This window comes from Colius striatus, chromosome 6 (genome assembly GCF_028858725.1).
Source record: "Colius striatus isolate bColStr4 chromosome 6, bColStr4.1.hap1, whole genome shotgun sequence".
Classification (NCBI taxonomy): Eukaryota; Metazoa; Chordata; class Aves; order Coliiformes; family Coliidae; genus Colius; species Colius striatus.
Genome location: NC_084764.1, coordinates 17645609 through 17770398, shown reverse-complemented (window position 1 = coordinate 17770398; position 124790 = coordinate 17645609). Strand labels below are relative to the sequence as shown.

At 38.4% G+C, this 124790-nt stretch overlaps 2 protein-coding genes across 4 annotated transcripts; one reads left to right on the top strand and one right to left on the bottom strand.

Annotated features, from left to right (window-relative positions):
- Nucleotides 1-8012: 8012 nt before the first annotated feature.
- NUBPL (NUBP iron-sulfur cluster assembly factor, mitochondrial) lies at nt 8013-94590 on the bottom strand. Of its 3 annotated transcripts, none has more exons than XM_061998726.1 (11): nt 94428-94590; nt 93370-93517; nt 89698-89732; nt 76345-76435; nt 62095-62134; nt 61914-62004; nt 41809-41902; nt 28316-28401; nt 21479-21599; nt 17564-17646; nt 8013-8922 (listed from the first exon to the last, which is right to left on the bottom strand). In XM_061998726.1, the coding sequence occupies exons 1-11, from the start codon at nt 94560-94562 to the stop codon at nt 8860-8862; spliced, it is 987 nt and encodes a 328-aa protein (XP_061854710.1). In that variant the 5' UTR covers nt 94563-94590; the 3' UTR covers nt 8013-8859. The 3 variants fall into 3 exon arrangements, with proteins under 3 accessions (XP_061854710.1, XP_061854711.1, XP_061854712.1); XM_061998727.1 differs by lacking the exon at nt 94428-94590 and adding an exon at nt 77101-77164 and having other exon boundaries at nt 93370-93420; XM_061998728.1 differs by lacking the exons at nt 62095-62134; nt 94428-94590 and adding an exon at nt 77101-77164 and having other exon boundaries at nt 93370-93420.
- An 11628-nt stretch (nt 94591-106218) lies between these two features.
- Nucleotides 106219-117554, top strand: DTD2 (D-aminoacyl-tRNA deacylase 2). Its single transcript, XM_061998919.1, has 3 exons — nt 106219-106385; nt 113867-113936; nt 117036-117554. The coding sequence occupies exons 1-3, from the start codon at nt 106278-106280 to the stop codon at nt 117359-117361; spliced, it is 504 nt and encodes a 167-aa protein (XP_061854903.1). The 5' UTR covers nt 106219-106277; the 3' UTR covers nt 117362-117554.
- The last annotated feature ends 7236 nt before the right edge of the window (nt 117555-124790 follow it).

Genomic DNA, 124790 nt, shown 5'->3' with positions numbered 1-124790 from the left:
GCTATTTCCTCATACCATTTTGTTGAACCTCCATTATCGTTGTGTCTCAACAAGCACAAGTAAGTCCTCCACGGCAAAAAAAAGAGAGTAGTGGAGTTAGAGGGGTAAGGTGTTATTGCTGGAGGGTCATTCTTGGTGCAGAACTTTATCTTGTGAACTGGAGCACTTTAGAATTAGAGGGCCAAGCATTGCCCGCAAATAACACAGCACTACTCAAACAGAAAGTAAATCAGTGCAGCCACCAGAGCCTGTAACAACTCCCAGGTGCAGCCAGGTGCAATTTAAGAACGTGGTTCCCAAGCACTGCACACAGCTACTGCCCTTCTACAATCAGCTACTAACAAACAGTGAGTAGTGCCAGCCCCGGCAAGGATTCTGTACAGTATGAGATCCCCGTTTTCCTGGGCAGAGTAGATCGCAGTGTGAAGAATAAACATTTCGGTGAGTCACTTCCTGTCTTAGGGACTTGCAAATGCAGAGTCTAAAGGTTCAACCCTGACACAGTTTAAAGAGTGACTTTCTCAGTAGCAAATCAGAGAATGAGTCTGGTGTTCACCTAGGAGGCAAACATGTTTGTGGCACTGTTTGGTTGCCAATGGCTCTTCCAGTGTCAGTGCAGCATGCACACGCTGCAACAAAAATCTGGGATCAACAGATATGTTTTCATGATCCTTAACTGTGACAACTCACCTGCTTCTTAAATGTCTTTGGCGTTTTATTTGCACAGTTTGTTATCATTCCCAGGCCAATGAAGATAAGGTTAAATAAAGACATTTTTATTAAAAAAAACCCAGAGCTTCAGGCTGGTTTTGAGTTTGTATTCTCAATATATGATTAGCACCTGGTTAGAATAGTTCCAATCTGACTATGCAAAATTATGTCAAACTTGTATCTTATCTTATGGTGACTGTAGTTCCTGAAAACTAAGCATGAAATAAAGAACAACCCCACCATTCAGCATTTTGTTTTGAAAAAACACCAAACCTATAACCTCAATTCAAAGCATGGAATTCCCTCTAGGAGCCCTTGTACGTAAATCTTTGACAAATCAACAGTAGTAAAGTGCTGTAAAACAGAAATGTGAAACATTCTGTAAAGCTTCAAGTTACTGTATGTTAACTTCTGCTATGGTAATTCAGTAAGGTAGTCAAAAGGACTCCTTGGTGGTTGATATCACCCAAGTGTCAGGAAAAGTACTTTGCAATGATTATATATCTTGTTATTGGATTCAACTTCAGCTCCTGTGGTAAAGACAGTTAAAATGCTAACCTTAATACACAAGTACCCTGGGATGGCCCATCATCCAATGTAAAACTGACTAATCAAGAACTGAGATATCCCATTTCTCCAGTAATGTTTTTAACTTTTCACTTGTAAATATGTTTTTCAATAGCTTCCCTAAAATGCAGAAATTGTGTCATGAGGACTCCTGATGACCTGCAGAGATATGGTATCCTAGGTCACACATTCCCCAACTGTATATTTCAGGCAGAAGTGGGAGAGATTCCCAATTTTATTTCTGACAGCATAAATGTTTTATTTCCTTTCATACGGTAGTCACATTTACAAACTCCTAGTACATGCCCTGTATTGCTCTGACCCATTTGCCCTCACTACAAATGTAATCCTGCTTGTATTTTTGCTGTGCCAAACAAATTCCTATTGCTTCCTGAGATGAGGTCATCCCAGGCAAATCCTGGTATGTCATCTCTCTTCCCTCCTGTCACTCGCCACTGCAGATTCATACACAGGATTCTGTACACGGGCACTGATGGTGCATTCACTCCTCTGAATGGTATTCTGCGGAAATGACAGACCTTTTCATTCAGTGGAAAGCAATCCATTTCAACAGCAAAAAGATTGTCCCAAGGTCTTTATTACTATCTTCTTAAAATAACATACTTTAAATGTGTAAAAATGATATTATTTTAAATAAATTACTCTAGCATGTACTGTTTTCAATGTTCATGAGCTACAACCTCTTAATAATTAAAAAGGCATTTTATCAGCAGTTTCGTTTTGTATTAGTGAAGTCACATTTCCCATCAGGGTAACAAAAACAATAATATTCAGTGACAACAATTTCCTGCATTAACCCAAAGGGAAGAAGGCATTCAGCATCAAACTGCTGTCATATCTTTCTCTAGAGAAGTAACTTTCTAGATGTGTTAACAACAGTCAAGGAAAACTCCTTTACAAAGAGTTGTGTTTACACTGCAGAGAAATTAAGCTGAAAAGTAAAGCAGGAATGTCTGTGTTAATAAGAAATACATTTGTAAAACATGCATTTATAAAGACGTGCAAACAAGCAACAAATTCACAGGCTTTCTAAAAGCTTGTGTATTAAGGCATTACAAAGAGATGCCAGTACTTCTGGCACTCACTAAGTTTTCAAAGCCTAGGTGATTATGAGGCAAATTTCCCCAGCCTTTTAACACTTGTTTTAAAAAATAAGTCTCCAAAATAGCCATTGGGTCCCATTATCCTGCAGGAGGAACCGAGGAGTGTGAGTCCAAACCCTACCGACTCCGTTTGAAATGTAATTAATTAGAGGCCTCAAGGTATCACAGACAAAAGCCCGTTTATGTGGAAATTCCTCCTCTAAAAAGAGACATGTAGAAACTTCCTGATTCAGCAGATAGAACAACTGTAAACTCATCCTGGCCTGTCTCACCAGCCTACAGACAGATCCCACGCTACACTCAAAGCACTTACTGCAGAGGAAGAAAGTGTTCAGGCTCCTGAACTTTTGTTCATTTTAACAGTTTCCCTTAGTGAGATGTAAAAATATTTGCAACATTCACACACTAGATACACATTCAAAAATTTAATCTACAGAGTATGTGCTTGGCTTAATACGACAGTTTCTCATTTTGTTCATTTCTCCCAACTATGCAGCCAAACTGGGCTTTAAAAATGCATTATAGTATTTCTTCCATATTAATTGGGAAAAAAAAACCTCTGAAAGTAAAAAGGAAAAATACTCATACGGACCATTAGAAAGTCATTACAACTAAGCTAACACTTTTCAGAAAAAGTAACCATAAGTTTGTTTTCTTAAAATAGACCTTGTTGAGTAATAGGAAGCACACATGGGGAAGGCAATTGTGGGGAGTCTCCTGCCTTTCTCCTACAGAAAAGAGAAAAGCTCTGGACATAGGAAATAGTGCAAGTTTTAGGAAAAAAAAACAGTGGTGTGAATGAAAACACTTCAAATAAATCTGTAAGCGCTCAAAACAATGTTAAAGGACAAAAGATGTTCTTCTCCACTGTCTTGTTCGAAGTCTCACTGCTCTCAAAAAAAGTCATTTATTTGTGCTAATCAGTGCACCACTTTAATCAAAGCGGGTATTCAAATCCAGACTCATACGAACAGAGAAACAGAGGAATAGGTGTATAAAGAATGACAAGCTGTGCCTGTGCTCTTCTTGCCAGAAAAAAAAAAGCTTCCCTGAATAGGTGAAGATAATGGAAAAGTACAGACCTTTGAATACACCTTTTCTTCAGACTTAATATCTTTATAATGTAAAACAGAGTCCACCAAAAAAAAAAAAAAAAAAAGATAAGACTTAGAGTGAAAACTAATTTTGGAATGAATTTTTTCTTCTGCTGTGTTTTTGTGATATGTATCTGACATACCAGTGCCTTGGCTGATATGCTGCCAAAATAAAATATAATCATCATTATAACTCCTGCCTTTGTAAGTCAATTCTGAAATTAAATCAGCAATTCAGATTCATCGTATTGTCAAGTGTCCTTAAGGAGAAGCCTTTCCCACCAACCATCTCTACTAGGAAACAATCTTGTTAAATAAAAATGATGACACCAATATAGGCCCAGATGTGACCATGAGAAACCAAAATGCCAAGTCGGTATCAAAATCGAAAAGCAGTCCCCCAGAACCTTTTCCCAAGTCTGCAAGCAGCTATAATGCCAGACATTATCCTAAGAACTGATCATTTTATTCACAGACTCATCAGGTAAAAATCATGGATAAGGCTGGGAGCAAGGACCAAAGTCCTGCCCAAGTCATTAGTCCAAAAAAAAAATCAGTTTTGATTAGGCTATGTTCCTTGTTTCTTCTAGAAGCAATACAGCTTTATCAGATGCGGTGAGTGGTCCTTAGCAAAGACTAAGTCAGATGGCTGAGGACCTGTCCTAAGTTTAGGAACTACAGATTTGAACCTTCTCATCCAAAGCCAGGCATGGAATAAGTTTCTTGCAACTTGGGCAAGCACTGCAAACCTTGTGAAAAAGTAAGTGTGGAGCTCCTACCCCCACCACTGATAAGGAAGGATGCAAGCAATGCTTGTGACTCGAGTACTCACACATGGAGCTCACACACCAGTCTCAGGGCTGGGAATGCTCTGACAGGACCTTTGCACAGCTAGACTAAGTACCAAAATCCCCTTTATATTTTCACACAGCACTTTGGGTGCCTTAGCCTTTGCAAATCAGTTCTGTAGCCTGCAGTCTCTAATAGCTCTTTAATCTTTCACCTAAGCAACAGAAAGAGTCTCCTTCCCCATTGCTTTCCTGTTGTTATTCTCCTACATATGTTGCTGCACCTACAAGCCAAATATTATTATTGCAGCAGTGACTCTGAGAACCTGGAGATATTCCCACTAGCATGATTCATCCCTTCTTTACTTCCTTTTTCTCCCTCCTTAATTGTAGCCTTTGGTTTACATTAGGAGGGGAAAGTTTACCAACAAACCAGCACCTGCCTAGGATAAAAGTCTGCTCTAATTGGCACCAACTGCATCACAAGCAGGAAAAACCCATATCCTCACTAAGGGAAAAATATTAAGGGGGGGGGGGGGATTCACCTGCTTCATTGGATCCAAGTGAGCCCCATGAAGTTGTAGCAAGTTCAGAATTACAGGTTTTGTTAATATACCACAGATGGCCTGTTTCTGTCACCTTTTCACTACATAATCACATCACCAAGCAGAGCAACTAATATGTATTGCAGTTTAAACTGAATTAGTAGAGAAAAACTGATTTGCAAACTACTTTCCTCTTATAACTTCAAACGACAATTAAAAATGTTGGTGTGAGAAATTTAACATCTGAAGGATTGCACAAAGCAGTTTCGAAGGCTGAACAGTTCACAATGACTCAAACGGAGCAGTAAAAACTTTATAGTAACACACTTCACTGACACAAACAATCCTACAACCTCTTTCACCTTTAATTTTATCAAAATCAAAACTTCTGAAATGCACTATGTTAAGCCTATATGCTCCTCACTCAAGAAGCAACAGGAATTATTTGCAAAGAATTGTGGTTACTATGCAAATAGCTATGTCACTGACAGTGATGCAAGGCAATCTTGGGAATCTTGCTCTTAACCTACACAGGAGGTAAGCTGGAACTGACATTTTCCTCAGTCCCATTCCTGTATACTTGACCCCACTCCTCAGTCTTCCTCTTTCTTTCCTTCTCTTCCTCTATGGGATTTTTGCAGCATGTAATTGCAGCTTGCAGTGCTACAGACTATAATAATTCTGTGCTAGTAAGCACGATCACAGTATTTTTGCAGTACTTCTCCACTGCTCCTGAGCAAAGAGTATCTAACCATACAGATCAGGAAAGCCACATCCTAATGTCAGGATTAGCACTGTTAGAAAAAAAAAAGTACTTGTACACTACAAGATATAACAGAGATGAAAGTAAAACATTGGAGTTGAAAAGAGCAAACACCATGTGTCATGTCTACAATCTGTATTTATAAACTTTGGTTAAATGCCACTGTCTCCTGCTCAATCTCTGACTGATCCAACCACCACCATCGCCCCCCCAATCCAATAACTTATATCCAGGGATTTTGTGAACTACCATTCCAAATCTAGAATGTTGACTAGAATTTATTAATATATACTTAACAGGTACAGTATAATAAAAAAAATATTTTTCTATAACATTAGGTAGCAATATAACTGTGCCAATGCCCTTCGTTTCCTTTGCAGAAGGACTGGGAAACATATACTTTTTCACTCATGAGAATGAGGAAACTAAAGTAAATACATTACCATTTTAACTTTGGTTTGGCCACTGCTATCCTTAAATGTAGAAGTGTCCTACCTACTCTGCACAACTGTACTTTTTTTAACAGAATGAAAAATAAATATCAATGTTCAGCAAGTACCACAATATTCTGCTAAAACCCACTTCAGAAATTCCATTTTTTTCGCTGAAGTTTCTGACTGTACGATGCCAAAATAACCACAGGATTAATTACAGACATGCACATCAACAATTAGAATATGTAAAGCAGAAGTGAATAAATAATATATGTAGAGATAAAACTCAATTAAAAACCAACAAGCTATCAATAAAATACGAAAGGGTAGAACATTAAGCCAGCTTTAATTTCTGTAAAATACATTAGATGACTGAAAAGAAGTGAGGATTTGTGTAAATTCTACAGCACTGGGATAATACGTTATTGAAAAAGCTGAACAATGATAAGAGATCTCACTGGGGAGGGTGTGAGCAAGGAGGTTCAGAGATGGACATGAAGCAAAAAAACTCTACAGTTTTTTACTATATAATTCATGTGTTTATAAAATCATCTAAGCTTGACATTTGTTGTGGTTTAGCAAGGAGCAACTTTCGCTTGGTAACAGGGGGAGTGGGTTGCAGTGAAGACCTGGTAAAGAGTTTTTGGACTCCCCCGGCTCCTGGGTTCACACCCACCTCCAGCCTGGGTGGTCCAATCTGGCGCCTCTGTGATCACTATTTAGGGACAGGAATTCGAAGTGCTGGCAGGAGGTCTATGAGTGATACAAGATGGAGGTGACCACGTTGACCCTACAGTCAGAGAAGGAGGAAGGAAGGAGGAGCACCAGACCAAAGACTCCTCTGCAAGCCGTGGCAAGAATGCAGGCTGTACCCCTGCAACCTATGGAGATCCATGGCAGGACCGAGAGTTACCAGCAGCTCCATGTGAGTGAGACCAGACGGGCGAGGGACTGTGTGGGGAGGTGGCCATGGCACAGGACGTGCTGGAGAGCCTGCACGCCGCAGAGCAGCCCCACACGAGAGGCAGAGAACAGCTGCAGCCTTTGGGATAAATGCACGTCAGAGCAGCCCATGCGAGGCTGCCGTGTGTGTGAGGTACCCCATGGGCTTGCAGGGAGGACAGGTGCAGAGTCCACCTGCCCTGAGGAGAGACAAACAGCAGAAGCTATGGGGAATATACTGACTGAAACCCCCACTCCCTGCCCCCCTGGGCCATTCAAGGAGGGAGGAGGCAAAAACACAGGGATCAGGGCTCTGAGCCCGGGAAGTGGAGAGGAGTGGGCAGAAGGTGGTTTTATATGGCTGGTTGGACTCTTCATTGTTGTACTACTCTGTGTTGTTTTATTTTGGTTATGTTTTGGGGTTTTATGGTTATATTTTAGATGATGTTGCATTAAATTATTTTCTGTTTTCTTCCCCAAGCCGAGTAGCCTGGTCTGTTTTGTCCCAAACCTTAAGTGGCAATTAAGCTCTCCCTGCCCTTTGGCAATCCTCAGGTCTTCTGTACTTGAGGCTAATTGTGGTCTTTTGTTTCCTGATGGGCCTAAACCAGGACAATATTCAACCCATAAACTGTCTAGCTTCCCTATGTAAATTCTGTGTACATATTACTTAAATATTCTTAATGTAAATGTGTACCAACTTTTTATGCTGTATCACTTCAATAAGAAAAAGCAATTACATCCAAAATGATGAATAATTATTTTGAATACAGGGAAAACCTTGGCCTCACAGAGGTCAATAGCAGTCCTTACTATGATTAAATTCCCAGTATGGTATGGTTAAGATGTATGTTCAAGATAATCATATTTGATTGTGTAAATGGAAAAGACTAAATGTCAACTCAAACATCTAATTGCAAATGGAAAATCATTCCCTGAAGGTATATTCTTTCACTTCCACACACCAATACAAGAATAAATATCACAGAAATATAAGGCAATGGAAAAACAAACCAGAAGGCTCTGCAGTTTGAAGGCCAAATTTTTCTTTACTTCAAAAATACATCTTTATGTTAAAATTCAAAGTTGCTGCACTGTAATAGGAATATGCAATCATAAATTTATCTCAATCATTTGCATCTCTTGGCAAACTGAGCTCAGGCATAACACTTTGCTTTCAGCTGAAGACTTTGGTTACCTGGTCTTCTGTCTGGTTCTGTCTGTTATAATGCAAAGCAGTCAAGAAATAAGACTCAGGGTCATGTAATCCACTCTCCACTAAACTGTTAATTACCTCATGATCCAATAATGAATCAATTTGCTCATGATCCATCACAAGAACTCTTCAGATTATACATGAAATATTTTTTATTTTCTTTCAAGATGAACACACAAAAGGATTTCAGTTACATAACTGAATCTGCTGCTTAAAATTTTGCAGAACTTTAGGTCACCTTCGTAGTTAGCCAAGTAAAATGGTGAACCAAAACTGAAAGAAATTAGAGTATAGCAAGTGTCATTTTTTAAGCAGGACTTAGGACTTGGCATCTCTTTCATCATTATGCTTGGTTGGAGCAGCTGTTTTTCATTCTCACCCTTAAAACAGGAGACATTTAAAAAAATGTACTTCCTCCTTCTTGCTTGATGATGTTACAACCCAGCAGCTAGACATTGTCTATCATCCTTTGCATATTTCAATCCATTTGGATATGGCCAAAAAATTATTTGAAAAGAAGTAAATATCACAATCATAATTTAACCTCTGGTAAATTAAGTCCTGAAGAAGTTCTTAGAACTAAAACACAGCATCCACTTAATTAAGTAGCAGGACTCTTCTGCATTGGTCGCACCGAAAGATAGGTTTTTTTCCCAAGTTTCAGTATTAAACACTTCAAGGAGGAGGTATTGGCAGTCGTCTTACTATCTCCATAGCTATCTTTAGATAGGCTTTAGCCTGTAAAAACAGAAACATATATTTATCACCTTTCATTTTTCTATAAAAAGCAGTATTTTACATCTCATTATGTATATGTTCTCTCATACACCTTCGAAGAAAAAAGTTACAATAAACAGGTTTGATTTAACCAGCTTTGTCTTCAGGAAAAATAATGCATTAAGACAGAAAATAAGTACAATATTGGGGGGAGGGGTGTGTGTGTGTGAAAAATGTTACTTTGGTATCATTCTGAGAATAGAAATTGACTGAACAATCTACAGCAAACAGAATCGATATTCTTCTGTAGGAGAAGTGTTGAGAAGGAAAGAGTACGATGATAAAAAAAAACCCAGCTCTTCAAGATATCCTTCCCTCACCCCTCCTTTCTTCCTGGGCTCAGCTCCCTGCTCTCAATATCTCTACCTCCTCCCCACTCAGTGGCACTAGGTGGCAGGGAATGGGAGTTATCAGTCCCTCACAGATACACTCTGCCACTTCTTTCTTCTCAGAGAAGAAGGACTCCTCATATTCTTCCCCAGATCCAATGTGGAGTTCCTCCCATGGGATACAGTCCGTATTGACCCTCTCCAGTGTGAGTCCTTTCCAAGGACTGCAGCTCCTCACAAACTAGTCCCCGAGGGTCTCCTCCAAGACAGCACAAGTACAGGCACATTCTGCTCCAATGCCACCCTCCCATAGAGTCACGGCCTCCTCCCAGCACAGTCACCAACCCTGGCTTGGGGTCCTCCACGAGCTGCCAGCAGACCTGAGCTTCACCATTGCCCTCCATAGGTGCAGGGGGACAGCTGCCATTTCCCCATGGGATGCAGAGAAGTTTCTGCTCTGGCACACCTCCTTCCTTCCTCCCCTCAGTGATCTTGGGGTCTGTGTGATCACTTCTCTCTCAACCCACTCACCACCTCCAACCCCTTTGCTTCCGCCTTCTGTCACAAAGCTGCATAGTTGGCTCAGCCCTGACTTGGAGTCAGAGGAAATTCTGAGCAACTTCTTACAGGATAAATCTTTACAGCCCTCTCCCCCATTACCAGAAACGGCTCCACACAAACTCAGCATGGCTATAAACTTCCCTCATCCTGAAGACTGAGATGCACTGTGCACAAGATTGAAATAAAAAAAATCAGAGAATAAAACAACATTCCTTCAAAAATCTTTTTTGAGATAATTAATTATAGACTAGACTACACTACAGGGTTTCCTATACAGACATCATAAATTAAAATATTTTCCAACATGATGGCTTTCCCAAAGCCTGAAGTGGGCTTTGGAAAGAACCAATTTCACAACACTACAATCCGTGCAGTAAAATCTCCCTCTGACATCAACCTTATGGCATTTAGTCAGCTGGAAGGCAGAAGAGCATGGAACTGTAAGATCATTAGGAGCAATCCAAATAAGCATACATTTTTTAACATCTCCAAAAACATGACACAGTTTAGGACCATGATTGGTCTTACATCAAGTATTCATAAATTTTATGTCAAGGATTATGTAGAGAAACACTGCCTAAAGTCCAAAACAGAATGAATCACAAGAGGAAATAAAGTAATTCCAAGCTCAACAATTTGTAGTAGAAATGGAACATATATTTTTGAAAGGTTGATATCAAGATTTTTAACTAAGAGTATCTTTTTGTCTGTGTATATATATCTTGTGCATTGTTCCAGAGGTTGACTACTTACATTGTTAAAAATGTACACCTTTCTTTATAATTTGAAACTGGTCATCCTTCAGTTTCCATCTGGTACATCATGTTCTGTGTTTGTCTAGTATTACAGAAGATTCTTCAGCTTGCTTCTACTTTGTTAGATAGTAAAGCAAGCAAGCAAGCAAGTTCTTCACCTTTTCAAATAAGCCTGCACATGGAGGCCATACCGACAATCTTCCCTGTTTACTCAAAAAACCCCACAATATTCCCTACTGCACTGATCTCTCCTGCCTCCTGCAGCACTGATCTTTGATGGCTTTAATTTTGAATCAGAACCAGAATCCCCAATGAACCTTTACAACAGCAAAGAAACTGACAAATACCTAAGCCCAGAGCCTGAGCAGCAGGAAGGGAAGGTCTGTTTCACATTTGTGCCACTAGCACCAACTGTTGCTGGTCTGAACCAAGTGGCAGCCTTTGCAGGGCCAGTCAGCCCTAATATGTCTCCTCTCTTCTAGGATTCACTCCTGGTTTGTGGGGTTTTCTTTTCTGGTATACTCTCAAATTCAGTGCCTTATACTCTCAGTGCTCCAATTGCCTAAAAACTCAATTCACGTAATTTTCTGAGTTTGTAAGGCACCAAGTTAGAATTGCCTTCTCCCATATGTACGACTTTGTGTCAAGAACCATAGAAGTAAAGTCACAAGCATGAAATTCAGGCTTCTCCTCTGAGAATAACTGCAGTGCAGTTGGGTAGCACAGTTGTGCCCATGCACAACACCAACCACACTTGGCAGCTCCTCAGCTAGCCACTCACCTAGATGAGTTAATGGACCAACTTGACATAAGGTGACCAACTGAAGTCAAGCTGCCTTTGCAGTCAACTATTGGACTAACTGGTGTAGCAGTGCTCCAGGTGAGACTTGGGACTATCTTGAAGAGTCCTACAGACAGCCTTCACTTTGCACACATCAATCCATGTGTTTTAATGAGTCAAATAACAACCTGTAAGGAAAATCTGGCCCCTTCTAGAGATTGCCCAGGTTGTTTCTGCTCCAGAGTCGACCAAATTGTACATAGAATTATAAATACACTGCAGAATTTGTCTCTGCAGATGCAGGAACAGTAACACAGTACAGCGTTCTTGTACACAGTGAAGACAGGAGATGTTCTATATACAAATCAAGATAATTAGCAGCAATGGATCACGCATATGCTGTGGTAATCTTATAGGACTATGGACTGGCTGCATTGTAAAAACTGAGTGACACAACAGTTCAGGAAGTCTTGTGTGATACAGCCAAAGATATCATTGGCAAGAGTGCTTCAAACACAGACTTCCATAATCGTTCAGATGGCAAGCAGATACCCTGCTTGGGAGACTTTATTGCTTCATTGAGTGCTACCCTATGTCAAGATCCTAATAAACTAGGGGGTTTTTTTCTCTCTTCAAAAACATTGTTAATGAGTATCTGGGCAACAATTTCACAATTTACACCAACTCTCACTTGCCCAGTAGCTGATGTATTGCTTTGTAACAGGAGGTTCCTGGTGCAACTCTCTGTAGGCAGCATGCTACTATTACCTAGCCCTAGTGTTCTCAAAAATTGCTCTTACCTGCTAGGCCTCTTTCTTTGTTTTGCTAGACCACTACATTATGTGTTGAACAGACCAGTCTCTCACACATGTCCTTGGAGAACTCTACCAGTGACATGTCTTTGACAAAATCAACTGCTTTGAGCCTTTGTTTTCTATCTTTGAAGAAATCATTCAGCCATGAATGAGGACGAGTCCATCAGCACTAGGTAAAACACATGTAAAAGCTCCGAATGGAATCTGAGTCACTGACAATACACCTTTAATTACATAAAATCAACCCTACATGTATTGGTTTCCCTTGCTCTTTCCCATGATCTTTCCAATGTGGCACCGGTAGACAGAGAGCATAGATCATTTCAGCTGTTTACTCCACCATTATTAAGTAAAAGAAGATGGACTGCAACTGAAAATGGAGAGGGCTTTTTATTTCCTTTTTGGGTGGAAAGCCAGAGAAGAAAAACTACAGGATGAGTTCTTATTCATCACTCACAATCATTTTCATTTTAATAGTATAAAAGTGAACTTCACAGATTTTTTTTCTTTTATAGTTTAGAAGCTCTAAAGGAGTGGTTTATAGCTTGTCTTTCTGAAAGCACTTTTTTTTGCAGATAGGCAACTTCATGTTTAACAGTAATATGAGCCAGCTGGAAGCCAAATGTTTTTCCTGCTTAAAGAAGATGAAGAAGTGCGTGGGAAGACAGAATGCCCCAAAATCAGGCCAGACCAGGAAGGGCAGAGGCAGAGGTGGAAGGTGATGTTTAGAGAGTCGAAAGAGCTAAACAGCAGTCAGGTGAGAGACTGCTCACCTCTCAAATACTGGTACAAACACTGCCAGAAAAGACATTCTTTAAATTGCAAACCTCCTTAGGACTGAGAGGGCACAGTAGGTGACGAAGTGACTAATGACAGCATAGGTTTTGGAGTAGGGAACTCAGAATTTTTAATGAAGTTCTTCAGGAAAAGGACTGAAACATCCTATTTAACCTAAATAATCAGAACATCCTGATTCATTACTCAGTCACGGGATAATAGACATGGGGTAGATGTAAACTGCAAGTCTTTTTATTAGCTCATCTAATTAAGCCCTATGGTAATCCTAGAGAAATATAAGCCTTTCAGTTTTCGTGTTTGATTCTCCCTGTAAGTCTTACCCACGAGGGAAGCATGCATCACTGCAAAATGATCATACAGGTCACAGCCAACTCTGCCCTATTCTTATGGTTTGGTTTGCCTTGACCTGCTAGTTTGCCTGTCACTTCAAGTGCAGATCTTGGCAGGCAAGCAGCTCACTATAGGGGTTTCCAGTGTCTAGTGCAACAGGCACACAAATACAGAATACAACTTAACCATTAACAAAGTCAAACAGGTAGAAGCCACTATCACATTCACCTTCACCCAAACCACTGCATATGAACAACTTCAGAGTTGTTGACAATTTAGAAAAATCATACCTGATCCATCACTTGGTTGTGGATCAAGTACACCAGAGAGTCTAAATCCCAGTACTGACATGGTTTTTAACTTCTATTTGTGATTAAAAACTCGAGACTATTAAGATGTTTTATCCAGCCCAGCAATCCAAGGGAGAATCTATTCAAGTTTCAACTGTCTGGAATATTGAGTATCTGTGAAGAAGGATAAGGTATTTAAATATGGCCAACTGAGATGTTAGGAACTTATACTGTATTCATTGCTAAAGGAAATTAGCAACCATGAGTAACTAATGAAATAGTGACTACCACAAGAACAAATATTAGCCTTAGCTACTATCTGCATGAAAAAATATGACAGGTGATAGCTTTGGTTGTTACCAGCACTCTCTTTGCTCAACCACAGTCCATTTTCCTGTTCAATCAGATTTTTAAATAGCTTTAACTTCCATGGAAATTGCTTGTTACTTTGACACAACTCCAACCTTCAGTACATGCCTGGAGCTGCTCTCTGGTGTCTGTATTTTACTGCGGTCAACTCAGAAAGCACTAAAAGCATAATGATGCACACAGCTTTCAATGAATTTCCACTTCAGATAAAAGTTTCATGTCACCTTAAGAAATTCTTGACTGCTGCAAAAGGCCCAGAGCCTTTCCTACTCTGTCCTCCTCTGGGCAGTTCTACCATGAGATTCTTCTTTGCAGGTATTGTCAACTCCTGCCAAGCTACAGTGAAATGTCAGTCCAGAAAGGGGACTTAATAAGATGACAAAATTCAATCCATAAAGTACAACATGAAACAGAGGAGATGAGTAAGTGAACTGGATGCTTCACGAATCGAATACCTCAAAAAAACACCTTAGTGCTCACAGAAAATTTCGTGTTGACCCCATATATCATCAGCTGCAAAATCCAAGTCATCCTCTGAGGGAGCCTCAGCTGGGACACACTGCTAGTCTCAAGGTGCTTATGCCCATACATCACTCAGGTGTCATTACAGTTACATCAAAAAAAGACATCCTGCCCAGAAAATATGGTTAAGTAGAACAGTACAATTCAAATAAAACACAGTAACATCCTTCAAACATATTATCTTACCGCTCAGCATTTTCTTCATCAGAGTGAAGCATTAAATGAGGGTCTGATGATGCATTCTATTATCCACAACCTGAATGAAGGATTCGAACCTATACATATCGAATGTTACTGTCATCATTCAAAGGGAGCCTTGACAATGTAGTTGTCTTCAAGGATTGTTTTCTTTTAAAGATATTACACCCTGGACAGACCACTCTTTAAATTGAATTATTGATGACAGTTAAACAATAGCAAACACTATTTGCTACCACTACTTCAGTTTTTCTCCAACTATTTCTTGCAAACTGTCAAAGGTTGTACATTTTTATCCTACTCACACATCACCCTTTCATAGAATTGTAGAAAAATAAGTCTTTCTGACTACCAATTCCACCCCAGCTCTTTGGATAATAGCACAGTAAGGTCTGCAACATTTCTAATTTAATTGAAAAGGTATTTTTAACCAGAACTACTTTCCTCTGTTATGTCAGACTGCTGTTGTCTTGTGCCCCTGCTTTTTCACCTGACTGGGCTTTTTCTCTCCCCTTACAGATCTGTGTGCAATTTACTGGCCTCAAAATCCTTCACAAATACATTTGAGTACATAAAATCCACAAGAGGACTGAACACATTTCATGTTGTTAAATGTGAACTAAATAGTATAAGAACCTCTCCCAAGAAGTATATGGCAATTGTATCATATACTGGTCTTTACCACAAGCTAGGTAGGATGACATTAAGCACGTTTTCCAGCCACAGGACCCGGTTTCTTTCCTCCAGGACAAGTTTGGCCCTTTTCCTATCCAAGTCACAAATTCCTCACCATACTGTGAATAAGTTTGGGCACACCTGCAATCTGCAGACCCAACACTCCATACTATCTATGATTCATTGAGTTTGCTCCCTTCACCTTCCCCTGCTTTCCCAATATATTCAATTTGGTTTTTATGGAACACAAGGGTGAACTCGAAGTATTTTTCCTCAATAGATTCCAAATGTTTTCCGCAACAGTATGTGGCAAGAAAACATTAAGGAACTAACTGACCATTAATGTTTTCTGGAATTTGTTGATTTCTTTTTTCCAAAAAGCAGTCATCCCTTTATACTTGCTGCCATGAGGGCTCACTATTTCTTTACTAATGCAAAAGGAGAAAAAAGTGAAATCTAAACATTCTTTTGTGACTTCTCTGCTGTCTTCATAGAAGCACGGAATCATAGAATGGTAGGGGTTGGAAGGGACCTTTAGAGATCATCTAGTCCAATCCTCCTGCAGAAGCAGGTTCACCTAGATCAGGTTGCATAGGAACATGTCCAGGCAGGTCTGGAAGACCTCCAAGGAAGGAAACTCCACAACCCCTCTGGGCAGCCTGTGCCAGGGCTCTATCACCCTCACAGTAAACTAGTTTTTTCTTATATTTAAGTGGAACTTTTTGTGTTCCAGCTTCATCCCATTACCCCTTGTCCTGCTGCTACCTACTGCAGAAAAAAGGGATGTCTCAATCTCTTGACATCCACCAAATGGATATTTGTAAATGTCACTGCTGAACCTTAGGGGTTCATCTCTCCTCCACATTTTTTTTTAATTGACTCATTCTCAAGACAAGACAATGCATCTACTGATTGCCTGAGCCTCCAGCATGTCTCCTCCCTGAAATGTCTATGCCAACAAGACTCTCTAGCTTTTAGAAGGGGAATGGACACACTAGTACAGTAAATGTATTTTGTACTTTCCTGAGCTGCTTCTTTGATCTTGAGACAGATGGGAATCTGGTGCTCAACAGTCACAGTTAGCCTGTGTGTTCTAGAAAGGTATTAATAAATCCACTGTGTCATCAAGGCTGTGATATACCCAAAAGTTTCTAGCAGGAAGTCTTCATAAGACAACCAACTGTCTAATACCTCTCTGGGTTTTGTGCTTACAGATAGAAGAGCTCTTATGAACCTCTATTTATCCCCTCCTTCAGTGTTGATGGAGTGTCCACTGTGCATTTAAAAACTCATTTGGCAGAAGAAAGACTCCACTGCATTTAATCATGTTCTTTATCTCTTGCTGTGTTTCTAGCCCTCTTTTCTGCAAATTTCAGGATTCCTCTCTTTCAAACACCTCTTTTGCTGTTAGTTCCTTCTCATGATCCCCAGAAGGTTCCCCTACATCTGAGCATGATCCCACCTCATTTCAGTAACTCCTCATTTGTTTTCCCTATTCTAGCATGTCAGCAGTGCTCCTGACTTTCTTTTACTACCATGGTACACCCTACAGAGCCCATCAGACAAACTCCAACAGAAGAGAAAAAAAATAGCAGCCAGGAAAATCTAACTATCAGTGCTAACGAAGTATTATAGGTGGAACTGCTTTTCTTTACACACTCGCACATTTGACTCCTTCCACCTCAACTCCTCATATTTTCTTTTGGCAAGAAAATATTATGGTAAATGCATCAAAAAATCAATTTCCTCTGGTATGTAAATTGCCTCACTTCCTTCTAAAAACAAGCGAGGTACTGACAATATGCAGGTTTTGTTCCAAACATCTTTGGATGGGACCTTTTGACAGTTTCCAGGCTCAACTACCGAAGGCTCAACTGACAGTTTTAGAGGACCTACGTTAGCTGTAAGGTCTCATGAGGCTTGACACTGACCTTCCTCTTCTTGACATGCCAGAATCTGGATCAAATCTTAGTTATTCTGAATGATTCAGACTAATTAAGCAAAACCAAACCCACAGAAGCGGAACTGATGACCAGCATTCCATTGATGATACTACCCTCGTTATTTCCCTAAATTACATTTGGATACACATTTCTTTTCAAACAGCAATAATAAGAAGCACTTTCCATCCACTTCTGGAGGACTTTTTGTTGTTTTAGGTGCAGTGCACCAAACTTACGGCATCACTTTGAGGCTGTGAGATGACAATAGGCTGGCCTGAATCAGACGTTTCTCTTATATTAACATGCAGTGGGATGTCTCCTGTACCAAAAACACCAGGATACATATATGTGAAGACCCAATGTTCATTAAATGTTTCATTAAAATAGCCCTCAAGTAATTTGAAATTAATTTCCAGCTCAGTATATCCTTTGAATTAATTAATTTCAAAAGAGTACCATTTAAAATTAAAATTGTCTGCAGTGCAGTTTCCCTACAGCCATATTGATTAATGCCAAACGTATTCTGGATTTTTCATTTTCTGAATGGGAAGGACTATGTTTTGTAGTCACTTATTAGAGAAAGCAGATTGCTTTTTTGCCTCGAATACACAGAACACAGGCTGAGATACAAACTATTTTGTGTACATGAAAAAAATCGTGTTAAGTGCTAAGCAAATGTTCATCATGCAACTTACTGTTCAGCCTATCTCCTCATTGTATACTCTTTACAATGCTGTTTTAAGATATTCATCACTGTTCAAAGATTTCTTAGAATACTTAACTTCCAAACAATAGCATTTGTTATTGTCCTTATTAGACCTTGAATCCAATTAAAAGGTAGACAACTATTCAGTTCATTCTTCTAATAGAAATCTTCTTTATACACTGCTTTTATAACAGGCAGGGAACTGTTAGAGAGGAAAGGAACACTCTAAAGCAGAATCAAATAGCAGCCTTATTCCATTCTGAAACATACTTTCTGAAATAAAGTTTTCCAGCAGTAAAGAAAACTTGAGTTCCATGTTTCATTCATTGCTACACAGACAATTATGAAGTGAACAGAAGACCAACTTTCATTTAATGGAAGACACCGCTATATTTTATATCATGGGTGGATATAGACAAACCAGCTGACCTTAGTTCAATCTTGACTCATCTCAGAAATTGTATCAGTTTAATTCATACACTTTAGCAACATTTATTTAACCCAAACCAAGGCCAGCATTAATTACTGAAGTTCAATGTAGAAAACAGAACAGAAAAAGAAATGTCAAAAAAAACTGTATGAAAATTGGCACAGCTTAAGAGATAAAAAACCAGAACCAAAGCAAGCAGGAATACAAACAAAAGGTCCAAACAAATAGTGAACACAAAAGCTATGGCTCCATGATTAGTGAGCTTAATCTTTGAAGAACTTCAATTCATTATTTTTGATGATTATAGTCCATTTCCTTCAAATTTAATTGTTTCTTATTTGTTTCAGTAAAGAATAAATTTCTTTAGGCATAGAAGTCTGTTCATCTATTCATTAAAAAAGTATTTAGGGGTCCTTTGAAAGTTTTTTTTAAACCTTAAACGCTCTTAATAGAGTAACAATAACTTCATAAATCACCCAGAAGTTAGTTCCTACCATTATTTTATGTACCAAATAATCTTCACTTTTTCCCCAGGGATGTTTTCTTAATGAAAAAAAAAAAACTTCACTATCAGCTTAATATTACTCTCAGTGTATTACAAAAAGAAGTACCCTGCTACCAAATGGCAGAGTCTCTCCTTTCCTCCTCTTACTTGCAAAGATGTGCTGATACTACTGGAGCACAACACAACTTGTATGAGCAAATGTGGAAGTCAGAAGACAAAGCAAATTGCAATCTTATTTTTTTTTTTTTAAATCCACTTTATAAATTAAGGAGAAGCATAAAGACATCAAAAGTGTCTGCACAACTGTTTGGATGATAAAACTTGTGATAAAGATGAGTTTTTTGCATTATTCTTCACTACAGAATGTGATGGGAACTTGTCATACATTTTTCTGATACTAAGAATTTGAATTTACTGTAGGAAGTAAAAATAAAAAGAACTTTAAAAATCTAGTCAGTGTTGCTGGTTCTATTAATAGATACAGGTTAAAAAGTTAGGAATTGAAAAGATCATTAGGGGTGTACAATTATCTTAATATTATGTAAATAAGTGGCATAGCTTTCTGATCACAGTTATGGTCATCAAACTTTAAAAAAAAAGCAAAACAGGTGGATTTCAGAGACAGGGAGAGAAACAATCAGCAGCACAAAGTCTCTAACAAACTTTGACACACTTTTGTTTAGGCAATAAAAAACAAGAAGATATTCAAAAGTATAGGGAAAAATGAACTACACTCAAATGTGTAGTGGTAACTGCTATTTCTCTTCTGTCATGAAAAAGAATAAAGGATGTATTCAGTAATATTAAAGCAAATGAAAAGAAAATACTTTTCTATGCTGTGATTTGTTAGCTTGCAGAATCTGTCAGGTTCTATCCTAGAAACTAAAACCTTTTCATGTTTCACATGAGGACTAAGTGCTTAGCTGAACAAACAGAACAGCCACATGCATTTCAAAATATAAACAAAATAAATTTAGAAATACTGGTGCTAAATAAATTTTTTCTAAAAAAACTCCATATATAAAGGTTCTCAAGGCTTTAAGGTAGAACTCAGATAACATTGGGATAAAACTTCTGTTTGGGAAAGATTAACACAAAATCCGTAAGCAGTGATTCTTAAACAGCATATGGTATTATTACATAATGGTCATCCCTGAAAGGAGGAGCATACTAGTCAGATCAAGTACTATAACTCTAAATTTAACCCCTGGGGTATTATTCTTAGTCTTAGTCTGGTCTTCCTCTGACAGTTTGAAGGTAAACTTCTCTCTGTTTTTCTTCATGTATCTCATCCATTCCCCACTAAACCTGTAAATCTTTTGTATTATTCCTAATTAAAACCAATCATAATCAGTTCTGCCCTCTTAGTAAAAACAAAAGGAATCTGATGGGACCAATGGCATGGCACTTTACTTGTGCCTGTGTCTCTAAATATATGTTTTATTCAAATGCTTGCAGAGGATTTGAATCCATCCACATAACCCAGGGCTGTTGAAGTACCTCTGGGCTCTGATCACAACTCATTAGATATTCAGGAAACTAAGATAGCCCAGAAGCAAGTCTGTAATTATGTGCTGCCTTCCTATCTTAAGTTTATGTCAGACCTTGATGCTTCGGTGTTGATCTTTTTAAGTGAGCTTCTTGGTTCTTTTTAATGAATTAGCTATGGAAAAATCATTGAGATAATTATAGTAACGCATGGAAACACATCATTAGCACATGCAATTACCCCATTTACAACTTAATTACACTGTGTAATATTCTACAATATTTTTACTGACAACACAGGTTGAATTATGCCTTTTTTAAAGTGCAATGTATATTTTAAAGATCAATGCATATTTTATTTTATAGGCATGCCAGATTGTTTAATCATGGATAATTTTTACTTTCAGTACAGATAAATTTGCTTTTGAACCAACATTTTGTAATTCAATATATTCTTTTAATCTCAGCACTGAAACACAACCACAACAATCTGCTTATTTCTACACAGCCATCAAAGTATCTTCTTATGAGGGAAAAAAAAATTACTTTAAGGGGCTGCATTTCAAGATTTTTCTATTTCTTTCAATATATAAGAACCCATTTCATTTAAATGAAATAAATGAGAAAACTTCTATTGACTTTTGCAGACAAAGCTCAAGTCTCTTTTATAAGGCCAAACAGAATTCTTGGTTATTTGTAAAAATTCTTGTATGATCAACATAATGAATTTCAGGTAACAGAGCACATCAACATCAAAACAATTCCTGTTCTGTATTGTTTATAAATCAAAAGAGATTTAAGATGCAATTCAAGAATTTTCATATCCAGCCCACATCTCATTTATAAGAACGAACAGAGCAAATTGTGACATTCAGCTGCTTAAGTTATTAGTTCTATTATATCTGAACACTGTCTGAATATAGAGTAATCTAGGATTATGCAGCCCAATACTTCAGCTAATGCTTCCCTCATGCACACCATTAAAATTTTCTTCAGAAATAAAACCATGTCTATATTCTTACCTAAAACATCCAATCCAAGGGTTTTTGCTAGATCTCTTACACCATCAGCTCCAAAAATGTGTGTCTCATGATTACATTTGGGACACTGGAAAACACTCATATTTTGAACCAGTCCTAAAACCTGGTAAAGAAAGGAACGTTCAAACCTAGGATTCAAGCACCGATGTTTCTAACATTCATCTCTGATAATGAAGATTATTAACAAAGAATCAAAACAGTGCATTCATATTTATAATGGGAAGTAGCAGTATTATCAGACTCATTAATATCATTATCAACTCTTATTAGTTGTTTCAGTAGCATTATCATTTGTGCATTATTTCAATTTTTTCACATTTTCACCTCTCAAATATTAACAAACATATATAACACAAAGTATCTCTTATACACACTGATCTTTCCAAGAATATTCTGCCAGCATTTCAGTTTTGAACTCTGAATACTGGAAGAATTTTCATGTTGTGTTTTACATTTTGTAATTTGCAGTTTCAGGAAACACAAAACAAAAACATAACATTGCAGGAAATGACACAATCAGATATGCTTTTAAGGTATTTTTGTAACTTATCCTGTAGGGAAACGCTTTAAAAAAGAATCAGATTTGCTATTCTTCTGTAGAGCAGAAACACACTTTAAAGATCAAACAAAAGAAATAATTATGTGAAACTGTGTGACAAAAACCACAGCATAAAAATCTACTACACATAAATTGGGCACCCGTTTGTTGATACTAGGTGTTCAACATCATCCTTGTAAAATATGTCAAACGAAAATTTGCCAAATACTGCACTTAAATGTCTTCTTTCATAATGTACAGTAATGCTAATGACAGCACTGATCTCATCTACCTAGTATACAAGACTGTTCATTGAGATTTACATGTTGTCTAGATACATCACACACAATATAGCCAAGTTTTAAAAATAGGAAAACATATTTTTAAATACAAAAAAGTGTTATTTACTTTATAGTATTTCATACTTTCAAATTTCCCTGAGCCTTCTAGTTTTGTGCTTGAACAAGCTGACCTAGTTATTAAAGGAGTATCACATCCACTGTGCTAACGAAGCACGTCTAAAAATATACACCAATATACAACATAACCAACAAATATTAGGTTAATTAAGAGTGAACGTACAACTTTTGGCATCAAAAGTGTAAATAAAAAAGCATGTTATGTACAATATCTTAATTAAAATTTCTATCTAACATAAAAATTATCAAAAGATGATTACTTGTTTCTTCCATATCACCATCACGTGTTTCACACTATTTTCTAAGAAGTCTTCCTTTACTTATGCAATACTTTCAGAGTGGTTAAAGCAAAAAACCAACAACAAAAAAAACCCAAAACAAACAGAAAAAAATATTACCTACTTTCAATTTAACATCACAGTCTTTTCCTATGCTCTCCCAGAGACTGACAGAGAAGCAAGAGGAACAGGCTTCTATTTTCTGGCACTTTATTACAGATAAGTTTCTCACCCAGTTCTTAAACTTAGACATGAAATACTATATGGCCAATGGTAACAGGTACAGGGTTAGTGAAAAGGGATCTCTACAGCCACAGTCTTCTACTAATGACCTCTGAGCAGGCATTCATACTGCTCTCCTTAAAGTCATAGAATTTTCACTGTGTTGGTAAACTGGAGAACACTGGAAGAAGTATCGTTTGACAACTGAAAAATAGTATTTTAATTAGGATACAGTGAAACTATTTTCTGCAACGCAAGCAAAAAGGGAACTTGACACTTGTAATTTAAATGAATTAATTCATTTTCAGGTATTTTGGGCTTTGAACTTTCTGTTCTCCTCAAAGCAGTCATATAACATCTACGATTCAGCAAATTCTCAAAGAAAAAGTTATGTAGTTTACTATTGTTTTGTGACCAGCTAAGAACTATTACAGAGTTTTTGATCTACCACAGTTAATACAAATGCTGAGATACAGTTGTATGCCCAGTGCTGTATCAGTATTACAGATCTTATTCACTGTCCTTTTCTGTTTTCATTTCAACAGATGTTATTGCAAATGACATTTCAGCATTACACAATCATTTTTATTTTTGGAGTGTTCTTTCTACCTGCCAGCCACTGATTAGTATATATTGATTTATACATAAATTATTCTTCTGGAATATTAAGATATTTTTTCTGAATATTAATTACCATATATAAACATCCAGTTTAATTATAGAATCTGTGCAAACATATACAACTTTAGCCCTGAAGTGTATTTTTAACATGCATATTTCTGTAGATATATTTACAGACAGAAGATAGTACTATGATCTTCAGAGCTTTTAAATCTCCAAAGGAATGGGTCTTTTTAATGAAGTCAATAGTAACTACCATTTCCCTGCTCAAATAATAGATCTGTAATTGCTTCAAAGCTGCTGCACAATCTAACCCCTAAGTATGCATGAATCCTCTTCTAATCCTTCATGAGTTCCTTTCCCTGTATATTTCTTGGCAAACTTGGTTTAGTAATGACATGAAAATGAATATGATGAGCTACACTGCAATAGAGGAGGTAACCTATGGCAGTGGAGGATAGTTAGCACGGCACAGAACTGAATTTCATTTAGTCAAATCATTATTTTAAACAGTGAAGAGACATCTATCAAGAAACAACAGGAAATGAAGAAATCTTCATTTGGAGTTGTCTGCAGAGATACTGTTTCTGAATGTTCAAATATTTCTTACTTTCAGTTAACCTGAAATTATGATATTTTGGAAGAAATCATATTTTTTTCTGATTAGGAGGAGGAAGTGGACGAGGCCTTCTACGAACAGTTGAGAGCTGCCTCACAGTCTCAGCCCTTGGTCCTCATGGGGGACTTCAACCACCCTGATATTTGCTGGCAAAGCCACTCAGCCAAGTACACACAGTCCACGAGTTTCCTACAGATTGTTGATGACAACCTTCTGTCACAGGTGGTTGAGGAACCAACAAGGAGGGGTGTGCTGCTGGAACTGGTGCTGACAAATAAGGAGAGTCTGGTTGGAGATGTGAAGGTTGGAGGCAACCTTGGCTGCAGTGACAATGAGATGATAAGAGTTCAAGATCCTGTGTGGAAGAAGCAGGGCATCAACCAGGAGTGTGACCCTGGATTTCAGGTGAGCTGACTTTGGCCTCTTCTGCTTGGAGAGATCTCATGGGATAAGATCCTAGATGGTAGAAGTGCCCAAGAGAGCTGGTAGATCTTCAAGCACCACTTCCTCCAAGTCCAGGATCATGTGTAGACAAGTGGGAAAAGGAGGAAGAAGTCCTCCATAGATGAACAAAGATCTGCTGGGACAACTAAGGGAGAAAGTAGACATCTATGAGAGGTGGAAACAGGGCCTGATTTCTTGGGAAGAGTATAGGAACTTTGCCAGAGCATGCAGGGGTGCAACCAGGAAGGCTAAAACCCTTCTAGAATTAAATCTGGCCAGGAAAGTAAAGGAAAACCAGAAGGGGTTTTTCAGGTACATCAACAGCAAAAGGAAGATGAGGGGAAATGTAGGCCCGCTGCTGAACACAGAGGGTGCCCTGGTGACAAAGGATGCAGAGAAGGCTGAACTACTGAATGCCTTCTTTGCGTCAGTCTTTACGGCCAAGGCTGGCCCTTGGGAAGCCCAATACAGCAAGAATAGAAGGATGGTCTGGACAACAGAGGACTTTCCCTTGGTGGACAAGGAAGAACTTGAAGACTTGTTGGCCAAGCTTAACATTCAAGTCAATGGGTCCTGATGGGATGCATCCAAGAGTGCTGAGGGAGCTGGCTGAAGTGGTTGCTAAGCTGCTCTCCATCATTTTTGAAAAATCATGGAGGACAGGTGAGGTGCCTGAGGACTGGAGAAAGGCCAATGTCACTCCAGTCTTCAAAAAGGGCAAGAAGGACGACCTGAGAAACTACAGGCCAGTCAGTCTCACCTCGATCCAAGGAAAGGTGATGGAACAACTCACTCTGAATATTGTCACTACACCTATGAAGGCAAAGACAGTTATCAAGGGGAGTCAGCATGGATTCACCAAGGGGAAACCCTGTTTGACCAACCTGATAGTCTTCTATGAGGACATAACTGGCTGGCTAGATGAGGGGAGAGCAGCAGATGTCATCTACCTTGACTTCAGCAAGGCTTTTGACACTGCCTCCCATTACATCCTCATCAGAAAACTCAGGCAGTGTGGCTTGGATGAGTGGACAGTGAGGTGGATCGAGAGCTGGCTGAATGACAGAGCCCAGAGGGTGGTGATCAATGGCACAGAATTGAGTTGGAGGCCTGTGGCCAGTGGAGTTCCACAGGGGTTGGTTCTGGGGCCAGTCTTGTTCAACATCTTCATCAATGGCCTGGATGAGGGCACAGAGTGTACCCTCAGCAAGTTGGCTGATGACACCAAACTGGGAGGACTGGCTGATTCCCCAGAAGGCTGTGCTGCCATTCAGCAGGATCTCGACCGGCTTGAGAGTTGATCAGAGATGAACCTCATAAAGTTCAAAAAGGACTAATGCAGAGTCCTGCATCTGGGGAGGAGCAACCCCAAGCACCAGTAAATGCTGGGGATGGACCTGCTAAAGAGCAGCTCACCAGAAAGGGACCTGGGAGTCCTGGTTGATAATAAACTCAACAAGAGCCAGGAATGTGCCCTCGTGGCCAAGAAGGCCAATGGCATCCTGGGATGCATCAAGAAGAGTGTGGCCAGTAGGTCGAGGGAGGTTCTGCTCCCCCTCTGCTCTGCCCTGGTGAAGCCTCATCTGGAGTCCTGTGTCCAGTTTTAGGCTCCTCAGTGCAAGAGGGACAGAGAACTTCTGGAGAGAGTCCAGCAAAAGACCACCAAGATGATCAGGGGACTGGAGCATCTTCATTATGAGGAAAGGCTGTAAGAACTGGGGCTGTTCAGCCTGGTGAAGATGAGACAGAGGGAGGAGCTCCTTAATACTTACATAAAAGGTGTATGTCAGAAGAGTGGGGCAACAGTTTATTCTGTAGTGTCCAGTGATAGTAAAAGGGGTAATGGAAAAAGGCTGGAACACTTAAATTTAAGGAAAAGCTTCTTTCCTGTGAGGTTGAGGGAGCCCTGGCACAGACTGCCCAGGGAGGGTGTGGTGTCTCCTTATCTGGAGGTCTTCAAAATTTGCTTGGATGCATTCCTGTGTAACCTGATCTAGGTGGATCTGCTTGAGCGGGGGAGTTGGACTAGATGATATCTAAATCTTCCAAGTCCTACCATTCTTTTGACTCTGTGTGAAGTTGTCCATCAAAAATTACATAACTAGGCTTTCTTTATATCCTTTGACTTAGTTTACACTTAGAAATCTAATACATTGCCAGCAGCTGCTTTTACACAGAAGTAAATGACACATCTGTACTGATGTACATATAAGGTCAAAATAAAATGAAGCACTGCCAGGAAAAAAGTACAACCTTATGACTGACTCAAGAGTATTCTAAGTGAGCATCTGGCACAACAGCTTCGCTGTGACTTTTCATCTGATTTAGAAAGATCAGAAAATTTCAACAAATAAAAACAGATAATATTTAATATCTTATCTGCTACTAGTCAAAGTAACCGCAGTCAAGCCTATCCCTAGAATGCAAAATTTTCTTAAAGACTCTTCAAAATTCTCTTCAAAGAATATTGAACAAAATAGATGCAGATAGAAATCTCAGTATTTTCTCATCAAATCCAAAGGAAAATTCAGCAAAGTACTCAACACAAATTTATTTGAAGAATATAATTTTACATAGTTTTAGCAAACCCAAGCATGAAATAAAAAAAACCCATTCCATATGTTATTCTTCTGTTATAAATATTTGGGGTTTCTTCCAGAAGCAAATTATAAATGCTACAATAATTTTGGTGCAAATATGCTTTAGGAATAGTTAATAAGAAGAAATTTATCAATGTGTTTCTTTTGTTAAGCTATTCTGTAATTTAAAACAAAAAGTGATAGCAGCTACTTCAAAGCGGGTTGTTTGCATTTTTCAAATTAACAAAGTGCTGTCTATGAAAGAAATTTCCTTTCTTAATGAAGAGTAGAAACAATCTTCACACAGGTAATCAAGAAAATATCTTTTTTAAGTATAGTAAATGTCTTTTTTCCTTACCGTTTAAGATAGGGAAATCAACCACATATGTCAAATGAAAAATTAATCTCTTCATGAACATATTCTTGAGTATAATATTCAGTTACTTAGCAACTTGTAGCACACATAGAAAATATTGAGTTAAAGATGTAACCCTGTTTAATATTTTCTCCCAATCCATATGAATATTGGATATTTTTAAATTTTGCATTTCCCAAATAAGCAAGTTGCCATATAAGCTATAAACCTCATAAAAACCCAAAGTGTTGTAGACTTGCTTCTCCACATCATGACAGTCACAGAGCCTTTCAATTGCCAAAGTTAAAATTAGGTACACACATACCTCCCCAAAATCTTTAATTTCCTTCTTAAAATACACAAATACATGATTTTTCCACATTTTAAGAAACTTTGGATTATAAGCTCCAACATAGTGTTGAAGGGGACACACAATAAGGATACAGTAAGACAATATAATTGGAAAACACACAATAATTCATAAGATGACTCTGTTTAGAAGTCGGATCCATTCCCATTGATTAAACAAATTTAAAAGAAATTAAGTATTGTTCAGACTTTGACAAGAAAATTCTTTCCTTTCAGTTATAGCAAACTCCTGGTAAAGTTGTAAGATAGACTGTAACAATGAAATTCAATGAAATTCAACTGACTTCTGTATGGTTTGTTCATATTGCAGTATATGGATTTTTTTTTATGTTTTGGAAAAACAAATCTACTAGGAATTTTAACGTATAAGCTTACAGGTATGTGGACTTTTCTAAACATTTCCGCTCCTTTGCGTGCATCCAATAAAGCCACGTCTTGTGGAGTAGACACGATCACAGCTCCTGGGAAAAGAAAACATTAAATCCCATTAAAATGTGTATTATTAATTATACTGTCAAATACTTTATCTGTTTAGTACATGCTAAACATTCAAAGTAGTAACACATCTATACGCTTCTTTTTTTTAAGGAAGAAAATGACACTAGGTTTTTTATTATGCAATGACCAAAATTACTGAGATATGATATGGAACAGCAGAAATAATTCCTATATTTTCATCACATATTTTTCTATGTAGAAACCATTTATATTTTCTAAATGAAAAAACTGATCTGGTTGTCATACAATCAATGATAGACGACAACATGGTCTGCATGCAGACAGGTGGCAGAGGTGCTGATATAGGAATATCTACCCCATGTCATAATTGCATTTAAAAGCTTTTGACTTAACAGTAGCCTTTTCCTAAAACCAGAAGGCAGCTGCCTGTAATCAGACTGTTGCTTTCTGAACCTGCTACACTTTAGATGCAAGCACTTACAGGTACAGTCTTGAACCAGATGGCACTAGATGAAACATCAGTGCATTTGCATGAATGATACCACAAAATAAGAGGCTAACTCATGCACACTTGCAATAAGTTAAAAAAAAGTGTAGTACTGGTCACTGTTAAGACATGGCTCCAGGTTACCTAATAATTAATACTCCCAAGAGTTACTAAGCATATAAAAAAGCTAACACTCTTTTGTCAAAGATTAGATTCTAAAGTAAGCCTACAGGTTAGTATCTTATCCTGTATCATTTCTTGATTAATACAGCCTGCAAAACCAATAAAGACATTATAATACTGCACATCACAACGAGCACCTTTTTGCATACACTCACAAGGTCTCACACTATTTTTTTGAAACTCACATGAAGAATCTGTTCATACTTAACCCTATCTAAAAAAATGCAATGTAAAAAGTGTGTTACTGCTCAATTGATTAACTGGTTTCACAGTGTCCATCCAGTTTCCAAATTATCTGTTATAAAAACACCTCTGCAGAGTCACGTAAAACCAGCTTCGCACAAGAAATTTATGCCAAATTTCACACTACTGGTAACTAAAACAGGCAATTTTAGATGCATGGGACAGAATTTCCTACTTGTCTGCAATTCCCAGCTCTTAGTGTACAGAGCAAAGGAAGAGGTGGGTAGATCTGCAGAGGCACACGACACTGGTTGGCGTTGCTGGCACAGGCCAGAACACCAGGAGTTTGGCATCCTGACAGCTCTGGCGGCGCAGGGAGATGGAGCCTTGTCCTATGCATCGGCCCCACAGTGCCTGCCGGCTGCCAAGTGGCATCTCGCCTGCCTGACAGCCAGCCGCTTCCAAACGCTGCCCGACAGCATGTTTCAGTGTTTTCAACCAGTGTTCTTAACCTCTAATTTGTGACAGAAAAATATAATCTGGCACTCTGCTCCTGAAAAGCTGACAATATCTGCCTTACATAATATTAGACACAAGTCCAAAACACTGAACAGCATATCTAATGTACTAAGCAAACACAATTCCCCTATTGTTAGCTAGAACTCTGGCATTCAAATAATTTGTTGTTTTTCTCAAGCCAACCTGTTTCCAATGACATCACAAAGAATTATGTGGAAGCCTTTTAGTTACATTCAAGTCACCTTAGCTCCCCATTTCACTAAGTGTAGGGTTCACTTTACAACTGACAGTGAAACACACAGGGCTAACTCCACTGAAGGAATGCACACATCCCTAAAAGCACAGTTGACAAGTAATTTAGATTAAATGTCCTTGAGTTCTCTGAGTATGTGTAAAACAAAGATCTTTCAATACACAGACAAACGTTTATTACTGCTTTCTTTTCAAACAATCTGGAAATTTGTGTCTTATGTGTATACTAATGTTTGTTGTTTCACACTTTTGTTCACACTTGTCTCTGAATATGCTGGCTCCATATTGTTCACATAGAAGCTTATATACGGTCAACAAAACTGAAGCCTACGTTTTTCAGTCCATCATGATTTATTTAAGAATTCAATAATTAGTATGGTGTGGACAGAGACTATGCACAATGAAAACATCCACTAGAACTACAAGCAGCTTATCCAAGAGACATTTTAGACTAACAAATTGTCATCCAAATGGAAAAAGCTAAAATTCAAAAAAAGCCAATGGCACATTGCAGAGTTTAGGCTGCTGCAAACATCAACGTCCTGTACAAAAAACTCTAGCTTCTGAAATACATTAATTAAAATTATGCTTATGGACAACCTGCATGGCTTCTCCCACAGAATGAAAGCCAAAATGGTCAAGAAGCTGCTGCTGAGGATGTAATAGATGTGTCTCTCCTATTTTCCCTTTCATTCTGAGACGTGTTACAAACAAAATTTTTTCACAGACAGCTTGTACTGACTTACAACAATGTCCTTCAAAAGAAGTATCTTTTGTCTTTCTTTAGTACAACTCCTAGTCCAGCAAACTCAACCTGAAGTTCAAGGATTCAAATTATTAGCAGCATTATTTCATCCACAACAACCAAACATGGTAAATGAGACTTTTCACGGTGCTCCACTCCCTAAATAAGTTTGCATATGTTTAATTCAGAAAGTGATTCAAATGATGAGCAAGAAAGAGCACAGCCCATGCTTTCTTATCTATCTTGGCTCCACATGGTTAACAGGAATATCAAACAGTGAAGAGTTATTTTGATCAATAAAGTATTGAAATATGACTGAATTCATGCACACAGCATGTCTCTCAAAGCTATATGTGCAATGTTTACACAAACCTCTGTCTGAATGAGGCAAACTAAGGCTGACAAATTGAAAAGAAGTTGCAGAAACTATGCTAACACACTGCACATTTAAACATACTATAAATTCTATGTTTGTAGTTCTCTGAAGAATAATTTCTGTGCCTTGAGTACATTAAGGATATCTAAGTTGAGCATATTTAGGTTTAACTGACATATCTACTTACTCATGCTTTCCATTTATTTCTATAACTTCAGTGTATTTCTGTTGACAAAAAGCTGACGCACGTTTCATGAGTAAAAACTATGCTAACCACATTTTTAATCCTTAGCATGCATAAAATATATAGACAGAACTAACAGTAGCCTCTAACACTGAAGTTTGCCTTTCTTTTTTAATCCCAGATCTTTAATCCTTAGTAAAAGAAAGGTAGACCTACACACTCATACTTCTGATGGACTGGCATTCAGGAAATTACAAATGCCAAAGCAGTCTGTAATTTCTGTGTATAGAAAACACCACCTACATTCACTGCATCATTAAGGTTTGCATTAGAAGTTCTGGGTTTTAAGGCATAAAGTGGAATCTCCCCAGGCTTTAGCTGGAGTTTGTATTCAAGCCAAAAACGGAGTTCTAAAAAGCAGATGAGAAGCAGCAGTTTAGAAGGTCTACCTTAGGATGAAAGGGATTCCTCTAACATAACTCTTTTTTTTTTTTTCTGGTGTCTTCAAAGTCAGACTTCAGAATCGGGCTACGTGCATGTCATTCAGACAGGTGATTAAGCACTCCTCCACACACAAGTCTTACAGCCAAAAACCTGTGGCACGAAGTATAACTTACCAGAAAGACTAACAAATAGAGCTCTGGAGGATAAAGACACAGAAAGATATGCTGCATTCTTCCAGTAATTGCATCTGCTGACTGACAGGCACTGAACATTCTTGCAAGGACTACATTCAAGCCTCAGCATGGGTATAGATAGCCAGATCTGACCACATCACTCATGCTTTCGTAGTTTTTGCTACCGTTTCCACTGCAGCAATTTCAAGCTTCTAGGCAAAACTTCAAGTTATAAATAGTCTGGTGAATCTGAATCTTCTCTACCACTGCTCTTGAGTCCTTCTCACTTTCTGTTAAATTTCTTGTTACTTCATGGGTAATACGTGCTTTTGCACTTGAAGATGCAGAACAAGACCTTGCAAGAACAAAGACTTCTGTCTTTGCTAGAATTTCGGTTGGTGATGATTATAGAGACACTAACATAACTGTCCATCTCCTTGGATAAACCTTGTAAATAAGTTCCTTTAGCTTGTGTGTGTGATATCTCATTACAACAATTAACTTAAAATAATCACTAGTGTGATTTTGCCTTAAGTGATCCTTACTTGACACTCATAACATAGCTTAGCATTGTCCCAAAGGTTGGATCCTGGCTGTGTCACATTCCCAGCATGCTCACTACCTTCTTCTTGCCAGAGTCTGAACAATTGCTCTGACGGTATATATTTCCAACAGCCACACGGCCTCTTCTGTCCAAGAACTGACAAGTAATTAGAGATTGGGACACAGGAAAAGAGGACATAAATCTTAGAGTAAACTTCTTCCTGGCAAAAGGAACTGTCAGTGAAACCACTGAGCAGAGGAATATCACAAGTTGAATAAAGTTGTCACGCTGAAGTTAAACTGCCCTCATCTTGCTGATAAGTAAGTAGTATAAGATCCATTTCACACTAGATGACACAGAGAAAGATGTGGAAAGACAACTTGCATTGTGTTAAAAGGTTTGGTTTTGGTCATGGCAAACTGAATACATATGTCACACTAATACAATTTACAATACAATAGTTTTTTAGCAAAGTGAAAACACTAAAAACATTTGTAATAACATCTGTGAACAGGCATTATTTGCAGGGTATAGGCATAAAATAAAAAGCTACTCCATCACAGACACTCTGCCACTTTCCACTTTTCCTTAGTTATCGGAATTAGCAATTTTCTGCTCTACTCCATTCTGCCTCCTGCTTTCAAGGGCATTTGCCAATCATGTCCAGATTATAATAAGCATAGTACTAGGGAAGAGCAAAGTCCAAATAGGCTCTTTGACAAGTGAATATGATTTTTTTTTTTAATGAAAGGTCCTAATCCAAAGAGGAAAACTGAGTGAAAGAGTGATTCTACTACAGAAAAAAGACAACACTAAGACTACTTCAATCACCTCCAAAACCCATTCTGTTTTTTGCTTTTTCCCCCAGAGGTAGGAGTGGCAGGGGCAGATTTTAACATTTATTTTTTCAGAAGAAATTGCGAGAGAAGAGAATGCAGCACCATTATTCATATGGATTTCTCTCATCTTTTGCAATTGTCAGCTGAAAACTATGCTCCTTTATTCTTCCTATTCAGAATAATTGGTCTAAAAAAACCTGAGGCAATTGCAGCTAATCTAGCACTTTACATACACTTAGCCACTGTTGCCAGACCTCAGACAACTTCAGTTTTTAAAGCCTCTATACTTCACAGCTTTTTTCACCCAATACCTGGAAACTATTTTTCAGGAATTACAAAATTCAAAGAACTTGCACTGAATATACAATCACTTCAGCTTGGAGAGGCAATGTGTGTTAAATCAGTTTCTATGAGCCAAGAGTTAATTTTAAATTTATATTGAAAGAGTGTGAGCCATTAATGTGTAAACTCATTTGGTCTCTAAATTAAGTTTGCAGAGTCTACTGAGTATGACAATTCATAATGAAGTATCAGGAGTGTCCAAAGCTAAGATAACCCTGATGATAATTTGCATTTGTCAACTACATTTTTTTCTGACAACAGAAGCAAATTATTTCAGCATATAAACTATATTTGCATGGATACAAGGAACTATTTTAAAATTCCCACTGTGTGACTGTTTTCTTTGTTTTTCAATCTATCCTAAACCTACGTTCTTTACATCTCAAGCGGTTACTTAAAATATCAAAATACAACATGAAAGAAAGAGTAAGCCCTACAAAAAAATCTGATAGTAAAAACATTTGCTATTCAAAAATAAAGTAAAATTTACTATTACCAACGTGGCTTCAATAAAATAGCTTCAAAAACTTACTGTAGAAACTAATGATGTGCCTCCTCCATAAAAGAAGCAAGCAAGCTCAGAAATGGCAAAAAGCTCTGTATGTTATTGTTAAACTAAAAGGAAAGAAGATCAGATGCCTTGCAACTGTGATGTGCATCAAAGTAAGAGATATTCAACAAGGGGCAAAGAGACACTTAGACAAAGAGCAGTGACAGAATACAGATGCACCTCTAATCTTAATCATCTCCTACACATAACTTGTATTGCAGCATTCGGGGGTGGTTTTTTTTGATCATTTCTCTTCAGAAAAGCCAAAAGAGCACAGCACTGTATCTACTCATCTTACAATTTTAGTTAAATTAAAAGATACCCTTATTTCACAAATCACAATTGCTTTCCTCACTAATTCATGCATTGTTTTATAAAACATCAATAGTATTTTCTTTCTAAAAATCTGATTTGCAATTGTCTCTTTACTGTTTTTAACGCTCACTTCTGAACAGGCAGTCTGGAACTTCTTATACATTATTAAGGCAGCATTCAGTTCTCTTAAGTCCCATACCCTGTTATAAAAAAACTGTGAACAAGGCTACACCCTGGTCTGTGTGACACTGACATAAATATGAGTAGTTTAGTTTATCAGTTTCTTATGTCGCTTTTCATTCAGAATTTTGAAATGTCAAGTGTCTGTATCTCTCTACTCTTTCCTTTTCTATGTACATATTTGAATAGAAATAAGACTTTCAACACTTAATCACTAAAGACATAAATAAGGGGCTTTTTGTTTTTATCTAAACCTATCAAAATGCCTCTATCAAAAGAAACTTTATTGATTACAATTCTTTTTCATATTTGAAGCAACAAACACTCCTTTGGCAAATATTTCAACCCTATTTGCAGAAGTCATTCAGGAAATAATTAAGGTCTATATATTGCTAAAAGATGCAATTATTAGGAAAAATTACACCTTTTATAAGATAAGGTAATAAAAGGATAGTAGGAACTCTGTACTATGTTGATTTTAAACTGAAAAGGTGACAAAAGTCATTCTGTGTATGTCTAGCAATGGCAATGTTTCTGCTTTCATAGAACTGAAGAAAAATATAAAATAGTATTCACACGGCTTTCACTTTGCTTATCTTGCCTAATTGTCTTTTCCAATTCTTATTAACAGACTTTTTAGGGGTTATTATTATAAGATTATAATAATACATGGTTTGTGTGGCAAAAAAAAAAAAAACCAGTCGAAACAACAAATGCACCTTACTTCCAAAAGGTGGGAAAATCAAGATCACTGAAATAAAGAACAAAGCCTTGTATAAAAACAAAGTCTCCTGTATGAACACAGTTCAGCCCAATGCCCGTTACTGTAATTCTAAAGGATTGTTTGGTAAGACATGAAATTATTTGGTTGTCTCAGTCCACTTGCCACCGGACAGCTGTGTATTTCTAATGGTCTTCACTGTCATGGCATCTCAATATCCAAAGAAAACTGTGACATGACAAAGCCTAGCAGATGAAACAATTCCAGTATTAACCTGGAGTTGGTTCTGTCAATGAGATAAAGTGTCACAGTCTCTAGAGCTGTCAAGCTGTCACACTTTGATAACGCAGACTTCACTTTCACGTTAATGAAGGAAGGGCAGTAGACAGCCTAATGTACCTAATGGACAGTCTCCACAGTGCAGCTTCTCTCTGAGGAAGAAACACTTGTGCGGGGCTCTGAGACTGCCTCTGGAACAGAGACACCTCTGCTGCTGCCCACACAGCCTTTGCATTCTAAACTTCTCTCACAGTCTTTAGGGAGGCTATTCCTCCATCTCTGATGTTTTTTATTAATTTGATTTACGTCTCCTTTATCTAAATAATCAGATACACACGCTTAGATTTCTCAATTTAGTGGCTAGGTAATGCAAAGGACTCACAAGCCTTATTTCTCATAATATCATTATTTTATGCTGTATCTTTATAGCAAACATCATAATATCATCTAAAACTCCCTGTTTTAAAAGCTGGAAAATGTGTAAGGATGCCTCAAATTTTCCCAAACATGTATGTTTAATACATGACAAAGAACCCACTTCTGGACATGTCATGGAAAAAAATGAAAAAGAAGAGGAAAGTAGAAGTAAACAAGTAGAACAAAATAAAAAATATGTAATAAGAGACAATAAACAAAAGTCTTTTTTCTCCCGACTGACCCTGGATTTCTATTTGGAAAGCAGACTTGTATCTGAAGAAAGAAGAGGTGGTTGAGCAGAAATACATATATCACATTTTCAATCTATCGTATCAATTTTTATCCACTAGTTTGTTGAAGAATGATTGCAACATAAGGAAAGTTATGGATGACTAAAGAATAATATGCTAAATAAGATGCATCTGCTTGTAAGATGACTAAGAATAAAAAACAAAATCGTAAGTCACAACAGTTTCCTTTTCCATCTTCTTTTGAAGAAGTACCACCACAAAACTGTCACTCCTGTTGAAGTTGTGTGGGGCTGACATCCTCTTCAATGACAATTAGAATTGTAAGACATATTTTTTTGTTATTGCTTTTACCTATTAGGTATTGATCTAATCTCTTTTTGACTCCAGAAAGTTATGGTACCTGTGATGCAGAATAACAAAACAAGGTCTTAAAAATTAAAGCCCGATAACATTTGACACATCTTGTCAGTCCCTCTTGTATTGTCAGATGTTGAAATGATAGTTTTTAATATTTCATCTGGGCAAACGTCCCCAAAACAAAACACCTTTACCAGTGTGCTCTCACACAGACAAAAAAAAAAATTTACAAGGGGCTGGCAAAAACATGTGTGCAGGTTTTATAAATTGATTTAGAGATACAAAACTGTTCCACACTATGTATCCCTAGGAAGCCAGAGATAAATAATGAAGAAACCATAATGCAAATAACGTATCTCACATATGCATGCATCAAAGTACAAACTTTCATGCAAACCAGACAATGCACTTAACTAAGATATATATGCTCTCTCTGATGAAAAAGAGAAATTTTGCCACTAATACCATGACTATCCAAGACATCCTTAAAGATAAATGAAAAAACTGGAGAGGGAACAGAATGGCACAACATCAAATACTTTCTGTAAAAAAAAAAATAAAGCCAATATACAGCTTAAAATATGAATTGCAAGTGAAGATGAGGCCCATAAAACCAGTAGAATTCCATATACTGGTCCAAAGACATCATTATTAAGATTTGCAACACTGTCTTCTGTACTTTTGAAAGGAACAAGGCTGAAGAAAATAAAAGCATGCTGAATGAGGCTATGGACTGTCAGACACAGAAACAAAGAAAGAAGGGTTAAAAAAAAAAGCACAGTTCAAGCTGTAATACACAAAAAGAAACTCTTCCAATGAGAGTGAAAAATATGCACAATACATAACAAAGAAAATTCTTTATAAGTCACTAAGAACACAAGGCATTACAAATCTTATCACTCATTTGCTGTGCTTGACTTCATCAAAGGCATAATACACTTATTTTTGTAAACTGCAAGAATTAACCTCAACATGCTCAACAAAATCAACTAATGGGAAAGGCAAACGTGAAGTGAGGCCTTCACTCCTCATTTTATGAAGTTAGGGTTGATGAAGTAATAAATTGAACTGAGTAACTGCAGCAATAATGTGAAGCCATTTACGAATTCAAATCAAAATGCTGTCTTCAGCTAAGAATTTGTAAAAGCGCATACTTGTACAAATAAAAATTAAAAAAAAAATGGCAAAATGGCAGAAAGCCATAGTGAAGAATTTAAAGAGATAATTTATCATTTTTTATGGCACATCAAGAAAATCTTGATGTTGATGCATGTTGTTTTAAACTTGTTTTCCTTTTTTTAATGCAACATCTTGTCTACTTTGACTTGCCTCAAAATCTGATTCAACAGGTATGAAAACCACACGTTTCTGATCATCATATGCAAAATTAATGAAAATACTGAATTAAAATTATTCACATCTCATTACACCTACACAAGAACATTGCTGTGGACATTGCTGAGGACATTGTTGTGTTTAGCAAGAAAATCCAACTCTTTTTCTTAACGTGCTTTTTTTTTTTGCTAACGTCTGTTACCTTCTAAGACAACGTAAGTATTATGAAAAAAAATTATCTAAATTATGGTTTCCATCTACTGATGTAGTGTATCAGTTAGAAACACCTGTGACATTTCACAAACAGAACTCAGGAAAAGTTAGAAGAAATACAAGAATAAAGTACTTTCTTCCATCACCTCTCTGTCCCAGAAGACCCGATGCATCAACACCACAACTACTCACACTTCTGAAGACAGTGTGGAATTCTGCGTGAAAAGGACACAATAATCTCTTGGAGAGCAAGAGTCCAATGACTTTTCCTATGTTAAATTGGGATATTTAAGTGCATTGTAGTGACTAGCAATTATCAATACCCATTATACTTTATAAAAATTCACAACGCATGTAAAGCCACACCTCTTTAATTTAATAATTTTATTGTCATTACGTACTAGACTTAACATGAAATTCTATCTTACCAAAAGCTTCTGTACCACTTTCATGCCTCCGTTCACTCTTCAAAACCTTGGGAAGGCCCTCACACTTTGCTACTCACACATGCAAACTACTAAGCACTGCATTTAAGAAAATGAGTACAAATCATTGTTTGCTTTTCATCATATGCTCCAGAACACAGATAAGCTAAGGCACAAGAAGATTCCTCTTCCACTTTTTAGAGAAAAAAGCATTAAAGTCTTCATCACAACTCTGTTGATCTGCCGCCTTCCACCACTCAACACAATCACATACAGCAGAGAGAACCTCTCATGGTTATTAACAATTTTGGGGCAATAGTGTTGCAGCTGACTGAACACATGCATTAATATTTAAGTTTTACACATAAAAATATTAAAGTTTTTCTAAATTTGACATCATGGAAGATCATAAGATATCATCATACAGTCGTAAGACTAAATTTATTTGTCAAAAATTATGGCTCTGGTTAGCATGTATGACTGCAGCCAAGACGTGTTAAGGAAAAGATACAAAGTGCTGCCTGGCTGTTAAAGGGCTCCTTTCATTCCTGTAGACTTCACTAAGAGTGGTGATGGTGTTGCTGCAAAATCAGGATATATGTCCCAAAATCCATTAGCTCCAGTGCTTTTATATACGGGCAAGTCTACAATGCTCATGAGTCTTCCCACCTATATTTGTAGCTAGGTTCTTTTATCCTACCCTATGAACTTATAGAGATACACAATTCTTTCCTTACAAGCAGCCTGGTAAGAATTCTACATGCAAGTGGAACAGTTTCACAAATTTAATGTTTAGTGGCTTCATTTCAGTGTGTTACTGCCACCAGAGCACAGAGACAAAGTAGTTTCAGTGGGAACCAGGGTTTGCCTGTGCAGACCAATCTGCACTCAGAAAAGAAGGAGCTCAGTAAAAGATGTTTTCATTGGGGTTTCTATTAACATAGTCATCTAATAGCAGGAAAAAGTGGAGCAAGCATATCCATCGATTCCTTAGTAACTCAGAATCACAAAATTTCCAGTTGGAAGAGGTTTCTAGAGATCACCTACCGGAGACACTAGACAGGGCCAGGCACAGCTTTGACTAGTATAATATGGGCAACTGCCAAGGATGGAAAACCCATGAACTCTTTGGAAATTATGTTCCAGCACTGCACTATCCTCCTGATGAAGAGTCATAACAATTATTAAATTATTCCTGGAACTATAAGGATTGTTTTGTCTCTTTTACTACTTGAGTTCCTAACTTTACTGGGTATTGACAATTGCTTCTGTCGAAGTCTGTTTGACAGGTAATAAACCATTACAATCTATCAGATCTCTTGAGATGCTCAGCATTCTTACAGAAGTAGTATTTCTAACTCCTGCTGAAACCAATCAGATTAGAGGGCATCCCACATGTCTCAAGGTTGATTTGTTGAACTTTAAAGCCCCTACAAAATGTCAAATTCATAATATGAGAGGAAAAAAGAATGCATGGTATATTACAGTGCTGCACAGTTTACCTGAATAAATGTTATGCAGTAACAGCATTGTCTGCTTCTAAATAAAAACAATCATGAAGACAAACAAATTATTTTATTACATTAGCTTTACTATACAGCAGGTACAGAAAAAAAATATTTTCTACTACTATATTTTCTACTAAATCTTTTTTTATTTTCACTAATATTTTCACAGAGAATGACAGACTGGTAGGGGTTGGAAGGAATCTCTAAATACCTAGTCCAATCGCCCTGCTTAAGCAGGTCCACCTAGATCAGGTCACACAGGAATGTGTCCAGGCAGGTTTTGAAAACTCTCCCTGGGCAGCCTGTGCCAGGGCTCCCTCAAGGAAAGAAGCTTTTCCTTAAATTTAAGTGTTCCAGCCTTTTTCCATTACCCCTTTTACTATCACTGGACACTACAGAATAAACTGTTGCCCCACTCTTCTGACATACACCTTTTATGTAAGTATTAAGGAGCTCCTCCCTCTGTCTCATCTTCACCAGGTTGAACAGCCCCAGTTCTTAACAGCCTTTCCTCATAATGAAGATGCTCCAGTCCCCTGATCATCTTGGTGGCCTTTTGCTGGACTCTCTCCAGAAGTTCTCTGTCTCTCTTCAGCTGAGGAGCCCAGAACTGGACACAGGACTCCAGATGAGGCCTCACCAGGGCAGAGCAGAGGGGGAGCAGAACCTCCCTCGACCTGCTGGCCACACTCTTCTTGATGCATCCCAGGATGCCATTGGCCTTCTTGGCCACGAGGGCACATTCCTGGCTCTTGTTGAGTTTATTATCAACCAGGACTCCCAGGTCCCTTTCTGGTGAGCTGCTCTTTAGCAGGTCCATCCCCAGCATGTACTGGTGCATGGGGTTGCTCCTCCCCAGATGCAGGACTCTGCATTAGTCCTTTTTGAACTTTATGAGGTTCATCTCTGATCAACTCTCAAGCCGGTCAAGATCCTGCTGAATGGCAGCACAGCCTCTGGGGAATCAGCCAGTCCTCCCAGTTTGGTGTCATCAGCCAACTTGCTGAGGGTACACTCTGTGCCCTCATCCAGGCCATTGATGAAGATGTTGAACAAGACTGGCCCCAGAACCAACCCCTGTGGAACTCCACTGGCCACAGGCCTCCAACTCAACTCTGTGCCATTGATCACCATCCTCTGGGCTCTGTCATTCAGCCAGCTCTCGATCCACCTCACTGTCCACTCATCCAAGCCACACTGCCTGAGTTTTCTAATAAGGATGTAATGGGAGGCAGTGTCAAAAGCCTTGCTGAAGTCAAGGTACGTGACATCTGCTGCTCTCCCCTCATCTAGCAATCGAGTTTCTTTTAAGGAGAACAAGTTTTTGGCATGATTGACTCTTTTTCAAGAGTACTGCTATACTTGACTTCTCAATCTTTTCAAAATTTGGCTTAAAAGAAAGCAACACAATCATCATGTTAAAATCACTGATAGTGCTTTTTAAGACCTCACAACCACCAGGAAAATTTCTTAGTGTGTTAGAAAGACAATTACAAGAATTTTTGACCAGTATTTTAAAGTAAGATTTTTCCAAAGCTATCAGACTTAACTAACTTCAAATCTCCAACAGTCAAGCAATAGACGTACCTGCAATTGGAATATTCTGTGACACAGACAGCTGTACATCTCCAGTCCCAGGTGGCATGTCTATTACTAAATAGTCCAGTTGACCCCAATCAACCTAGAAGATAACAATAAAACTGTATCTTGGAGGCCTGAAGTGGTTTTATTTAAGGCATTTAGAGTTATATTGCAGTATTTGTTTCCTATTCCATAAAACATTCGAATAAAGGACATCGCAAAAGAATGACACCGAGATGCCCTTTTAGTCACACTTTCAACACAGGATCAAGACAGTATTTTCAAAGAGAGAAATTCTTTGCTGATCACTCAAAACTATGAGCACAAATTTATTATTAAATCATAGTCCCTATTGAATTATTTCCCCCCAATAAAATGTTGAAACAATCTAATTTCAGACTTTTTGTTTACTGCTACCTCATCATAAGTTAGAATCAAAGATTGGGTAAAATTCAGGCTAAAATTCCAGGTTTTTTACAACAAATATAGCTTAAGAATACTTTCCATGAATCTAGAATAAATTTTGTTTGCTTGTCATTTCTTTGAAGCTGCATATTAATCTTTAGCCATTTCGTTCTGATTTGTTGGTGCAAGGTTAGAGCTATTGGTACTGAAATTTTTCTAAGAAAAAGAGCTGTTGGGAAGAAGAAAAACCCACAACAAAATAGAATTGTTATGTGAAAAATCACCAGGTATAGTTACACAAACTTACAACAAACATAAGACTTCACACAGTAAAGAAAGTTTACTGGTTGCTAGGCATCAAACAAGAGTGACCATTAAAGACGTTATGCCCAAATATGAAAATGCTGTGATTATTTACATTCTTTACTGAAAAGAGATTTCTACGAGAGACAAGTAACTCTCTCTAGAGCACTGTATATTGCAATAAATTTTCTCTTCATGAGAACAAAAACATTTCTAGGCCTACTCTGAATCATGTAAAGCCAAACTATACTTCATTTTTCATTTTCGATACAAAGGCTGTAGGAGCACTAAGTGGTGCCTAAAATAGCCAAGCTAAACAGGAAATGCTACTTATGTTGACCACAGCAAGACTGCACTTTTCTCATATAATATTGATATATATTATTTATAATATCTGTATTAATTTTTAGTATCTAGATTTTGTGAACAAAAATTACATATACTTAGTATTTCTCCATAAGCAATTAGCATTCGTAATCACATTTAGAGTACATAACACCAAAGAAGTGACATATATATGCAAAAATATACGTATTGAAACATAAGCATGGAACCTCATGAGAGAGTCCAGCAGAGGGCCACCAAGATGATTAGGGGATTGAAGCATCTTCATTATGAGGAAATGCTGTGGGAACTGGGGCTGTTTCATCTGAAGAAAAGGAGATTGAGCGGGGATCTCATTAATATTTATAAGTATATAAATAGTGGATGTCAGGTTGGGACATCCCTTTTTTGTATTGTATCTAGCAATAGGACAAGAGGCAATGGGATGAAGCTGGAACAGAAAATGCTCTGTTTAAACATAAGAAAAAACTATTTCACTGTGAGAGTGATGGAGTCCTGGCACAGGCTGCCCAGAGAAGATGTGGAGTCTCCTTCCTTGGAGGTCTTCAAGACCTGTCTGGACACGTTCCTGTGTGACCTGATCTAGGTGGACCTGCTTCTGCAGTGGGGTTGGACAAGATGATCTCTAAGGGTCCCTTCCAATCCCTACCATTCTGTGAGTCTGTGGTTCTATGAATAGAGAATCCAGTTTATCAAACAAAAGAAAAAAGTGTTTTACCTTGTTTTTCTTAACTAATCTTGCTCAGTTACAAAGTAAGACAAATTACAGTGCTGACAAACATCTTCTTTTCACTCACTTGAAGTCATGAACTTTACATTTCTGTTTCTTAATTAAAAATTAACCATTATAAAGGTTAAAAATTTAAATTCTATAGATGCTAAAAGGCAGCAGTTGATTACAATGTGAGGAAAGTCAAGTTCCTTAAAAATTCACAACTAAACACACAGATCTTTTATAAAAAATTAAGCGCACAAATCTCAACACGCAAACCCAAATCTTTCATAATAATCACAACCATTTTGAAATGCTCAGATATACGCAGTCTTACTTTTTTAAAAGGATTAACTCAAATTACATTTTTTTCCCCCTCCGTCTTCATAAAGGCTGACCCTGGCATCTTTCATTCAGTCCAAACCTACAAGTCCAGTAATCATTCACCTTCCTTAAATAATTCTACAGAAACTATAAACTAGTTTTTTGCTTTTGGCCTTGCAGTAAGATGCAGTCCAGAAACACATCCAAGTGGCACAGCACTACTATGATTTCTGACACAGTTTCCAGTTAATTTGTCTGCCAAAAACACATGGTTCTCAAAAACATTTGGATCTCAAAAACACTTGGATACTGAGTCCGTTTCTCCATATGCTCCAATTCAAGTCTTTTTAGATAGAACACTGCCTCACACAGTATTACAAGAAAATCCAAAACCCACCCTTATAAGAGGTAACTCAAATAAATACACTGAGGGGTTTTTGTATAGCTAAAAGCTATCTAGTTTTGCATATACTTGCTAGCTCTAAGTTTAAGCTTGTGAAACAAGATGATTTTGGGGGAGACTTACAGCTTGTCTTTTCACTCTTATCAGAGTTACTACTCCTCCAGCCTCTTCAAGCACTAGTCTCCTTCATCAAGTTCTATGTGATCTCCTTCCAAGAAAGCACTACAGTTCCCCACAGAAAACATCCAGACCTATTCCATCACTATGTGAAACACTAACTGAGAAGACCTCAAAGGTCAGTGCTCAAACCCTTTCCTTGGCATTATGTTTTGTAAGGAAGCACAAAGCAGTTGCTGCTCTTCTAAGCAGAGGTAGCTGCACTGGTAAAAACATCTCCATGTAGAATATTTAAAAAACACTTTTAAAATAGCTTACTGCTTCAAAAACATACAAAACAACTGTTGCTGGAGAAGTTACTTTCAAAATTCACTGCCTATGGTAGAATGAGAGAATAGGTACAGAAATCAGAGGGCAACACACCTTTCTGCCTTACGCTTCACAAAATCACAGAATCTTCAGGGTTGGAAGGGACCTCAAAAGATCATGTAGTCCAATCCCCCTGCCAGAGTAGGACCACCTAGAGTAGGTCACACAGGAACTCATCCAGGTGGGCTTTGAATGTCCCCAGAGAAGGAGACTCCACAACCCCTCTGGGCCAGTAAGTGACTCCGTAACAAAAAAAAGAACTTCCAACACACATCTTCTGGATTTTCCTGTAAGTAATCATTTTTCTTAAAGTTATAAATCTCTGAAAACAAAAATTAATAACGGAATCTTAAGCATATTGTGAATTTCATGGTAAATCTCATTGCTAGGCAACAGGAAAAATATTCTGTTAACACATAATACAATTAAATCATAACACTTAAGATTATTTCAGTGCCATAAATGAAATAATTTCATGTATTTTCTTCAAAATCATACACCAAAAAAAGAAATGAGCTATCTTTATCCAATTAATTTTGCTCCATTACAACACTACAAATCTAAGGATGGAAAGATGGAGAAGCTACCCCATCCCAGCAGCAGCAGAGAGGATGTATTGCTGCTGTGCAGAGTAGACAAAAGAGAGGTTTTGTCAAGTCAGTTCGGAAAAGCCAACACTGAAGATGTTTACGTGCCCAAATGTTGAATAGATGTGAGAACTACCCTCCACACATCTCTGAGTTATGCTGCTGATGTGCTGCTGAACTGTGAGTCCGATGGCAAAGGTGCTTGGAAAACTGCTCATTAAAACCAACCTTAGAATCATAGAATGGTAGGGATGGAAGGGACCTTTATAGATCATCTAGTCCAATTCCCCTGTAGAAGCAGGTCAACCTAGATCAGGTCACATAGGAACATGTCCAGACGGGTCCTGAAGACATCCAAGTAAGAAGACTCCACAACCCCTCTGGGAAGTCTGTTCTTGTGCTCCCTCACCCTTACAGTAAAATAGCTTTTTCTTATATTTAAATGGAACTTTGTGTTCCAGCTTCATCCTTGACTTTATTTGGGATGTAGGCCAATAGTTATCCTCACAATTTTATTATTTGCTTTTTCATTTATAATTCAGGTTAAGAACAGAGAGCTGTACCACAATGACAAACCTATAAATGCTGAGCATTTTTGACCAGTAGTGAGTTGTGTCCTCTAGACATACATATTTGCTCAGACTTAAGATTGGGGAACTCTGCACCTCATTCCATTTCATTCTGTAGACTTCCTCTTGTTCTCTTTTATTCTGCAAGCAATGCAGTTCAGTTGTTTGACCACTACCCTCCCATAGCAATACAGAATCAGTATGACTGTCCTTTATTTAAAAAGTTATTGAATGTAATTTGAAAGGTATCATGATTTGTTATAGAAGTGTATCCGTTACTCAATAGAAGAAATCCCAGGTCTGTTACTAAATTTCAGCAAAGGATAAAAAGCAGGAGGAAAGACATTTTTAATTAAAATTTACAATTGGAACATATAATCAGAGGAGTGGCTTTCTGGAATCTACTATTGCCACTCATTGATCATTATTAAAATTGAGGGTATAATCAGGCTGTGATATAAACCACTAATTTGAATGCAGATCCTATTTATATGCAACAGTTTACTAAATCAAGACCACTAGTCCTTATGTTCTCAATCAGTTCCAAGAAGTGTGTCTGTATACAAATGCAGTTGCATATAAGTAAATGAGCTCAGATTAACAGCACGTTACAGTAAATTAGTTCCCTGTGCAAGCAATAAGCAGGAAGGTGGTTACAGAAGCCCGCCTTGTAGCATCTAAAATCTGTCAGCACCTTTGCATGTACAGAATGTGTTAAAATCTTGGCTCCTCTAACATACACGGTGTGTACAACATTCCAAACCATAGACATATAATTGCACTTTCCTTAAGTATAGCATTCATCTTTTTTTAAAAAGGTTTAACTTGACATTTATTGTTAAGCAATGTAATTAAGTGCCACGTGCTTCTGTGCATTTTCCCTTGCTCAGAAAAACAATGAATGCTTCTATGTAAATTACTTTAATCTATCACTCTGTTTATGTGACAATTCATAATCAAAATACCAGATATGCATTTTGAGCCAGGGTTACAAACAGCAAGTTAAAGCTGAGGTAAAGCATAGAGATATAGATGGCATTTCTGCTGGGGAATGAAACCTGAGCATCCTCTGAGCATGAGGCAGAAATGACAGAATACCAGCACAGAAGAGGGATTGCTGCTTCTGGCTTTTAAGTAATCCTGGTGTTTGGTAAATAACAGAAGATATTATTTATTTGTTGTTATTAAGAAGAATACATGCAGAGTTTCAATCAAACAGCACTGCAGGTGCAGACTTGGCAGCAGTCACCCAAGCCTTGAAGATGAGTACCGAGAGCTACATTGCAGGAAGCTTAACATCTACTCATGCCAGATCTCCCCTCCTCCTAACTGTTTTGTTGTGTATAGAAATGACTTAATATAGGCAAAGAGCTCAACTAAATAAAAATGCTGTTGTTAAATACATAACTGTTTACATATCTTTCCATCTGTTAGTGCACAATAAAACAAATATTTTAAAATATTTCCTTGAAAAAATACTTAAAGACTCTGCTTAAACAGACATTGGGAAGAAGTTAGTAGTTCCATGACATAACAAAACAGGGAATTTAGGAATAGTATAATGAAACATGGTATTTTAAACTATTTTTATTTATTTTCACAAATATTTGATAAAGAAAGGACACATTCTCCAAGCATAAACCAGAAGATTTGTAGTACTTACAGAAACTTTCTGGTAGTGAAATTACTACTTATACCATAGCAGGATATTCCACAGAGCTTAATACATCTCGACACTTTCTAAGCAAAGCTGGCTGCCCCTTCGACTTGTCCTCTGAAACTTAACCAATCTCAAAGCCTTGCAATCTAACACCATGAAAAACAGATGCGCTGCAACAGTTCAAATTCTCTATAAGGTATTTCTGAGCAGCCTGTTCTGCCAAGTTCAGAGAGAAATTGGGTTGAAGCATAAGAATGAACTGCATACAGAAAGGTGAATTTCCTTTTCTCAATATAGACTAAGAGTAACTTTAAAAAGTGCCTAGAAAGAAAAATTGTGTCCTGTTCAATTCAATGACTAAAACAGAAACTGTCTGCTTCCTCCTTCCTGACTGCTTTTAATAATGTTAAGAACTGAAGGGAAATGTAGTTACCTGAAGTTTCTGTCACCTTCATTTATATAATGTACAAAGCTAAACAAATCCCAGAAGACAACAATGAAGAAGTTGCTCTCTATAGCGCATTCCAGGAGAGAGAAGACACTCACCTTCTGAAAGTCCAACCAACATCATGTTAACCTGAGCAGAAGACAACATACACCTGTGGTGCAGCCTGGCACACCCACAAGAGTCTGGAGACAGTCTCTGAGGACAACTGAAAATGAATAGTTCTGTGCATTCCCAGCACAACTGATGGAGAGTATATCAGCACTACTGCACACAAAAGACTTCCACTAGGCTCAAGCTCTTATTACAAAGACCTTTCGAGAGCTGAGTCCCATTTCTCAGGGATTCAAAGCACTTATTCTCTATAAGATGACAGTCTGAGAAGCAAATTTTTATTATGCAGTCAGGCTTGAGATTGCTTGTTGATCTTCTGCTCTTTACCCTTGACCCATAAACAGTCTGCACTACGCAATTTGCAGTAACTTTTCTCTCATTATTTCTTGTTCTGTGATATAGAACTGTGTCCTGGTTTAGCAAGGAGCAGCTTTTGCTTGGTAACAGGGGGAGTGGGTTGCAGTGAAGACCTGGTAAAGAGTTTGTGGACTCTCCCCCGGCTCCTGCGTTCAGACCCACCTCCGGCCCGGCTGGGCCAATCTGGCGCCTCTGTGATCACTATTTAGGGATGGGAATTTGAAGCGCTGGTAGGAGGTGTAAGAGTGATACAAGATGGAGGTGACCACGCAGACCCTACAGTCAGCGGAGGAACAAAGGAGGAGCTGCAGACCAGAGACGCCTCTGCAAGCCGTGGTGAGAATGCAGGCTGTATCCCTGCAACCCATGTAGGGCCATGGCAGGACTGAGAGTTACCAGCAACTCCATGTGAGTGAACCTGGACGGGCGAGGGACTGTGTTGGGAGGTGGCCATGGTACAGGCCGTGCTGGAGAGCCTGAGCGCCACAGAGCAGCCCCACACGAGAGGCAGAAAACAGCTGCAGCCTTTGGGATAAATGCACGTCGGAGCAGTCTGTGCAGGGCTGCCGTGTGTGTGAGGTACCCCACGGACTTGCAGGGAAGATGGGTGCAGAGCCCACCTGTCCTGAGGAGGGATAAACAGCAGAAGCTATGGGGAATATACTGACTGAAACCCCCACTCCCTGCCCCCCTGAGCCATTCAAGGAGGGAGGAGGTAAAAATACAGGGATCAGGGTTCTGAGCCCAGGAAGAGGAGTGAGGAGAAGGTGGTCTTAAAGGGCTGGTCAGACTCTTCATTGTTGTACTACTCTGTGTTGTTTTATTTTGGTTATGTTTTGGGGTTTTAAGGTTATGTTTCAGTTGATGTTGCATTAAATTATTTTCTGTTTTCTTCCCCAAGCCGAGTGGCCTGGTCTGTTTTGTCCCGAACCTTAAGCGGCAATTAAGCTCTCCCTGCCCTTTGGCAATCCTCAAGCCTTCTGTACTTGAGGCTAATCGTGGTCTTTTATCCCCTGATGAGCCTAAACCAGGACAAACTGTCTGTATTTTAGCTGCTGAATAATGACATCTGAAAAAGGAACACAGAACAATGCAAGTTTCTATTTCTATATCTTTAACAATAACATTTAGCACAGAAGTAAAATAATATAAAGGTAAACAAATTAGAAGAAAGTGGGCTAGCATCACATCATCTAATTAATCTCATCACTAGGTTGATACAGACATATTAAGCACATCATCTAAACTATGAATTCCCTTTGAGCTCTCTCTACTAATACACAAAGGCAAAAGCATTGTTTAGCTGTCAAACCCAAAACCAACAATACATTTTTAAGACACTATTATCAGGACCAAGTTTAGGCTCACATAATTTAGATATGCTGTCTGATTCAGATTGTCCCAATAATAATGAGAAGGAAATCTTACAAGTGTTGGCAACAAATATGGAAAGAGACCAGCTTATTAAGCTCTCTTCCTGTATATTTTAGCCTGTATTTCTGTAATTATGTTAAAAGCTGATAAACAGTTTAAGACCAAATGCTTAAGCTGTGCAACAAAAAGGAATGTTCTCATTCTCTTCACAAGATATTTAAGCTTCAGTTCATATTCTGCTACAATATGAGAACTGATAAATTCTTTACTGGGATATGAACAAACTAATATAGGCACCTTTTCATACCCATCGTTGAGACACTGATTTTAAATTAGTGCTTAAACTAAAAAACACTAAAAAGAGCAGAAAATTTTCTTTCGCAAGTACAATGTATAATGCTTTTTTGTACAGAAAAGAGAGCTTCTACAGAGGCTAGTCTAAGGCCTTCAGAAAAAGGATTACAGAAGAAAATAACATGATAGATATTATTCAAGTCATTTAACATGCTGCTGAAGAAAACCCTCCAATATTACCATAAACTGTGCAATGTAAAAACTGGAATAAAATCAACTAAATGTAGAACACTGAATTGAGTCTAAAACACTGTAAATTTCAATATAAGACTTGGAATTTTATCTGGTGAGATGTTATCAGATCTCAGAGTAGGTATCCTTGAGGTGAAACATTAGTTTTCAATTATAAAGTTTTGGGGTTTCTTTTAAAACCAGTTTTTCTTTGTCACAAATATAGACAAAAAAACATCCTCCAAACCGTCTGTACTTAAAACTCACAAGCACATTCTCATACGTAGCTGAAGTCCACCCTTGCTAATGAACCCAGCACTGGAGAGTCTGGTTGAATTACCTCAGACCAAACAATCAATATTCCCAATTGGAAATCACAACGAGGCTGCACAGAATACAGAACACAGGAAGATTCAAGAGGATGAGAGAGTGTGAAAAAAGAAGAGAGAGCACATGCAAGAGGGAGCAGAGCAGATCACTGACTTGCTGGGATTCTTGACCATAGGATTTTGATTGTGAAGTTTGCATACATTCTCTGTTAAAAGTACTGCCTTTAACTCAAAAAGAAGCAAAAATAGCTGCATATAGGTGTCTCAGAAAGCGCATTAAAGAGATAAAATCCACCAGTAAAGGCTGGGGATGGACCTGCTGAATAGCAAGCTCACCAGAGAGGGACCTGGGAGTCCTGGTTGATAATAAACTCAACATGAGCCAGCATTGTGCCCTCATGGCCAATATGGTCAATGGCATTCTGGGATGCATCAAGAAGAGTGTGGCCAGCAGGTCGAGGGAGGTTCTGTTCCCCCTTTGCTCTGCCCTGGTGAAGCCTCATCTGGAGTCCTGTGTCCAGTTCTGGGCTCCCCAGCTCAAGGGGGACAGGGAATTTCTGGAGAGAGTCCAGCTCAAGACCACTAACATGATCAGGGGACTGGAGCATCTTTCTTATGAGGACAGGCTGTGAGAACTGGGGCTGTTCAGCCTGGAAAAGATGAGACAGAGGGAGGACCTCCTTAATACTTACAAGGACTTCAAAGGTGTATGTCAAGAGAATGGGGCAACAGTTTATTCTGTAGCATCCAGTAATAGGACAAGGGGTAATGGACAAAAGCTGGAACACAGAAAGTTCCACTTAAACTTAAGGAAAAACTTCTTTACTGTGAGGGTGATGGAGCCCTGGCACAGGCCGCCCAGGGAAGGTGTGGAGTCTCCTCTGAAGGTTTTCAAAATCTGCCTGGACACATTCCTGTGTAACCTGATCTAGGTGGACCTGCTTGACCAGGGGAGTCGGACTAGATGATCTTTAGAGATCCCTTCCAACCCCTACCATCTTATGGTCTACATAAGAATTAGAAGAAATACAATTTAAAAGAATACACATTTTTTAGTAGCACACATAACATTCCCACCATTTAAAGATGTGCTAAATGTCTTACTCCTAGAGTATTAAGAGCCTTTACTATGAATTAGACAACACAGAGACTGTGAAACAAACATATACAGATTGCCAAAATAACTGCTGTGCTGACAGAACCATGCTTTTGCATTCACCAGTGCCTTTAGTTATGAATCTGCCACAATGAATTCAAAGTCCTTGTACTCGAAACCTAATTAAAATAATTTGCTGTAGGTGCTAATACCATGAGTTTTAGGGATATTCAGTGATTACTGGCAACTGGGGGATATCTTCATATTTTCACTTGCTTCCTGGATTTTCATTTAGCTCTAAGTCTTACCTGATGTTTTTTACATGGAAAAAGTCTGTTTACATCTGGCAGAAAAAGTACTTAAAATGGGCACCCACTTTAGATATATAATAAAAGAGCTGTATTCTAAAGGCATTGTTCTGCTAGGAAAACATATTCCTTCTTCTAAGAGATACTGCTGATTAGAGTAAAACACTGTAAGAGGAGGAAACATCTACCACAGCTTCATAAATAGTATAGAAAAGTGGGGGGAGATTCTTTGTTGTAGGAGCAGGGGAGAACAGACACTACTCTGTGATACCTTAATCACAAATAATTCAAGTTTGTGTCAGTCACTTGTTATGTGAGAAATAACTCACTTTCTACACAGAATACCAGTACAAAGATTGCTGGTATTCTTGGGCATGTGGTTACTTTCTGTGAGCAAAAGAGATATAGGAGGATGGTGTGAGTGAAGGATCAGTCTGTCAGCTTCCAATGGTCAGAATATAAATTTGATTACTTAAAAAAAACCCAAACCAACACTGTGTGATCAGTTTAACATATATTAAGTTAATATTAAATGTAAGAGGCTGTTTACATAGTTATATTCATAGCTTATTTAGAGTGTAACGCTAAACAATGTATCAGTGTGTAGGTGTGGAAAGGTTTCACCTGTGTTTTTTCATCAAAAAGAAGAAGAATGGATGCTGAAAAGGAGAAAAAAATCCCATGCCTAAAAAGCAGCTTTGGTGAGCTCCACCTACAAATTCAGAACCAAGCATAAAAATTCTCCCAAACATCCTGTCTACTAAGGAAGGGAAATACCAAAATCTTCATGGAGTACAAAGTTTCAACTAGAAGTCTATTTGGGATCCATGAATTACACATATATTTGTGAAAAAGGAGTAAGACTCAGAGGCCCAATCTAGGAGCCATGCTCTGAATCCAACACAAAGCTGAGCACTTGTATCCATTAAAAAAACAACCAACCAACAAAAATGAAATCAAAGCCAAAGCCCATAGTTCTGCTGTTATACTTGCTTAGTATCTTGTTGATATATTTGTTTAATATAATTAGACATATGTGAGAACCTATCTATGAATTTGAAGATGTGAGTTTCAATTCCTCAGTCAGGTGCCATTTATGTGGGTCACTGTATACCCAAGAATGCAGTAGCCATGTAAGCAACCAGGACACCATATAAGGCCAGTAGCTGACTTAATTCACCTAGGAAGCTGAAACTTTGGATTAATTTAATTTCCTGCATAGCAGTGGTCATGCTTCCCCTTCATAGCTCTAGTCCTGACCCCAGGAATTTGCATCCCTAGCCATAGAGCAGAAGGTTTTGATTGCTCTATGCAATTTCAGGGCACTCTCCTGGGTAACAGGAAATACAGGCTTTAAATGCTGAACTTAAAAATTAATTCAACTTGCAGCTCCCACGGCCTGGCTGAACAGTTATGGAAACTTCCCAAGCTGTTATTATGAATAGAGAATAAGCCTGTCAAGTTAAATCAAAAGAAAGGTCTTGGCATCTAACAGAAGATACTCAATTTTGGCTCCAAATCTCTGCTCCCCAAAGCTGTCTGGTATAGGCTACGACGAAGCACTGACATGCAGGACAGAAGTAAAAGTGACACGGGCTTTTTGCTCAGCTACTTCAGTACTGCTCATTTCCAGCTGGCAAACCTGGCAACTTTGGCCTTCACCATTAACTCCCACTTATAACACACCAAACCCTAAACTTCATCACTTTTAAGGTACTGCACCAAAGAGTCTGAAGGTACCTCCAGTCTGAAGGTACCTCCAGGAGGGGAGAATAACCTCGCAGTACCACTGGGAATGACAAGTGATACATTCCCACCATTCCAGGTATGCAGTGGCTCCAGTCCAGGCTTTGGTTTAACTTTTCATCCCTGCAGGCAGGGCACCTGCCTCTTGGGCCCTGTAATGCTCAGCACAGTAATATTTATGGGTCCCTTTTTGCACCTAACCTACAGCACCTAGAAAGAAAGAACAGATACCCTTATTAGCGGAGAAGAATAGAGAAAGCAGAAGAGTGGCATTAGTGTCTACTATTTTTCCCTAAGTCTCACATAAATAATGGAAGCTTTATTTAGAAAATAAAACAAATAATGCCTTCTCTTATCCTAGCTCCTCTTACCACCAGTAGTTCTGTTGAGCAAACACTTAAGAACATGCCTTAACAGACATCTCTTTCCAAGAATTGAGCTGCCATTTACACACAAAATCCTGAACTCTGCTGCAGAGAAACTCAGGGAATAAAGAAAAAAAAAAAAGGAAAAGGGAAAAAAAAATTAAAAATCCCTAGTTCTAGCCTGAGTGCAGCCATTTTGAGACACTATAAGCTCTTTGCCATTTCTTCCTGTCTAGTCAATAAACACAGAAAAAACAGTTGCATGTTTGTTTTGTTTTACGCTAAGGCAGGTAGACACATGCATACCTGTGTAATCTGTGTGAGAGATGAGACTACTGGAAGCTGAGCAAAGAAAACACTCTCACAGTCTGTTCCCCACAGCAGCAGTAGCTGCACAGTCATAACCATGATCAGGCCAAGAAATGTTTGCTGTAAATACACTCTCACTATGTTGGTAGGCTTTTTTTTCCCCCTTTCTTTAAATCCTCTAAGACAGTTAAAATAAATTTACTGCAAATGCTTCCAGTTCAGCAGTAAGTTGTTGGGTAATGTTTTTGTTTTCTTCTGTCAATTTCTTTCAGAGAGTATAATCCCTTTTCATATCAGCTGCTAACGCAGGCCAATAAAGCAACAGGGATCCATATAGATTCTGCTTCCTTCATTAAGGAAGAAAGGCAACAAAACAGGTTTTGTAGCTGTAGACAGAAACAAAAAAAAATATCAAACCCCTATTCATTAAATTATACCCATCCTAAAACATTTAGGATGACAGGAGGAATACTCAAAGGGTGTCAAAGGGTGACAGGAGGAATACTCCAACTCCACAAGGAGCTAACCTGGAGGGCAGCCGATGAAAAGACGAGCTTGCTGTTATTTTGGCAACAGTACGTCTCTGAAACTATGTTTAGCTTCTAATTTCCTGGAAGTAAAATCGTTTCCTTTAAATATGTACATACTGATTGGTACTGCTTAAGGCAGTTCTCTCTGGACAGACAGGACCTTTCAAGGTGATTATTAGCATTTGAGCTAATTAGTGATGACTATACAAAACCCTGTAACAGGTTTTTCTAAATATCAACAGCACAACTGGAGCATAGTGTAGAAACTAATGCCAAGACTTTCATTGATTTCAGTGGACTCTGGATGTGAAGAAATTAAGTCTACTCCTCCTTTAGCCTTAGCAAAATTACTGTATAAGTAACCAGTATAAGTATTTTTTTAAATAAATTACATACATAAGGTATGAGCGCATAATCTGCTTATCTAGCACTTGAAACCATTTCAGTGATAAAATGAGGGACGCCAATTGATCTTCCCTGCTTTAAATGAAGGCTTATTAAAGATTCAAGAAAAAAGTCTCACAGGTACCCAGAGTTATTTTTTTACTGTCTTCCAGCTGTAGATGCACTCTTAGCATATCAAAGTGCAGTCTTAGTACTGCAAAGTTTGGCTACGATTTATTATTGAGTGTTGTTCATCTTTTCAAAATATCTCAGTAGCAGATCTTGACCTTTCTAAATGGAACAAATCAATGATCTGAACTGGATCTTTTAATTTTCATATTTTAGATCACAAATGCAAAAATTAAAAATGCTTCCCAACTCCCTGAAGATGCCAATACTCTTCTGAAGAACAGCAATGTCTCAACTTTCTTTTTTTTCTCCAAACTTCAAAGTAGCAGACATCAGCCTGAACTAACAATTGCTATGACCACCCCAAGCTAAGATAAGTCAAAACAGAAAAAATAAAGTAGACTAAATACTTTTGTAATTACTGAAATGCTGGCAGTCTTTTTACTGTACTGACACCTGGTGAGGCTACTGTATTATAGTATAAACACATTTTTGTAGTTTATAAGCACAGCTTTGTTTAGCTCTGTGAAATGTAAACTGTAAATATTCTGCAACAGACTATCTGCCTCAATTCCTCAATTACTTGCAGACTGGATAAATGCATTAATATTGTGAAACAGAAATCAATTTTCAAATTAGTAAAAATTCTCAAATTGAAGATGTTGCCAAAATACAAAATATAGAAAACAGAAAACAATATTAATCTGCATTTAGTATATACACTTTAGGTATATCTACTCTGTTGATAAACAGACAACTGTGCATAGACTCTTAGACGTGTATTAAAGGGCAAAACGATGGTAAAAGTTGGAAAAAAAATATTAATAACTAGTCACGTTTCTAACCATATTTGCTATAATTTTCCACTGCAGCATCTCACTCTCTTCACATCTCGAAAATTTATTGCCATAATGCAAGTTAAATGCCTGCAACAGTAGTCTTTTGATAGTGCCCTTCCTAAACTAAAAAGAGTTAAAAATAAAATCCATATTAAAAAAAAAAATCTTCTGGCTTCACTGCAGTGCTTTTTCTTCACTTGCTCTTTACATTTACAATAAGAATAATTTTCATCATTGACTCACTATTACTATTCTGGGGATCCTTTGAATTCATTCAAAATATAGCTGCAAAAATCTCAGAACCATCAACTTGTTATTGTCGTCTTCCTCCTGACCCAATATGCGTCATTCTCTGCTAAATCCCATTTTACTGCTCCCTCTCATCCACCAGTAGACTCTCTCACTAATTTTATACTGATGAGACAGTCTTTTGCCCACACTAATAACAATTTCATCTCTGAGCAAGCCCCCAATGACATTTACCATATAAGCAATGAAACAGAGCAAAATCGGAAGTGTAATTGACACCAATTTGCTCAAGCCATGGATCTGAAGGATAAGAAGTTTCTGCTACCCTTAAAATCCAAGGCTTGTACCTAGTCTCCTAAGACAGTGACAAAGAGTATGAAGGTAAATCCAGGAGGGGAAAGTAACTCCTCAGATAGTACCACTGGGAATGCCAAGTAATGTATTCCCACCATTCCAGGCATGCAGTGGCTCCAGTTTCTGGCTTTAGTTTGACTTTCCATTCCTGCAAGTAGGACACCTGCCTCTTAGGCAGCACAATGTTCAGTACAGCAAATAACCACGTCCCTTTTTGTACCTAACCCACAGCAGTTGGAAAGAAAGAATAGACTCCTTTTTTGTGGAAAAGAATACAAGAGTGTCTACCGGATCAGGTGTCTACTGTAGTCTGTATTTTGAAATGTTTCATGTAAATAAGTACCACCAGTATTCCTGTTTAGCAAACACTTAAAGACACGCTAGCCTTGAAATCCATGTCTCCAGAGTCCATTCCTGAACTCATTCCTGCTTGTCTGTCTTCAACCTTTCTTCTAAAAAACTTTAACCTAAAAAAACTATTCTACATATGTAACTTCTTATTTTAATAAGTCTTTTGCTGCCACCTTGGAATTTTTGTTTCTCCAATTTAGACTGTAAATTAATCAAGACCAAAACTGATAGCAAGACTCATTTAAAAAACATCTATAGTTCTCCATGCACTACAGAAGAGGGACAGATATCTTAGAGAGTGAGTTTCATAAAGGTCTGCATCTTCAGCAGTAAATTACTAAAGCTAAGGAAAAACAATCTCCTGCACTATCTTTTTTATGGCATTGCCACTCAATTCTAAGATGCCTGAGAGCAAACACATCAATGCACTCAAGCCTAGAATCTCCATTTTTAAACTTCTCCTAGATCAAGGTCCTTCTATCAAAACAAGAAGTATGACAGGAAAAAACTGTATATTTCTCTATATTTTTTATTTCACAATTCATATTAAGTTCAAGTTAAGTTAAGTTCATATACCCCTCTAATTTTCTCAAAACCAAAGAAAAAACCCAAATCCCAGAAATATTAAAAAAATAAGAGGAAGTTCAGATTTACTTGGAAGTTGATTACATTTCTGTGCAATTCTCAAGGAGTGGTAATTCACTACAGTGCTCAACATTGTATAAATACAGAATGAAATTTCCATGGTCCTAAAAATGTAAAGCAAATGACAGTATGTGGACATAAAGAGAAGCTGAAGGATAACCGTACTAATCAATCAGGCAGATGGCTCAGCATGTAGCAGTACCTAACTACCTTACTTACAATGTTCTTGGCATGTATTGCTTCCAAATCACACATCATTCCTTCTAATTTGTAATAGTTTCCCCTAGTTTCTCCTTTGTTCTGTTTGTAAGAAACCTATTTATATACACAGGCAAACAAGACAGCACAAAACTGTGAAAATGTATATGCTGAAGAGTTTATGAGATTTAACAGCATGTTATAAACACATAATAAATGAGACCAGATTGATGTGTACAGAGACAGAACACTCTGCTGCGTAGAACATGCATAGTAAAACAATCCATGGCAGCATGGTGGCTATTTTACCAGGTATAAATACATTTGTTCTCAATATTTTATCTATTGTTTACATCTACCCAAGTACAGCATTAACATATTCCAAAAATAGACAACATTTAAAGAAAAACTGTCCCTGAACCCACACACGCAACCTCTCTTACTTAAATGATCGAAGGAGAATACTAATAACTACCTACATACTTCTCAAACAGTAGCAATTTTACATAATAATTTACCAACTAATGTATGTCAAACAAAAATAGCACTGAACATCTATTTAATCTCCTCTATACTGATGGGCCCCTTCAGGCAATGCTCAAAAACCCACAGTGTAGCCTCCATAGTCTTTGCTAGTCAAGAATTAAATAATATTAACTGTTTACAAGTTTATATAATCTCAAATCTTTAAATATAAATTTTTACTCCTCCATTCACTCCACTGTTGCTTTTATGGCAGCTTTTGCACTGAGGATCTTGAAATATCCCAGACTTCACAACCCACAGTCTGCTCAATATTTCAAAGACAATTTATCAAACTGTCTGCATCTTTCCTGTTCCCAACAACATATGATTCTCTACAACTACCTATGTATGATAAGAGTCAGAGAATTATGATACAGAAAAGGCTTGAGTACATATATGTATATTCACACATACACACTCTTACTACATAAATACCACCATTATTATGTCTGGCAAGTCCTGGTTTTGAAGCAGTTGTTCTCTTAGTAGAGGACAGCTTCAGAAGGAAAGGAGTACACAAAATCTCCACCTCGAGGCAAATTTTCAAAATTATGTACCATCATAATAATCTTATAAACCGAGTTTGAGTACTTTTAAACAGATGAGAGTGGATCTTCAGGCTACAGCCCTATTCAGCTTTGGCTTGAGCTAATAAAATAATTTTGGTAATTCTTCTGCTGAATTTATGGCTTTCAAGATGCACATACAGGGAAAAATCTGTCCATGCTTCAAAGTGCAAGGCCCCATTTCCTTTTGCTCACATGCAACTGCTATCCATTGGAAGCTTTCTACCATTTGCTTTCTACTGACTTCCTTGTATTCTTTCCTTTCAAATTATAACCCTCCTCATTAAACTCTGTTTTAATTTTTTTTCAATACATATATTTTATAAAACAGAGGCACTAAAGTGGTGCTAAAAGAAGCAGCAAGAAAGAGATAGAGGAATTACAATTAGCTATTATGAACAGTACTTTAGGGATTCATTAGACTTAAGCCACTCCCTGAAAAGCTTCATCATCTTTTGGGGAAAATGTGTTCATCCTTATCATGTACAGTTAAGGATCTTTTAGAGCTCATGATACACTTAACAGTGCTGATTCTCTATACCTATTCTATACCAAGGATACCGCAGAATATTCTTGATACTCTTGAGGAGCATGACAAGGAAGAAATACAAGAGTCTTGCCATGTAAGATCTGACTAGTCTGCAAAAACACAGGTTAAAAAGTTATATCAGGGTAAGAAATCCTGTTAAGGATGTTAATCAATCAGAGATCCCTGCCTTGAAAAGGGAGCAGATTTTTGGGCTAGTTCCAAAGGGCTGTTTTACACTTTACAGAATTGCTGACAGCTATAATCCATGTTGTGTAGGTAACACTTTCTTCTAATAGCAATACAACTTTACTTGTTGAGATTTATAATGTCAAACAAAAGGTAACAGCTAATATCAACCAGAACAGATAAAAATAAAACAAGGAAAAATTTTAAAGCCACCAACAGATCACCGAACCATTTCCAATATAAAACAGAATTATAGTATCTTTAAAAACATTGTCACATGCTGTGGTCCTCTCATTTAGATGTCCAAGGTTATAATACTGTTGGTTCTACAGTTAACCCCTTCTTCAGATTGATTAGTAACAATGTCAGAAGGGAGATTACAGATTTTTAAAGCTGAAGTAGCATGTGTTAGTCTGGAAAATTTATTAGTTATTTTCTAAAAACCATTAGTTAGTTTCTAAAAACATCACCTAGAACCTGCTGGTTCTCCTTGTGATCTGTGAGCTTCTCTCTTCAAAGGAGGAGATGCAAAAAATTTTTTCTAGCACAGATTTAAGATTACCATGGTCATCTTGCAGAAGCAAAATGCTTATGAGGAAGAAATTTAGCTGTAAAGCCTCCCTCTTCCAGTATTCAGGTTCCACTGATATTCAGGGAAATCACTGATGCCCTGAGCATTAATGCATCTTGTCTCGTTCCTACAGCATGATCGGCCAGCATGCAACTGCTTCATTGGTTGCTATGGAGCAACAAGCTCATTACACAGCACTGTCAGTACCCTCCACAAGGATGCTGGCACATGCTTCCCATCTGGGGATACTGTTCATTGCAGGAACAGCACCAGAATGTCTGCCTCTCAGACTGGAGTATGCCAATACAGCAGGTGCTAACTTCAGCTCTGCCTTCAAGGGTTTACACTCTCAGCTTTGAGAGCCCAGCCAATGCAAGGCAACACACAAAGAGGTCAGAACAGCCTTGCACAGCTATTGGCATGGGTACTCCTTATTTTTGAAAGCCCTAGTCTAGACAAAGATGTTCTTCCTGAAATTTTGGCAAGCACATGGCTTTTCTGACTAGGGCAATAAATGTCACTATTCTATAGTCTGTGAGAGGAAAATTCAGTAAAATGTGAATAAGTCTGAAAACAAACAAAAAAAAATATTTTCAGTCATTAAGGGAGCACAGGATTTGGAGGCATTTACAAAAGACATACAGAAATCTAGTGATCTCCAAGCTGTATATATTCAATCTGTGGAATGGATGTTAGCTGTGAACAATCTGGGTCACTTTAAAGTCTAAACACGCAACCTTAATGCATTTTTCAGCTGTTTGTCTCATTAGCACTTCACAGATCTATTCACAATAAGAGGGGAAAAAAAATCTGTCAAGAAGTAAAAAAGCCACCATGCTTCCATATGCCAGGAAATTTATTAACTAACAATCTATCTGCATTATATAGAAATGGCATCTAGTGATTTTCATGTACCTGTCATATGTCAAACACCATCCAAGAATTCTTAGTGCTGGTGAATTAACAAGCCCATAAGGGAATACAGCTGTAGATATGCATAGGTATCTATACATTCATATCCTCAGGCAACTTTAAAATGCCTTTTTTAACAGCTGTATAAAGGATCATAAACAGGAATGAGACGGAAAGCAAACTGGGGTGTTTCACTCACCAAATGCATAAGTAAACGCAAAAGTGTCAACTTTCTCTCTTAATTGACAATTAAATTCTTAAGAATTTAAGGAGACTAAGAAACAAAATAGTCATCACTAATATATGGAATAATGTCATAGACACTCATCTATCAGTTAAATACATTTTAAAATATATACAAATATATAACTAAGTCCTTACCTGTCTCAATAATTTCTCAACAGCTGACATTACCATGAGCCCTCTCCATACAATCGGGGCAGTCTCTTCTACCAAGAAACCCATAGACATGCTGAAACAACAAAGCAAACACTTTAGTTTCCCAGCACAATACTGAGTACATCTGTAAGGAGGTTTGATTTAAATTAAAACACATGCTTACCATGCAATTCCATAGTTCTTAAGGGGCCTCATTAGGTTTTCTAAAACAGAGCAAACAAAGGGTTTTTTTGAGGGTGAGAGTTGGGTTTGGGGTTTGTGTTTATTTTGAAGAAATAACCTTATCCAATTTTCCTTCTTTTTAAGATCAGTTTTCCTTGTGTGAACAGCATTTGCCTATTTTTCCCCCTCGTCCCTTCAATATACATACACGTTTATCTATTAGTCTACCCAAGAAACTCGCCTTGCTTTTTCTTAGGTTGATACATTTTACTGATACTATTCATCTTTTGCCAGAATAACAATGTATCTGACCATAACATAATGTCACTTTGTGCTGCCAAAACCTACTTCACTATTTGTGTGAAATCCCCATGCTGTGAGGCATAAATCCCCTATTAGGCAGCCTTCTAGCTCTGCAATACTTTGCTAAATACAAGTCACATATATCGAACAAAATCAAAATTCAATGACATGAGGGGATCTTAATTTTTTTTTTTAACTATGATTCTATTCCCAACACACTAATCTTATGAATCAGAGGGTCGTTTCCATTAACACAAAGTGTTTGGGGGAATTCTTCTGGTATCAAGTGTACTTTGGAACTCCACAGGAGAAGTACCAAATAAAGCCAACCCTAAACTACACTCTGTCAACAGCTCCAGATAAAAAATCCTGGACTTCTTCAGACTGGCAAAATCTGCAGGACTTATTTGGCCACTGCAGGGGTAACGTCCTTGTCATGCTACATATTCCTATGCTTTCCAGAGTCAAGAAAAAAATGAGAGGAACTATTGTAATTTTCTGGTCGCAAAAGCACAAGTAAACAGAAAGTAAACAAACAAAAAAGAGCACATTCAAAACAAAACCTCGCAAAAGTCCAACACTCTTTGTAGTCTCTGCCACCTAAATTCATGCCTTATCTCAATATGGCATACATACACAGAAAAGACATAATCATATTTGGTTTATCTGGTTTATTTGAAGAGCATGCACACGCAGGAAACAGTAGAAAATAGCAAGAACACTTTAAGGAATGAAAAAAACATAATACATATTTTGTCAGAAAACTTTAATACGCCCAAAGTAAAACATATACAGAGAGTAAAATAAAAACAATGTGAATATAACACAGTACATTCAAATCTGAACTCCAAATTCAAACAAAATAACACCCAAGAGCATGCAAATGAAACTGCTAAACTCTACAGATCAAAGCTTTCAAGCAATCAACCAAGTCCAAGTTCAAGACATTCAATTTTGCAGAAATACGGCTGAAAATAAGTTGGATGTTTTGGTTTACAAATGAAAAAGAACACAGGAAGCAAAATAAATCACTTCCATACCCATTCCTGAACAAAGTAGTCATGCAACTGCTATTGGAAAAGAGATGGGCTTGGATTGATGCACGCACCAGTGTAATAAAATTCTTCTCACTTGCACAGTTCATTTCAGTGCCTAGTCTGGGCTTATTTTGGTGGCATTATATTGTCTGAGCACATTTCTAGGAATCACAGTCTTATTTCTCCTCCCTGCTATGAAGAGCAGATGACATCTGAACTTCAGCCTAGAGCCTTCTCTGGGCACTGCTTTGGTGTCCTTGGGAACAACATACGTACCACCTCAAGTTACAATACTGTTAGAAGTCTTGAGAAAAATTACTACATATTTACCAATGAGAAGGTTTAAAAAAACAGAACTAGGAAAAAAAAATATCAGCAACAGCATATTCAAAATCTGCTTCATGTTTATCATAAAATACAAATGATATTAAGGAAAATAAAAACACAAACAAACAAAAAAAAACCCAAAATATGCAGACCAATCCTTGACTGCTCAGCACATGAAGGACCAGGAACTGAAGGGCAAGAAGAATGAAGAAGATGCATTTATTCTGAGAGAGTTCACGAAAATAATATGTGACTTCTCGGTACAATCCAAGTGCTCTGCAGTATGTCAGCCAGCTATCCAGAGGCTAACATCTCAACAATCACTACCTGTCTTCTGTATAGATCCCAGGTAGATATACTAATTTCACAGATGAGACACCTTCAGAGATCTCCCTCTCTTTCACCCAAGTGGGTAAAATAGGACAGTTGGAGTGAGTACATAAACACTGACCTACAGAGTAGCTAGAAGGAACCTTTTTGTTGTCAAACCATATGCAATGTTTATTTCTCAATGGTAAATGTTTCATTTTCTGAAAACTCGATCTTATGTTCTTTGGTTAACAACAAGGACTATAAACTGCTCCAAGCAGAAAGATTTAATCAAATTTATACAATGCAAAAGAACAATTCACAACCTGCTTTATATTCTGGCTATAATGTTCTGCATATTCTCAAAGTAATACAAAATACTGCAGGGCACCCCACTGTTTGCCTATTGCTAAAAAGCATTCTTATGACTATCTCAAATATAAAGTGCTTCAGTGGGCTGTGGTAATCACCCTTGTCTCATCAAAAGCAACAGGTATTCCTCCTCCTTTGCCCTTCTTCTTGAAGATTTTTTAAAACATAACATGTAAAGATGATTTTGCTTAATGAGATCTCCATAACATCTCTAATTCCGATTGCTATCAGAGCAGAGTTCACAGTTCCTTCTTTGTTATCAAATGCCTACCACACCGCTCCAAAAATCCAACACATGACAAAACAGGTTTCTTAAAATTGCAACACATGACAATACTATGCCATCTACATTAAGAGATCCATAAAATATTCTTGTTTACAACTTCTCAGTAAGCTTGATAGCCTTATATAAAAGGGTGCTGTGTTTTCTCTGAACACACAAAATCCGATCAATAAGATCAACAGAGCACCAATGAAATGTCAATGTAATTACTTTTCTGGTAGGATACAAGTAGGGCACTAGAAAAGGCAAACACATACAAATTCATGACAACACTACAGCAAACTCCTTATTAGAAGAGTTTTAGGATTGGTCTCAAGGCTGGATTGTTACTTACATAGAGAAGAATGATGCCTTGGAGACTATCCTGAATGGGAATCAAGTTAAATTTCTTCATAGCTGTTTGCATAGTACTATGTTTTGTATTTGTTATAGAAACAATGGTGATAACAGAGATACTTAAGTTATTGCTGAGCAGTGCTTGCACAGCATCAAGACATTTTCTGCTTCTCACCTCACCCCACCAGCGAACGGGTTGCGGGTGCACAAGAAGTTGGGATGGGACACAGCTGAGATGGCTGACCCCAAATGCCCACAAGGATGTTCCAGACCACTTGACAACATGCTCAGCAATAAAACCAGGGTGAAGAAGGAAGGGAGTGGACATTCTGAGTTACAGTGTTTGTCTTCCCAAGTAACCATTGCGTGGGATGGAGATGACTGAACACCTGCATACTCATGGGAATCACAGAATCATAGAATCATTTCAGCTGGAAGAGACCTTTAAGGTCACTGAGTCCAGCCTTTGTCTCAGCCCTATCAGCCACTAGACCATTTCCCTAAGTGTAACATCCAAACATCTCTTAAACACCTCCAGAGATGGTGACTCCACCACCTCCCTGGGCAGCCCGTTCCAATGCCTGACAACCCTTTCAGTGAAGAAATTCCTCCTAATGTCCAGCCTGAACCTTCCTTGGTGCAACTCCTCTGAGCCTTCTTTTCTCCAGGCTACACAGTCCCAGATCCTTCAGCCATTCCTCATAGGAGAAGGGCTCCAAATCCTTTACTAGCTTGGTAGCCTGCCTCTGGATCCTCTCCAGCACTTCAATGCCCTTCTTGTAGAGAGAGGCCCAAAACTGGACACAGTATTTGAGGTGCAGAAGTAAGGAATTAATTCCTAGTTTTGTTTTGCTTGTGTGCATAGCTTTTGCTTTCCTATTAAACTGTCTTTATTTCAACCCAGGAGTTTTTGCAATTTTACCTTCCAGTTCTCTCCCCATCTCGTTGTAGAGGAGCGAGAGAGTGGCTATGTGGGGCTCAGTTGCCTGAAAGGACTGAGACATCCCAATTCTTGGCTTAGTTTTTAGAAGAAATCTGCTGATCAATACATTAGAGCAAGCAAAGGCTTTACATTCAGTCTTATCGGGTAGGTAACATAATTATTCCAGAAGATTGTGATATTACACTACACCTCCTTAGGAGGCATTATGCTGTTTAAGAAAAGCAAATGTAGGTTATAATTATGAGTATAGTACATCCTGCAACACCCTTGCAAATCTATTCTGAGCTCACTGACTGAGCAAGCACTAATGTAGAGACATCGCTCAGTTTTCAAGTGTCCACGATAAGGAGTACCTTGGGTTTTTTACCATTTCAAAGGAAAAAAAAATATCCAAACATGAGATGAGAACACTAGAAGCTCAGGTTTTCCTCCCTGTTAAAGATTTCCTATTGCACTCAGCTATTTTTGGAAGATCAGAGACTTCCTAGAATGATAATTAAATATTTTACTTACTCTTTGTCTTTGTCCTGGTTTAGGCCCACCATGATTAGCCTCAAGTACCAAAGACCTGAGGGGCCAGGGAGTAGGGGTTTCAGTCACTCTATTTCCCATAGCTTCTGCCACTTGTCCCTCCTCAGGGCAGGTGGGCTCTGCACCTGTCCTCCCTGCAAGCCGATGGGGTACCTCACACACACACACACACGGCAGCCCTGCATGGGCTGCTCTGACGTGCATTTATCCCAAAGGCTGCAACTGCTTTCTGCCTCTCGTGTGGGGCTGCTCTGTGGCGTGCAGGCTCTCCAGCATGGCCTGTACCATGGCTGCCTCCCCACACAGTCTCTCGCCCATCCGGGCTCATTCACATGGAGCTGCTGGTAACTCTCAGTCCTGCCATGGCCCTGCATGGGTTGCAGGCGTACAGCCTGCATTCTCACCACAGCTTGCAGAGGGGTCTCTAGTCTGGTGCTTCTCCTTCCTTCCTCCTTCTCTGACTGTAGGGTCTGCGTGGTCACCTCCATCTTGTATCACTCTTACACCTCCTGCCAGCGCTTCAAATTCCCATCCCTAAATAGTGATCGCAGAGGTGCCAGATTGGCCCAGCCAGGCCGGAGGTGGGTCTGAACGCAGGAGCCGGGGGAGAGTCCACAAACTCTTTACCAGGTCTTCACTGCAACCTCTCCCCCTGTTACCAAGCAAAAGTTTCTCCTTGCTAAACCATAACAGTCTTCAAAAAGTCTTAACAGTAGAAGTCACCTGTCTGTCCTAACTGTATTTTGGCCATAAAGCAGGAAAACGGCACTTTTAAGTTTTTCTAAGATGGGACATCAGAAAGTAGAACTATTGTACAATTTTCTAGTCAAAAACATCCTACTGATCTTGCATGTGAATTTCCAAACTTTTCCAAAGACACTACCAAAGTGAAAGTATTTTCCAGCACAGACAACACTGCAGGCTTCAGGCTGTGGTCTCTTTGTGTTCCTTGATTCTTAATGTTTCTACAAGCCCCATTTTGGTAATACTTATGCACTCACAATAAACATTTTTACCTAACAGCATGCTCCTGAGGTGCGGAAGTATTATCTCATGTTACAAATGAGAGAGTCAAGACCTGGACTATTAAACTTGCTCTAGGGTAGTCACGTATCCTGTGGATTTGGTGACCTACACTGTGTTCCCCCAAGATCTGATGCTCTAATAGAGCCATGGGTCCACTTACAGCATCTCCAGTGTTGGAAAGCTTATCATGCACAACTGATACGTGATCCAAACAGTTTAGGTGCGTTGCTGAAGTTAAACTACTTTACTTTGAAACGCCCAAATTTATCTGAAAGAATTAAAATTTTAAAAACCAAACCAAGGCACAAACAGTGTACAACTGCAAAAATCTGCAGAAAGTTAGACTACATATTGTCTATAATACCCGAGCCTCTAAGCTGCAGAAAGTTAGACTACATATTGTCTATAATACACCTCACCTCTAAGCATTAAAGCAATAGCTGTAGAATTGTATTTCTAAATAGTTTATAAGTTTTTCTTCACATTTCATGTTACTTAAATAAAACTCATACTGTAACTCTTCTGCATACATTTATCAAAATTTAAGTTGCTACTTCATAATTTATACAAAAGCTTAAGCTGTGCTACATTTGCACAACTCATCATTAGCTGAGGTTTTCAAGACCAATGATTATTTTTTGTCTCCTCACATCTCAGTGACATCTCACAGCCTGAAACACAGCTGTATGGCACAACAAAACACACATTCACCATGTTAATCAGAGGGACACTGCAGAATAGTCAGTGGATTCTTGTACAACAGATTATCTGAGACGAGCTCAATTAATATGCCAAACACACAGACAAGCTAAAATAGATTTTCAGCATGATCACTTGTAAAATCTCAAACAGTTTTACGTCATCTGGTTTTTAATTGAGTACGATTTCATGCTGCATTATCTGCAGACTACTCTCTCACAATATAAGCTAGGACTTCAACTTACACAGCACCTTCCGTTAATTACAGTAAAAAGTAATTCTCATATGGCTGTTGCTATGTAAAAGTATAAGGAACTTATTTGCTGGTTATCTTGAAAGTCACCTCCCAAGATGAATGTTCTATAATGTGAGGATCCAGATCTCAGTAACAGGGCAGGGCAAAAAGGCAGGAGACGTAAGACAGAAAAGTAAAAAAAAAGCTTGGGCTTTATTTGGGCAAATACAGATGTCTCCTAACACTCTGGATGTCTTAGGGAACTGAGACTTGCACAGGGATAGCAGATCTGACAGAGAGTATAGGGGAGAGCTGTTCCTTCTGAAGGGACAGCTAGATACCAGATATTGTAGGCCATCATGTTTAAGGCAGTACTAGTTCCCTAAGCAAAAGTAAGTGATTTCAACCCACAGTATGGTAAAAGGATAAGAAACACAGCAGAGGGGAGGAGGACAGTAGTAACAGGGCCCCAGGGTGGCCCACAATAAAACAGAGACATGAACCTGTGTCAGAAGGGAAATGATGTTCTCACTAAAAAAAATGTTAGTCAGAGTTCCAAATTTTAAGTCCTTGTTTTAACTGCAATCACTGTTTTAATTGCTTATGCCAGAAGCCCAGAATACTATGTGGCAACTGACAGACTAATTGAGACTTCAAGCTTGATTCCACACTGTTATAAATTTATTTGCAGGATTGCCTCAGAAACATTGCAATTTGTATTTTAAGCTTGAAGTGGTCTGCACAAGGAAGGCTGTGATTTCCCATTACACCCCGCAATAACAGTGTTATCTAACCACAAAGACATCACAAACACTTAAACCAAAGCAACCCACAATGAGACTCAAAGAGCATTATTCAGTGCTCACAGTTCAACTTTAAGAAATAAATGTACAAAAATATGCAGCTTCTCCCAAAAGTTTTCCTTCTCATATTTAGTCAGTTCACCAATCCCATTACCTATGTTTTCCACTTTTTTCCCCCCTAATAGTCTGCAGAGGAAAGAAAGTTCTGTAAAAGCTGTGTCATTAAGGGAGCTGTTTTGCACATTGGACTTCGTAAGTCCTACCTAAAAGCAAAAGATCTAATTGCATGCTGGAAGACTATACCACAAAAGCAAGTCTGGCACAAGTAAACAGCACAGTGATTTAGTCTTATCTGTGTTACATTTTAAAGCATTGTTGACTTGTAGGGTTTAGAATAGTAAGACAGCACTGGTTTAAAGTATCTTGCCATTACCTTCCATCACAAATGTCTTCCTCACTATTACTAAAATAACCCACATTTTGAAAAGCCGTCAGATCCCCATAGAGCCAAAAAAGTTTATATATAGTAGATCAAAAGCTTGATTAGACTAATTTGGGTGGGTTCTAGCTCATTATACCCATGAGGAACAAAACAGATTAATACAACATTCACTTCAAGGCTACTGACCTGACACACAAAACCTCTGGGAAGGCTTGTGTTATGTGAAGCACTGACATGCTTCTGTGAGAAGGGAACTGCCCAGGTTGGTCACCTAACAGTGTGACAAACAGCAAAGCAGAATAGGGAGAAGCAGAAACCTGAGGGGCAGGCATTTCCTATGCATTACCTTCAATTCGAGATCTAACTTCAAAAATCATACCAGCTAACTAGAGACTTCATTGCTTTCAAAGTAAAACTATGGAATTCAATACATTTGAGTCAATTCAGTATTTTTAGGTTCGAAATTCTAATTAAGATTAAAAAAAAAGGGTGAAAAGACATAGGAAAAAAAAACTGTTTGGGAGGAAAGGGGAAAACACCTAGACACGGATGACAGTTGAAAACTACAACAAAATTCTTATTTCTCCACTTCAAAAAATGTGTTACTGTATATATTAAATATTCCCTTTTGCATGTCACATGAATCCCGTCATACATCCTTCTGTGGTTTTATCCTAATTTCACCACTTGTGAAGTTCTATGTACTTTACTCTAGTTGGTGGTTGTAATCTTGTAAAAGAAAGATGCCACCTTTTAAACTCTTCTTGTTGCTTTTAGACTCTAGTTACTGTGGGGAAAGGGTTAAAACACTTTTTATTCCTATGTTTGATGTATTCCGCTTTATTTCTCACTCCACTATACTGTAGGGAAGGGGAAGTAAAGAGGGGAAAATACAGCAAGAAACCCACAGAGAAAAAAATATGAAAGTGAAATTGCAAGCTAAAAATATTGAGAAAACTCAGAATTAGTTGCAGTTCCTTGATTCTCTTTCAACCAGAGTAGAAGGATGGAAACATTTACTCCTTTGAAATAAGCAAAAAGGAAAATGTGTTCAGGGTATAAACAAAAAAATTAATAGTTTGTTTATGTACATACAATCAAATGTGTATTTATCATGTTACTGTAATAAAATCATTTTGCAATTCCAATTTGTATAAAAGTCAAATCTGACAAACTAAATAAACTTTACAACGTAATGAATATTTGCTAGCCATAATCTATATGAAAACATTTATAATTATTGCACTACAGCAACATAAAGAGTAATAAACTTCTGCTTTCAAGTACTTGAAATGTATTTTTTCAGATTACAATGTTTCAGTAATTTACATTGCAATAGCATTTAGTAAAATTTGATTTGCCACCTATCCAAAAAAGACTGCTCTCAATAAGACACTTTAATTACTGCTCTACATTTCTCATCTTGTACTTTTTTGCCTTACCTTTTTTGTAAGTATGAACTTACGTATACTGAAGAATAAAATTTTAATAAATTTACCAACTAGTGGTATTTTTTAAACAGCAGCTAACAACTGCATATCTATAAATAATTCCTTGCAGAGTTGGGCATCCTTCACCTCCTTTCCCTTCCAAGTAAAAGTCATAAATTTTTTCCACAAGTGGACCCCACAATAGCTGAATTAATCTAGTTTGAGGTTAATTGTTACAGGCTTAAGGGCAACACTTGAAATCCAGAATAAAGTATTTAACATTGAATATTCTCATTTTCAACCAACTTATCACACATGAAAGAGCCTCAAAAATATAAACCACAACTAAATGCAACATTGTGAACTATTATTTTGTCATGTGTAAAGTGCAGGAGACTACTTTAGCCACCCAGATAAACTGTCAGAAGACATCACCAAAAGCAAAGTACATCATGTCAGTTCAGACTTCTTTCAGAATCAGTAAAGCATATCATTAGACTGTACACAATCTAAAAATCATTTCTTCACAAACCAAGAGCTAATGGCAGCAGCAGATATGACGTACTTGAAAGAATCAAATTTCATTTTTGTTTCAATTAATCGCAATGCAGTTCTACTGGTAAAGCATGAGAAAGACTTTGTTTGAGGTTACAATCTTTAAATCCTTATGTAAGATCAAGAAACTTCTTCACAGTTACTTCAGTAACTATGTACTATTTTCTCTATTTAACCAGTCCATTCCAAATTTTCTATTTATAGCCCTCATATGGATGCACTGCAACTCCTTGATACAGCTAATTCCAGCAGATATCTTTAAATAGCCACAACAGAGTTTATTCTAAATTATCACTTTCTGCTATGAGATCCTGCTATTGCAGCCTAAAAAGTAGCAGACATAAATGTGTCCCAGTGAAAAAACACAACTCTCCATTTCTGACTTTAGAAATTTTATCAGTAATGTCATTTCTCTAGCTCCTATATTATTATTAGACTCACTGGGGTTGGCCACAATTACTGGTAGCTTTCTCTCAGAACTTACTTTTCATTCCAAATTTTGAAAACAGATGCCCAGTACTTATCCTTTAAATATAATATTTTATTAAGAAGTAAAAAACACACTGAGAATACCATAAAAAGGCAGCAAAGCTTTGAAATACTAAGAGAGCACTCACCTGTCATAAAGGAAAAAAAGCCCTCCAAAACATTCAGAAAAAGTTAAATTAAATTAAGAAATGCTATATTTATCTGGCAAAATAGCAATATCATTTTGGAAATATAATTGCTTTACTCTCCGCCAACTACTTTAAACAGTAGATGTAAAAAAAAAAAGAAAAAAAGAAAAAGAAATTACACAGTTCAATAAGCAAGAAAACAGCTTTTAAGTGAACTAGTTAGGGAAAGAACAGAAGTAATGCTTTTTTTACTTGTGCTATAAGCATTGCCCTGTGCATGTATTGTAGTCGATGATAATGCTTATCCCACAGTTAGATAATCCTCCATTAGCTAATTAAATTCAGTGGTGAACTTATTAACCAATATTTCCCTGACCATTTCAAGTGTTTGGAATGACACCCTATTAAATGTTAGCAGACTTTCCAATGTACTACAGTTTGCAAAATTAAATTAATGGAGTATCGTCCATTTATACAGACTCGCTCCTCACTTAAGAACTCCTAATTTGTTTTGAAACCTTAAATTATAGCATAACTACATTAATTTCTATTCAGAAGTAATAACTGCTGCACAGATTTATTCCAGACATCCCTAATCCCTTTCAACTGCTATATGAGAGAAAAGAAATAGAAATCAAAGAATGTAAGAGTGCTGACAAACGTCCAGGATTACTCCACAGATTGATTTTTATACCCAGGTCTCACACTGAAGACAGTAATAGACTTTAAATATAATTTTTTATTGCTATTCTATTTAAAAAATTGTTTTAATTGACTTATTGTTTTGTATACATTGCTAAAACATATCTTTAACTGCCTGAGCTTGCACAATTACTATAGAAAACAATATCTCTTCAGAGTTTGTTTTATTCTTGAAAATGAAATAAGAAAAAAGTCAGTAACACTAAACTTCATTATAACAAAATACAAAGATCACACTTATTTTCATGTATATATACACCTATACATGTATACATGTATATATACACCTATATAGACACACTTGTGATGGATCACTTCTTTGCAAGCTTATCCTATCTGTCACTTATTAAAGGAATCCTTAAAGTTCATAATAAAAGCATCCTATTTTCACAATGAAAGAATTTTAATGTCAGCTACTTTGCCAACACTTTGCTACTCTACTGCTTCACCAGCTCAAGAGTTACAAGTGCACAGAGAGGTGAACAGATTTCCTGAACCACAAATTCTATCCTGTTACCATTCATACTGAGTTTCTCAGTAGATTTGTGTAATGTGTCAAGCTTTTGAAATACACAAATTAATTTTCTATCAGTTAAAAAAATAAGGTACGTTCTTAAATCCTGATAATATTTGCTTGTATATTCCAAACAGAAGTAGAAAGAATACATCTTAGCGATCAAAATATTAGAGCTTACAAGTCAACAGCAGCAGTTTCAATTCAGGGAAATTCTCTAATTTCTTTCTAGTACACTTAATTTTGTATTTTTAATAACATTCAAAACACATTAAGACAAGAGCTTACAGTGAAATCTTAACTGTACACCCAAAATATCTACAGTCACTTAAATTCATATACAAACAAAATTCAGTTGTCCTAACATCTGACTGAGTATACATCTTGCATTCATAACAACTTAATCTGTATGACCATATGAAATAAACTGAGTAACTTGCTTATTTGTGGCTTACAACATGGATTTAAATTCAGTATGGATTAATGAAATACAGAACAAAATTTATAACAAGTTCAAAGTTAACTAAACCATTTTTCAGACAGTAAGGAAAAAAAAATGGAGAATCAAATTTACACCTGGTCTTCTTTGGAAAGGAAAAACTCAATGTCACATAAAAAGGCAAAGGGAGAGATACGAAGTATGCTACAACATAGTCCCTTTTGTGTTCTTATCATGTAATGGACTTCAAATGCAAAATTCACAGAAAAAAAAAAACAAACTGTTACAGGAAAATATAGCCTGTACAACATAAACCTTCAATGGACTCCAAAGTACAAGAGAACACAGCAATATTTCAATTTGTATCAGGAAGTCTAACACTGCTGAGGACATAACAGTGTCATATTTCTTACACAACAGACTTGGCCTTTGACTTCAAAAACTGAAACAGAAACCCAACAAATAAAGCCAAGTACTCTCCCCTGTTTCAGAAATTAATCTAAATGACGTCTGCATTTATAAGCCAGGAATTTAAATGTAGAATATATTCATTCTGACAGTTACCTGCACATGTAGTGCATCATATATGGAAATACCCAGTGTACAGGGTATAAGCATACGGGGAGAGAATTTTAATTATATAAAAATCATAAGTTCGCAACTTAATAAGTTTTCAGACGCTAAAGTTGCAAACTCAATAACCATCCTTTAAAGATATTGACACTATTTCATCCTGTATGCTTTATACCAAGTAGGAATAAACAGAACAACCACCATCACAATATCCATACATGTGCACAAATTAAGATAAGTTAACCAGTGGACGTTCTACAGAAACAGTAAAGGAAAAGTCAAGAGAGTTGGGGTTATTCAACTTGGAGAAGGCTCAAGGAAGATCTTATTGCAGCCTTTCAGTACTTATTGCAGCCTTTCTTATAAGCCTGTTAAAAGAGGCTTATAAGAAAGATGAGGACAGACTTTTGAGCAGGGTCTGTTGTAATAGGACAAGGGGTGACAGTTTTAAGCTGAAAGAGAGTAGATTTAAACTAGTCATAAGGAAGGAATTCTTTACAATGGTGAAACACTGGAGCAGGTTGCCCTGAGAGGTGGTAGATGCCCCATCGCTGGAAACATTTAAGATCAGGTTGGAAGGGAATCAGAGCCACCTGATCTAGTTGAAGATGTCCCTGCTCATTGCAGGGGGAAGTTTGGACTAGATGACCTATAAAGGTTCCTTCCAACTCAAACTATGATAAACAAACATCATGGCATGAAAGGAAGTGGAAGGAATATTTAACTTTCCCTTTTACCTAGCAATTACTGTGCATTAGCATTCTTGAGTATTTGCAATTGATTATTTCACTGAAGCCCTTCTATGTCCAATTTGACCCAGTACACGTCCTTAACTGTACTTTCCTCAGTAGGATCCTAGTACTTGTTAATGTGTAGGCCAGGTGTTATAGCGTGGCATTGTTTTTGTCTGTGGTTACATGTTTTTAATTTTTATAATTACATGCACTTTGACATAGAACAGGCAGAACAAAGCATTAAACAAATCCTATTGCCTCAGTGTCCCTCCCATCCACAAAAAAAACACTCCCTTACACTCAAGCATCACATTATCGGGATAAAGTCATTCTTCAATTTCAAGCTTGGCTGGCCTGGGTCAAAGTTGTTTCTGAAAGGTACAAAGACTTGATGCAAGCTTTCTACTTTAGGTCTTCCTTATTTCTCTCAAGATTCTCCTACCTGAATTTACTTTTCCCCAGACCAAAATCCTTCCCAGCAGAAGGAAAATTAGTTTTGACTATTGCCTTTACCTTCTGGTAGTAAAGGTGCCACCATTGCATTCCTAAACACACAGCTTCAAATAAAAATTACTCAAGTGGAATGGTGTGTTTTGCTGAAGAGAGATCAAACACAATCATTTAAATAGCATTTTATATAAGCTACTGTAATGATCCTTTTCTCATTTCCGAAATTAGTTTGGGTTTTTTTCCAAGACTAGTGGTTTTTGTTTTTTAATTTGGATGTCTTCTATAGTGGGATTTTGTATAGCAAGTTTAAAACCACTGATAATAACCTTCCTTTCCTAGCTACCCTCTCTAGAGTTGCTAGCAATAAACCATGAAATTCATAAAGCCTGTGGACCAACATTAGAAAAAGACCCTGAATATTCTCCTAGTTTTACAAGCTGGCTTTGAAAGCAACCACTTTACTAAAGATAAATACACTATGTCTTCATCTTCTGTTTGCATCCCATCTGTGCCACACTAAGGAAACATCAATGAGTGGTCCATGCTCATCCCTGCATAAAGAAGACAGCAAGAAAAATCATCTCCACTTACTTGGTGTTAATTCTGGGTTTCCTTTTAAGTTCATCATCTTTGGAATTGAAGGTCCATATATGTCCACATCAAGCAAACCAACTTCTTTTGTCTGTGTAAGAACAAAAAAACACAACAAAACACAACAATTTTTCCAAAAATTCTCTCTTCCTTTATGAATTATTAGTTGATTTTAGACATAAGTTATCACTGTTTCTTTCCTCTTTAAATTGCAATTGAAGCATGAAATAAAACATTTTTACCAGTTGAGCCAGATGTCTCCACAAAATTCTCAATAGATGGAATCCTTACTTGCACATTTTCTTACTTACTTAGACCACAGACTTTATATCAATGTTACAAGCAATGTTCTCTCTACTCCATATACACCTACGCAGAAATACTATTTAAACTTTTTCTAAAAGTTACCAAATTTTATTGAAAATGTACTAAACAATTTTTGTAAATGTATTTGATTTTATGCAATTTAAATTATACTAGTGACTATAAGGAATGTGAAAAATGTAAGAAACATCTTTTTATCCTCCATTGAAATGACTACAATAAACTTTCGCAGCCATCTTGAAAGGCTGCAAAGTCTCTGAAGCTAGTTAAGCAGGCATGACATTGTAATCAAATGCATTTACACAAAAGAATGCCAAAAAATGGGTTTACATATGGGACATTAGGCAATAAACTTTAAATAAAAATTATTACAACTATGTAGTCTAGACTTACAAGATTCATTTCTATATGCTTTTTTATAGATATACATACCTATTTTGTGGAAATTAAACTATTTTTCCTACAGATGGCAAGGCACACTACCAATTACCAAGTTCTGCAAATTAAATAGTAAAGAGAAAGTGCTTTAAAAAGCTGAACGTCAATTTTCTGCGCTATAAAAAGCTAACAGTATTCAACATTCTGCAAAACTTCAAGCACGTATGTTTGAAGGCTTGTTTGAAAGTTTAAGACAGCAATGCCAAATCAGACTTTCACTGTTAGTGTTTCAAAATTGACGCTTCATTTTTTGGACAACACTTTCATAATTTGGCATCATATATTGAGCCACTTTGTTATCACAGTTTTGATGAGAAAGATGGACAGAAAAAGCTCTGTAGTAACTACCAAGTTTCTGGCTAGAAGATTGTAACGAGGCTTTTAATGCAACCATCCCTTGAACAGGATTTTTAAACATGAAGTATACTCTGTGGCAACATAACCAGTTTGTTTTTTTTTTTAAAAACAGAAATGCACTTCAATTAAAAATCCAGGTATTCAGGCCACTACTACTAAATGAATCTCAAATTCCATCAAGATAAAGAAACCACTTACAGAAGCCAAGACAAGCAAGCCTGACCATTTTTTTTACTGCTTTGAGTTTGGGAGTTTGTTTTTCTTGAGGGTTGCTTTATTTTTCTCCTTCCCTTTTTTTAAGCTGATGATATTGAACCTTGAAATATCCTTAGCAGATGAACATTTTAAAGTGTTAAATCTACCTAATACAAGCCAAATGCAAATTAAATTTTACAACTGAGATGTAAAAAGCTCATTACTGTACACAATCTACCATATACTACAAAATTCGACCAAATTTTAGTTTTTCACTATACTTTTTTTATTAAAGAGAGCGAAGCATATGTAATTATATTAATTATTTAATTTAGCGGGTTTTTTTTAACATTTCCTACTTTCTAACATCTTGCGAAAGCCATTACAAAAAAACCTCAAGAGTTCCTCTGCAAACTATTCTACTTCTTGTCTACTGTATGAAAGCTGCAATTTCAAAAATATTCAAAAGACTCATTTTTATGTTAGATTTCAAAGACATCAACAACAGTATTAGAGCTTCTTTGTTCTTGTACAAAATGCATATTTTAGCAGATTAGATTTATGACTCAGTCCCTTTATCTGTGTCAGCAGCTAATCAAACCCATCAAAACATCATCTAAGGGTTGTGCCACCCAATTCCTTCTCAAATGAAAATAAGTATTCGTAGAAAATCCTACATAGTGTTTTAAACCTGACTGACATAATTTCTCTCCACATTTTGAGGGCTTTCCCCTCAACAAGGATTGTAAGTATCCAATGACTGACTAACTACAGTCATCTGCAGTTCACTGCAGTTTTGTTCACAGCCTGAAGGGACTGAGGATTTAGGATGATCGAAATTAATTCAACTGACTTCATGACCTCCTGGGCATAGTCAGATCTTCACCACCACTGGCCACATCTTCCTAGGAGTCAGTAGGAATGTAATTTTTTATTTGTTTCCAGAACTGAAGAATAAATAAATAGAAAAATATCCCTCAGGGATATCAAGGACTTGGCAAATTCAACTACTACTTAAATTACAAAGCTAATCTTTGTTACAAGCTAATAAAATAAACCTAACCATTTCTCAAAAAAAATTATACACTTCCTCAAAAGTAAAAAATATGTCAGTTTCCAAGATGCATTGCTTTTTTTTGTGGATATGGTTCAATAAAATGTTTGTCTTAAAACAGAAAAATAATTAACAGATTCTCCAGTTTCTACAATTGATGTTAATGAAAGATCAAGTGTTCCTGTAAGCTTTCTACAGGATTATAGGAGAAAGGTCTTTTGGAAAATCTTTGTGTCACTGCCATTTATCACTAAAGACAGCTAAAGGCAAGGTATTTTCTTCACCAAGCAGTTTAACATGTTAGGTAAAAGAGTTCATACTGTCTAAAAGTAGCAGTTTATACATAAAGCATTGGACCAGTAAGCTAAGATTTTGAGTTTTGTTTCTCCCAACTATCCCTGAATTTGTAGTATGTAAGCATCCCTAGAATACTAATCACTCTTTATTCAAGATTCATTTATCTTGGAAAAGTACTATGGTAGCTACCAAAGGATCATTTGAGATAAGCACAGCACAGATCAGACCATCACTTCTAGAATTTACAATGTTTTAAACTCCCGAGACATTAAATAATCTGCACACACCTGGATGCTACCACATGAAACTGTTAATCAGAATTACCAATACCAGATACTTCTCATGCTGAGTCAAGTTTAATCCAGATGCATGTTACAGTAATTTTTAAAAATGAATAAATTGTGTTTTCAGCCATGTAACACTCATTTAAGTCAGCACATCTTTCCAAGTACTGCTGTGTTAAAACAAATCCTAACATGCATCAGACAAAGTAAAAAAATGTATCTAGGCAGAGGAATAGATTAGAGGACCATGAAGGCAACTTAAAAAGAAAGAAAGAAAAAAAAGCCTTAGGATATCTCTAATATCTTCTGACATAATTTTCATATGCATATACATCTCACATCATGCTGGATAATTTTTAAAGTAAACTTACAGTAACACAGATAGAAACACAGCGCTCAAAGTACATCCAAGTATGTCAATGTCCCTTTGCTTCTAAGTGTTTTTCAGAGCACAGCACACCCCGCTGTTACAGCCCAATTACACCTCTCTAAAGATTTCTGACAAATATGCAGCATAACGTACAGCTATATAATCACTGCACCTCTTACTGCAGTACAAATACAGTCAAGTTTTCATTGCAAATTAGGAACTTCTCTCACTTATGGTAAGAAATGAAAATAACTTTTCATAGTCACCAGGCACAGATTCTTTATTTACTAAAAGACAAAATGCTATATCAATACATAAAGAATATATTCTTGCATCTATTCCTGAAAGATGAGAATCCTCCAGCTTTATTCAGTGTAGTGTACAAACTACAGGTATAGATAACCTCACTAAAAAGATTCTTTCCTTTAACTTCTCTGGCAAGATTCTTGGCATAAAATTCACTTTAGCCTTTGAACTTAGCCACTGCCTTGTGAGTGGCAGAGATTTGCAAGATAGCTGTATTCTGAAGTAATGATTTGCAAGGTCTGAACTTCATTGTAATAAATCCTTTAGGGAAAAAAAGTAAAGTTTTTGAAGGCCACATTAGACACAGTCCCTCTATACTGGTAGAGAGAGGTCTTATAAAAAAAAGCAGAAAGGTTTGCCTCTTTTGCATTCCCTTAAACAGATTCAAAATTATTCAATTGCTATCACGGTTGCACTCTTAGGGAGGAGATTTTTGGTATACATGGTCCTTATAAAGATGACATAAGTTCATGCTAATTACAAAATTATCTGTATCTTTCCTCTCATTGACTATTTTAGCAGACACTTAAGAGTTCTTTAGTCTCTCCAATGCACTTTCCTTATGTGTAGGTTCCCTTTTCTTTCAGGTAATATTAACTATGAAATCAGTTATACATTCCAGTGACAAATTTTTCAACCGCACACAACGAGTTCCATTCATTTATATCACAGAGAACCCCTCCCTACATAATTCTGTGTTCAGTGAAGAATCTGGTGATATTCATTGATTCCAAGTTGCCAAATGCTTCAGTGAGAAACAAGACTGATAAAAGACTTTGTGCCAACAGACAGAAGGAAAAGGGGGGAAAAAAGAGAAAAAAAATCAAAATAAAAAAGCTGTTATAAATAGTTGTGTATGTTACTGCTAAACATCCAGAGACTCTTTGATAGCATTAACTTCATTTTCAGTCATCTTTTCTGAGACTTTCCTCCATACTTGGTAGGGTACATGTATCCCCACCGGACAGTACTGGATGGCATTTTACTTTGAAGTAAACTCAGCATATCACCAGAATTCCCTGGTGTTCAGCCTGGGAAGGATGGATGCAGAGGTAGTGGACTGTTGTAGTTTTATATGGTGAAGGATTCCCTACATTAGAAGCACTGCCAACATTCAGTAGCTGCAGCCCATTCCAAAGACAAAAATTCCAGAAATTCTCAGTTTACGCTTTTAATGTCATTATGGACTTAGAGCTAATCCCAAACTGCAAGCAGCAACACAAAGGACAAAAAGGAACTTAAAATCAGGATAGGCTCTGGATTCCTGGTTTGATATACTGACACACTGAATAGCCATCTTTTCATCCCTAATTCTTTTTCAGCTGCACACTAAGTGCCTAGCTATAAATTGGTTTAAAGCCAAAAAGGGCTAGAGCCCTTCCAGAATTAAATTTAGCCAGGGATGTTAAGGACAGTAATAAGGCATTTTTCAAGTACATCAGCAGCAGAAGGATGATGAGGGGGAATGTGGGTCCACTACTAAACACAGAGGGTGCCCTGCTGACCCAGGATGCAGAGAAGGCCGAAGTACTGAATGCTTTCTTGCTTCAGTCTTTATGGCCAAGGCCAGCCCTCAGGAAGCCCAGCTCAGCAAGGATAACAGGATGGCCACGACAGCAGAGGACTTGCCCTGGGTGGAAGAGGAAAGGTTAAAGACTTGTTGGCCAAGTTTAAGGCTCCTAAGTCAATGGGTCCTGATGGGATGCATCCTAGAGTGCTGAGAGAGCTGGCTGAAGTGATTGCTAAGCTGCTCTCCATCATTTTTTGAACAATCATGGAGGGCAGGCGAGGTGCCTGAGAACTGGAGAAAGGCCAATGTCACTCCAGTCTTCAAAAAGGGCAAGAAGGATAACCCAGGAAACTACAGGCCAGTCAGCCTCACCTCCATCCATGGAAAGGTGATGGAACAACTCATCCTGAATGTTGTCACTAAACACATGAAGGAAAAAATGGTTATCAAGGGGAGTCAACAAGGATTCACCAAGGGGAAATCCTGTTTGACCAACCTGATAGCCTTCTATAAGGGCATAACTGGCTGGCTAGATGAGGGGAGAGCAGATGTCATCTACCTTGACTTCAGCAAGGCTTTTGACACTGTCTCCCATAACACCCTCATCACTGCTCAGGCAGTGTGGCTTGGATGAGTGGACAATGAGGTTGATTGAGAGCTGGCTGAATGACAGAGTCCAGAAGGTGGTGATCAATGGCACAGAATCGAGTTGGAGGCTTGTGGCCAGTGGAGTTCCACAGGGATCGGTTCTGGGGCCAGTCTTGTTCAACATCTTCGTCAACAACCTGAATGAGGGGACAGAGTGTACCCTCAGCAAGTTGGCTGATGACACCAAGCTCGGAGGACTGGCTGATTCCCCAGAGGCTATGTTGCCATTCAGCGGCATCTGGAACGGCTTGAGAGCTGGGCAGAGAGGAACCTCATGAGGTTCAACAAGGACAAGTGCAGAGTCCTGCATCTTGGGAGGAACAACCCCATGCACCAGTACAGGCTGGGGATTGACCTGCTGGAGAGCAGCTTTGCAGAGAGAGACCTGGGAGTCCTGATTGATAATAAACTAAACATGAGCCAGGAATGTGCCCTTGTGGCCAAGAAGGCCAATGGCATCCTGGGATGCATCAAGAAGAGTGTGGCCAGCAGGTTGAGGGAGGTTCTGCTCCCCTTCTCCTCTGCCCTGGTGAGGCCTCATCTGGAGTCCTCGGTCCAGTTGTGGGATCCTCAGCTCAAGAGGGACAGGGAACTGCTGGAGACAGTCCAGAGCAGGCCCACCAAGATGATCAGGGAACTGGAACATCTTTCATATGACAAAAGGCTGTGGGAACTGGGGCTGTTTAGTCTAGAAAAGAGAAGACTGAGAGGGGATCTTATTAATATTTACAAATATCCAAATGGCGGGTGTCAGGAGGTTGGGGCATCCCTTTTTTCTGTAGTAGCTAGCAACAGGACAAGGGGTAATGGGATGAAGCTGGAACACAAAAAGTTCCATTTAAATATAAGAAGAAATTATATTACTGTGAGGGTGACAGAGCAGTGGAACAGGCTGCCCAGAGGGGTTGTGGAGTCTCCTTCCTTGGAGGTCTTCAAGACCTGCCTGGACATGTTCCTGTGTGACTTGATCTAGGTTGACCTGCTTCTGAAGGGTGGTTGGACTACATGATCTCTAAAGGTCCCTTCCACCACTACCATTCTATGGCCCTATGAAAAAAAGCACCACTGCAGTTTCCTCACTCTCCATCCTAGAAATGTAGACTTCTTTTAAACACTCACTCTACTACTGGTTTAAGAGCCCTTTTTCTTCATATGAAAATCTTTTAATATTCTCTCAGCTAAGGAACTTGTCTGGTACTTTTTTCCACATAAGTTTGCAGTAACTCCTAGAATGATTTCTATATAATCAGGTATCAGTAATTCAAACTTGTTTGGCCTTCTTGCACATTATGTATCCTATTAAAACAAAAAAATAAATTCAGTACCATTTTAAAAACTACCAAAATCCAAAACAGAATCTCAAATATTACTCTATCTCTTCAAATGCCTCACTGCTTTCACAGCATGCCACATTACTAAAAATACACTCCACCTTTCACATCACTCTCTCTGACATCTGCACTAGGCTTTCAATGACTTGAAGACTCAGGATGCATGTTATTAGCCTTACATATATAACTCTATGCAATATATATTAAACCTATATAATTTTATGCAATACTTTTTTTTAAGCAAAAATTTTCCTCAAATTAAGTATCTAGTCATTGAGTTAAATAAAACATGGCCTGTGTTTAAAAATGTTTCATTTCACTCATTTTGTACTTGAAAAACAGTAAGATTTTAAAGCTTTATTCTCTCTTTTTCTCAGGTAATCTAGAAGCTGAGCTGTCATTGCAAGATAACACCAATCAATTCTAACTGACATCTCCAGCTTTATTGACAAGGATGAACAGGTTATCTATAGCAATTAAAATCTTCTCATTCTCTAAGCAACAAAGGTAAAGATGCCTGGAAATCCAGCCTAATAATTAGGAAAGCTGCACAGGAGGAGGACAAAACAGGTCAAAACTTGCCTTCACACTATACTTATACAGTAAAGAAGTCAGTTTTTGTCTAAATTCTTCTATATCTGTTTGCTTCCCCCAACTGAAATTTTTCCTTACCAGAAAGAAACGTATGCACATTGTTAAGTCATCTATTAATGCAGCAGCCAAATGCTATCCTGTAGAAAAATTACAGGAGCCAAATATCTGGGGGAAAAAAAATTGGAATGTAAAGAAAATAGGCTCCATGGATTCTAAGTAGTTTTAAATTAATGTGTGTTTGATTAAATATAGTTTTTTTAATAAGTAAACCTAATTTTGTTATCACAATAGTGAATTCACATGAAGATTCTACTTGCAACTACATCATTTCTATGCTATAACTGACTATGTATTTGTGAGAAACCTCTTACTTGTGTATGCATACAAAACAAATCAAACCCGCTTTGTGATATTTTGACTGTGATCACGTCTGAATAAGTGTTTCCCGTGTAGCTAATCATCAACTTACCGAAGTCTATTAACACGGCAAGGCAAAGCGTTTGGCCTGTGGGCGCCTGAGGCGGCGGGAAGCGCCTGCCCGCGCCCCGCGCGCCCTCTGCCGGCTGGCCGTCTCTCGCCCTCCACAACACCCACGGGCTCACGTTTAAAATCCCGCCTTCCTCAGAAACCAGCGGCTGTCCTTGGCAAAACAAAGGCCGCTCCCGAAGATAAAATCACCCTTGATTTTATTTCAAATTTTGGCTCTGGTCTGCTTAACTCAATAATCTCCTGGCATAGAGTAGGCTAGAATAGTTAAAACTGATGCCTTTAACCATGCAACCCCACTACTGCAGGAGAAGCCACTTGGTTGTGTTTACACCCCAATTTGTTCCATATAGTTTTACTTCTTGCTCCTCTGTCCTTCGAAACACAAAAACCATTTCATCCTATAGTAAAAAATGTAAATCTTCCTGGAAAGAGAAGGAGAGTCAAAGGAAATCTGACTGGGGAGCTTGCCTCATAGTGACAGCACAAGTATGCAGCCTCCCAACTGGATTTGTGCCATCCTTAGTCATGCACAGCTGGTGTTTGCTCACTAAAATACTCTGTTCATAAACAAGCAATCTCTATACCATTATTGCTGCCATCTATTAATTCAACTTGTTTCTACTATAATAAATTGTCTCTGGCCAGGCAGCTTTCATAAGTAGTCGTTCTAGTTGAATATTAATTGTCCTGGCACAAAACCCAAAAATTCTTACCAAGTGCTCCTAGAGGAGGCACAACTGACTGCTGATACATCAGAAGAATTAAAAGAATCAGCTGTCAAACTAAGCAATCAATTAAAAATAGGACACAAGGGTAAAACTTTTAAGTTCTTTCTTAACACAAAAAGAACACTGTATATATTTATAGGTCTTGGTACAAGCACAAGAACTTATACAATTCTTAAATAATCCATCTACAACAGTTAATGTGGGGTACCAAACATCTAATATTCCAGAAAGGACTAAGAGGCTGCTTGTTTCCCTGGCTTTGCATCAAAAAAAACCCCAAAACAAAACTCTCAAAAAAACGCTATTTTGTCTTGGATGTGGTATCTAGGCATCTAAATGAAATCCTGTGTTTAACTATTTGCTCTGTAACCATGAGGTAAAAATATGTGAACAGACTGAGCACCAGCATGAAAGACTTGAACTCCTGAATTCTAATCCCAGCTCTGACAACAACACTGTTCACAAATGACAATGTCCCAGGCTCTGTCAATGCCTTAATACTTCAGATCATCACTATAACCCAAAAAGCTTCCATATTAAACAAGGAAAGAAAAATCCCCAGAAACAGTAGGGTTTGGGTTCTGGTTTTTAACTAAAGAAAGTAGTCTTTCAAGAGGAGATGGAAGGAAGCTTTCTTTTACAAAGAGGACAAAAAAAATTCTTTACACTTTGACTGTTACTCTTCTTCCGTCTTATGACTATCCAATAATACGATGTCACAGCTGTTACTGAAAGCAGCAAGAATCTACTCTAATCCAATCTCCTCTGAAACCATCTTCCACAGATCTCTCTCTCCAGAAAACACTTATCAATAGACTGTGACCTGTATGTCTTAGAAAAAGATCTGAAGTATCAGAAGACAACATTATTTTTAAATTCATTTAGCTCCAGTATAATACTTACTTTGAAAATCTAGTTACAAACATTGAACTTGTAACAGAAATAGACTGTATCTGATGCACAGAGCTTTTTGTCACAATGACCTATCTTTCTTCCCGAGCCCTTTTTTTTCCTCCTTCAAACAGTACCTCAAGTTCAAGCATCGGTTTCTGTAAACCTGTGTTTTGCTTATGAGAGATATAAAGACTGGATTGAGCAGCAGGCTACTGAAGCTCCGATCTACTAACAGAATCATTACTACCACCTCAGAAAGACATGAATTTACAATAGCAATGAAGGGAAGGGAAACCACAGAAAGGTAATGCACATTTTGCAGTTATTAAATCTAAAACATAATAGGTCCATTGCTGCACGTATGAGGTAAAAAAAAAATTACTATAAACTTCAGTAGGATGCACCAATGGACTCTGTAAAACAACCTTAGCTATTTCACTGTAACAAAAACTGAACATTGCAATGATCCCTTCAGAGCAGTGGACAATCCCAGCTTGAATCAAGGTCACAGAGATACTAATTTCATAACTTTGACTCACAAAACTAGTGACTTGAAATCAATGGGAGTACAAAAATGAACACAGTAGCAAATTCAAGTCCAAAGATTAAAATAGAAATGTGATGTATGCCATCATTATCTTAATATATATCAAAGTGTATGAACAAGCAAGATAGAAGTTTATTCAATCCAACTTAATTTCATATTTTTCTAACCAGTAACTGAACCAATGCAGAATTTCATCATGGCAGCATTTTGCTAAACTGCAACCATCAGGTCATGCAAGTCACAGCTATTTCCTCAATTCAGCCACTCCTCATTGATTAACACCCACCACATGCTGGCCTCCAATTTTACACCATCACATACTCATAACATCAGAAATGACTAGCATATGCTATGTTTCCTTAACTTTCTTAGTTTCTTTATTTCTCAGTCTCTAATTTTCCAGACAACTGCAGCAACAACCTCTTAAAACATTCCAGTCTATGATCTCTCTTATTTGTGTGCTTTACAAGTGTTTTAATGGGCTACTGAAGTGGTGTACCATATTATTATGTTTAAAGCCAGATGTTTAACTCCTAACAGAGGGCATAATCTCCAAGCTTCCATATTGCAGAATTACTAGGAGATGCTTCACTTAAATATAAATTTAAACAATGCACAAAACTGTATGTTTGAAAAGTACGAGGTACAATCCTAAAAACAATGGTACAGAAAGTTATGTGCAATTAGTTGACTTGGTTTCCACGGAGCTACTCAATTACCGTCCCACAACACAGATCACATTGCAGGATCACATTCATTTTGTAAAAGTATTACAGCAAATGCCATGTTTTAAAGTTAATTAGAAGGGACCATTCAAGCAGTTTTGCTTTTCAAGATGACAGATTTTTCTCTGAAACCAAATTACTTTAGCAGCCTATTTAAAACACAGAATTAAAAACTGTGAAATATCAAGATCAGATGCCATTACAAACAGTACATATTTCATATAACAGCTTTAAACTCTTCTTATCAAGTATGGCTGATTTTATGGAAATATTTTTAATCTTTTACAAAATTACTACCAGAAAAGTGTATATTGCATGTAAATCTCACTCCTTCTACCCATTGTTTTCTTTTATAACAAAAAAAAACGGCTACATTTACCAGATTAAAGTACTTGAGGATATTTTGTATTTAATTAATGCTTTATGAGTACAAAAACTGCATTACAAATCTTTACAGAGGAAGTGAAACTTGCTTCCAAGTTTACCTGTGGCAGTAAATGTGCACAACAGAACTACTCCCAGTTCCTAAAAGCAGGTGGACCTAACAAAGACCTGTTGTTTTTACACTTGAATGGTTCCCCACTATCTATTTATAATCCAAGTAATAGCTTGAGCAATACCAAACTGTGCAACGATATTTTGTCATTCTAAAAATGTACTTCCAAGGTTTAGAGAAGACATGTAGCTCCTTTTTTTGCTGAGCTATTTATATATACACAAAAATTTCTCAAGAAAGAGTAAATCTTCAGAACTATAAAAAAATGATTTGGACATCATCCAGCATTTACTCATACTTTTTTCAAGCTAGTGCTCTTAAGTGATAGAATTTATTTATTACATGTCTCCATCTTGCACAAACGTCATCTACCATGTCTACACATCCTTGCAGAATTGCAGCTGAACTCAGAGACATTCATAGAGCCACAGAATGGTAGTGTTGGAAGGGACCTTTAGAGATCATGTAATCCAACCACCCTGCAGAAGCAGGTCAACCTAGATCAAGTCACATAGGAACATGTCCAGGCAGGTCTTGAAGACCTCCAAGGAAGGAGACTCCACAACCCCTCTGGGCAGCCTGTTCCACTGCTCTGTCACCCTCACAGTAAAATAATTTCTTCTTATATTTAAATGGAACTTTTTGTGTTCCAGCTTCATCCCATTACCCCTTGTCCTGTTGCTAGCTACTACAGAAAAAAGGGATGCCCCAACCTCCTGACACCCGCCATTTGGATATTTGTAAATATTAATAAGATCCCCTCTCAGTCTTCTCTTTTCTAGACTAAACAGCCCCAGTTCCCACAGCCTTTTGTCATATGAAAGATGTTCCAGTTCCCTGATCATCTTGGTGGGCCTGCTCTGGACTGTCTCCAGAAGTTCTCTGTCCCTCTTGAGCTGAGGAGCCCAGAACTGGACAGAGGACTCCAGATGAGGCCTCACCAGGGCAGAGGAGAAGGGGAGCAGAACCTCCCTCAACCTGCTGGCCACACTCTTCTTGATGCATCCCAGGATGCCATTGGCCTTCTTGGCCACAAGGGCACATTCCTGGCTCATGTTTAGTTTATTATCAATCAGGACTCCCAGGTCTCTCTCTGCAAAGCTGCTCTCCAGCAGGTCAATCCCCAGCCTGTACTGGTGCATGGGGTTGTTCCTCCCAAGATGCAGGACTCTGCACTTGTCCTTGTTGAACCTCATGAGGTTCCTCTCTGCCCAGCTCTCAAGCCGTTCCAGATGCCGCTGAATGGCAGCACAGCCTCTGGGGAATCAGCCAGTCCTCCGAGCTTGGTGTCATCAGCCAACTTGCTGAGGGTACACTCTGTCCCCTCATTCAGGTTGTTGACGAAGATGTTGAACAAGACTGGCCCCAGAACCAATCCCTGTGGAACTCCACTGGCCACAAGCCTCCAACTCGATTCTGTGCCATTGATCACCACCCTCTGGACTCTGTCATTCAGCCAGCTCTCAATCAACCTCATTGTCCACTCATCCAAGCCACACTGCTTGAGCTTTCTGATGAGAATGTTATGTGAACAGACATAGCCAAACACAGATGATGGATGAGAGCTACTAAGTAATTCGTGGTGCTGATAAAATATAAACAAATTAATATAAACTCAAAAGTCCATGAAGGAAACAAAGAAAATATTAATTGTCAGAGTAAAAACTTAATGTATGTAACATAATGTATGCCCCAGTAGTAACTATTTTATTTATGATACACACATTTGTTTTAGACTAATGCTGATTAATTAAATGTTCACTTACCGAATCATTTGCTGCCAGGGCAAGGGCTATATTTACTGTAAAAAAAAAAAAATAGATATATAAGTGCAAGAAAACTCGTTTCCTAACTACTGAGAATTAGTAACACAAAAATATAGATAATATAAATAAATCACACTGAATAACTGCATTCATCATCTTGGTTCTTAGCTTCTTGCACTGCTACAATATTACTAATTTAAGCAGAAGCAGCACCCACATATCAGTCTGTGTTTGCTAGCAGACTGATAGCAAACAGGCTAGCAGGCTAGCAAACTCAATCTAATCTGTTAAAACTTACAAACTCTAAGTTACAATCTAAGTGTTTTGCCAGAGGACAACATTAAGAAAGACTTTTTAAGGTACCCATTTGACTTTTGAAAGCTGGAATTGTATCATAAAACTTAAACAATCCTCTACCACAAGTAACCTTCCCCAGAGTCTTTACTGAACTTTCTTAAAGCCAGAGATGAGGTAAGTATTGATCTAAACTTTCAAAGTACAGTAACCAGAAAAATTATTTTTTTCTGGAAGAAGGTGCAATGTATGCTTTTCCACTTGATTTTTACGTCAGAAAACAATGTCTCATCTACCCTGAAAGCACCTATAACAACTAAAGAAACAGAAAACCAGGATGAAGCAATTAAAAACACTGTGAGGTTATTTGTAGCTTTTACATTTCCATCAATACTTAACTCCCATAACTAAAAAGCACATGCAAGAAACGCTCTTTTATAATGGCTCACCAGCCTCAATTACGTTGGAAGACCTCCAAGAAGCTTCAGTATAACCAAACACTAGTGTTATAACCCAAGTAGTAACTTGTTTTTTAAAGAAAAAACAACACCACAACCAAACAACAAAAAACCCTAAAAAATCCAACACACACACTCTTTCTTGGGTAACATCTTTTGCTGTCTTTACACATTGCTGTATGTCAGTCCACAGCTTTTTAAAAAAGATAAGCTGCCAGCAGTCTCATTCTACTGGAGGAGTATATAGGTGTTGACAACATGCTACAGAGCAAGATTCCCAGCTTAAAGAACTTAGTACTGAGAAAGAAAAGTTCCTTTAAACAAAATGGTGAGGAGGTTAATGAGGAAAATTGTACACCTATCCCTAAGAAGCACAGAGCCTGTTTACTCCTCAACTGATAAAGCACATTGATTCAGGGAATCAAGCATCTTTTTAAATAGCAAACATTAATAAAATCTATCAGAGGAAAATTCATCCTCTGAAATTTGGAGACTCACCTAAAAAGTTGAGAAAAGGAGAAAAAAAACCACACGATGATAATTTAAAAAAAAAAAGGCTCATGTCTGAAGAGGCACTAAGGAAGCAGCAAGTTAATTCACACACCATCTTAAAGTCACTTTAAACATCTGTCTTCTTCCTATACAATTATAATGTACAAAAACTAACGTATGATCTACAATGCTTCTTCAGTAAAGGATATTTGACTATTGAAGGGAAAAAAAGGAGACAGTGGGAATAATAGAGTGGGAAAACCTGAGGTTTTTTAGCTGGATATCTAACGGAACACCTCACATTTTCTGTTGAACCACAGCTGATTCTTGCACTCTGTTGTCTTTGTATTACCATCAGTTCCAAAAGTACAGAAATGCAGCACAGGACCTAACCTTACCCTAAACATTCATGTTGGCCTTAACTATTTAGTTCCCATAAATAAAACAACAAAAAAACAACCAAAGTATTTAAACACACATTGGAAAATATTTTTCCTATAATACAGTATCTTCTTTTAATCACTGAGTACATTGATTTCAGAAGAACAAAAAGTGCTACAAGAGAATACAATATAAAAGCCATATGCAACAAACAGAAAGAGTTATTCAGCAGCTTAAGGAGTGGCCCTGACAAATTTGACCAGAATGCATATCCACTTGTCCTGAAATGGAGATCTGGAGTAACCGAAACATAAATATAGAATACAAAGAGCTTTGAGAGACCTTCAGAGAGATACAGACAATGAGACTGGTTATATTTTTTCTGGTGCTTTAGGAATTAGAGGTGTATGCTATCCTCCTCCTTTCCAACTCCTCATCTCAAAATGAGTCAACATAGCTGTCACAAAACATGTTACCCACAAACCTCCATTACGAAGAATATAATTTTAAGTACATAATTAAGCAGTGATGCCATGCAATACTTTTGTTCATACAAGTTATCTGATCTTCAATTCTTTATCTGAACCATAACATTTATTCTCATTTTAATAAACAAGAAGCTACACTTTTTTCTTCTACATATTATAAACAAATGCATTCTTCAACAAAAAGCTGTTCAATTCAGCAATATTTGAATAGTTAATTTACATTTCAACTCTCATAATGCTTGATGAACCCTATTTTTTTATTTTTAAATGCATGGGTATGAACTCCCAGCTCTAAGTATTATTTATATATAGATTATATTTTATGTACCATTTACATACAGACATGTACAAATTGCATGCAGACGCCACTGAGTGGAACTTAAACTTGCGCATTTCTTTGCAGACATGAGGTGGATGAAATTAATTTACTGTTCAAACTATGTTCATTTTGTGAATTGATATTTGGCATTTTCAGTAACCTGAAAAATACAGCCTTTAAATTATAATCATCAACCAAAAGCCACATCATTAAGAAACGCAAGTGCTGATTGTTTTGCATGTCTTCAGACAGCAATGTGTATCCTGTGTTTAGGACAGTATACCTGTGTATCCTATATACCAAAAATTACTTTCAATTTTTTAAAGTATAGTTACTCTTAACTACAGATATCGTGTTTGTCTGTTCTAGTGTTTATTAGATATCTAGTACTTTTCAAGTATAGCTGAAATACAAAACACAAAATGAGAAATTAAGAGCTACATCAATGTATTATTCACAACAAATGGAAAGGAACAGTAGACAACATTCAACTAAAGAATCTCTCTTTTCCAACCTAGACACTAAAGAAGAGGCCTTTAAACAAATTTCTGTTGCTTCAAGGAGATATTTTCAAAGAGGTTTATCTTCACTGCCACCTTTGCTCTAAGTTCAAGCAAATTTCTACAGTACTGGTAACCCACGTACTATCTTGTTCTACTGCCTAAGAACAGCAAGTGAGAGAAAAATTAACTCAAAACCTAACAGTGGGACTGAGAGAAGAGTTAAAGGTCCTTCACAAGGCTATGACCACTTTGTGTGGTTTATAACTAGTTTCACCTTTTGTTTATGAAACACCTGCAAAAGTTGAGAACATTTGAGACCCGATTTTTAAACCTTCTTAATACTAGTATCCTTTACAAAGCATCTGAATATGCTGACATAGCACAGAGGAGCATTCTACACATGTACCTATGGTGCCAGGGAAAAAAGAACAGTATCACTGCACAGGTATATGTTTCTTCCACCTCAGTTTACACTATCTATTAAGAAAGGAGACTGTCCCAGGACAGCACTGCACTATTATGAAGATATTATTTCAAAACAGTCTGCTCGATTTTTACTTCATTTAAAGATAAGACTTCTGTACCCACCTAGAGTCTTAATGGCCATGATGGGACCTGACAGAGGTTAAAAGCTGTTACTGGGACTCAATTACAGGGTAATGACACAAGTGTCCAAATATTTCATACAAAGTATTACAAAATGTGCAAAGTAAACTATTAAAAAAAATATATCTTACCCGCTGTTGTTGATTTTCCAACTCCCCCTTTTCCAGAAGCCAAGACCACCACCTGCTTAACTCCTTTTATGGGCTTCTGTTTCGGCAGCCCACGTGACAGGATCTGGGCGCGTTTGTCCCTTACAGCCTCATCCCTGGAGCCTAAGGACTAACAAGAACAGAAAGCAAGCCAATGTGTATGTGACAACCTGCAGTTTTCACAGAGAAGGCTGAAAATTAAGAACACACCTGTGCGCTGAGAATTTTTCACTACTGGTCAAAAAAACACAGGCTGTCCCAAAGGGCTCCTGCTTCACAGGCAGGAAGGCTGGCAGGAATGGGGCCTACTTAACCCCGTGGGCAGCAGAAAGGATTAGGGTTTGTGTTAAAATAAACCAAAACACCATTTAAAAAGTTGGAAGCCTTAAAAAAATTACACTAAATCTACTGGTCTTTTATGTCAGTTGCTTCAGGCACAACAAATACAGCTAACTGCAAAGGAATTGAAATCCGAAGTGCTAAGGCGCCGATGAGGCACGGGCAGCTTTCCAGAGAGCCGTCCCGCCTCCAGAGTGCTTGTCCTACCTAAGGAACCACGTCTGCGTTGTTACGTCCGACAGCTCTCCCGCACGCCGCGGGGCCTCGCAGCAGGACAGAATGTGCCACCAGACAGAAGCTTCCATCCCTACAGGCAGCGTCCTACCTACTTCCCGGTGACCCAATTTTAGCACCAGCGGCGGTGAGTGACCGCTCATCATCTCCACAGAATGGACTCAGGTCCAGGCAAAAACGGAGCAGATGTTCATCTCCCCCTGCTCGGCCCGGCTGCTGTCCCAGACCGCCTCGCGCCGCTAACGCCCTGCAGCGACCGCATCTCCACACCGCGGAGCGACTGCTGAACGGCCGGGACCCTGCCCGTCAGGGCACCGCGGCGGCGCTCCTGCCTCCCACATCCCCGCAGCTCCCCCCAGGCACACAGGCAGCTCGACCCTCCCCGCGGCCGGCGGGCACGGCCGTCCCGCTTCCCTCCCGCCCCGGGGTGCACCCGGCGCATGGCGGAAAGCTCACTCTTCACTCACCGCTGATTCGACAAACGGAGAGGAGCAAGCAACGGGGCCGCGGCGCGGCGGGCACCGCGGCCTCAGTAGAGTCCTCCCGCCGCCGCCGCGGAGGCGGGCGGTGCGCAGCGCCCAGCGCCAGGCGGCAGCTCCCATGCCCGCCGCCCGGCCCGCCGCGCGCGCGATGACATGGCGCCGTGTCGGCGCGCCTCAGCCCGCCCCCTGCGCCGCGCCGGGTGCCTCCGCGCTTCTCCCCGCTTGGCCAGTGCCCTGGCTCCTGCATAGCCACGGGAGACCAGGGAGCTGGCTGGAGATGCAAGGTTTTGTGCTGAGGACTGCGGGGGTTGCGGACTTTGGTGGAACAGACCAAGGCCTTCCCGGATAAAGTGTCAAGCGGTGGCACTATAAAGCAGCGCCACAAAAAAGCTGCTCCTTGTCGCCGTCTATAAGAAAACTGGAACGAAGGGGACCATACAAGGTGACCATACGCATCACAAATTTACTTGGGGTTATTCCTCATAGTGTTGTACTTGTCCCGCTGAGTCTCGTTCTGGTTTTCCCTGCCACGCTCTTTAAGCTTGTAGGTGCCTTTTGAATTCTCATCTTGGCTCACAAAATGGTTGGCCAAGAGCTTGGTCCCTCTTTGGTTCGAGTCCTCTGCAAATATAAGAAGTACATTCCATTTCAACATTTGGATCATTAATTGAAAGAAAAAAGAGACCTTCCAGAAGAGACGCTAACTGGTTTCTAGGGGCATACTAATACTGAAGCACTGGATAATTGCTTTCCAGATAGTTTACACACACTCCATAGATTTTTCATCAAAATCACGTTTCTGTTACTTATGTCATGTGAGATTTGTTTAAAGCTTTAAGATACATGTCATCTACTCCTCTCCCACCTGCAAGGCTTGTAACTACGTTGTGGAAGAAAATTAGATTGGTTAGACATGATTGGCTCTTGACAATTCCATGAATAATCCTTATTCATCTAAGTGGTATTATAGAATTAATTCAGATCTTGGCAGTTTCAGGCTGTTACTTGTCAAAGATAAAGTACAGTGTAGATGAGTGTCCTTTGTTGGTGTGTGTTGTAATTTGCAATGAATCAGAGGATTTTACATCAATTTAAAACGTTATTGAAATAAACATTTTCTCTCACAATGAGCAGAATTTTCACCAGTATTTTAGATGTTATTTTTCAAATTGTATTATTTAAAGCACTAATCAAGCATTTTGCTAAAACCCACCATTTTCTAAGGCTTACTCCAGTGCTCAGCTCCCACACAAAAATTACAATGATAAAAATAAATTTTTTTGCTGTCCTTTACCTGATTCTCATTCAACCTCTTATTTTTGTTGTACCCACATTAGCATATTTTGCTTAACTAGCATAGACACCTAAAAAGGTCATACAGTTTCCCAATAATATACCCTACTGCCAAACCAAAATACAAAAGAATGCTGAAAACCAATGAACCACTTCATTTTGAAACTATAATATAGATCTGCCTCAAGGACCTTTTTTTTTCATTGCTTCAGGAAACCATGTTACATTTTGCCTTGCAAGAAATTTGCATAATTGGTGTGTTGAAGTGCAGAATACTGTGCCTCTCACAGAAATGAAATTGGTACTGCAGGATCACTGGTAGGCATACAGTTTAGATATCCATCACTATAAAGTCTGTAAAAAGAAAAGCGGAAAAAATCTCCATCCTTTACTCTTTGGTTCTGAGAATAGCTCTAACATCAACTGGAACAACCTCACAAATATTTTTGTGGGTTTGTTTTTTTTATAAAGCAGATCTAGCACAAATTAAATTTAATTTTTAGAAAAATTACCTGAAGAAGTTTTCCAAACTGTCACCTAAGAAAGAGTAATTCTCAGTATTTTTAGTTTTAATATTTTAGCAGCATTTTTTTAATAGTAGGGGACATAATATGGCAGTAGGTTGCATTGAATGTGCATATGAAAAGTTGATATTGGCCATTAGAAGGGGATTAAACTTGCTCAGCAATAAAGCAGGCATTTTCAAGATACCTTAATAGTGGAATAAGTTGATTATAGTTTGATTGATTCCACCATCTCTACTTCCTATTTGAAACATGGGTCTAAGTTGTTTGCCTAATATGCCATTATGGTCCATCTACAGTGTCACAGCCTCCTTTGGGCATCCACCCGCTCCGGCATGGGGTCCTCCCTGTGCTGCGAGTGGATCTCTGCTCTCTTGTGGACCTCCATGAACTGCAGGGGTCCTCACCACAGGACACAGGGGAATCTCTCTTCCAGTGCCTGGGTATCTCCAGTTTAGTATCTACGCAACAACTTTTTCCCCTTCTCAAATATGTTTTTCACAGAGGTGTTACCTCATTCACTAATTAGCTCGGCCTTGGTCAGCTGTAGGTCCATCTTTGAATTGACTGGCACTGGCCCTATCAGATACAGGGGAAACTTCCATCAGCTTTTTATTTAAATAAGCCACCCCTTTAGCCCATCCACTACCAAAACCTGGCCCAGACAAAATCAGTAAATAAAAAGTAATAATATATTATTTTTTCTTTATAATACATTTTAATATTTTCAATAAATGTAAGACCACAAAAGTAGCTTCATCCTATGCAAATGTCTTATCAAACCTTAAACTGAGTAAGAAATCAAATTGTCTCCTTTAGTTCTCTTTTGCTAAAGGAGAACAATGGTCTGGCAGAATTGAGCCCAATTTTGTTTGTGTATTGCTTCAGTGTGGACATCTTAATCAGTGCTGTCCTTCACAATTGAGAGATGAAAACTTTCTTTAAATTATTGCTAGATTCTTCTGAAGTCAGTCGTCAAGTTCTTCAGGTTAATATTGCTTACAATAGTAACAGTCACATCACAGTGAATATGTGGCTGATATTATAGCAATTTTTCCAGGCTTTAGCAAGTGGTGCAGAAAATGAAGAGATTTATTTTTCTTGAATATACCCTTCAGTAACAAAGCCACGTATTTTTTTCTTCAGTACGTGATATATAGATACTTCTTGTATGAATGGAATTAACTCCAATTAACAGTATTTCCATATTTGAAGAAAAGAGAGAAACAAATATTCTGATTTTTTTAAGTGTTCTTAATTTTTGTCATATATTTTACAAACATTGAAGGAAGATTAATTTTCTTTCTTCTTTTTTTTTTTTTTTTTTTTTTTTAGTAATGGAGATAAATTGCAATGATAAGAGTCCCAGGGGAAGAAGGAGACCTATTGTGTTAGACATTGTACAAATACAGAATAAAAATGATGGTCACTGCCCTGTAAGTTTCAGTAAATCATTTGACACTCCGAGTCTGAGTCGAAATGGCACTCAGTCACAGTTTCAGCTTCTGAAATCATTTTAGTTCTGCTCTTCATTCATTTTTCTCCATAATGAGCTTATGCTTTACAAGAAGCTTTTTTGTTAACATCAGAACCTGGAGCCTAAATGACTCCTGTGTAGCAAATTAATCTTATTTGACCAGTGAGTCTGCTTGGGACATTCCATCAGCTTTTAGGGGTTTTGATGTTCTTTGATTACTTTTAAAATCTGGTTCATGTTCCAAACCAGTTCAGTTTTTTTCTCTGTGGCCATTCATTACTTACCTCACAATGCCCAGTACACTAGTAGTATACTTGGAAGGGCAGCAATGCATTTTGTGTGCATATGGCCCCTGTATGCAATTATGCCAACAGCAACCTGCTACAGTGTTTCAGTGTGCAAGGACCAGTCCCAGATGAAAATAAATGTGATACAAGAATACTTCTTGCCTCTGTGCATCCTGTTTGAAGCACTGTCTTGTAAAGCTGTGAGGCGTTCCACCACTGTAGAGCCACAGCACCTGATTCTGGGAATGGAATCCTTTGGTTAGTCCTCAACTGTGAAGTAACTCTTCAGGGTTTTACATTGAGCCAGAGGCAGAGGAATATAATCTGGAGTTCCTGACTTCTAATCGCCTGCAATGAAGTGTTACTCATACTGATTTACACCTCCCCAAAAAAACACAGAGACACAGTGCCTCCGTTTTTTAATTATGCTAACATTCTCCAATGTCAAAAAAGTAAGCTGTTTTAGGCAGAATAGAGCCAACTGATGTTCCGTTGATGTTCACAAAGAGCAAAGATAGGCACGTCTATAACTTGCCTGTTTTCTCCTGCATGGGAAGCTTATCAGACCAAAGGAAGAATATCAGAGCAAGTTCCTCTTGATTCAAAGAATGTATCTTTGCTTTCTTTTTCATCAGTCCCTGCTCCACATCCCCCCCCACCCTGTCCGTCCATCCGTCTGTTCAGAAAGGTAGTTTTTGTGAATTCTTGAAAGCACTTGTCCTATGGATCTTGAATCTAAAGTCTATGAACCAACTCTATCGCAGCAATAATGGTAATTTGCATTCTTCTAATTACTGCCACTAAAGGACTGTGCTGGACCTTTTAAAAGACCAATTTATTCAAACTTTGACACAATGAAATACAATGGTATTACAGGAAACAGAGGGACTACTGATAGAAAATAAAAAATTGTTTTTACACCAAGTGATTATTGAATTCAGCACTTTGCTTATTAACTCACAGGATTTAGGAATGATTTTAGAGAAAGAAGATTTGCAAAGCAGACTAGTGTTGTGAAATCCACCTCTTGAGAATGGCCTCTAGTCCACTTTAACTGCTGAACCAGGACCAGATTGTTTTTGTCAGCAAGTGAGCCCTGGCCAAAAGAGTAGCAGTGTCCAAGGATATTTCGTGCATTTGATTAACTTCCTAGTACAGACATAGCCTAGAAGTTCACCTGAAAGTGACTGGAGTAATTCTCTAAGCTCCAGAGTGCATTAGTTATATCTGAGTTTTCTACAATAGAGGCTAAAACACTTCATGTATGTGTTGAAATTTATTTGTGGGCACCAAAATGAAGAGGTTTTTAATCTGGATGTGGCCTTCACTCAGACTGTCACTATGAAGACACTATCTTTTTCTCCTATATGCAACAGAGCATCCAGGGAAATATTAAATATTTGTAATTGATATTAAAATATCCCAAGTTACACAGTAATTGTTTTACCAGTTATTCATAAAAATATAAGCCTCCAGGAGTTCCAATAATTATCTGTGAAATAAAATGCTCTTTAAGAAAAAGTTATACCAAATAACATTTTCCTCTTCTGTTAGAACATCAAATATTGAAGATAAAATTTAACTCCCACTCTGTAGCAGCTATTTAGCATCTGTTGTAAAAGAAACCATGACCCTTTAGCAACTTAGGAAAAAAACGCAAAACAATCAAAGATTATGTGAAAAATCTCCTTTTAATCATTACAGTGCTTCTGAGGTACCAAATAATAAAGAAAAAATATCACCTCAAATGAGTTCAGAAACATGCATTTTAAAAAATCTGTTAAGAAGGTATAAAAATTAAACATTAAAATACAATTCTTGGTACTGGAAGCTCTTTCAAACATTGTAAGCCACAGTGGAAGAAGTCATAGCAGGAAGCCACATGATTTCTCTCAACACATGGTCTTTTATTTTATTTGACTCCATGAATATTCATGAGAATTTACTATTTCTACTATTTAGCTCACTGCATTAAACATCTGCTCCCCCTCCCCACCCACCCCACCCCTGCTCAAGATCTGAGGGGAAAGACCACCTTCTATTTTTGTTGGTTAAATTCATAAAAGGATAATGTATGTACACTATTGTATTAACTGAAACAAACCATCAAAAACTAAGGGCTAATGGTTAATTAAAGTCTTACAGTTGCCATTTGTTCTAAGGGGAACAGCTCCCACAATACAATTTTAAGAAAAGCCCATTGATCAGCATTACGGTATCAGTGTGAAGCTGTGCTATGGAAAAGCAAGAGACCTATTTGTGTTGTAATGCAATGTTCTTATGTCCAGGGGAATAAAATGACAATCTATCACCCCTGCTTGGCTTGGCTCATTGAGCTCCGGCAGTCTTCTTGAACTGTGTTGCAAAAGAGGTTGCTGTGTTCTGAGAACAACAGCTCCAGCAACTGATAAATTACAGACCAAGCATATAATTACTGTCTTCTCAAACTTACCCAGTTTTATGTGATGCATGGCAAATTGCACTTGGGATGACTTCAGAGGTTTGCTATTCAGAGAATTTCCTAATGACCTATCACTTGTGTGCAAGCTTTCCTGACTAGCTAAGGATCAGTATGCCTGAGGGGGAAAAAAAGTGATAGGAGCAGTGGCTCAAGGAGAAGGCTTTTGGCCTGAAGCTTTGGTAGTTTTATTCTGAGTCATCCATATAAATGCAAAAAAATGGCTGCACACTCAACAGTGACTGGAGGCAAGGACTCCTCCAGGTACATAGAGAATAATAAATGACCTTTCATTCTGTTTGTGAAAGGAGCAGAAAGAGCCATGTCTCAATCTATGTACATTTTTAATAACATGAAGCTTTATGCCAATACTCGGATATTTTTACATCTATTTCTATTGAAAACATGGAAAGTTCCAGCTCCTAGAAGATCCTGATACATTTTTGTCTCTAGCAACATCCTTGCATTACCATCAACATTTCTCACTGAAAATGAAAAAAAGGGATTAACTAACACCACCACACCTCTGTCGCACTAACTGCAAGTGTTTTCAAGGTGAGGAGAGCAGCAGTACCTGGGAAACGGAACAGATTTTAATTCCTTTACATGGCAGGGATAGAGGACAGTATCTAGCATCATAGCGACCAGTAACATAGGAGCTGTGGAGCACAGCAACAGTCAGTGGAGGCACCTTGGTCTGCACCAAACCAACCCTAAACGTAGGTCATAAAGAACGCAAGACCTGTGCTCCACAGTGCCTGCAACAGGGCCTGCTCTAAACACTTCCATTAAGAGGAACCCAGTTAGCAACATCCATCTAGATCAGTCAGCAGATAGCTTGGTAGCTTAAAGCAAAGCAGAACTGCCACCTACCCTGCTACCAGACCAATGCCAGGCTCTGTGCAAGTCAACAGCTCCATGTGGAGCACAAGAAGCTGAAACCGAGTTTCACTGCTCAAAACTGGCCTGAGTGGTTATACCAAGCGTGCTCATACCAAGCATGCTCATACCAAGCATGCTCACAGCTAGCAAACAGCCTGTACAGCTGCAGACTCTCCTTCAAGCACTCCTTCAGTTAAATCTTTACTGCAGGCCCTGTGACCATAAGGTTAGCCTATTATAGCTAGGTGGGTGCTTTTTCCGCTCACCACTGCTTCAGTTACCATCCTATATTCAAGTTGTTCCCATGGACTCCTGCTGCCTAGAACTCATACCACAAACGAAGGAGACCATGGAAGCAAGTACAAGGACATTTTTATATGCCTGCAGGGATCTGCCTGGATCCAGCAGTACCATTCCTAAATGAGAGCAGAAAATGCTGACTTTTTAGGGACTCCTTTCAGGTCAGTTTGATGGTTCTGTATAACCTCCCTCTGAATTCCAGAACTGAGAATGTGGTGTTGAAACTCAAAAGTTATCTCTGCACAAGAAACATTCAGGACTGTAACTTAATAGATTAGCTCAATTCTGTTAAAAAAATTTGTATCGCTTCTAACCAGTATGAGATGTTACAATTAGACCTTATGGTACACACTGTAGGTAGGCTACTCCCACTGCTCTTTGATTTCATTTGAGCAGGATACATGAGTTCTTTTAACATCAATGTCTGTCAATTATGCAGAAAAAAGTTTGGTACAAGATACACTCAAGCAGGTAAAAAAATATAGTAGTTAAATGTCACAAGCAAATGAACACACCTGACACCTGTAGAGAAAGAAACTGTGATTAATGGTGTTATTTCCTTTAAGCAAGCATGGTAAGCAAGCAGCTTGTATGTCTTCATCTGGTTACCTTTTCTTCCAATAGATCCAAATTTCCTCTTCTCACTTAGAAAAGCTGTATCTGACATAGCCTTCCACTGAATGTTAGTTTGTTCAAAAATTTAATTGACTACTCTATTTTAACACATTTCAGTATCTGTTTTGTAATTGTATGAAGGACTACACAAAATACTCATCTGTTCTTAATAGTGTTTTTAATTTTTGCTGTGTTCTTTAACATGCATAAAATCCACTGCTCAAATCACAGCATCGCTCTTCCACAATACAAACACCAGCCTTCACTGGAAACAATTCTGACATTCGTTGAGGGCAGTAGGCTCTGCTAGAAGAGCTAAAGAGGTGTCACAACTCTGAGGCTACAGAACAAGTTACAACCTTCCTCAGAATTACAGTGCAAATTAGAAAGACAAAAATCAGTGTCATCTCTTCCTCTCAGTCATCTTCCCCTGGAAGTCTGCAGTACTTCTTTTGAAGGCTAAACAGATCTGGGGGTCTCTTTAGAAGGCAAACTTGATAGTCTTCATCCCTCATTTTGTCTAGAAAAGCCGTATCTGGTAGCTTTACACGGGTATTATGCAGTACTTGTGGTCTTTGAGTGACAGGACAGCAATTTCATTACATTTCTGCTGCTTGAAATTCTTTCATGCTCGAGAGAGGCATTTCCTTATTTAAACAGCTCTGGAGGAAGAAGGCTGATAGTTGGGAGACAGACATATTCCTGACCTTAACGTCTTGACAGTGCTTTGAATAAGAGAGAAGACAGTATTAAATACCATCATTATAATGTGTCTGCTAATTAGAAAATAAAGTGATTGTAACATCACAACTTAATCCTTTCCATGCTCACATCACTGTTGAGTGGTATCTTTTCTGTTCCACCTAATCAGTATTTCAGCTATCAGTTCGGAGTCTGTAGAAAGAAAACCGTAATCGAGTCTTGAACTAGACTGAGAAACAGGCTAAAAAAAAAAAACCCACACCAAATACAAAGAGATAGTACAAGTAGGCTCAAAACTAGAAGGAAAATAAGTAAACTGAGAGCAAAAGGGAAAAAGAAAATAAGGATCATAATCTGACAGAAAGCAAAGGACTCAGTTCAGGACATAACATCACTTCAAAAACAAAACAGTATCATTCTGAGCTGGCTTGTTGCAGTTTTCACATCTTAGACTGAAGATATGCAGTGTGGCAAAATTAAAAAACGTACTTCTTTAAACATTAAACGTAGTTTACAAATTATTTTGTGGAATTGTATCTCATGATGGAACTTTGCAAATCACTGCTACAAATTCCATTTTCCAGGCCATCTTGGATGACAAAAGTCAAACAGCAACCTCTCACAACTAGTATAGCGTCACCCTTCACAGCAGTAACGGCATCCACTTGTGACTGTTTACTGAATGTTTCTGACTTAACTAAGTATTCTTTCTTTCATGTGCCCCGCTACTCAAGTTTCCTTTTTCTTTCATCTCTGTATGTGTGGGAAGAGAGAGTTTCATACTGGACAATGAAGAAAATAAAACATTTATCTAATTCTTCCCTTAACATTCTGCAGCCTTTCAGCTACACCTGTACCACATGAGGTAGTTTTACCAAGATATAACCCTTATCAGCATTGTATCTTTGCTAAGTGCCACTGCAGCTTTGTATAGTTTTTCTGTAAAACAGATGACACTACCTAGCAGCACTCTTTTGATGCAACAGCTGCTTGAAAGACCTTTGATTGTTTCAAACACTGTAGACAAAGGAATAACATTCAAGATGCATCTTGTCTCTTCAAAGTTTGCCCAATATTACCCCTGACAAATAGTACAATCAAACTTAATACTAACAAAAATCACCCCTAAGGATGAATTCAAGACCACTTGAGATCATTTTGGTACAGAAAGACCTCTAGCATTTCATCCCCTGATAAGACAGAAGAAAGCCAAGTACCCACAAAGGCAGAGCTGCCAGCACCCACCCCTCTCATCACAAAAGGAGTCAATCCATTAAATGTACATGAAATATACATGACCATTCACACAAAGGGTAAGGAAAAACACATGTCCACTGAAATGTGGGAGAAATGGTTCATACTGCCATCTGTGTCTCTGAAAAAGAACTAATATGAAAATAACCAGAAGTGTCTTCTGAATGCCATTCTCAAAATACCTACTCTCTGCTCCAGTTCTCCTTCAATAAGCAGAGAATACAAGAAATATCAGCTGTCAAACCTAAAAACATGTAGAAAAATGCCTTTATATAATAACTGATAAAAATATAAGTCCATTTTATGGGTGAATATATTCTTGAGGTGTCAGGAGGTTCTTTTCTATGTTAAAAAAACCACAGTAAAACCCAAACTCTTGTCTAAAATTTAACTGACAAATTTACTGACATCCTTTGGCATACAAATCGACCCTTAACATAACTATGGGTCAATAAGCCTCAAGAAATTAAAGATGCATGATAACAAAATTAATTCAGCTTCCCAAGGAAAATATGACATAATTCCACCAGGAATTAACAATTACATCATACTCATTTTTAATATACGCTGTTTCACAGGCATTTGTGTTGAAACTTGCACATGAATAAATCTTCTCTAGCAAGTCCTGGCATGAATAAGGGTACAAAGAACAATCAATATCCATGTATATTAATAATCCTTTATAAACTGCTTACACAATTTGCTCAGACTGTAGGATAATCCATTTTCCTTAACAATCAATTTATACCAAATATCTATGGGGAAAAAAACCTATCTGAGGATAGAGCTTTAGAGTAAATGAACAGAAGGTATTTTAAATAAAATTAGCTGAGTTTAAATAAAAATAGCTCATACTTAAAAATACCTTACAGCTAGCAAAAATGAGCTAGTTCACAACCTAGCACAACTTCCCCTTCTTCCACAAAGGTTTGCTTTGGGAACAGGAACCTCACTGAATACTCCTCCAAGAAATAATGGTTTTTTTAAAAATGACGGTGATTATATCGCTGTGCGTAACACCAGTTACTCACAACTGCATACTGCCCCTTGTTGCACAGGAATAATCTTCAGTAATCTTTCTACAGCTGAGGCCAGGTAGTAAAATTTGGCTTCTTACCCACACTGCTATGTATTGGTCTTTTGTTTTGTTTTTAAACATGGAAGTAAAACCAAAATATTCAGTCTTAAAATTAATTCAGAGATGTTGAATTCTGCATCACTATTCTGACTTTGTTGAAGCCAATTATTATCTAAAACTTTTGTCTGTCAGAATTCATGGATGAGGAAGACACAACTCTTCTAATTTCCGAGCTGTTCAGTGATTATCAGGGTATGTAGCCTAAAAACCTGAAAGAAGAAGCCATTTAAATACTTTAACTTTGCTACTTGTTTTTAAAGAAGCAAGTGATAAACAGTATTTGTATTAATAATCTTCATCATGAAGAAACTACACAACATACTGGTCTTACCCCATGTATGTAACATTTCCCTACCAGAAAACAAGCTGATTTTCGATTTATTAAAAAAACAATTAAAAAATGCCTTTCCAGGTAGCTTTAGGGCATCGATAAGCTTAGCTGTACAAATTATGTTCAGAGTTCCACAGCTTGCTGCCTGTCCCCTTCTTCAAGGTTACTGACAGATCACACGCCCTGTTTTACCTTCTGCAAAAGTCATACAGTATTTTCTGATTTCTCTCAAATATTTTTAGCTAGGACTTATTGCTTGCAAGTCACAGAAGTTGCTTTTAAATATTTGCAGAGCCAAGTCGTTGCCGCCGTGTAGCCCCCATCATTAGGACTCTTCCCTCGGCGCCAGGCGCACCCTGCCCATCACTCCTCCGCTGGTCCGTGTCGCCAGCGTCCCGCTCTTGCCCCTTCCCCCACCTGCGCCCGCGGCCCAAGCGTGCTGCTGGGGTAGGGCACCGAGCCCCATCGGATACCGATGCGGACGGCCTGCCGTGCCAGAAAGGCGTTCCCCCGCGTCAGCGACCGGCCCGAGGCCGCGCCCGCTCTCGCTCCCTCTGGCTGTGCGGGGCCTGTGATGGCGGCGGCGCGGCCTGCGCTGGCTCGGGCCTTGCTGCAGCAGTGCGTATCCGCCCGGCTGCAGGTGAAGCCGCCCGAAAAGGGCTGTGAGGCCGAATGGGTTGAGGTAACGTTGGGCGCGGGCCGCTTCTCTTGGGGTTTCGCCCTTCTTTACTCGGCGGGACGCGAAACGGCGGCTGGGGGTCCGGCCCGCAGGGCCGACGGGAAGAGCGGGAAGGTGCACGCGCGCGCTCGCCCACAGCTGAGACCGGTCGGTCGTTCTGGAGGTTGTTGCCGGTGGTAACAGCAGGAGGGAAGCCGCTACCCTTGCCCCTCGCGTGGCCAGATCAGTAATCTTTGCAGGAACGCCTCCGGAGCTTCAGGAGATTCCGCGTTCACTTGCGGCTTGTGCTTGCCCTCAGGACCTGCTCTGGTTCTCACCTCAGGCGGCTGTGGAGGCGGTGCTCCGGGAGGCGGGCTGGCCCCCGAGAGCAGGCCCGCCCGCTCTCCCCTGCCCTGGCCGCCAGGGGGAAGACAAACGAAGGGAGTAAGAAAACAAGTGGATCAGAGACAAATCAGAAAAATGGCTGGTTACGGTAAAAACGTGGGGAATTTAAGTTGCTTTATTTCCAGTTAACATAAATATCTAGTTAGAGATTTGAGTTTTGAGAAAAAAACCCCAAATATTTAGGCATCTGAGGAAGACACCCCTCCTACTCTCCTACCCCATTCCTAGTTTCCATTTCTGAGCCTTCTCCTTACCACCAAACGTCACACTCAGTCCCCTCAGCAAGACAGGCAACACAGGAGGCTGAGGTCAGTGCCTAGCAGTTTCTGCTGCTCCATGTTCCTTACCTGTACTCCAGCATGAGTCCTCCACAGGCCTGCACTCCCTTCAGGTGCACAGGTACTCCACCACCAAACAGGTTACATCCACCTTGTTATTCCTGCTTTGCTATTATCTGCCCTTCTTAAGTAGACTTTCACAGACGTACTACAAACTTGGCTGATGGGCTCAGCTGTGTACTTTTTTAATTGTATGACAGTGCGCTCTTGGAGAAGAAAGGCTAGGTAGAGCAGTGGAACCATGGCAGCAGTAGTTCTGGTTTGTTTGTTTGTTTGTTTTTTTCCCAGAACACTAGCCAAAAATGAAACTGAGGTTGTAAGTGACCATACAGCTTGAGGGAAACATTGTAATTTCCCCTATTTTCCTCCCATAGTTTTCTGTCTGCAGAGGTAGATAAGTCTACAGACTCTTTGGGCTGTGTGTACAGCCCAGGACTATTTACTGAAGCATGAAGTCCGCCTGTTGGATGCACTGCCCTTCTGTAGTTGTAACTGTATATGGGTTACCTACATTAGAATAGTTCATCTATACAGGTGTCAGCTATTTAGCCCTTGGGGTTTTTTGGTTTTGACTTCTGTGCTTCTTACAGACTACTACAACAGAAGGGGTTAAATATAGTCACACAAAATTACCTTGGTACAACATTTTGCAAAATATATTTAGGATTTGCTAAGGAAGTCCTGCAAAATTCAGGTGAATATGTTTAGTAAGGAGGGTGAGGGAGGAGTTAGTTGTTTTTCCTGCTAAAAAGCAGTGTTTGGAGGCAGCATTGCTGAGGCTGGCTGTATGGCCTTAGGGACTGGGTACCCTTCATGGTGTTGTTTGCCTGGTTCAGTGATTAGTTAGGACAGTTGTATACTAAATTGTGAGTGTTGCAAAGTAACTTGCTTTGCCAGGTTTATTTATGTAGACATTTTACTGATGACAGTAAATCCACACAAAGGAGTTTCCCTGCCTAACCACCTCCCTATCACTACATAAGTTCCTTGCAGTGGCAGTTTGTACATTAGCATGTTGAATTTGTGACCACCTTTTTATGTTATTTTGCTTGATGTTTCATGCATTAAATATAGCTCTGAGGAGCAGTCAACGGGATGTTGATAGGTTAAAGAGGATCTTCAGCAATGGCAATGTTTTTGCTTTGGTTCAAAATGTTGACAATTCTTGTTACTTATGCTAGTGACAAGCACGACTTAGGACACCTGAACACTGATAGAGCACCAAAGACATGCATTATTATTAGATTAGGTCTTGAAATTGTATATGATTTTACATCTTCTGTTCAGAAAAACAAAGAGCAAAAAAGTAAAGTTTAACAAGAGCTTGAAACGTGGTTGAACACGTGTTGAAAATAGTGCTCAACCACAGTTTTCAGTCATAGTTGAAACTGAAGTTTCAACTTACAAATAGTTGAATAGTTTTCATCCATACCATGGTTAAAAAGTGTTGCAGAAGAAACGTGCAAAACAAATAGAAGCATCGTCTAGCAGCTTTAACTATCTCTGAAATATTTTTTTCATTTAGCCTCTTGTCCAACTATTTTCCCTCAAAATATGTCTTATCATGTGATAAAAAGTACATTCCAAAACAGGCATCAAATCATGAGAGAGGGTAAAAAATAATTAATATTTTTACTTGGTCTTTAGCTATCTGGCTAAAGGACTTGCAGAGATCACTTTATTTACCTTTTTGTCTTTTTAACTGAGTTGCTTGCAGAATATTGTTAGCTCATATATAAGACTGCAAAAAACCCTGTCACAAGTCTCAGAATTAGAATGACTTTCTGTGATGTGTGCTGGTATTTTGGCCTGTTTTATCACAAACATTTTTTTTTAGTAGATGTGTGTGCACTGCTATTCTCTGTTAATATCCTGACACTGCCTTGTTTCTGGAATGAATATTTATCTAAACATGTTTAAGGATATCTAACTTTTGGCAGCCTACATTTCTCTCCTTTATTCAAACAGATGGTTTAAAATGTCATTTGAGGTTCATGCCATCAAATTTCTTACAGTACTTATGAAATACAGCAGTCATTTGGGAACCTGTGTAATATTCTGCAGTGGTCAAAATGAGGTTTGAAAGGAGCCATTGAAAGCTTTCAAAGATCTCAGCATGTGATGTTTTGGCTACAAAAAGGATTCACTTTTTCAAGAACTTAGTCACTGAAAAAATAGTTCAGAAGGCATAGCCCTTCTCAGTCGCTGCTGGGGAGCATTTTGTTTAATCTCTGCAATAACAAAGGGGTAAAATCTCATGTGTATAGCTAAGCTTTTTTCACCAAAAACCTAAAGGAAAAATAAAAGACAGGAAAAAAATTTCAAAAGGTATTTTTAAGAAACTATTCATGTTTCTTATCCTTTTTCTTTGATAAAATCAATATTAATGACTTTCTTGATCCAATCTAGTTAGCATGTCTTAGGGTGATATTTCATAAGCTGACATTTTTATTAGGACAGAAATACAAAGATACTTATTCTTGACAAAGCACTGGTAAGATTTTCTTAGATACCATATGCCTGTGGATATTGTATGCCTTTTTTTTGTTTTTTCCTAAACAAGTTAAACCATTCAGGTATACCTGTGCATGAAATGGAATTGCTATTGGCTGCAGTTTGTCTTAGTAAAGCACAGGTTATTGCACTTGCATTCCTTGTGAACTAGCCAAGACAGCAGAAAAGCTACACAAGAGTTTTTATGTTATTTCACCTCCGAATAGACCTAATTCTTCCCTCAAATAGATGGTTTGCACAAGTAGTCTCTGTAAGAAACAAAAGTTTTCTCGCGAAAGACTCAGGTCAGACTCTGCAGTGAAGCACTTTTATTAAGCGTTCTTGTAAGAGCAGTGTCCTAGCTAGTAGGCACACTTGATAGATACAATATTCGGCTTTTTATTCCCTATCTCCGCCACAAGGTCTCTCCCTTGTTTCCCCATTGATTAGGTACTCCAAAGTTTACAACTTCCCGAGGCGCCTACAATCCCCTCAGGGATGTTTGGATTTTTGACACGATGTTATCTTGTCAAAAATTTAAAATTCAAAACTCACAGGGCATCTAATTAACAATACAAAGAAACAGTTATTAGAAGAAATTCTTTGCCTTAATTCCCTCGGCTCCATCCTGCAAAAACATTTCCCACATCTCTGTAAATGCTAAAGGAGTGGCATATCCTTTACTCTTTGCAAATCAGGGGAAAGGTTCCATTTCACTAAAATATTTTGCCCCAAACTGATATTTTGAACAATTTTATAATATTTTGAAGAGCTACACAGTTGTTGGTCATCATAATTAAATCTTTAATTAACAGTTTTTTTAAATATTTTTCAGAATTATATCCTGTACTAGATTACTTTTAACATCAAAGTATCATTCAATTCACTGACAAGTCATGTGATGTTTGTCATGCATCGTAATTGGAAAAAAACTCATAATTCACACTGGGAAATGTTTTATCTGTATGTATTATAAGGAAAAAAAAAAAAAAAGGTTAAATTATTTCCTATGCAGGATTTAAGTAAGCTAATTCATCTTGTCACCTTGTCTATGTTAATCATAGAATCACATAATGGTAGGGGTTGGAAGGGACCTTTAGAGATCATGTAGTCCAACCACCCTGCAGAAGCAGGTCCACCTAGATAGGAGCATGTCCAGACAGCTCTTGAAGACCTCCAAGGAAGGAGACTCCACACCCTCCCTGGGCAGCCTATGCCAGGGCTCCCTCACCTGAACAGTGAAATAGTTTTTTTCTTATGTTAAATTGGAACTTTTTGTGTTCCAGCTTCATCCCATTACCCCTTGTCCTGTTGCAAGCTACTACAGAAAAAAGGGATGCCCCAACCTCCTGACATCCACCATTTATATACTTATAAATATTAATGAGATCCCCCCTCAGTCTTCTCTTCTCTAGACTAAACAGCCCCAGTTCCCGCAGCCTTTCCTTATAAAGAAAATGCTCCAGTTCCCTGATCATCTTGGTGGGCCTGCTCTGGACTGTCTCCAGAAGTTCTCTGTCACTCTTGAGCTGAGGAGCCCAGAACTGGACACAGGACTCCAGATGAGGCCTCACCAGGGCAGAGGAGAAGGGGAGCAGAACCTCCCTTGACCTGCTGGCCACACTCTTCTTGATGCATCCCAGGATGCCATTGGCCTTCTTGGCCACAAGGGCACATTCCTGGCTCATGTTTAGTTTATTATCAATCAGGACTCCCAGGTCTCTCTCTGCAAAGCTGCTCTCCAGCAGGTCAATCCCCAGCCTGTACTGGTGCATGGGGTTGTTCCTCCCAAGATGCAGGACTCTGCATTTGTCCTTGTTGAACCTCATGAGGTTCCTCTCTGCCCAACTCTCAAGCCGGTCGAGATCCCGCTGAGTGGCAGCACAGCCTCTGGGGAATCAGCCAGTCCTCCGAGCTTGGTGTCATCAGCCAACTTGCTGAGGGTACACTCTGTCCCCTCAGCCAGGTTGTTGATGAAGATGTTGAACAAGACTGGCCCCAGAACCGATCCCTGTGGAACTCCACCCGCCACAAGCCTCCAACTCGATTCTGTGCCATTGATCACCACCCTCTGGACTCTGTCATTCAGCCAGCTCTCAATCAACCTCATTGTCCACTCATCCAAGCCCCACAGCTTGAGCTTTCTGATGAGGGTGTTATGGGAGACAGTGTCAAAAGCCTTGCTGAAGTCAAGGTAGATGACATCTGCTCTCCCCTTATCTAGCCAGCCAGTTATGCCCTTATAGAAGGCTATCAGGTTGGTTAAACAGGATTTCCCCTTGGTGAATCCTTGTTGACTCCCCTTGATAACCATCTTTTCCTTCATGTGTTTAGTGACAATAGTCAGGATGAGTTGTTCCATGGGGGGAGATGAGGCTGACCAGCCTGCAGTTTCCACCAAGGGCAAGTCCTCTGCTGTCCAGGCCATCCTACTATCCTTGCTGGACTGGACTTCCCAAGGGCCAGCCTTGGCTCTAAAGATGGAAGGAAAGAAGGCATTCAGTATTTCAGCCTTCTCTGCATCCACTGTCACCAGGGCACCCTCTGTGTTCAGCAGCAGGCCTACATTCCCCCTCATCTTCTTTGTGCTGCTGATGTACCTGAAAAAACCCTTCTGGTTTTCCTTTACTTTCCTGGCCAGATTTAATTCTAGAAGGGTTTTAGCCTTCCTGGTTGCACCCGTGCATGCTCTGGTAAAGTTCCTATGCTCTTCCTAAGAAGCCAACCCCTGTTTCCACCTCTCATAGATGTCTGCTTTCTCCCTTAGTTGTCCCAGCAGATTTTTGCTCATCCATGGAGGCTTCCTGCCTCTTTTTCCTGCTTTTCTACATGTGGGGACACATGATCCTGGACTTGGAGGAAGTGGTGCTTGAAGATCTACCAGCTCTCTTGGGCACTTCTACCATCTAGAATCCTATCCTATGAAATCCCTCCAAGCTGGTCTTTGAAGAGGCCGAAGTCAGCTCACCTGAAATCCAGGGTCACACTCTTGGTTGGTGCCCTGCTTCTTCCACACAGGATCTTGAACTCTATCATCTCATGGTCACTGCAGCCAAGGTTGCCTCCAACCTTCACATCTCCAACCAGACTCTCCTTATTTGTCAGCACCAGTTCCAGCAGCACAACCCTCCTTGTTCCTTCCTCAACCACCTGTGACAGGAAGGTGTCATCAACATCTGTAGGAACTTCCCAGACTATACATGCTTGCTTGAGTGGCTTTGCCAGCAAATATCAGCGTGGTTGAAGTCTCCAGTGAGGACCAGGGACTGAGACTGTGAGGCATCTCTCAACTGTTCTTAGAAGGCCTCGTCCACTTCCTCCTCCTGATCAGGTGTCCTGTAGCAGACTGCTGCAACAGCATCACCTGCCTTACCCTGCCTCTTCATTTTCACCCACAAGCACTCACCTTGCCCCTCATCCCCACCCAGGCAGAGCTCAGGGCACATTAATTGCTCTTTCACATAGAGAGCAACTCCACCTCCTCACCTTTTTGGCCTATCTTTCCTGAGCAATACATAGCCCTCCATGGCTGTGCTCCAGTCATGGCAGCTGTCCCACCATGTCTCTGTGACCGCAGTGAGGTCGTAGTCCCACATCCGCACCCACATCTCCAGTTCCTCCTGCTTATTCCCCAGGCTGTGTGCATTGGTGTAGCGGCAACGCAGGGGCTTACTCAAACACAAGAGGTTCTAAAGAAATACAAGGAAGAATTTCTTCACTGTGAGGGTGAGGGAGCAGTGGAACAGGCTGCCCAGATAGGTACAGACTGGGAACAGTCCACTTGGACAGACTTGTCCACTTGGACAAGTTCCTATGTGACCTACTCTAGGTGATCCCACTCTGGCAAGGGGTTTGGACTAGATGATCTTTCAAGGTGCCTTCCAACCCTTAAGATTATATGATTCTGTCATCAGCCTTCTTCTCAACATGGTGTGCAGCTGAGAGGCACTTAGCATTGCATTCCCTGCCCTGCCCTATTTGGCTTGTGTAATACTGTACACTGCACATCCCAATGAAATTTGGCTTCACATGGAGCTAATAAATTGGCTTAATTGTATGTAGAAGCCTTGTCCAGATAATCAGTATATACCTCTTATTCTTCCACAGTGTGTTATGTAAATTTGATGTCTGAAACTGTACTAAATAACTAAAACTACTTTTGGAAGCTTTTTTGTTGTGTAATTTTGTCTTTTATTATACCATTTTAATGATAAATGTGCATGATGGACAATGAGAAGCACTGACATAGTTTTCTGTAATCTTTCATAGATCCAGAGAGGGCTTGTTATCTACATATGCTTCTTCAAAGGTGCTGATGAGGATCTTGTTCCAAAAATCGGTATGATATAATCCTTATAAATTCTTGTATTGTTTGAAAAAGAAGAAAAGCAGTTTAGGCAGAGAAGGTAGCAACCACTTGGACAAGAGGAAGTAAAAAAGCCATCAGATAACATCATCCAAATCAATCACTCCGTTGAAATAACAGCTGGGTCAGCCTTGTTTCTTTTGACAGTTGTCCATACCTCTCACTCTGTCCTCGTCATCAACCTGGTATAAAATCAATTTTCCTGATGATAACAGTGTAGCAATCTGCTATTTTACCTGTTGTGTGTATCAGGCAACAGCTTCAGTCCAGGGCAGAGCTGGATTTAGAGAAAGTTGTTTTCAAATAATGTATGGTTTTATTTGAGGAGTATTTTAACACTGATCTCACTGTATGTACAGGATATTTTAAATTATAGCCAGTAGAGGGAGTTGTGTGGATTACTAAACAGTGTCCTTACCATGTCATTTCAGATATACTATATACAGTTAGCATTTCAAGTGCAGTTTTCTGGTCCAGAAGTTGTAACAGCAGTACCTACAGTTCTTTCTGTCTTCACCACATGCACTTTAACATTTACATAATTTATGCCGTGGATAAGGTTAAATGGTAGTGATTTCTGTCTTCAACTACTGTTGTTTTGGCTTGAGGGTTTTTAATTGTTTGTTTTCTTTTTCCACTTTTTTTTCATATCTTCTCCCTCCTTTCCTCCATCAGTAGCATTGGATCACCTGGGAAATTCCATGATGCCACATATTCCAGATAAAAGTGCCCATTTACTTTTCTGTAGCTGGCTGATATTAGTGGTTTTGAAAAAGGTCATGTAATAGTATATTTCAGGCTACTTACTGGGACCAGCAGAAAGACCTGGCAATGCACCAGCACAGGTGCTATTGAAAATGCTGAGAACAGCTCCTGGGGGGGAGTTTCTGTATTGCTCTTGGAGGGCATAGTCTTTCTGTGATGCTGAACTGAGTTCAAATCTTTGAGTGTATTTAAAGCTATGATATGAAAATTGATTTTGTGCTTGTGAGAGTTTGATGAGAGTGTTATTTGAGAATAATGACCTTTTCATCTGTGTGGCAGCTCAAACAAGCCAGAAAAAGAAAGTTCTGTTCCCTATTAGGAGATTCATCTACAACCAGCTCCTTAAGCATCTGTCTTACAGAATAGTTTTCTCTAAATGTTTTTGGAAGCTGTTCAAATGAGTTCCTAAATCACATCTCAGGTCTTTTTGCTTCAAACAGCATTAAACTTTTATAGGTTTGGAGACATAACTGGTATCCTCACAGCTTTTACAGAGTTGAGGAAGTTTGGGGGAAACTAATTGACTTGTTATTACCCGGACACTGGACACTACAGGGAAAAAAGTGCCTCCCCATCCTCTTGACATTTACCTTTTAAGTACTTGTGTTAATGAGATCCATGCTCAGTCTTCTCCAGGCTGAACAGTTCCAGATCCCGCAGCCTTTCCTCATAAGGAAGATGCTCCAGTCCCCTCATCATCTTAGTGGCCCTGAGCTGGACTGTCTCCAGAAGTTCTCTGTCCCTCTTGAGCTGGGCAGTCCAAAACTGGACACAGTACTCCAGATGAGGCCTCACCAGGGCAGAGTAGAGGGGGAGCAGAACCTCCCTTGACCTGCTGGCCACACTCTTCTTGATGCATCCCAGAATGCCATTAGCCTTCTTGGCCATGAGGGCTGGCTCATGTTTAGTTTATTGTCAACCAGCACTCCCAGGTCTCTCTCTGCAGAGCTGGTCTCCAGCAGGTCAATCCCCAGCCTGTACTGGTGCATGGGGTTTTTCCTCCCAAGATGCAGGACTCTGCATTTCTCCTTGTTGAACCTCATGAGGTTCCTCTCTGCCCAACTCTCAAGCCAGTTGAGATGCCGCTGAATGGCAGCACAGCCTTCTGGGCAATCAGCCAGTCCTCCCAGTTTGGTGTCACAAGTAAACTTGCTGAGGGTACACTCTGTCCCCTCATACAGGTCGTTGATGAAGCTGTTCTCCTTCCTTGAAGGTCTTCAAAACCCACCTGGACATGTTCCTATGCGACCTGATCTAGGTGAACCTGCTTCTGCCGGGGGTTTGGACTAGATGATCTCTAAAGGTCTCTTCCACTCCCTACCATTCTATGATTCTATGTTGAACAAGACTGGCCCCAGAGCCAATCCCTGTGGAACTCCACTGGCCACAAGCCTCCAACTCAGTTCTGTGCCATTGAGTTCTGTCATTCAGCGAGCTCTCAATTCACCTCACCATTCACTCATCCAAGCCACACTGCCTGAGCTTTCTGATGAGGATATTATGGGAGACAGTGTCGAAAGCCTTGCTGAAGTCATTGTAAATTACATCCACTGCTATCTTCTCATCTAGGCAGCAGGTTGAGTGAGCAGGATTTCCCCTTGATGAATCCATGTTGACTCCTTCTAATAACTATCTTTTCCTTCATGTGTTCAGAGATGACAATTATATTAGAGGTGACAAAATATATTTTCAATTATGAGGCAAATTACATCTCTGACCTTCCTGCCCATTTCTTTTCTCAGAAGACAAGCTATTACCTGCGTGTCTTAACTGGAGCACTGAAGGGCAGTCACTCCACTTGGGACTAAACTGCTGAGCTGTGGCTTCAGCCAAGATCAGTGCTGAGTCCTGCTGCAAACTGCTGCAACTGGAATGGGCCAGTGGTCAGGGCAGAAACTTCTCCAAAGTGCACTAAAGATGGTGTTATCATCTGCAATGTGCAGTGTTGTGCACTCAGTGTGCTGAGTATCAGGCAATTTAGTGTCACTAATTGGCTCCTGAGTTCCTTTGGGACTATGCAACTAGAATCAAGTTCAGAATTTCAGGCAGCTGACAAATTCCCCCACAAAATAACTCTTGAGGCATGTTATGTGAATATAAATATTATTTATATTTCTCAAAATACTCAAACACCTTAGTTGATCAGTAGTATTTATTAACTGTCCATGTTTCACTTATTTAATAAGCAGTTTCTTTTACTTGAATAGTTTGTCACGCATCACAATATTTGTTGAATCTTGTTTATGATGTTATATTAGGTCTTGTTTAATTTAATTACACTAACTCTTATTTTATTTTTATTTCCAGTCAATATGCTGTTGAATGTTAAATTAAGTGAAAATGAGAGTGGCGAGTACGTTTCTGTTCTTGATTTACCAGGCGATGTGCTAATCATCCCACAAGCTACCCTGGGCGGTAAACCCAAGGGAAGAAAGATGCAATACCATGTAAACATTGAAAAAGAAAAAGGGCTGGAACTTTATTCTCAGTTTGTGACTTTGTGTGAAAAAGAACTGTCTGCCAGTGCTAAATGTGTGGAAGCAGGTGTTCTTGTCAAGCACGGCATGTATGGAAACAGGCAGGTTTTAAAACTGGATACAAACGGACCTTACACTCATCTGATTGAATTTTGAAAAAAAAAAAAAAAAAGAAATGATATCCTGGATACAGTACTGGCCTGCAACTGTTGTGGTGGTTTTTTTGTTTTTTGGGTTTTTTTTTCCCTAAGCATTAGTGTACTTAAATGATTTGAGAGATACACTGTAAGAAAGACTTTCACTCACCTGTACTGATGTTGCCAATCTCATTAAATAGAAGGATGCCTGAGACTACTTTGTGATAATATGTGTTTTATGTCCATATTCATTTGAAGTGTGCTCAAAATAATTGTTCATATTGATCCAATATAGATGCACAATTTAGAAGGCTTTATTAACAAAAATGAGGTAATGCATATATTTCTCACTACAAAATAATGACAAAGGTATTACATGTATTAGTTATTGTAAAGTACACTTGAGAAGGCAAAGTGTATGGATTAAAAAAAAAGAATGCTGTAGATGTACTTATTTGTTCTCAGATTTCCTGAGTTGACAAATTCTGTCTTTCTGTTCTCCAACTAGAAAATAGCAATGCTTTCTAGTTAACAAACATATTGAAACCACAAATTCATTTAATTTTTTTGCTCTTAGAGAGCAGATGCTAAATAAGAAAGTCTAGCCCCCTCAGCCAGAGTGTGTAGAGGTAGGACACTTTACTTAGTACTAGAACTGAACATGGCCTATGCAGGGAAGAAAAAAGCACATGTAGAAACTGAAGTGAATATCCTTTGATGTCTTGCTATAGCCTAGTTTGTGTCCTTGTGTCCTTCATGTTATTGTCTACTCAATTCTTTCATAACAGAGCCTCAGGAAAAGGATTGAAATACTCAAATGAAAAAAATGAAAATTGTAAGATGTATGCTGCCATCTCATCATTTCCTCTACCTCCATTGCTTCTTTGCAGCCTTTTATCTATTGAATCAGCCAGGCAGATACTAGCTTATATTTCTTTTATATACAGTGTTGGCCCATTTGGGTCCCCATTCTCAGCTGACCCTCTATGCAATACTGTTACAAACACTATTAACAGATGGTATTAAGATGATATAATGGGAAATTCTGTCTTGTAAGGCAGTGAGAACAGAACAGCTACATTAAAATGTGGCAAATTCAAAACTGATTCATGTATTCATCCTGTGAGTCAAGTTTCTCTTTTAGTGCAGAATCATGGTTTTTAAAGTCAGTAATTTAGAAGGGTCCAAAGTGAAATTAGGCAATTTTGTGGTTTGCAGTAATTATCCAGAATTCCCATTTACAAAAAATAAATTCTTCTGGAAAAGATGTAAAACTTTGTGGTTAGCGAGCATGCCAGCTTGTGCAATCTTAAATTGTATGTCAGTAGTTACAAACATTCTGTCCTTACTTTTATTTTTTAAAAAAACAACAAACCACTGCAGGTTTAAACTATGCCATGAGAATCAAAATTTTTTAACAGATACAAAACTCATGGTTTTGATTGTAGAGTAGTGAGATTTTTCAGATTAATGTAATGTGTGGTTAATAATTATGAAACACCTAAGGTTGTTGGATTCCTGGCAACTGTCACTCTTAGAGCTGAACTCTTCACCCAAGTGGCCTGAAATACTATCTAGGTCCCAAATTACATGTTTATTCATTAATAATTAACAATTATGATAGAACATGACTCATATCTAAGTTCTTACTAGTAACACTTGAATAAGATTGTCCTGATGTGAATAACTAATACAAATTCATTATCATCTGCGTGATTGGAAAAAATGGTCTTTTATTCCCCTTTCTGTTGGAGGTCAAATCCCAAAAAGTGCTGAATAATACCACTTTTCACTGACCTTACAGGAACTGCGAGTATTCAGTATATTTCAAGAACTAATCCTTGGAGGTATAATACAAAGTCTGCAGTTTTTATTTTTGTTTTATTTTTATGGCTCCAGAAAAATCTTTGGCAGTCTGGTGATTCATTCTATATTTCAAGAACTCTGCATATTCTAAGAGAGATAAGCTTGAAAATGTTTAGTGGAAAACTGACTTCAGACCAAACTCCATCTTTTCCTATAAAACACATACAAACTTATGCATATTTCAGTTGTTCTTTGGACAAGATGTAACTCTGGAGTTTCTGTAAAAAGATGGCATCTTTGTGTATTATCTGCCCATTCCTGATTTATTTGTGTAACTGTCTCGGAATACTGATTTCTGCCGTCTTCTGCTCTAACGATTGGCAGCTTGTTGAATGTTGTGCCCTTTGTACTGCTTTATTTATATCTACTATTGATTCACAATCCATTTACTGAAAGAAAACATTTTTTAATAACATGATGGACCATACTGATGAAAAAATTGATTAAAATTATTTTTTGAAAGACAAATGCCCATTCCTTTCTGCCATGAATATATGCTTTAAACAGATGGTCTAACAGTGCTTTCAATAGTTTCTGTTCTATGATTAGACAAAAGATCAAGTAATTATCCTGTTCTATACTTAGAGAATATCTATAGGAAGATGCTTAATATTCCCAGTTCCTTGAAATACACTATAAAATCAGGAATCATCATTATGCTATTCTAGTGGCATCCACTTCAACTATCACACAGTAATTGTTGTATCGGGCTTCTGCAACCTTCTTTGCAGCATACATACCCAGTCCATCTAAGCTGAGCGTGAGTGGACTATAAACTGTGCTCATAAAACTAGTGCATTCAGGTACAATAGCTTGTTTTCTAGTCAGCAGTGTTGCTTCTTCCCTCCTATGCCCTTTGTGGGAATACTTACCTCTTCTTATGCCCTTTGTGGGAATACTTACCTCTGCTGCTGCATACCATATGCAACATACAAATATTAATCCAGAATTAGGACACAATAACCAGCATGTAGCCCAGTAATATTAGAAACAAGTCTGAAACTGCATTGCTATTGCTAGTAATGGTCCATAAGCTTTGGCTTCAGTTTGTGAGACCTCAGAATACAGGCTTATCACATACGCTTTGTCTGAACTTCCGCATACTTTTATGTAGATATTAATAATAAGTAGTTATTCAGTGCAGAATTATATGACCGTAACATAATGTTACTGTGTACAGAAATAGAGCCCTGTTAGAACTGCAGTAGTCTTCAGGAGTCAAGACACCAGGTGCTGTATAGAGCAGAGGCATAGGACGATACGAGATGGGGCATAGCCTGGCACTGGAGACCTCGAGGCTATAAACAACTTTCCAATGGTCAGTTACGGAAATGCAGACCTGGACCTGGACAAAACTAGTCTTTGGGGTAAAAAAAAGAAGAAAGAATGAGTATATAAGATAAATACAGACTAGTAAAGAAAAAGCAGAATGTAAGATTTCATTATAAAACATGTAAAAATATCCCCAGGTAAGACCTATTTCCAGGAAAAAAGGAGAGAAAGATTAAGAAAACAGAAACACCAACATCATAGTCCTACAGGCAGAGGACTCCAGATGTTGGTGATCCACTGTGCCCTCCATTAGATGGACGCCAAAGGGAGGTGAAGGGGTGGAGCATGACACCAAGAGAAGTGTAAGTACTAGATAGCAAATGTATAACAATTTTAATTAGATTATTATTATTGAAAATTTCTATAACATACATATACTTATTTTAATTTCCTTTATTTTTTTGCAATAATAAGATCTGGACTAATAATAATTCTTTGATTAGACTGCTATGATTGTAATTATACTACTAACGAATTTAGTGTGACTCTACACATAGAGTGAGCTTCTTTTTGCCTGTAAGATTTTGCATGTAACAGCTCCTGCATACCATTGCTTCACCATGTTGAAATGGCACTTAATGGGCTGCTGGTTATTACCCTGCCTTTGCAGTGGTTTTTGACAGGTCTTTTAATGCAGCTGTGATGTCTGATCTCATTTACCACAAAAGATGCACAAAAGTTTCTTTCTTCATTGTGACTCAATGCACAGTGCTCTTTAGCACCCTGCTTAAGACCAAGGTCACTTCCATCAGTCTGAGGCACCTACTTGGATTTAAAAGTAGAAAAGTGCATTTAAAATCTGGTGAACCTCAGTCTCACCTCTAGTATAAAAACAGCTCCTTTGAAGAAGATATGACTCTTTTAAGCTTCCACTATTTTCTGCTTTTAGATTCTAGTAGTCTCTAATTTTTTATATGTCCTCCTTCAAAGACATGACATCTCCCTGAAGGTGGAGTGGCAGTATGCCAGAGGGCTGGAGTAGTCTCTGAAAATCCAGAGGTTACCTGAGGTCTGCCACCAACCTCCCACATGACTGACTTAATTTCTTAACTTATTTATGCCTCAATTTTCATCTAAAAATGGGTATTGAGGATTTTTTTCAGTGTGTCTCTACTTGAGGCTGTTTAGTGTATTGCACAGTACAGTAGTGCAGGACTCTCTGTGAGATCTACCAGATGCTTTCTATTAGAAATCAGGGTCACAAATTGCTGGACAAGAATAGAAATTAGAACTTCCTCCTTATTCTCTTTCTTGGGAAAACAGCACCCAAAATTTGACACACTCTCTCTTGAGAATTTAGTTAATTTAGTATCTCCTATTCCTTCTTATTTTCTTGAAGTTCCTTGTAAGGAACTAAAAATTTGGGAATCCCTACAAAGTTCTGCCACCAGAAGTACTGTGCAACTACAGTTGAAAATTAAATGGTATACATGGACAAGAGAAAGAAAGAGCAGTTAGAATGGCCCGAATGGTATGAATGTATTGCATATTTTCTATTTAAACCAATGCTGTCCGCTAGTTCAATTACTGCCAGTGTGTAGCTTTGGGCAAAGCAATTTTCTGCTCCATTTTTTCCAGCTGTGAGATGAAGAAAGAATGAAAACGAAGGGAAAAGAGGTTTAAAACCACTACTTTTTCCCCCATTTTAATAAAGGTAAAAAATCACCTCTGTCCCTCTTCTTTTTGTGACAGAAAGCAGTACACTTTCACATCCCTTCACCTTTGCTGTAGCTACAGGAGTTTTCCTTTCTCTGCCTCCTACCTATCTGCTGCCTCACAAATGTGACTTGAGCTAATGTCCACAGAGCACTTTGAGTACCTCGATGAATGACGTGGTACAACTATAAATATCACCCCATACTATTTCTAAAATAGGAGTAACCCAGACATCATGGAAAACAAATAAACAATATTTGTGTCCGCTGTTCTAGTTCATTTATATTTATGTATCTTGTTACTCTGAATTTAAGATTGCTTTCTATTTCCTTTAATTGTATTTGCCTGTGTAAATGCTGCAATATATGCCATATTACATCAATATGTATTAAAAATGTGCAAGTAAGGAGCTTAAGGTTATTTAGGTGTGCTCCGTTAGAGAAAAGATTGCAACACACGTTTTGGATTAACACTGAAGGCAAAAGGGAGGCCTTAATGTTCAATTGGCAAGTCATACCTGGATCTCATTTATGTGCAGCTAACTCTTGTCAGAGTACTTTGTCTAGGATTCTTCAGGGATTTCATTTTAAAATATACAAAAGTATTCATGTTTACCAGTGAAGTTTGATCATTTATTCTTATGTTTAGCTGTTTGAGCCGTATGTGTCATAGTCTTAATAGGACTTGTTTCTCTTCCTTATTTCCTATTTCTATTTTGATAGCTGTATCTAACATTACCTAGGCCTCCATAATACCTTTATTTACATTTTAGGATTAAAAGTAACAGCAGGACTGTGTAGTTGCTTGGCAGGAATTCAGGCCTTGTGTTTTGGGATAATACAAAAAAACAGCTCTTGGAAATAAGAGAAGTCTAGCAGTATTTAAGGATAGAAATAAAAATTATATATTATTTTCAATATTCAATGTCTAAAAAAGAAAGATTCATAACAAAGCCTTTGCCAAAGCTAGGACAGACCAGACTTTACAGGATTCTACATACCTCCAGAAGGCAGCTACTCAAGGGACCTGAATGTTTCACTTTGGGATTGGAAAGACTTTACACAGTGACTATCTTTTTCAACGGAGAACTGATAGACAGCCGTGGATGCTAAGGGCTGCAGCAGTTCTAGAAATGAGCATATTATAATGTTTATAGGCAGATTAATGTAAAATAAAAATAATTTTATTCAAATTAAAGCTGAACATAAATTTCCTGTTGATGTTAATCTAACTGTTCACAGAGTCAGGTTTTAATAATCTGTACTTAAATTGGCATATTGAGTGTGTAATATTATAGGAAAAAAAAGTTTTATCTTAAAGACATTCCTTCTTATTGGTTTTAAAATATAATGGACCTTTGTTTTGTTTGCTATGTAATTATTTGGTGATATTTCATCTGCTTTAAATCTGGCCCCGTGTCCTGCTATTGTTACCTGTGCATAGACTGGATTCAAAGGAATATTATTTTCTCTTCCTCTAGAGAGACTGAGGATTATAAAGCTGTAAGAAAGAAAATATTTAGCTCTGAGGCATATATGTGACTGTACAGATACAGTACTATTACTGGAATTTGTAAGGCAGAACTGATTCATGCTCTAAATCAGCCAACCCACTTTTCCAAAATAGACTAATGACAAGGCTAATCAGTAGGCTGGTGCATTGCAATTATTTGTGAGGTGCTTATTTTATTAAGTAATTTGCTATTGAAGCTCAGGCAGGATTAATGGGGAAAAGGGGAAATTGATTTAATACACGATGAATACATTTACTTGTCTTATTTTTGTCTGGTTTAGACAGAATGCTATAGATTTGTATGACAGTATTTTTTATTTTGGATTGAAACAGAGGATGAAAAATGGCATATGTAACTTCTGCAGTCAATGTTAATTTCAATTGGTGCATGGTTAACACTCTGTTGACCATTTTAGGGAAAAAAAATCATAACAAAATCAAGACTAGCTATAAATCCAGTAAACACAGATTCTTGTCCTCATGTAAGCACTGCTAGCACAGAACAACCCTAAAGCTAATGTACTTCGAGAAGGAAGGAGCATCCTGCATTAGTATATCTTCTTATTCCAACTGATCTGTATGAGTCAAATGGTGACACAGCACTGCTTAGAGCTGATATGTTATGTACTGGGAGCTGGGCAAGATCATTCTTGGAAACAGCTGACCAGGTTTGTTTCTTACTGATGATGTTTTGCCTTGCCCTGTGCTCATGTAACATTCAGCATTATAAGATACTAATCTTGAGTGAATCTCTGCTTGTTACCACAACAGAGAGAGTACCAGGCGTAACTACGATAACAGCAATAATATTTTAAAAATTATTCTAGATTTGGTTTTATATATATATATATAAATTTGTTCCTGAGCTAAAATAATACCAGCCCTTTCTATTATCTCAGGACCATCAAAACGAGGAAAATTTGTTTTTCTGGAGTTCATTTAACACCAACAGTCTCTGAATATAAATTGTTCATTTGACCTTTATTACAAGCTGAATAGCAGATCGCTTTATGTTGAGCAGCAGCAACTCTTCTTCTGATCAAAATGAGGTTAGCTGAGCAAATAACTCTTTTCTGGGGGTG

Excerpts from the sequence above, each read along its gene's own strand:
- DTD2 (XM_061998919.1), top strand. The coding sequence starts at position 106,278 with ATGGCGGCGGCGCGGCCTGCGCTGGCTCGGGCCTTGCTGCAGCAGTGC. Across the intron at positions 106,386-113,866 it reads GTGAGGCCGAATGGGTTGAG|ATCCAGAGAGGGCTTGTTAT; the intron begins GTAACGTTGGGC and ends AATCTTTCATAG. Across the intron at positions 113,937-117,035 it reads GGATCTTGTTCCAAAAATCG|TCAATATGCTGTTGAATGTT; the intron begins GTATGATATAAT and ends TTTTATTTCCAG.
- NUBPL (XM_061998726.1), bottom strand. The coding sequence starts at position 94,562 with ATGGGAGCTGCCGCCTGGCGCTGGGCGCTGCGCACCGCCCGCCTCCGC. Across the intron at positions 28,402-41,808 it reads ACAGAATATTCCAATTGCAG|GAGCTGTGATCGTGTCTACT; the intron begins GTACGTCTATTG and ends TTCTTTTCCCAG. Across the intron at positions 17,647-21,478 it reads CCTTGGATTGGATGTTTTAG|GAGACATCCCACTGCATGTT; the intron begins GTAAGAATATAG and ends TTTTTGGTACAG.